Genomic DNA, 144179 nt, shown 5'->3' on the forward strand with positions numbered 1-144179 from the left:
CAGGTACATAATTCTGAATAAAACATGAAAACATGATGACAGAATATCAATGTACTTCAAGACCTAAGGCAACTATATTGTTGAATTTTAACCCTTAGAATCACCTTTTGTAAACATAAGGAAACCCCCATCCGTGCGGTCTTACTTGAATATGAACTTTGGCCTTGTTAACACTTCAGGGCAGGGTGTGTGAGTTTGTGTGCATTGGGGGAGTCAAAATTGTCTCAACAAGTGAGCGTAATTTATAAAGTCTCTTTGCGGACATAGAAGCTCTTAACGGCAAAATGTATGAATAAGTAATGTTATTTTGTACATTCTAATAATCTAACATTGTTTCTTTAAGGGGTAGGGTAGAGGGTGTGTCTTCGGTATGTTGTAATTAGCTTTCAAATAAACACAATTGATGTGTATGGTATGTCCTCCTTCATAGAGTTAATAAACATTTGAGTGTGTGATGGTGTATGTAAATGTGAGTAGGGATCATTTCGTCACAGTATGTTTTGGAAAATTCCATAATACTTATTAACCAGAGATGTCCTTTAGTGTGAGGCACTTGCAAACACAAATGTGTACGTGTGTCTTCATATGGGTATTAGAAATACTGCCATGCTAAGTGAAAACGTTCAGTGTGCTTCATTAAGGAGCTTTTTCTGTCATGTGAAATACAATTTGACCTGCATAAAATCACATTTAAAAATTTTTTTTACAACCTACAGCAGTTCAAATGTTCCGTCTCTTCAGAAATCCTCCAGTATCAATGTAAAAAGTACATTTATATTTTTATTATAAAACAATTAGATAATACAATTGCAAATAAATACATAATTTAAATTATGCAATGGAATAACATGTCAAATGTGTTAGAAATATGATGGTAACACTATGAACATATGAACAATAATCATACTTATGCTTCCGAAAACATCTTTAATTATGTAAGTATTGTAAATATCTTGTGATGACTGCTGCTGTCTGTTTAAACAGGCTAGGTTCTTATTGTTTGACATTCTCATTTCATAATTTCCTTCTTTCAGTCCGATGTTGGATCAGAACATAAATGACACAAATTATTCAGGTGAAGAATATATTTGAAGTGCCTTTTCATAAAAAATTAACACTGACTCGATGTTCAGGTTGGTTAAGTTATGGCCTCTCTTTAATCTCCTTCACTAATGATTTACCCAAGCGACTCACCCTGTGGACTAAAGAAAAAATGGAAAATATGATTCTTGACCTTTCAGAGAGGTCAAACTGTGAATAGAACAAGTGAGGCACACGTCTTATGATGAGTTTGAAACGCGGTGGATATGACTGGACAGATAAAGAGAGAGAGATTAGAGTAGGGTGGAAAGAATAGTCACGCTGAGTAAAGATGTTGGGCTTATTTGTATAATTTGCATAAGTTAAAAAAGGCGGGTTGACTTTCCAAGAAGAAACATCTATTGTCATATGACGTCTGACCACATAAAAAACATTGATTTTGTTATAAATAATTGAAACCAATTGAGCAGTTTTATATGCAAATTCACTGTGAAAAACATTATTTACCGTAATGAAACCATACATATGTTAAATCACTTATTTGTTCATTTGTGTGCATGAAGGGTCTTTCTGTATTAATTGTGAAAATATTGAAAATTAGATTGTTTAGTCAAATGGTGTCGTTACAGAAGCATCTCGTATACATGTTTTTGTTCACATGGGTGAAAATGTACCTCTGTGCGGGTTTGGGAGTGTTCTGCTACCTCATGCTCGGTCATGTTTGTGTGTGAACTTCTTTCCCTCACAGATCTGATAGATTAAAGTCGTCATTGCTGCAGGCTGCTGTCCTCTGGCTCCACACTCACTCTCGTAAAATGTTGGCATTGACAGTGCCTCTAATTTATTTTCTTGGGCACATTAATTAAATCACATTAGTGAGAATTCACAGTTTTCCAGATTTGTATAAAGGAGAACGTGATATTCTGTTTGTGTTATGATCAGCTTCAGTTTTGATGATGATGTGTGTATGATTTTGTGTATATTTTCAACAGGCAAAGACTGCAGTGTGAAAGGTTTTCTGGGGTTAGGATTTCATTCTCTATTTTCATAATTTTCCCTTACGGTAAACATGGCACAAAATAATCTAACTCATGATTTAACCCAATGTAGTTAAGTTGATTTTGCAGTATTTAATACCCAATCACACATATTTTAGCGGATAAAGATTTTTATAGTGCAAGAACGAGGGAATAATCTAAATTATTATAAAATAATAATTTATAATGTTTCATCGGGCACACCAAAACACACCCCACTGGCCCCCAAATAACAACATTCTACAAAATATCTTCTTTTGTGGTCTGCAGAAGAAAGTCATACAGGTTAAGGGTAAGTAGTAAATGGTAAGTAAATGACAGAATTTATGTGTTTTGTTAAATTATCACTTAAACTTGTGGTCTGGCTAGTAATATAACAATTTATTTTATATTTAATTTATATTAACAATTTATTGTATATTCATTGTGTTAAATTGTATTTAAACAACGCAAATTCTTTGCAGATGTCTAACAGAAGTTAACCCACAACATTTGTTTATGCTGTTGTCGCTTTTTAGAATGTTTTTTATGGTACACTATAAAACAGGAATATTTCAAGTCACTTGTTCAGAGTGATGTAATTATTTCAGATTTAAGTTAAATAAACACATGCAAACTTCACCTATCAGAGATGTTAATTATTGAAGTCTATGTATGTGTCGGACCTTAGCGATCAATATGGGTCTTTATGTGTATGACCCGACTTATCAAAGTGTGTCTGTGTTCTCAGCTTATCAAACTGCCCTCTGTCTGCCGGCTAGTATCTCATCTGCTTGTTAAGAGCAGCCTTTATCTCGCTCAGCTGTACCTTTGCACCCAGTGTCACTGCGTCCTGTTTGTCGAAGCCCATATCTTTATTCACAGTCTTCTCTCCCCCTCTCTCTCTTTCAGCCGCACACAGAAACACATTCCCTATCACTCCCTATCTGTCAGCTTAATATTGATGAAGAGCTTGTGTTTTTGATTGTTGACTAAGAATTATCATTGCACATGTAGGTTTGCGTTGCATTATTTTCTAAAGATCGGATGCATGAATCATCGTGTTTTATTGTTTGCTATTCACTTGGATTTGCCCAGCATTGTTGTTCATTTTCATTAATCTGTTTAATAGGGAATGTTTAAGTCTGCAGATATATAAGTTGTTAAGATAGATAAGTTGTTGAAGTGTGGCAGAATTGCACTTTGGGGGGGCAAAAGGTTCAGTGTATGGAAGTCTGTAGGACACTCTTTATAAAGACTCTTGTTGTTATTATGAGCTTATGACATAAACAAACCACTCTAAGAAAAGGAACTGTATTCATGAAGCCAGAAGCTGAGCTTTGACAAAGTTACAGCAGGGAAAATATTAACTTTGATGAGGAGCATTGGAAAAGCTTATTAACGTTCAGTAACTTCCAAATGAACAACTTTTTCAATAGTGCCTCATTATAATAATTATTTGTAATGACAAAATTTACTTATTAAATCAATTTAATAAGTAAAAACATTGTGATTAGTTTACATATGATCAAATGAACATTATTATTTTGTGTAAATATCTATGAATGTAGACGTTTGTGAATTTTCCCCATATGTGCCAGCTGAATAAAAGGGCTTCCCTCATTGAGTCTTGGTTCCTCCATGGGTCTCCTCCATAAACGTCTTGAATATTTGTTGCTATTGGTGCATAGAAGAAATTAGGGATGTTTTTATGGGACTATGTTTTTGACTGAGAAATGCAAAGTCTACAGTTTAAATACACTCTCAAAAATAAAGGTGCTTAAAAGGTTCTTCTGTCATGACTTTACAAGGAGGCGGAGACTCAAGTGTGGATAAATGAAAATAATTTGTTAAAGTACCAAAAAAAGGAAACAGTCCACCATGCACCAAGAACACAGTCCAACGGAACTCATAGAGAGAGCACTGGAACCCTCAGGGAGATTTTGACTCTTCAGTGGAGAACACGCAGCGGCAGATGCCTTGACCTGTTTGTAACGCAAAACTGTGAGAAATTACCCACTGGGGGAGTTTAGTCTCAAACTGAGACTACATACTAAAGGTTGGGATAACCCATATTTTTGGTCTAGAAACACAGACTAAGATAGTGAGGCTAAGACAAAGGCAGTCAGAAAAAGGCTGTTACATACAATGGTCTGACACAAGACGAGAGAACGAGAGGGATTAATGGGAAAACCGAAATGACAGGAATGGACTGCAGGTGAGAAAATAATAAAATAACAGGGCTACTAAACGGGAAAAAGGCTACAGGTGTGAGACACAGGGGCGGGCGAGTGATGCAGACACCGATCACATGGTGAGCCGTCAAGCGACACGCCACCTGTTCAACAAAACCCACACCAGACACAAAGCCCTGACGTGGCGGGATCACGACATCTTCAGAGCGATGCCATAGAAGAACCATTTTTGGTTCCACAAAGATCCATTCAGTCAAAGGTTCTTTAAAGAACCATCTCTTTCTTACTTTTTTATAATCTGAAGAAGGTTTTTTTATGAAACAGAAAGGTTTTTCAGATATTAAAAAAAGTTTGTGCATGCCCTGTATCAAAAGTGTTCACTAAGTTTAATAAAACCAAACTTCTAAACAGTCTGCAATACAAATTAGTTTGGGCTATAAACCTTAGAAATGTTAAGTATGTCTGAAGCTGTGACAAATTCTTAAATATAAGACAGAAAAAAGTGTTTACTACAGAACCTATGCTCTAACCTGCCAACACTAATATTTCATTGCTTACTCCCCTCTACTTACCCGTCAGCACAGATCTTTTAGATCTATCTTTAATTTCACACACAGAAAGTGAGAGAAAGAGGGGGGGTATCTAGTTTGCATGTAGCCAGCTAAGCCAACAACCTTCTCCAGATTTTATTATTCTTTCCCCTGTGGAGACTCAGAATTCTGGACTATATATATCTCTATGATTCCATTGCACAGAATGTTAGATTTTTCTTGTTTGCTTTGACAGAAGTTTATTACAAAATATTGAAAAGAGGAGTATGACACCTTAAAACACCTGATATACTGATATATATTAGAATACTAAATCATACCATTTTAGTGTTCCTGTAGGTTTGGTTTGGTCCATTAAAGGGACAGTTTACCCATACAAATGTTCAAGGACTTTTCAGTGACAACAGAGCTTTTTAATCACATTTTAACACATACTTTTTTAATTTGTTTAAATGTATTTATATAACTGTGTTGTTGGTGTGAGCTGGCATATAGTGGTGTGTGTGGTCGGGTCTGAGATGTTAATCATATTTGAGTGAAGGGTTCAGCGGAGAGATGATGGATGGTACTACAGAGGCTCTTGATGTAACAAGACAAACAAGTAACAGAAGCATGATCATTCTTCTCACTGTCATTTTCTTATTGAAGTGATGACATGGAAACAGATCACCATCATACACCCCACCATCTGCCAAGCACCAACATTCATTTCTGTTGTGCTCTTAACTGGTCTAGCAGGTCTACGTTGACATGAACTCCAGCAGACAGACTGACCTCCACTTCCAACACCGCACACGTCTTAACAATGCTCCCCAAGCGTCTGTACTAGTCTCCAAAAGTATAACACATCTAAATTATTTTGTAGCAGTTAAAAATGGGAATGATCTGTATTTAGAAGGACGGATCAACATTCCATATAATACAGTAGATTGCATGTTATTGTAATCTTTACAATATTGTAATTTTGAACCCGTCTACAATATTCGAATATTGTTAAATATATCATTTATCTATACTTATTTTAAAGATGATGTAACACACGCAGTTTCTGCCCAGTGGCGTCAATTCACCTAAAGCCAAGGTATGGCAGACTCTCGTGGCGTCATCTAAACTTACTACTGTACCTCCACATGATGGTCTCACACATATTTTAAGAGTTTGGTTCCAAAAGGAGATAACTAAAATCATGTTTTTTATTATGTTAACATGTTTTTATTGTGTTAGTTAGCTGTACACGTTTAGTTTTTATGACTCAGATCAAAACAAACCAACTGCAGTTAATTGGACTGCACAATAAAAAAACATGATTTTTGATCTCATTTTGGAACCAAACACTTAATTTATAGAACACAATTCCAAGGCACTCGTGTGGTATAGTTAAAAAGCCTTTAATAGATAGGGCTACATAGTTTAAAAATATGAAAGAGTAAAAACTCTTAGTTTATTCATTCCTGACCCTATCATGCGTGCTGTTGCCGCTGCTACTGATGTGAAAATTTTGAAGAGTGAGTTCAGCGGATTCGAACTTGTTCACGGCAGAGTCAAAACTAAATTTCATGTGTCTTTCCACTACACCACTGAAGCTGCTGTTAGAGTAGTCTTGTTTTTATAGTGTTTTTGGGGAAGACCCACCTACATTTTTCATGCTTTTGATGGCCATGCACTTGCAATAAATACTGCAATAAAATATTACTTTGAATTGACCTGACCCGACAGCCAAGGTATGGCAGCCACCAGCCACTGCCATTCCCCTGTTTTCAATGTCATATATAAACTTGAGTTCCTATACAGTAGTATTGCATACTCCGTATCTTCAAATTTATACAAGACAGATACAGCTGCACGATTATTTCTGGAAAAAGACGAGGGCCTGGATGGGTGCTGAGGGGCGGAACTAAAGCACGAGGACACATCATCGCATTGATTCACTATAAGTTAGTGTTCTTTACATTATACACATACACGCTGAATGCCAACAAAACACAGACTTTGTTTGACTTTACCAAGTGTGGTTTATGTCCGGCTTCTTTTAGCCCTGGTACTGCGGCATCTATCAGTTTCAAACAATCTCCAAATCCAGCGTTATATCCACCTTTTATATAACATTCATCATCGAAATGCAGTGAGCAAACAAACACATCTGAACTTCCATCAGCCAAGTGAAGCGACATTGATGGGCGTACTCTTTCTCATGCTCGCTGGATGAAGCATGGGTGTGCTTTTCCGGGAGAGTAAGGGACTAAGAACCCTTGTTATGAAACAGAAATCCATGTTTGAGAAAAAACTTTCCGAAACCTGTACAAATCCTGGCAGTGAATGGAAAGACTATGTCATACGTTCAACTCGTTTTTTGGCAAGTTGACCATGTTAAGCTTGAGAAGATAGCACGGTTAACAGTGTAAAGAAGTCAGAATAGCATGAAATGGCAAAAATGTTGTATAAACGGTGGATATAACGCTGGATTTGGACACCGTTTGAGACTGATAGATGCCGCAGTCCAAGTAAAAAGTTCTGTCATGAATTACTCCCCCCTCCCCCAAGTTGCTTCAAATCTGCATACATTTCTGTGTTCTGTTGAACAAAGAAAAATATTTTAGCCACTGATATTTCTGGGACTAGTAGATAAAAATTAAATGGTAGTCAAAGGTGCCTCAGAACTGTTTGTTTTCCTAAATTTCTTCTTCTTTTGTGTTCAACAGAACAAAAAATAAAATAATGTTTCCTGGTAGTCAATGATGTCCCAGAAATGTCAGTTGCTAACATTCTCCCAAATATCTTTCTTCGTGTTCAACAGAACAAGCTTTAGAATAAGCAGCTTATTCACACATAGTGCTTGACCAAAAAAATGTAATGTCCAACTGTGCCTTTCTGTGTCAAAGCCTGTTTAATGTTAGGCCTATAACGTGCATACTTTTGGTTTTGGAGTATTCTACGTGATTTGTATTTGACATATTTGATTCTGTTTTTGTAAGCCCTAAATAAAGATATGCGACTCTGCGAACTGTCAGATAATACGCTGAAGTCACTCAATAAGTCTTCTGAAATAGTCCAGCGAGAAAAGAATGAACTTTTTGCACTATACATCATCGACAGCTGTGAAATCTCTTAATGGCTTGCGCTAATTTGATTGCTACCAGCACATTCCCCAGAGGCGCAGGGGAACAGGAGAGTCCATGAGTGATATGTTGCTTTTCTGCATTCTGAAGCTCACATAATAATTCTGTCCAAAAACCATAACTCAAAGCGGGGATGAGGGCAGAAAGGGGGAAGAGAGAGTGAAAAATATGTACGTAGAAAGAAACGGAAGTGGAGGAGTATGTTTGCCAAAGGGAGTTTTCTTTCAATGCTGTTTCTTAACTTTTTGAATCTTGAGAGTCAAGAGTAAACCCACTCAACCCCCCTGCAACTTTTCTTTCTCTTTGTTGTATTGTGTCTTTAAAGAAGGATAAATAAGTTATTAGCTAATAAGATAATTAAGTGTAATGTTTGTTTATGTTTAAAGAGTGCAGTTTGAAATTGAGACCTCCTCAACAAATTTTAAACTTATTTTGACTTTCTATAAAAAGTGAAGAATTGCATTTCCACTTAAGCATGGTGTAAGCACTGTACACTGTACAAGCTCTGTGCTTTCCCAGTAGTTAGCGAACCTTGCTATGTTTTGCTACAACAGCCGCATATATTTTATTTACCCTCATTGATATTTGGGAAGGCTTTCCAATTCTGATTTGTGTAAAAAGAGATCGTAACAGCGCCAACTGGCCCACATCGGCACAGAACGGCACAGTTTCGCAACTAGACTCGTTCGGCCCGATGGTGGAAGAGCGTTATTTATGTTGTCATCTAATACAAATGTAATGCACAATTTCTCTGCAGTTTCATAATCAGCTATGATTGTGCTACATTGGTTAAAAGTCATCTGAGTTGATAATTGTTTTATTGGATCAGTAGAGTCTGGAGCAACCACATGGCTGTAAGCTAATTTCACAACATGGAAAAGGTGTTGTGTTTTTTAACATATTTATCGTCTGTCTTTAGCATCACCTGTGAATTAGCATATCAAGACAAGTTGCACAAATCAGTGTAGATCAAAAACAATGTATGAAATCTGTCATTTAACTATAAAACAAGTTGCATCAGACCTGTGGTTGTAGGTTCAGCATGTTATACAGACTTTTGAGAGTTTCGGGGGCAAAAAGGGGGATGCGGTGATCCAAAGAGTGATTCAGGAAAGTGCAACGTTTGCACATTCGACTAAAGGGATTCACATTTCATCTAGTGTACCAATATGTTTATTTGAAGGATGTAAATGGTTTTGTTTGCTCTGAAACAAAGTGTTTCGTTTAGAAAAACTGTACTTGCAACACAATTTCAATTTTTTCTATTGAGAAAGAGCGGGGTTTGGCACCTGTATATCCCTTATGATTTCACAGAATTGCCAAAGTGAGTTTAGAGATTTATAGATTTCTGACCATTTGAAAGAACTGTGTCAGAATTATAACTTTAATATTACAATATACCTCAGTCTGCATGACAGTTGAAACAAATCCAAATACTGTGCAAAAGAAGGCTCATATAAACACATCATACATTTTTGTGGCAGGTGCAACACACAGCTAGGATTTGATAGATCTTATTCATGTGGGCCTTTTGTGCATTCATGTGTGAATGTTCTCAAATGTTCAGCATGCATGACCCTTGCTGTTCATGTTGTTTTGAGAAACTGAACAATTTTCTGTTTAGTAGAGATAGATTATCTATTATTTAAAAAAAGGCTGTCATCATTTACTCACCTGCGTAAATGTCATTGTTCTGATGAACACAGAGAGAGATGTTTGGAAGAATGCTTGTAACCAAACAGTTATTGCACCCCATTGACCACCATAGTAGGAAAAATTACTTAATTATTTTGTTCTGTTGAGCACAGTAGAAGATATTTTGAAGAATGTAATACAGCATACAGTTCTGGGGCACTTTTGACTATAATTTATCCTGTCGTTGTCAATGGGGTCCACAAACTGTTTGGTTACAAGCATTCTTCCTGCAGAGCAGACAGTTTTCATCCCCCATGGCTGACAGATAACAACCCTTTTGGTCAATTTCAGAAGCTAAAAATAATTTGTGATAAGGAGTGAGATTTTGACATTTTAATGAGTGATCCTCACTTGAGGGAAGTTTTGCTTGAATCTCCCTCTATAGTGTTCAGAAAAGCACCAAACATTAAAGATAAACTGGTGAGACGATATCTTTCCTTGAGTAAGTCTATACTTGATTAACTATAAGTGTAAGAAATGACAGATGTGGTAATTGCAATCATTGTGATAATATGGTCAAGGCAAAACATGAATTGCTATTATATCAGGCAGAGAGTTTCGAGTAAATTCATTTATCAATTGCAATACCTCATTTGTGGTATATCAATCGAAGTGTCCATCAGGTTGTTATAGAGATGAATAAAATGAAAAACTGAGATAAGCAGAACATAAAAATGCTATACGAATTAGTAATCCTCAGTACCCCATGGCACTATATTATAGAGATAAACATTTACATTTAGTCATTTAGCAGACGCTTTTATCCAAAGCGACTTACAGATGAGGAAACATTGGAAGCAATTATAACAACATAGGCAACAAAATACATAAGTGCATCAAACTAGTCCACTAAAGCCTAGCACAGTATACAAAGCTAAGAATAGTGAGGTTAGTAAGGTGGGTTTTTTTTTAAAGAAGGAAAGGGAAGAGAAATTGGATAAATCAATCAGCGACGTGTTGACGGAAGAGATGCGTTTTTAGCTGTTTTTTAAAGATGGCAACCGAGTCTGCTGATCTTGTAGCAGCTGGTAGATCATTCCACCAATGTGGAACAGATCCAGAGAAGGTACGGGAGAGCGACCTTTTTCCTTTTTGGGATGGTACCACTAGTCGTTGTTCCTTTGCAGACCGCAGTGATCTGGCAGGAACATAGATCTGCATTAGCGAGTGGAGATACGATGGTGCAGACCCGGTGTTGGTCTTGTAGGCCAGGAGCATAGCTTTGAACTTTATGCGGGCGGAAACAGGGAGCCAGTGTAACCTGATGAAGAGCGGAGTTACATGCGCTCTCTTCGGTTCATTGAAGACCACTCTTGCTGCCGCATTCTGGATCATCTGGAGAGGTTTGATTGTGCAACATCAAGGCAATGCTAGTACATTGAAAATTGTTGGTATGAAGCATGTTTCGAGATCTATAAGAGGAGTAGATAGGATAAAAAGGTTAAAACAGAGAGAGACCTTTTGGATCTATACATTGAAGGCAATGACATTTCCAGGTTTAATTGGAGAATTAGACCTTTTTTGTAAACTTATTTATTTTTCTCTTTCTCTCCTTATTCTTTGTAATTTCAATTATATCAGCTATTATATTTATGAAAAATTATTGAGTTGCTTCGATACTTGATCATGAGACTATGTCATGTGACTAGATAATTGTTTAAAGGGACTTGGTGTGTTTGTAGTCTGACACCCTGATGAAGGCTTGTAAGCCGCAACGCGTAGGTGCACGTGCATGATTTGTTTTTAGATAAAGCGATGGGTTAATAACGGCTTTTAAACTTTTATAACACTTTCAAATGTCCTGGGGTGTTTTCTTTTTATTCTTCGAAATATCTTTCCCTGTGATATTCAGAGCTAAGAAATGTATTCAGGTTTGGGATAACTATAGAGTGAGTAAATGAAGACAGAATTTTCCTTTTTTATGTGAACTATCGCTTTAAGAGCTATGAAGTATTCCAAGTTAAAAAAAATGGTGCTTATCAGTTAAACTTTCTCTGAAGAGAATGACAAAACATTTCCGTTTTGTAGAAATCATTGTGATTATTTATTTGATGTAATTTGTTCATACTTTGCATGGGAAAGTTACATTGGTCAATTTTTACAAATGTATTTCTTTCAACATTATGTCCATTTGCAGGAAATGGCTATGCTACTGTTTCAATAAGCATGTGCTAAATCTATCTATTCGATCAAGAGGTTTAAGGTGAAATCTAGGACATTTACATGTATCGGAGCAGATATGTTTTCTCGTCATTGCCTTGTTTTCTTCAGTTCTGACATCATTTCTTTCATAACACCAATAGCGCGTCACATGGAATGACACATCCAGCTGATTTTTATTGCGTGTAATTTTATAAACACATTGTCTCATAATCTGGACAGTGTGTGGGGTGTATGACTGTAAGCAGTAGGACATGTCAGTTCTCTGTTTTCTGTGTTTAAGAGATGCTTTCGTGTTCAGATGCCTGGTGTGAATATGCATGGTAAAGTTTATGTGTTGGGCAATGTTTGTATTTTCATTGCTGAAAACTGCGAGTGTTTGTAGCTTTGCAGGGAATGATTAAGTGGTGTAATCGTTGGCTGACATTAAAAGATCTCAATGAATTGCTGTGATTGGGGTTGACATCAAGTACATCACGCTGTGGTGGAGAACTGCTCAGTGCTTGTGCTGTGAGTGTGTGTGTCTGTGTATAGATTTGGTCATACTTGTGAGGGTCAGTCTTCACAAATATAGTAAAATATGTTGAAAACATATCTTGCTATATCGGTGACCAGTATAGTTTCAGAGGTCTAAACTGACAAGATTTGTACTGTAAAAAAACTCAGTAAAATAAAGTACAGGTAAAATACAGGTAAAACTGTCAAGAAGGCTGGTACAAACCTCAAAACTTTAATAACAAAATAAAGACCCATGCTGGGGCAAAATGAAAACAGAATAATCAAAGCTTCAAAATAAAGACTTCCACGAGGGGGGCAAAAACAAGAGAGATCTGGATAAAATAAAATAAAATAAAACAAAGGAACTTGACTAGGAATACAGGAACTAGGGCACAAGGTACGTAGGTAAACATAGCAAAACGAAACATCACAGGACAGCAAACACAAGGGCATTAAATAGGGGCGCTTACAATGTATAGTTACAATAGGCAGGTAGAGGGGGTGATTACAGGAGTCAAGCTAGACAGAGAAATGAGAGGGGCGGGATCAAGACGCAACAGGAGAGCACATGGACCATCACAACAAATAATGGCCATGTGCTTCCACACAAAATACGTGAGACTGCCACGCAGTGGCGGTTCTACATCGAATTGCACCCCGGGCGAGAACATCTTTGAGCGCCCCCCCCCCTCGAAAAAACTAAATTATGTCATATTTTTCTTGACCTAAACTACAGTGGTACAAATTGAATTTGTCATTAAAATGTAAAATGACATTGTTATAAAACAATTTGACAGAGTATTAACACTTAATGATATTTTACTGACATTCAATTTGTACCACTGGAAAAAAAGTGGTCAGAAAAAGATTCATGACAGTTATAATGGCCTCATGACAGCAAATGTCAAAACCAATATGACAGTTAACCCAGCTGTAGTGGCCTTAATTAATTTATCTTCTTATTGGTTATTTGTAATCACGTTTTTTGTTGTGTTCACTTCCGTTTCCTTTATATCCGGTGTGTTATATTGTTTGTCGTGGTTGGTAGGGGGTGAGCGATGGGATGGCCAACTTTCTGTTGACCGTACAAGTAAAATGTTTGTTCTGTCAAATAAAACAACTGTGACGCGTACAGAAGTGTCCCCGTTTCTCAGTCTCTAAGGCAATATGGTTAGATGCCGAAACACCAGCTAAGTAGTGTCTTACATTCAATTAATAATCTGCTATGTCATGTTTTTATGACAATTATGACAGGTTAAGATGTATTGGTTAATGTAAAGTTGTCAACAAAGACCTCAAACAAACAATATTTGCATTAAAAATGTCATAATTGAGCGAATGAGACTTAATGACAGTTGTCATAAACATGCATAAAACCTTCATATTCATGACATGTGTGATGTAGCAAATAAATAGCAAAGGTTATGTTCATCTTAGAAACTAGCTACAGATTGGAAAATTCTGTTTGCTCATTACGGGACCTTACGTTAACCCAACTGATGGAAATAAATAATAATAACTGAACTTGTAACAGTTTTGTTGCAAAGCACAATATTATGGTGAAATTAGATCTCGTGTTTGTTGACTTAAAACCAAATTTGTTGTATAAGTGTTGTCGGTTCTACCTGCCCTGCGCGAGTCTCGAAACGACGTCTGTCCGAATGAGAGTCGGGCGCTCTAACGACTAGGCTAAACACCGCAGCGTCTTTTCACACTGCAAAAAGGCTAATAAACGTTAATTACGATAAACGAAAATTAGCCCTTCAGATGACAACATGGACACAGTAATCATAACACAGAGAGAACATTATAGTTGCATACCTTTATCTTTTCAGCATGCAGGGGCGCCAATTTGCCAATTCCCCACACAATGAATGAATAGATAATAGATAACCGATTTGCGGCGGCCCAGAGATTTTTTACTGCTCGTGCCGGTGCCGCCCCCCACGTGAAATGAAAAAATGCCGCCCCGGGCGACTGCCCGGTTCGCCCGTGCCTAAAACCGCCACTGCTGCCACAATCCTGCTACAAGGCTAAAAAGGCGAGGCAGGATCATGATAAAAAAAATGTAAAAATTGGATTAGTGTCTGATCAGACAGATGCACAGACAGATGCACAGCTTTGTATCACTATATTACTGACAATTCCATACATCATCAGGCCAATCCTATTTTCTACCTTTTGAATGGAAATTATAGTGATAATGATATCTAATGATAGAGTAAGTATGTTAACTTTACAGCAACATTTGAACGAAGTGTTATTATAAATATTTGATTGCGTTGCTTGCCTGTGGATACTGTCTAATGTAAAAAGTGTGTTAACTATCACTTAAAAAATAAATAGCTAAAAAACTTTTCCCAAAGAAGAAGACCTGATATTCACCTGCTGCATTGGTGTAATATGTGGCAGAACTAGAAGTAAGCCCTCCCTCGACTAAAAGATTTACAATCAAGATTGTTCATCATGTACAGTCATGTTGTGGAAAACACATCTAGAGTACAGAGTTCCAGAGTTAGAACATGCTGTGTCACAATGGAATCACAGTGTGTGTGTTTGACCAAACACCATGTGGGTGATATGAAGTCATCCAATACCCAAATATGCACTGACACAGATACTCCTGTTGTCATCCTTCGCCCCACCATTTATTTTTTAGTTTTTATTTCAATGGAGAGTTTAAAAGGAATTTAGGTGTATTCATACTGCGTGTATATAAATAGAACAGCATTAAAACACAGAATCTTTCTTTCTTTCTAAACTTTGGCGAAGACCTGAGAGACACATAAGTAAAACCTTTTTATCTTCTTTTTCCTGATTCCATTGTGAGTCATAGGGAAGTCCTAAGGATCAAATAATTGTGTATTTTAGTCCAGGTTTCTTTGTTTCTCCTGTTCTCCTCAGCCACTTTTGCTGAGTGGTCCCAGAATGTGTCCCGACACTTTCCGGTTGCAAAGTGACATCAATGCATACCCTCCATTCAGGAATACTCGAAAATGATGGCCAGGTGTGTTGGATTTGTGCTTGAATTTAACTATGCAGATCACTGGCCCTTCAGGAACGGAGTTGACTAGCCCTGCTTTAAAACAATAGAACACATTTTTACCAAAAACAGAATCATCACTGGCCGTGACTCTCTATGATAATAGAACTGTGGGGGGGATGACATACTGATGTCATCAGAACAGAATGTGTCATTCTGTCATGAGGCTGTCATTAGCAGCTGTGTGTGCATATGTGTGTGTGTGTTTGCGTGCATGCTCTATAATGGGACTGTTGCTTGTTCTGCAAAGGGGTAAGACTTATTAGCACTCATCACATGCAGAATAAACAAGCCAATTCTCCATTTTCATAACTCCTGACTTATGCATGTTATCTTTCTCTTTGATGGATACTGCTGGCTAGGACATCAAAGATGAAAATAGAGATTTAACATTACTATTTGAATGGCAAAAGGAAACACACACACGTATTCTACATTTAGTAGAAATTAATGAGAGAGAAAGTCATTGAAACAAGAGTATTAGGAACAGGTTCCTCATCGTTCATAGTGTTGGCCGATGATGAGACACCTAAGAGGAAATGTAGGTGAGCTGTCAGTGATGAGGTCAACAGTCCTGCACTGCTTGAAGATGGGTGACTCTGGTGTATACACACAAACACACACACACACACACAGGACAAAGACACATATAGATCTAGAAGAAACAGATGTATGCAGGGTAGATTACAAAAAAAAATGTGAATGTTAAAACACATATTGATCCCTCAGAAGAGGTATTCAATGTGTTACAGAACCTCAGCATTGATGTTTACATGCGTGATTTGATACAGAGGCACAAATCATAATTTCTGATTCACTTCTGTAGAACACTTAACATTGTCATGTTTAGGCGACGTGTCCGCCGAAGAATTTTAACGCAGGTTGCATGCTTGACACCCTACTAAAAACTTTGGCTGGAGCAATTGACAGCGTTTTTGGCAGCATCTAGTGGTGAGGTTGCAAATTTCAACCAGTGGCTAACTCCACCCCTCGCTTTCGAAGCACTATGGTGGCTGACACAGAACTCGGATGTTGTCATGTTTTCACTTCTTTGAAAAAGGATATAATATATTTACAAAGCACACATATATTTACAAACTATCTGGTTTTCAATCGTTGTACACATACATACAGTTATACAACTAGGATATGCTGACTTGTTGGTGTGGTATTTGACCCGCCCCTCCTGCACTGTGCTGGGATGGCTGAGTAAAAAGCGACATTGATGAGCGCAGTGCATTTCCCAAAGTTGAACATATTTCACATTTCTGGAAAGATGTATGTGTGGACACATGGCATAATTCGGAATGACAAACCGGTTTAAACTGTAGTGTTTTCACTATAGACACTGGACACTATGTTTTAATGTCATACAGACATCAGATCTACAGTAAGAAACTTTACTTGAATATTTAATCTGAGTTAGTGAAATACATAACAGGTCTGCCTTAATCACTTCTTCATTACTATACTGGCACAAAGCACACCACACATAGACATGCATACACACGCTTTATATAGCCAGTTGTTTCTGTAAGATTGTATAAAATGCCAAGTTTGCCTTACATGTGCTTGTCAGAACACATTCTCTTATTCTCATGTCATTTGTCCTCAAGACAAGCTTATGAATCTCATTCTCTGACAGCAGCTTTTGATCAGCGCAAACAATCCGATTTGGATTGAACTGGATTTTTCCATCTATTGCGAGGAGGGGAGGGGAAGGGCAAAGTTCTTTGACTGTGGTAAACCCCGGGCCACTTACATTATGTGCTGACCCAGTCGGGTGCCAGGCATTTCTGTGTCTGCAAATGGCACAAAGCAGGTGTTGTACAAGAGTCTTATGGACTTGGTGATACTTTGATAAAGGTAAAAATGTTCTTTAAACATTGAAATTATAGTTTCAGCCAGGTGTTGATATGAGCATAGACCTTGTTTTAAAAACTTTTGAACAAAGGAAAAAGGTGCAAAAAGGTTCTGCATGTATGCCACTGCTATTGATAAAAAAGTGACAGTTGATTCACTTTCAAAATCACTTTACACAGGCTGAGTGACAACATGCCAACATTTCAAAACACATGGACTGTTATATATGTCTCAGGATTGAATGTTGCAATGGATTATTGCTCGCTTTTGTGGTCAACCAAGAAAATCGCTAAAAGAAATTACATACATATATAGCCAATATTTTAACTGCATGAAAGAAAACACTAACTTTCAAAAACTTTGTATAATGTTAAAAATATCTTGTTTCATAAGTATGCTTGTATGAAAATATTTGCGTACAGCTTATGTATGCTTGTATGTAAATATTTGCTTGTATTTTAATGTATGCTTAATTTTTTTAAACTATAATACTAATTTACAAGCAATCTCAGGGTAAGTCATCAAGAAGCTGGTCGGTTAAATACAGTGCTCTCCACTAAAATTGGCACCCTTGGTAAATATGAGCAAAAGAGGCTGTTAAAATAAATCTGCATTGTTTCTCGTTTTGATCTTTCATTTGAAAATTCTTCAAAACTCCAACATTGCATTAAAGGAATATAATTTAACGTAGGGGGAATATCACATTGTAAAAAAACTGTTTCTCTTATACATGTTGGCCACAATTATTGGCTCCCTTGTTTTTGATACATTCTGCAACCTCGATTTATAAGAATAACAGGGCTTTTCAATACATTGAGAGTCATCTGAGTCCATTCCTCCATGAAGAATTTCTCCAGATCCTTCAAATGTTGGTGCAAGCTCTCTTGGCTTCAGTTCATCCCACTCATTTTCTATAGAGTTCAGGTCAGGGAACTGGGATGGCTATGACAGGATCAAGCAGAGCAAGTCAGGTTTTTGTTTTGTATCTGTTGGTATTTGATATAATATACGTATGATGCCATGTATCTGAACAAGGTTTCCAGAACCTCTGGTATAAAAGTAGGTTCACATCAATGAAGAGCGGGCAGTATATTTAACTGTGGACATGGGACACTTTTTGTCCCTGTGTGCACCAAACGGGTCCTGTGTTATTGCTGCCGAAAAAACTCAAATGGCCATAGACCCCAGTCCTGTTTGAAGTTGCAGTATGGCAGATTAATATGGTGGAGTTTAGATTTAGAGCAGAAGTTTTGTTACTTATGGAGTGAAAATAGTATCTATAACTTACAAATGCACGTAAAAGATCCACATTCACACACTGTAATTCACAAATGCACGAGAGAGATCCAGACTCGCGTACTGTAATTCACAAATGCACCAGAGAGATCCACATACACAGCGATCCACACACGCTCTATTTACAAATACACTCATCCTAATGCATACTTGTACAATCCACAAATATACTTATCTGTACTTAAACTGTGATTTCATGCACAGAAATCACATGTGCTTTGCATTCGGACTCCGGAACGTGTGCGGATATACACCTTTGCACCTGTGGATTCTTTTGAGACTGCACAGAAGCAGATCTGTGTTCTTTATGGTGACGTCAACCAAATTTTTCCGCTATATCTTTGAATATGCTCCATGAGTGCTGCTTCTCCCGCCAAAGACACGTAGCATATAAATACCTGCAAACACAATAAATGGACACTTTTTCTGTAATGCTTAAGTAAACGAAAATGCAGCTGTAATAAAGTATTTTTGCTGTCAGTCAGTTTGCTATATACTGTAGGTTTGTGACAGATTATAAACCATAATTTCTTGTATCTACATATAACATTTATGATATTAATGAATAATCAGCATGTTATTTGGAAAGAATATTTAGAATCAGTTCTTATGGAAAGGCTGTTAGTAACTTTGTAAGTACTCCTGCTCATGATATATTCATTTCAGTTGTTACATTTTGTTATCAGTTTTTAAATATTAAAATAGACCACTAGGACTTTCGCTTCAGCACCAGAGCCTGTAACACATTTTCTCAGTTACCACATTTACATTTAGTCATTTAGCAGACGCTTTTATACAAAGTGAATTAAAAAGAGTTCAGGGAGCAATAAGCGATATGTCATGAAAGAGCAATAGTACATTGGGTGCTAAAATACCTCCCCACATCACCTGCAGTAGCAATTCCAAACTGAGATCTTCTATGTTTCATATAGACTGTGGCTTTTAGAAAATAGAAAAGTAAATGGCCTGATGAAACATTGGATTGATTAATTTAACATTATTTATTTTAAAAAGTATTCTCCAGACCTCCACTGGAAAAAAAATATAGAGACCCCCCCAAAGCCGTAAAACCACTGGAGTTTATTTGTAAATTAAAGTTTGCGAGATCGCTCACGTTCATTTGTGAATTACAGTTTGTGAATGTGGATCTTTTACGTGCATTTGTGGGAGGTTTAGATACTGTTTTTACTCCATTGTTTCTTGAACAGTGTCCAAAACAACGTGTGGTGATGGAGGTGCAGTTTTCTTTTATTAAATGAAAATCTAACACTAAAATGTAACGAATTTCTGCAATTCTGCATCTATGATCTTTGAAAAGTGTTTGGCCACTCAAAATATTGTCTTTGCTTTGCATTAACACACATTCTCTTTCAGCAGATTTTCAACATCTCCAGTTCATTAAAACTTCTTAATTATTACCCTGATGTTGGAAATGGGAATTTTTATTGTTTCAACCATTTCCTTTTAAATCGAGGAAGCTCAACAATCTTTTGCTGCACATCAGAACTTCATTCTTTGGTTTTATCCATTGTGATGAATGATTAAGGGGGGATTGGCATCTATACTACATATATACTACCGCAAGCGATATAAATAATTTGATATAAAGCTGCACTGCGTAAGATTGGACTCTTTGTTGCCATCTTAGTTTGTAATTGCTACTGCATGTGATGTGCGGAGGTATTTTTTACGCGAGTTGTGATGTGGCACTGCTCAACAGAGCGGATGAGTCTGATGTGTTTCTTACAATTTGTCGCTTCTCAAACAATCCTTAAACTCAAGGCACCAGGCAGACATCTCATACAAAGACCACGCAACAAAGTATAACAAAGACAGAACTGAAATACACAGGGGGAAACAAGGTGCAGGTGAAGATAATTACACAAACGAGTGACCACAGGTGAGTGACATGACCTCTAGTGGCAGAACTAAGGAACCAGCAGTTCCAAATGCTGACAGGACCCCCTCCTCTAGGGACGACTCCTGACGTTCCTTCCAGAACATCCCGGTCTCCGGGCACGAAATTCCCGGATCAAGCTGCGCCCCAGGATGTCCTTGGTGGGAACCCAGGAGCGTTACTCTGGCTCGTAACCCTCCCAGTCCACCATGTACTGCAGGGAGTTCTGGATCCTTCACGAGTCCAATATCCGGCGGACTGTGAAGGCTGGTTGACCCGTTCTGTCTGGCCATTAGACTCAGGATGGAACCCAGATGACAAGCTGGCAGACGACCCGACCAATTTACAAAAGGCACCTCAGAATCGAGATGAAAACTGGGTGCCTCGATCGGAGACAACATCCTGAGGAATACCAAAGACTCTGAAGACAGGATTAATCAGGAGCGTGGCAGTCTCCTTCGCTGAAGGTAGTTTGGGTAAGGGAATGAATCAGGCGGCCTTCGAGAACTGGTCCACAATAACCAGGATGACAGAGTTGCCCTGGGATGGAGGGAGGCCTGTGATGAAATCCAGGGATATGTGCGACCACGGTCTATGAGGAACAGGCAAGGGATGCAGGAGTCCTAAAGGCCGCTGGCGCCTCGACTTCCCTTGGCAGCACACTGGACAGGCCTCCACAAAGCTCCTTACGTCCTCCTTGATGGAGGACCACCAGAACCTCCGCCGGAGGAAGTCCAGGGTACGTGCAATACCAGGGTGGCAGGTCAGAGGAGAGTCATGACCCCACTGTAGAACCCGGGCTCGAACGGATCGAGGAACGTAAAGTCGACCTGGAGAACCTGGGTCTGGTTCTTGGGCCTCACGTATCTCCCTTTCCAATTCCCAGCGCAGCGGCGCAATGATCCTAGCCTTAGGGATGATCAATTCTAGTGACTTATTTTGGGATTCAGGAGAGTAAGCTCGGGACAGGGCATCCGGCTTGACATTCTTAATGCCAGGCCTGTAGGACAGAAGGAACTGAAAACGATTAAAAAATAAGGACCATCCAGCTTGGCGAGGATTGAGTTGCTTAGCTTGCTGCAGGTACTCAAGGTTCTTGTGGTCTGTGAGAACCTGGAAAGGGTGTCGGGCCCCCTCAAGCCAGTGGCGCCACTCTTCCAATGCGAGCTTCACTGCAAGAAGTTCCCGATCCCCGACGTGGTAGTTACGTTCCGCTTCTGACAGGCGACGAGACATGAAGGCACACGGGTGCATCCTACCGTCCTCTCTTCTCTGAGAAAGGATGGCCCCAACTCCCACATCCAATGCATCCACCTCTACCACAAAAGATCTTTCAGGATCAGGAACTGAGAGTATAAGTGCTGATTTGAAGCAACGCTTGAGGGCACAGAAGGCTCCTTCTGCCTCTGAGGAACAGCAGATCTTGGTAACACCTCCCTTAGTCAGTGCCATTAAGGGTGCAGCCACGGAGCTGAAGTTCTTGATAAACCTTCTATAGAAGTTAGCAAACCCAATGAAGCGTTGAACCTCCTTGACTGTCGTAAGGGTAGGCCATTTCAGGACTGCCTCAACCTTCTTGGGATCCATCTCAACATGACCTGGGGTGATGATAAAACCGAGAAATTGAGCATGGGTGACGTGGAACTCACATTTCTCAGGTTTCACATAGAGATGGTTATTCAGGAGGCGTTGGAGAACAGCACTGACATGTCCTTCATGCTCTTTGAGAGATCTCGAAAAGATTAAAATGTCATCCAAGTAGACAAAAACAAACTTGTTCAGCATGTCCCGGAGTACGTGATTTATTAGGGCCTGGAAGACTGCTGGAGCGTTGGTGAGCCCGAATGGCATCACCAGGTACTCATAGTGACCCGTGGGAGTGTTGAAGGCCGTCTTCCATTCATCCCCTTACTGAATCCGCACAAGATGGTAGGCATTGCGTAGATCCAGTTTGGAGAAAATGGAAGCCCCTTGTAGCAGCTTAAAGGCAGAGGCCATCAGAGGAAGGGGGTAGCGATTCCGAACCGTGATTTCATTGAGTGCCCGGTAATCGATACACGGTCTGAGTCCTCCATCCTTCTTCCCCACAAAGAAGCCCGCTCCTGCCGGGGAAGTGGAAGCACAGATGATGCCAGCCGCTAGAGACTCCTTGATGTACTTGTCCATAGCGATGCGCTCGGGAGGGGACAGAGAAAAGATCCGACCTCTAGTGGGACAGGTGCAAGGGAGAAGGTCAATGGTGCAATCATATGAGCGGTGCGGTGGTAGGGAAGTGGCTCGGGACTTACTAAAAACAGCCTGGAAACGGTGGTAGACACTAGGGACTCTAGACAGGTTGATGGGTTCTTGAGACTCGGGACTCAGGGTAGGGGTACTCGAGAGGGGACAGATAACCTGGCATGCAGTACCCCAACTCAGAATGGTTCCAGCTAGCCAGTCGATGCAAGAGTTGTGTTGGTGCAGCCAGGGATAGCCCAAGATCACAGGGAATTCGGGAGAGTCAATCAGAAAAAACTCCTCTAGATTTTGATGTTGGAGGACAGTGAGACGCAGAGGGTAAGTGATCTCCGTAATGCACCCCGGTTCCAAGGGTCTGCCGTCTAGGGCAGTAACGGTTTGGGGTCGAGGAAGTAATGACTAGAGACCGGTCCAGAAAGTCACCAGCAGCCCCAGAGTCGATCATGGCTCGGACCTGATGTTGATGGCCCTCCCAGGACAGAGTTACTGGAATGGATAGCACTGCATTGGGCGGAGGAGCACTAATCTTCCCCATCACAGCCCTCCTGTAACTGAGCGGGGACGGTCGTTTCCTGGGAGCTTGGGACAGAGGAGACGGAAATGCCCAGATAACCTGCAGTATAAGCAGCGATTCTCCCTCATGCAGCGATCCCTCTCGGCAGGGGAGAGTCTGGAACGTCCCAACTGCATGGTGTAATTGCTAGGCGGTAATACAACTGAGCCACCAGAAAGCAGGGGTAGGATCCAATAGAAACACCGGCTATGAGGTCTCAATAAAAAGGTTTAATAAATGAAAGATGACAAAACTCCAACAAAGGTTCTTCTCCACATGAGGTATAAAAAGGAAAACAAAACCTCCACGAGGGGAGAAAAACAAAAAACAGATGCAAAGCACTTCTTTAAATAACTTAAACAAAAAGTAATCTTACAATTTGTCGCTTCTCAAACAATCCCTAAACTCAAGGCACCAGGCAGACATCTCATACAAAGACCAAGCAACAAAGTATAACCAAGACAGAACTTAAATACAAAGGGGGAAACAAGGTGCAGGTGAAGATAATTACACAAACGAGTGACCACAGGTGAGTGACATGACCTCTAGTGGCAGAACTAAGGAAGCAGCAGTCCCAAATGCTGACAATAACATGTAGCAAATAAGAACATAAAAAGACCCTGAGTAATACTAAAAGTCCAACAGTTTTCACTCGCAGCATTCACGCGCTGGCTAGCAGCCGGATCCTCTTCGTTCTGTGTACGAATGTGATGAAATGACGCATAGACGAAAGACACCAAATAAGGATCTCCGGGAAAAACGACACGACAGGGCAAATTACAAACCATTATTACTACCCGCAAAGGTAGTGACACAGTTTTAAACACCGTTCTTTCATGTACTTGCTCAATAATTGGTTTTAGAATTTTTACTCCAAATAACTTACGGACTGCCACTTTAAGCACATGCATGGGTGTCAAATGGTTAATAATGGTTCAACCAAAGTATTTTTATAAAATATAACAAAGTATTACACAAATCCAAAAAATATTTCAAACACAGATCTGTGATGTGAGGGTTTCTACACTGCATTTATAATGCATTAGGAAAATGTGTGCAATGATAAGACTTGAACTTTGATATAAGGTTAGATGAACAGTAGGGCTCTACTGACAGCCTATAAAAAACTATTATGGATTTCATAAAAATATCCATGGCCAATCTTTAACTGATTAGATGTAGAAATAGGTCTTGATTCAAGTGTACTCTTTAGGCTGGGCACTTTTAAATGTATTTTATTTCAGTCTAATAGCAGCAATGAGGCAAAAGACAATTCTGGACTCTATCAGTCCAAGTTGGTGAAAGGGTGCTATCTACAGCTGTGCAGGGATCAGCTTTTAATGCCTTTAAACTCATGGGAATTCAACTGAACACACTGCCATCCATTAAACTACTTATCAGAGATTGAAAACCAGAGGCTAGTCAAAATGACTTACACTATAAGATTTCACACTGATTTTGCAACACTGTATCATCTAAATGCGTTGTTGAAAAGCAATCAAAGGCTTTGTTTGTAGTTTTAATGTTTATAAGCATATGCTGCTCACTTATTCAACATCATGTCATTCCAAACCTCTATACTTAATAATTTTGGTATGTTGGTAACCAAACATCGACTCCCATTGACCCATTTTATAGACACAAAACCACTGAGACCTTTTTCAAAATATCTTCTTTTGTGGTCCACAGAAAATGGTGACATGCAGGTTCTAATGACATGAAATTGAGTAAATGATTTCAGAATGTTCATTTTTGGTTAACTATCCCGTCAAAGCCAATCTAATCGGACCTAATGATTGGTTCACATAAGCCGTTGTTGCTGTGTCTGGTTGGTCGGGATGCTTAGAAAAACATGGCAATGTTTTGATAATGCCATAACTCTTTAAGCATGTTATGCTGATATTTTAACATCAAAATTACACACTACAGCTTTTTATAAGGCTATAAAATTTCCTCCAACACCAAGATGTTGCCTCAGTATTTTCACAGTAATTTATAAAGTTTCTATTTAATGTGAGTTTATGTGTTATAAGAGTTTGTGGTTGGAAAGTGTTTGTTGCTCAGTGGACTTGTGAATCAGCACAACCATGCCTGCCACACTGGGAAGTGGTTAACACTTCCTCTTTCATTCTAACAGAGGAGAAAGAGAGGGAAAGAAACAGACAGACAGCATGGCTAGTCTCATGATTGAAGGCGGAGGGGTTGTTTATAAAGACACTGTCTCCAGTCTGCCGATATGTGTCTGTTGAACAACACACACACATATGCACGAGGTTTACTCCACACATACTGGTGGATATTGTTCACATTTGTTTATTTGGCTCTACAGGAAGTAGATCCTCTTACAGAGCATGTGGTTCTGCATCATCATACTGCTGTGTGTACTGTACCATTTGCTGCTGATCTTATAAGAGTCACAGTTACATAAACTCGAGAAGAATAGCTCCAGTATAATATTTCCTTCAGATCCCTTTCCAATAGTGTGTGCCATTTTTGCTGCTTAGTAATGCCGCTTTGTCTGGTGTGCATTGGGCGGCTGCTCATCAGGGGGAAAGTTGACAGGAGAAACATTTAGAATGCTGTGCAAAAGTTTGCTTACTCATTTTTATGACTGTATCCCTGAAAATGTCTTTGTTTCTCAGAAACAAGGATCTTGAATGTTACAGTGTTAGAAATAATGTGAAACTTTGAGCAGTATTCTCAACACTTGCTGTTCCATTAAACATGAGACAGAAATGTTTTAAGGTTTCTAGGTTATGTTTTTATAAACCTGTATACATTTCTTTGTTCTGTTACAGTCAACACAAAGAAAGTAATTTGGATGAATGTTAGCAACTGAGATTTCTGGGGCACCATTGACTTTCATAGTAAAGTCTCTGTTGCTTACATTCCTCTAAATATATTTTCCTTAAATATACAAATACATATATATACAGGTTGGGAACAACTTGAGGGTGAGTAAAAGGTGACAGATTTTTGGGGGGAAGAGTTTCCCTTTTGATGTGTACCTTATGGTGACATGCCAAAACTCCAAATGTGTATATTTTTGTATATTTTGTTGTATATGTTTTTCATCAGCTTTGCAATGTTTTGGTGTGGTGGTTTTATGTGAAAATCTAGGCTTGACGTCAGGTGTACATGTAACCCCCCCCCCCCCACATCCCTCACTTAACCACAACAACCAGCTGCAACACTTGTAACTATGACAGCAGTAAAAGGAGGATTCCATATTCCTTACCCCCCTTCCAACATTGGACAAGTGATAAGAGCCATTAGGGACTGACGATGGGATCCTCCTACAACAGAGAGCTATGAGTTGGACGTGTGTAATGGCCTCTTGAACCAAAGCATGTGAGAACAAGGTTTTGCTTTTGGCAGACTATGGTTAATTCACAGAGCGCTAATTCAGCAAACATGACTATCGCTGTTTTATATTACATATAGCTGCGCTCATTGATAATTAGTATATTCTGGATAGCATCTTTACTGAGTTACAGGAAGTTCTGTTTTACATGATTTATGTTGGATGGTCATTCCGTGAACTACAGTCACGCAGAAGAGGTTGTTTGGATGCGTGACATTCAAGACATTCTGTACTTATTATGTTTTGGGACGACGTTGGAACGGCAGGCTTACTTATCCATCCGCGTATTCATTCTCAGAATACCAAAATCAGGCCCTGAACCGTATCTGTTCAGTGTAATAAAATGTAAAAACATTAATAACGTTTGGGAAAAAATAAAAACTTCAAAAGCCTCTGATCATCGTGTTGGTTTATCTCCTGACCACATATCCAACATAGGCTTCAAGGACAGCACAGGTCATCTGGCTTTGTTTGCTCACGTTAATATTTATCCTTTGAAGTCCATTGAAGGATCGGCCAAGAGAACATTTGTAATTATTCTGATGAATTCCTCACATCTAGACGTTAAAGAACAAAAAGACAAAAGGAAAAATCTGCATGCGATACTGCAAAGTAACAAAAAGACAGAAGATGATAATCTGTGACAAATGCATACGTTTAATAACGCTGTGGTCTCACAAATATTTGGTAGAGTGTTACAATGTGCTAATGCCAATCATCTCGGTGTGAGTTTGGCCTTTAGGAGATGAGGTTGTAGTGAACTTTCATGTTTCTTTGCTGCAGTAAGGGAAATAAATCATTGTCATCTGCAAAATGATTTTGGAAAGCTTTTCTTCTAATAACCCAAACTAGCTCTCAGAAAACAATGGGGCCTGTAAAAACGTCTCTCTTTGAATTACGGCATGTTTTAGTTGCACCAGAAAAGTAAGCTTTGAGAGTTCAGGAATTCTAATAAAAATCATTGAGACCATAATATATATGTATAAAGGCATTTATAAGTGCTAATATTTACATGTTACAGAATGATGCTATGAAAACTGCTATACGAAACTGCACAGGGTGAGAACAAACTCTAATAAATATATGACGCAATCTGATCAGATAACATCTTTTGATATGGTTCAAATAGTTGTCCCGTGAAGGGCAAGAGCTAATTACCACAGCTGAGTTTCCTTTTGAAGAAAACTAGGCTGAGTTAAAGTTTTTTAATCTGTTTGCTTTGCTTATCAAAAATCAATTGGGTCTTAAGAACAGCCCAAATCAAGCCCACATGGTATAAAGCTTATGATGTCATCATCTAATAAAGTTTCAGCAGCTTGGAGCCTTTGTGGCCATTTGCTGTGCAAGTGCTTCAATGTGCTCTCATTGCCATTCAAAGCTCTCCAACCCATTCAATATATTGTGTTTTAAACAAGATTGAATGGATTGGCAGAATCTGCCAAAGCACACAGGTATGCGAGCTCAAATCTGGAAATGCTAACTGTCCTCTATGCAATTTAAACAGATTTATTTCCCACCTAAGATTTCGCATTACAAGGACGAATAACCATAATGCGCCGCTCAGGTCTAAAGAATCTCTGTGCGCCAACTCGTGTTTAAAGTCCAGCTGAGCTCCTGCCAGAGAATGTCAAGCCCACGCCCTCATAGCCAAACACTGGAAAACCGCCTGGAGAGCTTACACGATAGGCCTGCTGACTGCAGTTCTTTTAGCCAATCATTGCACTTGTGGAGCTGACACACCACCACCCTCTCTTAACCCCCCACTAACTGGGCACCCGGGAAGAGATCACGAGGGGCATGGGGTTGGAAGAGGTTACTAGATTGGTATCGGTCTAACATGGTATTTTGGCATGGCATAGAGTATGCCGATGCACACTGTCAACAGTATTTTTAAACCCCTTCAGTCAGTTCAGCACAGTTCGGCCAGTAAGTCAAAGATCTTTATCTTTTTAGCTTCAGAGGATTTACACAGTGGGAGAGGAAAGAGGGTATAGAACCCATCACATTTCTGCCTTAAATGCCCTTTTTATTTCATTTGTTTAGCTAATTATACAACTCATCCCTTGTTACTCTGCTGTATTTACATTTACTTTTTACATTTTTAGTCATTTAGCAGCCGCTTTTATCCAAAGCGACTTACATAGAGTTCAGAGAGCAATATGTCATACAGGAGCAATAATACAATAGGTGATAATAACAAGTTACTAGTTTCAACAAAAGCTAGAACAATACCTATTGAGAGAAAGAGAGAGGGTTGGTTTTTTTATTATTTTTTTCTCTAGGTAGATAGATAGATAGATAGATAGATAGATAGATAGATAGATAGATAGATAGATAGATAGATAGATAGATAGATAGATAGATAGATAGATAGATAGATAGATAGATAGATAGATAGATAGATAGATAGATAGAAAGATAGATAGATAGATAGATAGATAGATAGATAGATAGATAGATAGATAGATAGATAGATAGATAGATAGATAGATAGATAGATAGATAGATAGATAGATAGATAGATAGATAGATAGATAGATAGATAGATAGATAGATAGATAGATAGATAGATAGATAGATAGATAGATAGATAGATAGATAGATAGATAGATAGATAGATAGATAGATAGATAGATAGATAGATAGATAGATAGATAGATAGATAGATAGATAGATAGATAGATAGATAGATAGATAGATATGACATATCTGATGTCTGTCATCGCAGAGTTCCTGTAACATTCATGAAGCAATATTACATATCTCACGCCCATTGAAGCACACACTCCTACACCCTAACCGTGACTACTTACACCTTTATTTCCAGGTAAACGCCAGTCAGGCATTTGGGCAGTTCACCGTTTCAGACCCTCATAACAAGCAGCCCTGACAGAGTACATTTCTCACAGCACAACCTCTCAACAAAACTACTTCACAGTTCACAGGTCCCATTATTACGAACATACTTTCATAAACCATCAGTGACACATACAAATGCAAAGCGTTGTCCAAATAATGTTCTTTAATTAAGTGTTATTATGTGTTTCTGTGACCATAGAGACAAATATCACCCACTTATTTTGACCCAAATAGCCTTCTTTCTCTTCTTATACAAGACAATTTCGGTTTATTCATCTGCCTTTCTCATTCTGTCTCTTGGATCAAGTCTCTCCATTATAACGTTTTAAGACAGCAGTGTGTGTTCTGATTTAGTTATAGTGTTTGTGTGGGCACGATAGTGGAGATGTTGCTTTAGTATAGAAGTAAGTGTCTCAGTCTCATAAAACAGTGAGCAGCTCTGCTGTTTAGCTTGTCATGTAAGTAGACCCACACGGATCTACGCCCACATATAACGCCACACGCTCTGCAGATTTCAGCAGAATTCAAACGGCAGTTATTCACAAAGTTCTGCACATCCTCCAACTCTTGTGAGTGTATTAAATGTTTTGCCTTTTATGAAATAACTTAATGAGGCTTTTAGCTGCCAATAAATCAGGATTCCCAGCTGCATTTAAAACCTGCCATGTTCAAACCTGTTACACAGTATTCTGCTGTTTAATCTTGTGTTAAACTCAGTGGAGAAAATGCAGAAAAATATTCAGTTTGAGCTCAGTCATGAGATACAAACGCGAGCCTACAACCATGTGCTGTGTTTTATCTCACCCTCAATTACTTGCTCTCTTTACAGTAAAACACCCAAAACTCAGAAGAGAACCCAACTCTTAGCAGGTGATGGTATAGAGGGAAAGAAATTTGAAATAAGGACAAATGTAACATTTCAGTGATGTATACAACCATTCAACCACCATTTCCTTTTCTCTTACACATTATGTCATTAACTTAACTATTGTTTATGAACCCCATCTATACGCATGTGACTCCAACCGAGTTTAAAAGGTTAAGACACAAAACACACAAGCAATTCACAGGCCGTAAAATACACGGTGAATGTTAACACCATTCCTCAGGGGCTTATAATGCTCTGTGTGTGTGAAATGAATGAAGCTGCATCTATAGTGTAGGGGTCTTGCCTTCAGAGCTAATGCTAACACCTTCAGCACAATTAGGCCTTCACACTTTTTTAAGTCGCATTTCCATGAACAATGCTGCTAATGCTAATCTGGTTAAAGGTGTTGCTATCATGTGGCCAGCGTCAGAAACCCTTTCAGTCATGTACACTGAAATATTGCAAGCATTGGCCAGACAGACAATATCCTGTACCAGAGATAAAATCAGATATGGATAGCATATTACTGAGGATACTATCTATACCATGGTATCCATTATCCGCTTTTTTCAGCAATTGACCTCTGAAAGCAAAAACATTTCATAAGGATAATTTTAACTGATGTTTACATCAGCGTACGTATGTTGCTAACGGCTCAAATCTAAAATGCACTTACCCTCAAGAACTAAATCATACGGTCAAAATAGCTATTATCTAACATGCTGCTATTACATTATGACGGAAATATTATGAATCCATTCATCCATTGGTCCAACAGACCCCCTTCCCCCAGAGATTTTAAGCATTGTTTTTCTCTGGAAAGCGAGTCACATGAATCAAGGATATAATTTTCCGTAAATCTAGAGTTAACCTGTCTGATCAAGTTTTGGGTGTATGAGTGATGCACATTTTAAAAATGATACAATGATACAATTCCCTCCTACGCTGAGGTCCATGATGATCACACTATCAGGCCTGAAACAGATGATCTGCACTAATATTTTTAATTCAGAGGAGAAAGAGGTGAAGAAAAGTATTTGGACCAGCTCACTGTTTCCAGATATGTGATGTAGATCTTTGTTTCTGCAGCTGGATGAGTGTGTGTTCGTTTGTGTATTGTTGCTTTTCTTTAGAGGTCAGATTGAAGCCTTTAGGGCAACAGCTGATGGATAAACATCACAGGGAAATTGAAACAATTAAACCTCATCTGTTCATTGGGCCACTCTTTTCTTAATTCTATGTGGCTTGAAAATAAACACAGTGATTACCCTGTAGCTATTTAGTAAATTAGTTTGTTCCTAACATGTAAATCTTAAAGAGTCTGACATATAGGTATGTGAGTGTTTTTTAACCCAACTCAAAATGTAAACAATTTTGTTTATTCAAGTTTGTACATTGGCACATGTATATTATTTTTACTCTTGTGTTACACCTCAGTCTCACCCAATGGAGGAGGTTTGCAGGAAAACAGATAGTGTCCATTTAATTAAATGCCATTATGTGGTTTTCCTGTCACCACACACAAACATCACCCACTTATTTCAACATACAGAGCCCCTTTTCTCCAAGTTACATAACATTAGTCCGTTTCTTTGTCTCTCTTCTTCACATGAAATCTCACTCCTGTAGTGTTTTTAAAGCAGCATGGGACCAGTGTTCTGACTCTATTGTAGCACTTGTGTGGGCACAATGGCGAATATACGCTATGTCTACGTTACTGTCTTCTTTAACTTTCATAGTAAACAGCCTTGGTTGTTATAAAGATATATACAGGCCCACAAACACTTACTTTCGCTATTCAGAATGGATCACCCCAAAACTCAGAAGAGAAAGCAATATGAACCCATAAATAAAACATGAATAAAAAAGGGAATCCTCTGGTTTAGTGAAAAAAGAATGTGTGGTTTGATTTAATCAGTTAAACTACTTTGGCTATCTGTTAAAATGGACTCAGACCACAAGAGAGACCAGGACTACAAAAGAAGAAATCACATGAAGTCACAGAGTTTTGTGTTGAACCATTTGCAGGCTTCGTGTTTTCATTTTGCTCTGTGAGATTGTGAACATCCGTTTAAAAAAGCAGAAATATGTTCTGTCGTCTTGTGCTCAATGTTTCCACTGTGGTGGGTTTTTTTTAGACAATAACACACCGAAACATATTCTCTGCAACTAATTATAATGTCCTATGTCATTTACTTTCTGAAATAAAGAGACATTTAAAATCGTGCAACCTTGTGCAAAAAGACAGACCTAAAAACTTAAAGCAACGGTAAAGCATATATGACTGATTGCAGATGCTAGAGGAATGTCTGGCCTATTTGTTTAACTGAGATGAAAAATTTGGGTTGTAGATCATTCACCTCTAAAGGGCCAAATGGCCAATGCCCATCCGCCAAAAGATCCTCTCACTGCTCCTCTTTGGCTCAGGAGCTTATGTATATTTCACCAAGCAGATGTATTTCATCATTGTGCTGCACTGTTTGTCCACAAAATCTGAAAAAGTGTGAATTTGCTGTTGAGGAAGTTTGGCAGAGTAACGTAGAGCAACATTTCCATCTAGAGGTGAGAGTGAGTACTGTAATGTATTGCCCACCTACTTCAACAGACATTGAGATTCCCCAGCTATACACATTCTGGGTGTGTGATGGTGCTGTGTGTGTATACTGCATATAATATGCAGTCAACTTTAACCTCTGTTAAATCATAAACACTGCATTAAGAACATATAAAACTTTAGAATGCGTATGTGCGTCTTATAAATGAGTTTATGAGTTCCTCAGACCTTCATAGATAAAGAGCTTTTATCTCAGTGAAAGAACACCAGATGTTGTTCCAAAGAAAACCTGTTGGACCAGGAATCAACCTTTATACACTTTAATAGGCTAATCCAGTTTTTCAATGTGTATTGCAGACCAAGACAGAGAGAAAGTGAGAGAGCCATATGTGTGTTAAGATTTTTTTATTTTAAAGTGCTTCATAATGTTGAAATCCTGAACTTCAAGCTGTGTGCGATTTTGAAACATGCCGATTTGTAATGAAGTATGGGCCCTGAGCTTTTCTTAAGCTCTCTCTCAGGACAGTTGCTGGGGTGAGTTGCCACGCGCTGACTAGCAGTAGGGGATCTGGAAAGGAAGACCCAGGGTCTCTAGCTCTCATTGGACACACTACACAGAGTTAGGAGAGGTCAAACGTGTGCTGCAGCCAAAACTTACTTCATTGAGAAAGAAAGAAAGAAAGAAAGAAAGAAAGAAAGAAAGACTCAACAACGTCATTTCAAATAAATAAGAAATAATTCTGAATTTATAGAACAATCTAAACTGCAGTCACGTTGAATGCTGGGGCATACAGGGAATGAAAAAGCATGAAATAATTAATTTTTCATTCCCAGATTCCAAAGAGGGAATGCAGAAGATCAGGCAGATTATAGACAGCAAAGGGAAGAATTTACTTACTTTAACACTGTTAAAGATTAGACACGGACTCTCCTGAAGGACTTTGTCTGTAACAAGATCAAATGCGCTTGCTTTTGATTTATATATCGTTGAGCGATGAGATCTTATCGAGAAAACAGATGACTGGTTGTTGACCATTCAACTGTATTTCCTCTGCCAAGCTATTCGATTTTTATCAGTCCCATCCTCCCTTTGCTTTCACGCCCACCTTTCAGCTGCATTGCGTTTCAGGCCCACTAGATGGAGCGCTCTTTGTTTTATGCGTTTCAGGCCCACTAGATGGAGCGCACTTTGCTTTTTCGACACTTTTGCGACAATCTTTCACGCTGTACGGTGCGTCCGCTTTCCACATGGTCGCTCGTGCTCGTTGGTTTGGCTGAGTTATTCGTAGCTGATAGACTTTAAAGTGTAAACCCAGCACACAAAACACGTGCAAATGGGAAAGACGAAGAACACCAAATTCAAACGTCCGCAGTTTTCACCCGATGGCATTGCGGTAACTTCAGCTAAACAGTCTATTGACGAAATAGAAGAGGATGATGATGACTCCCCTGCCGCGGAGTTTCTCGATAAAGTAAGCTGCTATGAGTTAAAAGTACTCCTCTGACGGCTTTGCAGTTCGGCAGTACATTACGTTTTAAAGCAGAATTTTGGTAAAATAAATAAATGTATTTACAGCACCAGCTCTTTAAATGCCATGGGGAATAGAAGCTAGTCAGCAAAACTGCTTTACACGCGAACATCTGTCACACACGTGGAAACATGTTCTCATATATTTATATCTGAACGAGACGGTCTTTTTTCTAACATGAATGTAGAGTGTTTATAACCCATCGTTTGTTTTTCTCTGTGTGTTTAGTTGGAGAGTCCGTCAGCAGATCTGCGCGAGTATGCATGTGCGAGTATCTCTCGTGTTGTACAGCAGAGTCAGATCATCCCAGGATTCCTGCAGAGAGATGCTGTTAGAAAGATCGGACCCTTACTGCTGGATAACAGCCTGGCCGTCAGAGAAACAGCTGCTGGAGCACTCAGGTACTAACCTACACTCAACCTGAGGTTTAAAACAAAAACCACAGACACACCATAGAGGAATACGTTCACATCCAGCCCATGGATCTTAACTACACTTTTCTCATAAACAGGCACAGGTGTGGTGCCAGTAAAATTGGAATGTGCACTGAAGTGTCTAATTAGAGTGTCTGAAATTTGAGATGTGTCATGGGTACTAGTTGCAGGGAACACATGCTGATGAGATCATTTTGGACCAAAGTGTCAGCCAAATGAATGTTTGGTGTATTACCTTTTGCACTGGTTTAAATAAGACTGATTAGATCTCAGTTGTTCATTAGTACCTTCTGTACTGTACAGGAATCTGAGTGCATGCGGAGGCCCTGAAGTGTGTGAAAACATGGTCAGACAGGACGTGCTGACGCCTCTAATTGCCCTCATGAGGGAGGTATGAATTTTGAATCTATACAGCATTAACATCTAATATATTATTATAAGAAATGGTGAACATCTTACCATTATAAATCTTTTAAGATGAAAATTCTGTCATTATTTACACGCATTTGCCATTCAAATTTTTATTTTATTATCTGACAAATTCAAGTCAATCTCAGGCAAATTCACTTTCCTGCCTGACTGTTTTTTGTCTGTGGATAACAGTGCTGTGCTGGTTTTGACGTGAACCCTTCTCCTGCTAAGAAAGGACAGAAGCACACGGTGGAGAATGTTGCCAATGAGGCTGTGAATTTACTTTGGAACCTCTGGTAAGATTGAACTCAACCAGACACTAGGATCATGTTTACACCTGTTACTAACAGTTGTGTGATAAGTGTCTCAAATACATCAGATTGGTGGAGGGCAGGTTTTTTTGTGACTACTCTGTGAGCATTTTGGTGTCAGGCATACAGAAAATGGACAAAACAATTGTAACTGGGTTATAACCCAAACTAAATTGTCTCCGATATGCTAACAATGGATCGTTGTGTGTTTTGCTGTGTGTGGGTAGTGAGAACAGTAGCACAGCAGTGTCCGTGTTTAACAAAGCTGGACTTGTAGATGCTCTTCTACGTTGTCTGGAAAGGCATCATCAGAATATGGAGCTGGCGCTGTCAGCAGGTATACATCCTCTCAAATAGACACAGAGATGCATGGTGATTTCTATACATTCTAATGCTTTTTTTTGTGTGTGTGTTGTTTGCGTAGCTCACTGTTTGCACACTGTGTCAGAAGAGAACTCAGACCTTGTGCATAGGGTGAATTCAGCAATGTTTCCTGTCTTGGACAGAATTTTGTCCTCCAAACAAATCAGTATGGAACACACTCTACTGCACACACTTGCTGCAGGTAAGTGACACACAACAATGAATATACCGAAAGCAAAAAAATAAAAAGTAAAATAAGTTTAAAACGCCAATGGGAAAAGATAAGTTTTCAACCTCGATTTAAAAACCATAATGGAAGATGCAAGACGAATGTCCAGAGGGAGTTGATTACACAAAAGAGGGGCAATGACAGAGCCTTGTCAGTGGATCTTAAAAGTCTGAAAGATAATCTGAGGTTATATTATTCCAAACACTGGTTATAAATACAAACAGAGAAAACTAAAATTACAAGACTTAGTAAATGCTATAATTGAAATTGACAGTCAGCTTCTTAATAATCCTACTCCTGAGTTGCATGCTAAGAAGGTGGAGTTAAAAACTGAGTTTAATTTGCTCAGTACACAGAATGCTGAATTTATGCTGCGAAGATCTAAAGCTACTTTTACGAGTACAGAGACAAAGCTGGTCGGTTATTGGCTTCCCAATTTAAAGGACTAGCGGCCTCTAGTCTAATTACTCCGATCAATGATTAATCTGGTCGTTTAACAAAAAATCCATCTGATATCAATGCTGTAGTTTTTCTTATTACTCTAATCTTTATGAATCAGAACCTCCCATGGATGATTGCATTATGGATAATGTTTTAGATGCAGATGTATCTGATAAGTTTGATAGACCTCTCGAGTTAAATTCGATTTGACAAATTCTTTATCTTGTGAAAATTGGTAGGGTGGCTGGTCCAGACGGTTTTCCGAATGATTTCTGCAAAAGATTTGCCAAACAGTTGGCACCTTTACGGTTAGATATGTATCATGATTCTTTATCCAACGGCTATCAACGGTTTTCCCCTCACGAGAGTTACTTGTTAAGGATGTCCTCTCTCTCCAATATTGTTCGCGTTAGCTATAAAACCTCTCTTTGAAAAATTCCTTGCTTTTCTCAGGCATCATTAGGGGAGTTTCACTCTATGCTGATAACCTTTTGCTTTATATTTCAGATTCTGTCACCTCAATCACTGATTTGTTGCATATTTTTAATTCCTTTGGATCCTTTTCTGGAAACAAGCTTAATATTTATAAAAGTGAATGTTTTCCAGTTAAGAATCTGGCCGGCAGTAGAAAGCATTTTAAAACTTTCTGCTGCTTCTCCTCTTTATGGCCCTTTTATATAATTAATTTCTTCCTTCAACCTTATGTTTATGTTTCATGGAAAAACAAGGGTCTAGTGCATTTTTCAGATTTATTTATTGGTGTTTTCACAACTTTTTCTGCTCTTGCAGAAAATATTTGTATACCACAATCTAACTGTTCATTCTCATTGTCCGCCTGAACCTTCTTTATATGAAAAGAGTCTATTACAGAAATTTTTAATAATAAAATTCTTATGTTTTGCCTTCATCTTCTCGTTTTAAACATTAATGGGAAGAAGAATTCAGTATTGTGGGAATTAGCTGCTGGCAGAGTTAACTCTTCATCCTGTGCCAGACTGAGTCTGATTCAATTGAAAGTTTTTCATAGAAATAATTTAACAAACGTAAAATTAAGTAAGCTTTTGCTGGATGTGGATGTCACTTGGAATAGGTTTTTGCTGGCTCCTTCTGATCATACCCATGTGTTTTCTTTTTTGTTCTAAAGTTTTGGCCATGCCCTTTAATTTAGTTTCATCGATTTTGAATGAGAACACAAAAAAGTATGCTAATGTTTTTGCCCTTGCATCACTAATAGCTCCCAGACTAATTTTACCACACTGAAAGTCTTCTAAATCTCCCTCCTCTTTTTCCTGGCAAGAAGATCTCTTGTCTTTTCTATATATTGAAAGAAAATTTGCATTAAGAGGTTCCACTGACAAATTGTATAAAAAATGGTGTCCTCTACTTAATTCGTAAGATTCATAATGTTTTAGTTTTTTTATGGAATCATTTGATTATTGTGGGTGGACAGTGGGGTATACTAAGGGTTGTGATTGTCTGTTTATGTTTCCACTTTGTTGTTGTTAATGGGGAAATAAGGAATGTATAGATTAATTGTTATTTTCTGGATTTATTCCAATAAGAAAAGTCTGGAAGATGACAAAGGGATAAGATGATCTTTCACATAAGATGGAGCTTGCCCATTAAAAAAGTAGAAAAACAACCATGGGAGAATCTTGAACTGAAATCTAAACTGGAACGGAAGCCAATGAAGAGAAGCTAATATTGGAGTGACATGGTCATATTTCTTAGCCCTGGTCAACAGCCTTGAAGCTGCATTTTGTTCCAAGTGGCGGTATTAAATACTTTGTAACATTGGATTTTTAAGGTCATATTTTGGTTTATGGAGTGTCCAACAACAAGTTTGTGTACATACAAGGTGTAAAAACACTATTATGTTGTAATAACAGGAAGTAATTCTTACCTTTCTGACGATTCATCCGTCTAATCCCCTCCTATCCGCGAGCCTAGTGTCGTGATTGGCCTGTTGTGTTTGGTCAAACACGTTCAGCTTGTGCCCCAAATGAAACCATCATTACTGGATTACGGTTTACAGGTGGTTGGATATTATATACAGTGTATAAATAGTAGTTTGAGGCAGAGTCTGACAAAGTAACATCCTAAAACGCTAATCAACAAGAAACTCGACAGCACGACTGGAGCACGATGTTTCTCAGTGGCAAGTGACAACTCTTGTCATCAAACTTCCAGTGTGACAACATGCATGTTTTTCTTTGGCTCATCATTGAAATTAAATATTATTTTTTACTTTAAATACTGTTAATACGTTAGTAATAATATTTCATCTTTACTGTGCGTTATGTTACGTTACAAAGAGCATTTTTAGAAAGTCGACAGTATAAAAAAGATTTTAGTTTCACCCCTATATATCTATATAGGGGCAAAAAGGACATTTACACTTCTCTAGTAACAGTATTATACTTGGACTTATTGTCACGGCATACAGTGTACGGACAAGTCAATTTTCTTTGTTAAAAAGCAGCTGTACAAGAAAATATTGACTATAAGCAAAACATATAAGGTTATGCAAATCAAAACACAGGTCAAATATCCGACAAACTATAAATTCCTATATCAAACTATAAAATTCTACCAGCCGGCAAACTGTGGCGATCAACCCAAAACTCCATTGGAGGAGCAAAATGACCTAAGAGGCAAACCAGGCCTAACCAGGGGATTCCGGTTCCCCTCTGGCAAAAGCTGCAGTAATAGTCAAATAGATTGAACACTTAAAATAGCTGAGTTCATAGCTAGATAAACCAACTGTAATACCCCAGAAATAACGGTACATGTTAACGTTAGTGTTATATGCATTAGCTAAACAGAGGTATAAGGTACACAAATATCTTTTTGTCACAATCTCAGGTTTTGATTCGGTGGTAGACCTAACAGGTCCAAATAAAGTCAGTATTGCCCCCTCTTTCAAGCATAGTCGTTTAACATATCCTGCAGTGAACGTGCCAAGATTATTGAAGCAATCTTCAGTGAAATGATGCGCGCACAGTAAAACCCTGGGGTTATTCTAGTTCTTCTTTTGGTAGTTTAAATAAGATGGACTTTGCGTCACAACGTAGAACACAGGTTCTAGACCGTGTTTGGGGGAGAGAGTGAAGTTTTCGCGGCAGTCCTAGCAAAACGTAGGCGGTGACTATTTCTAACGACGTAGATATGCAGCGGTTAGAGACTAGGTCACATCTCGTTTGCCTGATTCGGAGTTGACTCCCTTTTTTACAAGCCAATAACTTTGCTATTAATTTTCCTTCGGACTTACAATTTGGCAGACTGCTTGCTTTATAACACGGCAACATAACACACTGCATGAAATGTAATTTTCATGATCTGATGTTACTTGCGCTTTAAAGTGATGACTGAGGCAGACCTGAATACAACGAATTATTGTAGTCTAAACGTTAGGTAATAAAAGCATGAATTACCTCCTCCAAAACTTGAAAAGTTAAATATATAATGTAATATATACATACATATATTAAAAATATAAAATGTACTATTTTATGTAAATCGGCTATGTTGAAGCCTTTTTTCAGGTCTATATTCCCCCAGACATAAGTTTCTTTGTGGACCTTAATATGAGATGCCTCATGTGTTTATAAATGGCTAAATGCATACAACTCTCTTTTTGTTTGCCTTACACATCATCTTGAAAATGAAACAGTTGTGGTAAAACACATGGCCCAAAATAAAACATGTACAATCCAGTTATTAAACCTGCAAAATTCCTCTAATTAATGAATGCTGTATTAGTGCTTTGTGACCAGCTGATAAACGTTTGAATGAGCCTTATGAATGTTTCATATAGATAATAGTTGTTTATTTTGTTTCCAAGGCTGTTTATGGAATCTGAAGAACAGTCTGTCTTCAGCGCAGCAGTCTCAGACAGTCAGTGCACTGGTGGCCACTCTCTCACACAGCCTCAGTTTGGACGCTGGAGAGCTGATCCCGGATCTGTGGCGTGCTGAATCTGCCCATCTGTCTAAAGATGGCACATCTGCAACAGAGTCAAGTCACACAGACGAGCAGGCTGGAGGGCACATGGCCGAAGCAGAGATGATTGAGGAGGATGGGAAGATAAATAGGGGAAAGGCAAATGGCGGGAAAGCCAAGAAAAATAATGATATCTCAGATTTGTTGCCTGTAAGTTATAGCTTGTACTATTTGTCTTTGTAAGATGTAAAGTTGGCACCTTAAAGGAAATATTTGCATTAGGGCTGCCAAGGTAAACATGATACTTTATTAGATTAGTAAATTGAATAGCATTCAATTGAACTATTTGTTGTTACTGCCATCTGATACTTATCTAAAACAGTCTGTTTTCCATAGCTTCAGTCAGATACCCTCTTTATTATCAGTGTGAGAAAAGATCATTTTTGTCAAATCATACATATAAAGGCATATGTCATTTTGGTAAGGTAAAAAATATTGTTTTCAAGAGAAAAATGCATTTGAATTCAATGTAATTATAATTTTAATACAAATTTAGCATGCACTAATAAAAGCATAACATAATTTATATCATACATTTAATAACAGGTCTAGTTTGCACACACACTGTAAGCTAAGAAGTTAGAGTTTATACAGAGGTTAGCAGTGCCCTCTGATATTCTGTCTTTACTACATTCCAGTACATGATGGCTCGGTCTCACCCTCTGGATAAATGTTACATGACTCAATTAAGGCCAGTGTGAGGGAGGGCACACCATACTGTTTTTTTACCCTCGAACCATCTTTACCATGTGATGGCACATCTGTCCCTTAGAGACATGTTATTTATGCTGTCTCTTAACGCAGACTGACATGTCCCTTTCATGTATGAGTATGTAGGGCTGCCGTAACCTGTCTAGAGATCCTGCTGGTTTGTCCAGAGGGCATCCTGGGGCTTTACATATCTGGATATGCATGGTGTGCTTTGATGCAACTGCTTCCTGCATTTGTGGCCCTGTTTATACCTGGTATTTACATTTGTTTCAGCTAAAACAACTGAAAAATATTTGGGATTCTGTTTGCGCCTATTTTTAGTTTTAGCAAACTAAAGTGTGTATTGCTCGAAAGGGATATTGATGCCAAATGTGAAAAGAAATGAAAAGAAGCAAAACATCTATTGCAAAATAAGAATTCTGTGATAATTTACTCACCCTTGAGTTGTTATGCAAGTAGGTATACATTTCTTTGTTCTGATGAACATAGAGAACGATATTAAATTAACGCTTGTAACCAAAGGGTTCCTGGCCACCATTGAAGGTTTATTTATTGAACACAAAAGATGATATTTCGACGAATGTAGGAAAGCAAACAGTTCTGGGGCCCTCTTGACTCTTTTACTCTTATTGAATTAATGAAGACAGATTTTTCATTATTGGTTTAAAAAAAATTCAAGCAGCTTTATGAAGATTTCTCCATCTCTTATATTCATAAAATTAAATAAGTGTTGTGGTCTGTGTTTTTTTAAGAGAGACAGACTGGAGTTACGGGAGGCCAGTGCACTTCTGTCAGCACAGCAGACGTCCCTGGAAATCATTGTCAACATGTGCTGCTCTGATGGTGAGTGTGTGTGTATATATGGCAAGCGGATGTTTCAGAGTGCAACATAAATATTATGCTACTTTGCTGAATTTAAAGTGCTAATGTGCCAAATTAGCGCAATTACTTCCATGTTTGTGTCAGCGAAGACCAAACCTGGTAACGTGATGGGTTATTCAAGGGAAATTACTTCTCTCAAAAGGATTTCAATATCTGGATTGACAATATCAATATTGTCTAACATGTTCATTTTCAGTGAGTTATTGTTGTGTGTGTAGAGCCATCAGATGATGAGTGGGAAGAGATGTCCAGCAGTGATGAGAGTGAGATGTGTGCCGATGGAATGACAGACTCTAACTCCTCCCTCTTCTCTCCTCTCTGCTTGTCGGCCGAACTACACACAACCCTGCTCAACCACAGCATACCTCAACAGGTAAGACAAAGTGGTATTACAAAGTAAGCAAAACCTACAACAGCAGGGATTTTATGGGGATGTTTTTTTATGATGGTATACGCTGAAACATGTTGCATTGCACTGCATTTTGTCTCAATTGTGTTAAAGAGCTTTGGTAATTATAAGGTGAATAGATGAGGAGTTTTGTGTAACATATTGCTTTTGTCAGCTGTGTTCATTTTATATATTATTTTTATTTTTAGGTTTTAAAGAAGGCAGAGTTCCCAAGCCCTGCTGCCCTTGAGATCTGTAGCAAGGACCCTTCATGGAAATGCCTCTTGAGAAAGTAATTACTCCACACATTGTCTATTGTTTCTTGAATTGAGCACATCATCATCCATGTGTTTTTTTACAGGTGGTCATTGCATGGTAATAAACCAGGAAAACCCAAATCTTATATACTTGTTCTGTTTCTCCCAGGATGCACCGGGTGCAATGTCGGGCTCTGACATGTCTCCATAATATTCTTGCCTCTATGGACACAGAATCTCTTGGTGGTGCTTCAGGGCTCCAGGCTGTCACTCAGCACCTCTCCTCATTGGTCTTCAGCTCATCAGGTCGGTGCCAATGGATTTCATACAAAATCTGTCAAGCCATTAATATGACTAGCCAAGCTTACTTCAGGGTGTAATTTGTTGTGGTTTCATTTCTAGAGTTATTAAAGGATGAGGAGTTCCTGGAGGCTGTGACCAGCGCTTTGCGCTCTCTGCTACAGATCATGGCTTCCAAAAACATGCCTCAGGTGACAGCATTTACTGGTTTTATCTTTTGGTACATAATTGTTTTAAGCTGTAGCTTGTATTTCTTTGTGTGTGTTTTCGTGCAGTGTATGACTCCTCACCAGCTAATGAGATTTTGTGAGGCGGCTAGCAGGTGTGAGCTGGTCAGTGTGAGAGTTAATGCTCTGGCCGTTCTCGGCATCACAGGAAGCTCTCTTGCCAAAGAGAAAGACACTGCGGACACTCTTCAGGTAATACTGATAGTGATAGAATTCAGATCATTTGTCAATCAACATTCGTATTCTATATATTACCTGTGCAGTATCCTCATTATGCAAACGCGATACATTTTTTGCATAAAGAGAATAGGTGAAATTAAAGACTTCATTTGATCTTAATGTTTTCAAAATTAAATAGGAATAGATACAAAGAAACCAACTTGACAAGTTTAACTTACAATAGGAATTATTTTGTTTAGCCATGCTTAAGAATGAAATGTTTAAAACATAGAAGCAAGTAAGCTCCAGCATTGCGTAATGGCTTAGCTGTTCCAGTTAATTCTAAAAATGTTCAAATAAGTAATATGTGATGGTGAAAGCTTAGTAAAAATCTTCATTTGCAGCTGATTGGAAATGCATTATTAGATGTGGCAACAAAGGACCCTAACTTGGTGGTGTGCGGAGAGGCGCTGGACGCCCTCTTTGATGTGTTTGCTGATGGAGATGAAGCAGAGAAAGCAGCAAAACATATAAACCTGCTCTCATCTCTCAAAGCCCTTCAGCCGGGATTCAGGGCCAAGGTATCACAGAAAGGCTTTAAGGAATATCAAACATATGCAACACAATTACACACCTTTACAATTTCACAAAAATACTTTTTCAAATCCATGTTTAATATTGACCTCTAGGTTATACATTATACATTTCTTAAATCAAAGTCTGGCATAGTCTGGACTTTCATTGCTAGGTCTCTGTATTCTAGTATGTTCCAAGGCCTTTAGATGGCAGCCCTTTCACAGTTTGGCCCTTTTGTGCTTTTACAGCTGCGAAAGGAAGGAAGAGGAAAATACAGCCCTGATCAGCTTTGTGTTCTGGACAACATAAGGATCAACCTTAAGCGATTCATCGGATACCTAGAGAACCTTAAAAAATGAACAGAACATATCAACAGTGCATATTTTCAGTTAAAGGCGAACCTTATTGTTATTTAGCTTTTTATGTCTTAAATTTTTATTAATGAGTGTTTGTGTGAAAGAGCAAAGAAAATTTAGGTTTGATGAAATTAATTTGCTGTTAATGTTTGTAAAGCAAAACATATTGGTGCTTTAATTAAAGCATAAATTATCATAAAGGTCTTGTGATGTTACACTTTATTTTAAATTGAAGCGACAAAACAGCTGTTTTTTTGTTACGTAAGCCTGTCTAAAATGTGTTTTGGATTTATGTACACTACACTGGCCATCACACTGAACAGTAATGGGGTGAATTTAAAGAATGTCACAGTAAGAGTTAGATCGCGTATTCAGCCTTAGGTTTTGCTGTAAAACCTGTCCGTGTGTTGGCATTTGAAAAATGGTGACGGAGCAGTGCCCAGGGTTACTTTTATAACAACAAAGCACTTTTGTGTGATACAGGAACAATACGATAACACAAAAAATTGTTTAAAGCTGTCTAAAGGGAAATGATAAATGTCCCCTAGATGTTTAGGTAAGATCTTTAATTCTCAATGTTTTATTTGACACTTTATTTCCACTAATTATAATTTTATAGACACAAAAACGCTGAGACGTTACTTAAAATATCTTCTCGTATAAAGGTTTGAAGGACTTGATGGGGAATAAACGATAAAGAAAAAAATTTTGGGGGAACTGTACTTTCGGTGACAGTTAAAAGATAAACCTGGTCATTGGTACCACGTGGTGAGACTGACACACGGGGTTCATAATAGACGTTTTCAAGGAACTACAATGCATTAAACCACTTGGAGTAACACGCTATTACGTAACAGAATCTGTGCGCTCTTGCGTAACACGCTGTCCCGCGCGCGTTCACGCTCCCTCCCGCGCTGCCGAAGCATGCGCAGTAGCGCAGCGTATCCGCCATTGAGCAGACACACGATCCGAGATAGAAACAGGTCAGAGGCAGTTCCACAGACGACAGTCACGTTTCTCCATATCCCGAGCTGTGAAGTTCGACGGTCGATCTGTTTCGTTTAGCTGAACATCTGTTTCTGTATCTTTTCTTACATTACGGCGTTGTTTCTTCTCTCCCGAGAGACGTTGATGGACCCGCACTGTACCGAACAGATATTTTACTAGCGGTCTAGGGCGACGTGAGCGAGCGTGTCACTCAGCGCGAAGCCTGTTAGCGGGTTAAGCGAACCGAGCCTGGCTCTGCTCCGGGGCTAGCGTGCCTACAGCAGCTCAGCGTTTGATGGATCCTAGAATCGCCTGGTTTCAACCAGAACAGCGCGGACCTGCCAACAACCTGTGGATGCACGTCTGGGACACGACACAGACGCTTGGAAATCTCTACTTGAACAACTACTGCAACACAGCCTGTGCCAAACCGACCCACAACAGCGGCGAAGCTGCGTCGAGCCACAGCAGCGAGCCCACGGATCAGCAGGGGATGTCTGGATCCAAACCCGACAGCGAGGTCGCCGAACAGCACAACTTCATCCCGCTGGAAACGAATAACAATAATAACAGCAGGGCTGTGGTGGGCAGGGGAGTCGGCGCAGGGGGGCCAGTGGGTGGAAGTGAGGTCGTGGGATTGGGGATCCCCAACAAGAGGAAAAGAGACAACAAGGCGAGCACCTTTGGCTTTAATAGGAGTCTGCTGCTGACAGCTGGGGAGGATCAGATCTACACGGGCACGCCGTGGAAGAAACGAAACTACTCCGAGGGCATAGTGGGGTGAGTTCAGACATTTGAACTTGATATGTGTGGGTGTATGGCAACCTTTCAGCCTCGCGGGGCCCTGTTGTTTCCTCGGATCAAAGGTTAGGATTCGGGAGGTTGCCTGCGTGTTTATTTAAAATAATAAAACGAAGGTTAGTTTCAGAATTAGACAGATGGTGATAATCTGTTATAGCATTTAACTTCTAAAAGGGCCATGTAGGTTCAATACACTACCATAATATTAAGGATCTCGCACTTTTTTCACTGCTTTGACATCCGAGCAGTTCTTCGCCATATTTGGCATGTCTGGAGTATCCTCACAATCCTGCCATTTCAACGGCCTGCGCTGGCTTGCCAGACGCTTGTTAATCCAAAACCACCACAATAGTACAAACTTTACTGAAGTTATCATAGACTTCAATGTGGTGATTTGTCACTTAGGTCGATGTTGAAAGCATAAAACCCTTGCGTAAATGTGTCAAGAATCATGACTCATAATTCACGTGTTACAGCAGTAAAGTTGTTAACTTTGTTTAGGCCAACACTGTCATTAAATAGTAAATACAATATCAGAGACTATTCTAACACTGTTTTACAAGCAGTTACTGGAGTTTTGGTGACAACTGTGGTTACCATGATAACATTTTGTTTGGAAGAATCGAGAAGGTTCATTGTGCAATGGAATGTTTGCGTTTACATTTGCTAAAGGGATTTCTTGACTCCTCCCAAAATGTTCGAATCAAACTAATAGTTGAAAGTTAATAGTTGAGTTATCGGTGCTTATGTAGCAAGATATCAATCTGCTTGACTTTATTTACAAACTTGACAGTGTATGATCCACAATATGCTTATTTGACACACGGTTGCTTGCTGTAGGTATGGTATCATGTCCAGTGCCTATTAATCATTTTCTTCCTCCCTGTCATTCAGCTGTAAGTCCCTAACTTTCAGGTTGCTATAGCTATTCAAAGATCTGCAGTCATGCTGACATGCGTTTTCGTCCACACGTTTATTGACATCACTGAAATTTTCATTGGATCCCTAATAATTTTGTTTGTTTGAGGCTGTGAGCTGTATGTCATGTTTTATAGTAAAAAGTTTTGTCTTAAGTGTAATTATAAAAAACCCAGCATGCTCCCAATCCACTCTCATCTCTGGCGAGATGTTTTCAAGTATTAATGGTTGTGTTGTGAGGGTTACATGTCGATGTGAAGTGTGAAGACCTCCCAGCGTATCAGAGCGGTGCACTGCTACATTATAAGTTGTAATTAACAAATCTGTTCAAGCTAAGTTGGATTCTGCGGTGGTGTGAAGTTGGAATGATGTGTTGTGGGTGGGGTGGTGGTTTGGTAGGTTTTTGGAAAGTGCAGAATGCAGATGTACTGACTTTTAAATGTGCAGCAGCTTGTGAAGCCCAGAGCAAAGTACACTGAAGGCCTCATCCTCATTTATAGTAACGTTAGCTGAGTGTTTGCTTAAGAGCATTCTTTTGTGATTACTCTAATACTTCAGCCCACACCTTACAGACCTTCTCACCTGGACTCCCTTTCACTCTTTTTTGCTTTTCTTATATATAAACTCTTGTCGGTTTAGACTTGCAGACTTGTGATATAAAATGTACAGATTTATATATAACAGCTTTGAATTCATCTAGCATATTTGAAGTGTCTTAAAGATTTTATTCTGTTTATACGAGGGAACAAAATTACATTTGTTTATATGTGTGCTGCTTTAATTCAGGATGGATTATATCCAAGCAATGTATGCATGTCCCCCCCCCTTTTTTACAGCTATTTTCTCAGTGTGTATATGTGTGTTGGAGGTTGATTTCCGACTATAATCATGTTGGTCTGTGATCTGCATAAGAAGAGTAGTTTTATGGGTGTGTCTGAGTGTATGTATAGAAAATACTCTGTGTGTTGAACGAGCTCTTGCCCCTTTCTGCCCAAAACAAACGCTCCCCTTTCCAGCTGACACAGGATCCCAGTCTGTGTGATATCACAGTTTTTCCAACCAATCAGCATACTCTTGAGTGAATTCTGATCCTTCATCTGCCTGACAGCTATGCTGCAGAGAGAGGATTTCCCCTTGGTTCTTTTTTCACTCCATTGTGCTGCTGCTAAATTTTTTATGTTGGGGCTTTCTGAATGTTGTTTGAGTAGGATTGTTCCAGTGTACCTGAGAAACACCGAATGAATGCGAAGTATAGTTTTGACACAAACATATTCAGAACAGATGGTGTCGTCCTAACATCATGTCTGAATAGTTTTTGGCCATGCTGTAACTTTTCAATAATTTTAAACGAATGCATCCTCACTCATCTTGGTATTTACTACGGTTGCAGAATATATCATTTCAAAGCGTAACTTCAATTAAAGCTGTATATTCAGTCTGTTTTTATTTGATCACTGTCATTAGGGACAAGTAAAATAACATGGGACATGTGGCAGGCATTACGAGTTGGTTGACAGAGGCTAAATGGAAAAGAACACCAGTGCTCGTTGCCAGATGTCCTTAGTGGTTTTAAGATATTATAAGAGTAATATCACTCTCACGTATATACCTGTTATTTAATGAAGCTTTGACACTTGCAGTAGTTTTAGGTGTGACAGTGTTATAAGATGTATGATTGTGCCAGAATTCCTTACCTAGTTAATGCACTCAGTCAGTCAGGCTCTGACTCATCACCAGGGCTCTTCCCATTGTGGGAGAACATGGTTACTCCGTGTCAAGGTAAACAGTTGGACAGTTGTGTGCCCCAGAATGTCTATGACTCATGTTGCTCTAGTTCCTTAAACAATGGCAGCAACATTACAACAATGGCAGCAATAGCAAAAATGTGAAAACCAACAGATTATTAAATTTGTCACCTTGGAATAACTTTGTATCTGACGTTTTGTCAAAATGTAGTTATTCATTTATTCTTATTCTGTGACTTACATTGTGATATTTATTTCTTTAAGTTTTCTGTACATACTGAGTCAAGTCAAATGCAAAAACGTTTAAAGCTATACAGTATATCCTTAAAACTGTTCAGAATGCAGATAATACCTTACTATTCCAAGGTTTGTAATTAGGGCTGGGTATCGATTCTGATGATTTGATTCGGATTCACAAGCTTTCAATTCAGTGATTCTAGATCTAATACAAATCCTACAGATTTTTCACCAAAAGACCAGGAAACCACAGATTACAAATGAAGGGCCACAAACCTGTATATTAAACTTTAAACACACTTGGGTATATTGAAACAGAACTGTCCCATACCTTGATCAAACAGGATCAGGTTAATTTACATTTACGATACAGTATAACAAACAAAATTTGCTTTTAACAAGAAATATGACAGAAAAATCGACTGCATAAACGCTTAATCAATTTTTAGATTTTTTTCACACAGACCTATTTGACATAAAAATAATATAAATTAATATAAAAAAGAAATATAAATTTTAGTCAAACAAACCAAAACAGTAAACTAAAATAATAGTGCAAAAAAGCCCTACGGACACATAGCGAACCCTTTTTTTTTCTCTGGATAAGACCTCAAAAAAATCTTTATTTTATTCAAAAACAAAATTGTAACAATATTTTAAATGTAGAATATAAAATAAATTGTATACAAACTAATAAATAAAAATGCAGCAAACTGAAGCACGTGGAGAAAACATAAGAGTGGAAATAATCAAGCAGACAGCTTTACTACCGGAAAAAAAGTGCAAAAAAAAGGTTAGAACGCAAAAAATAGGAATAAGAAATATATTAAATCCATTGTATAAAGGAATATATAAGCGAGTCGCACTTAAGTGACTAGCAACTTGACTTGTGGACAGCTGACTCTTGACTTGACGAACATATTCTTGTCTGACCTGACGGACATTAGCTTGCGTGCATGTGTTACTTATCCTCATATAAGCGGTAGAGAGAAGTCTTTGCTCTGGGTAAAGATGAACCACAGACATATGTAATCTGTGTCTCCACGTGGTTTACAAAGCGTCTTTTCCTTAAAAGTTGTCAATAAAAGCTGCAAACTTGAAGCGAGGCTACAGTCATTTCACCTGGCCTGAAACCCATTACAAAGGCAAGCACTACTATTTGATATGCTAATGTTAACTTTTCCGCTAATACAAGCTGCTGCATAACGTGAAATGCAAAATAAAGTAACATTTAAGTCAAAAGAAACCAGCGCTATCCTGTACTGATTAGCGGAGTGATGTAGTAAGTCATGTACATTAAAAGATGAATTACATGCTAAAGATCAAAGCAAGGATGGTTGAAGAAATGTAAGACAGTCAGTATAATATTTCCTTATTTTTAAATTCTCATTTAGACCCAAGCAAAGCTCTGTTCAATGCCATGAGCCAATAGCACTTGAGAGTGAGCCCTGTCAGAGTACGAGTATGCATTATTGAGGTGTTTACTGAATTTGATCTTTTTGGAATGTCGCAGGATCCCAAGTTTTTCCGCACCGCTGGAAAACTGAGCTCTGTGTCCCACACACAATGAAGAGCACATTAAACAACAGTGATTATGCTAAAGGATTGTTGATATGGTATTAAAGTGAAACAATTGTTGAGAATTAAAATTGTCCATGTAGCGGACTTACTGCAGTACCAAAGATGTTATATCTATTATGTATCATCTATTATGCGTGCCATATCTGTGTATTTTTTTATTTATTTAGTCGGCTGAGAAGCTGCTTAAAAGCATAATACAACAGTCTGACAGGCTCAACATCCCATGTGTAAATAGCCTCTTTCACATTGCGGCTGTGTGCGGATTGGTTAAAACTGAATGTCTAAGTGTATTACAGACCTTTGTCACAGGAGGGTGGCCAAATGTAGAGCATAAGATCACAAATGGTTGAGTAACTGAAATGAGCATAAATTATTGTTTTCGGGTTTAGTGGTTTTAGTTTTAGTATGTTTTTTATTTTTATGGTCAGCCGAGCGCTGAAACCGCAAAGGCTTCCATATGTTCTCAGCAGTCCGAAGCCCTTACATGCCTGACTGACAGGAGGTCATGCAGTCCCTAGCAACATGAAATGGATCACTTGTTTTGCCCAGCAGCATTGCATGTCCTGAGCAATCCATTGGGTTTGGTCAGACCTAAGTTGGGTGGTGAGAATAGGGTGGTGTACTTTAAATTATGTAATAGCTTGAAGGCCAGTGATTTGTTCCAGAACTATGTCAGGTATGCCTGTGTCTTGTCAAGTGAATGGTATGGATGTTAGAGTTTAGATGTTATTAGGGCAGTCGATTGGTTGTAGATCATACACCTAGTTGAATACATTGGATGGCAGGTATATTAAACCAAATATACCATTCCTGGTTACAGGAGAGAGCACATGCTGAAAAGGAATGAAATGGGGAATTTGTAAAGACCATCACAATGTCGCGGTTGGAGCATCACAATAAAATCAACGTTAACAGAATTTACACAACCCTAAGCTAAGCTAATGTCTACTGTCTCCCAGTAAGCATGCTAAAAGGTCAACAATGCAAGGAACCAACACTTGGAAGAGAGCTGGCCCTCAAAAAAGTTTTTACCTTAATTTATAACATGTGGTTTAAGCTTATAATAATAATTTACACAGCCAGGACTATGTGTAAGAACTATTTGTTTTCAGCATTCATGCAGAACAGACAACTAGATAATATTCATAAAATAGATTGTTTGTGTCTTGATTTCAGTTTTCAACAGTGTGTCTAAGAAATCACTGACTCCATCTTAACACAGATAAGTCGTTCAAGTTATCCACCAACTAGTGGATTATGGAAATCGGTGGTTTGCAAATCCCTAGAGCAGTCAAATTTAGGCAATGTTTTGGCACCTGCAACCAGGTTTTTGTCAAAGAGGTCAGCATAATTTTCACATAATTTGCCATAACAACATGATAGAATATAGAAATATATATTTAATTTAATAGTTAAATAATTATATTATCCTATTCTTTTTTTTGGACAATGTTTTGCATGATCTCACCCTCACCGTGAAGAGTTCCTTAGTGACGTAATCTGCTAACTGATTGGCTGTCAGTTGCAGTAAACTGCATGTTGCTTGTGTGTGATTGGAGGTAAGAGCAAGCTGCTCTGGAGAATTGAAAGGAATCTGAACAGCTTTTCCTGTGAAACGAAACTCAGACTCAATGTGTAACACTCAGTATGTGTCTTTTTCCCAAAGTCAGACTGGACAACACCACACACAGGACGAATGTTACAATGTCTGTAAAATACCCTGCTGGTAATAAAACTCACATGCTTTATAAATCTTGATCTTGTTTTAAAATTGATCAGACTTTCTATGACTACGACAGCTTACTGCTGGCTGTTCTCTGTTTAGTGTCAGTGAAGTAAATATATTAAGAGAAGGTCATTCAAACCTTCTTTCCTCTTTCTGCTGCTGCTCTCAGTTCTGTCACTAAACTGAGCTAACTTTGTTTCTCAGACACAAAATTCAGAGATGTAGACTTTGTGCAACAGTCCACACATTAATTCATTTCTCTTAAAGATAACTTGCTCAAAGATGCCCGTTCTTAATTCTGTATTATCTGTTCTGTTTTTAGGATGCTTTGGTGGTTCATATTGTTAATGATCATAATCATTTTTATTCCTACTAAGGAAAGTCAACTTGGACCATTTTCACGATAACACCCACATGTGTGTGTGTGTGTGTGTGTGTGTGTGTGTGTGTGTTATCGTGAGTGTGTGTCGAAAACAGGTGTATTATAGGTCATGTTGCAGTAGTGGCCGGCTCTGATGAATGCTGTCCGATTGCTTGTACAGAGTATCTGTGTCTGTGAGCTCATAGCCACGGCAGAACTTCTCATGCAAGGTCAGACATATGCCAGTCAGACCCTAACGTGTGTGCATGCGTTAAGTTTTGCATGACTCATTTGTTTGTGTAAATTGGGTGACCGGGGGTACTAAAGACTTTCCTTGACATAAAAAATTTGAGTGTTTCCATTCAGTTTTTCCACTTAGATAAGTACATGGTCGGCAACTGTATTATTTCCTCAAGTAAATGACTGCCCGTTTAGGTCAGCTTTACTTTCATGTAACCAGTTCTTTTGTCAGCAGAAGTAAAGGTGTGAATATGATCCTGTAGTTAGACGCATGGGATATTCGGCACACAGTTTGAGAACAATTCCTGAAGCGAGACTATCATTCTTCTGTGATAACGTGCATGGAATTCCCAGTGTGCAAACTGCAAAATTATTGTATTATCATGTTCACAATGACATTTTTTTTCTTTCCCCGCCAGTGACAAGTTATCTCGACATTTAAAAATCAACCGTTCCCTGCCAAAGATGAGTTATTACTGCAATCGGTTATTACTGAAATGTAAAATTGTCTTCCTTCACTCCTACGTAGAGATGAATTCTATTGAACAGGCATTATGTGTTGTGTAACATGCATAATGCATAGTACATGTGTAGGAAGTATTTCAATGTCAATTTATTTCTCTCTTCATTTACATTTATTTGTCAGACACTTATCTAAAGTCACTTAGGCTACGTTTACACGATGAAAAACGGAAATGTTTTTTCTTTTTCAAGTACACATGACAGCGTTATAAAAACAGTCTGCATTTACACGGATTCAGGAAAACTGATTAAAACGCTCCAGTATGCACGCCAGGCCAGTGGATGGCGATGTTTTTGTGTAAAAAAACAAGACGTGCCTTGGCACATCTGCTTGACACATGCACAGTTATAAGCCAAAAGCGCTTTTTAAAACCGTTGGTCGGCGTATACGTGTGTTTAAAGTCTGGCCACTGTAAATAGTTTCCGCTGGTCTTATTGGTGCAGCAAATCCACATTTTGCTGGGGAAACGTTAATACATAGTCTAGCAGCAAGAGATCACAGTAAAGGAAGCCACCATATTGTTTTGGCTATACTTGCGCAACTTGGCGTAATACGCTAACCATCTTGCAGTTTACACGGAAATGAAAATTTCTGCTTTTTCAAAATGTAAAATTCTTTTTTTGCGTTTTCTGTTGAAAACGGTCTTGTGTAAATGGCCTCTTGGAGAGCATTTTGAGCTATACATTTTAATCAGTATGTCTGTTTCCGAGCTATTTTCACTAATACCTTTGTGTTGCTAACAAGCGAGCTACAGGTTGCTCTTTCTCCATGCTCTCTGTGATTTAAGCACTATGCAGCTGTGCTGTTTCGCTCAAACAATCTCTCCTGTTTTACGCAGACACGATCGGCAAATGCATAGAATTATGTCATGAAACCATGTGCAGTGTGTGCATAAGGAACAGAGGCCAGTTTGAGTGTCACGGGGAATCAAACCTGGTCACGAAATTGGAACCCAACAAAAGGAAAATGGCACGAGTCAACATTATAAATGGCAGGCCAAAGAAATAGCGGTTATAGAACGTGCCTCACTGCCAAACATAACCTGTGTAAGAATTCAGTGAATGAATTCTAGCTTTTAAAAGCAGCAATGTGCATGTGTAGTATTACAGTATATCACATACAACGTAAGTGTGCAGATTCAAGTGCACATGAATTGTTGGCTTAGGTTGAGCAGTGTTCTCGCTCTCCCTGCTGTAGTATCCAGCATTTGAATGTTTACTTGAGCGTAACTAGGGTGCGTTAACCTGACTGCACAGGTGCATTCAAACTAGAAAATGATGGATGCTGATGGTTATGATTGGATTTAATTCCTTCATTCACACACGTTACATTCACCCTGCTTAGTTTGAGGGCTAAGCCTGTTTTGTTGGTTTAGTACATTGCAATAGGCCTATACTTTCATGAAGCGACACACACTCCAAAAGGTCACTGGGTTTATCGCAAGCACCACCTGGTTCTCATAATATGCTGTTAAAATCTTTCTCTGGTATTCCTGTTAGCTTTTTAAAACCATTTCACACACAGAGGTTACTACAGTGGACAGGTATTCAAAAAGCCATTTATTGCATGTGCTTTGGTTTTGATGGCAAAGATACCCATCGACCAGTAGAGGGGACACAAGTTCGCCATCCACTGTCATCTAGTGACAAGCCATTATATGAGGGAAATATTATATATAGCTGAGCAAACAAATCTAGGGTACCCAAAGAAATGTATACAGGTTTGGAACAACTTGAGGTTGATGAAATTAAGACAAAGAAAGATATTTGGAAAAATGGTAGTCAATGATGTCCCAGAAATGTCAGTTGCTAGCATTTTTCCAAATATCTTTCTTTGCGTTCAGCAGAACAAAGAAATGTATACAGTTTAGACTGACAGAAGTGACATTTTTGGATCGAGTTCTGCCAATCTTATGTTAATCTTGAGTACCTGTATGATTTTCTCCGGAGAAAGCAGACCTTCCCAATGGGGAGAGCAAAAGACGAGTATGTGCAGCCACTGGGTGACGTCCGCCAGCTGTTGCATGGATGTAAATTCTGTACCAAAAAGCTTTGTTGTTGTGAACCGTGGCTTAGTTTGATACCTTTCATATAGTAGAACCAGGACCACAGCAGCAATGACTACAGATGGATGTCTCTATATGGTATACATCTTCCTCGCTAGCTTTGAAGTTATTTTATAAGGCACCATTCATGATGTTTTAATTATCTTATGTATTTGCCTGTTTTTAAAGGTGTAATGCATGTATATGCATCATTACATAATCCCAAGGTGGCTGTACATCCACAGTATGTGTTATTCATACATACAAACATTCATGGAATTGGCATATATCGCTTGTGAAAGCTCACGTAAAAGATAAAAAAAACAATTTAAATCCTGTGCCGTGCCAGTATCCATTTGTAAGACTTAATTTCATATACATTATAATATCATTGAAAGTAACGCTTTGTATTATCTATTTTAAAACTCTGGCTAACTGCTATCGTGACACCAGTCCAAATGATCCTGTTGTTTACATCTCATTCGACAGGGATTCAGACTTATAAAAAACTTTCTGAAACAGGTTGTAGTGCTGGCGGACAGTATCGAGCACAGAAATACTCTGTCATGGGTCCGACTCGTATTTTTTGACAAGTTGACCATGTTAAGCTTGAGGACCCAGCACGTTTAACAGTATAAAGAAGGCACAATGGATTTAATAGCATGTTACTCCTCCTTTAATGAAGAAATCCGTCCTTAAATAATTCAATATTCTATTTTACTCTTTCTCCAGGCTACATGAAGAGATAAAGGACTTCTATGACTACATTTCTCCTCGTCCAGAGGAAGAGCGCATGAGGCATGAGGTGGTGGCCAGGATCCAGAGAATCATCAAGGACCTGTGGCCCAATGCCGAGGTTAGTGTTACACACACTTTGAGTTCATCTGATTGTCTACATGAGGTTTATATTATCTATCAGTATGGTTGGAAGATCAAAATGATGCCCAACTCTACAAAATACAAACATGTGTCTACTTAAAGATTTTCAGTTCATCTTTTAAATATCAAATATCATGAGTTTGTTCCTGCTGTGGTTCACAGTAATTGTCATGCACATATAGAGGAAGGGGAAGATGTGTATATACAACCTTAAAGGACTCCATTTCTAATCTCAGGTTCTGAGATAACAGAATTATCATCATCTCAGTGCGGGTGTTTAAATATGGTTGCTTTTGTTGTTTCTGAATCCCCAAAACCTAATAAGATCCTTTCTCATCGGAACTAAACACTAGTCAGTAGCGCCAGTGGATCACAAACATTCACCAACCAAAAGAACTTTAGTGAATAGTATGTAAGCTGATTGAGTAATTAACTGAGCAAGGAAAGGCTTTACCTGCTATTTTTGAACCACACTATGTTGCCTCACTAAGCCTATGCACATCACTAGTAGGGGGGAGTGATATGGCCTCAAAACTATGGGTTATAATAACTATAGCGAAAAGCCTCTTTCACATGAGTCTGAGTCAAGCAAGCAGGGTAAAGCAACTTCCCATACAGATTAAATCCCATTGTAATAGAATGCTCTAGTTTCATTTAAAGCTCCTTACGTTTATCTGTACTGTCTTGTTTTGCGACTTAAATCTATATTAAACATAAATAAAATGTATATCTGTGCGTTTATCTGTTTTGTGCACTCAGACTGCTAATATTAATTTAAGTGTTTTGAGTTTATACATCCTTGAAGCATGAGGCACTCGTGTGTTATTTAAACATGATCGCGTCACTGTATTTTAAGAAATTACTTTAAAATACTGGTACACTGTTAACATGGAGTGAAACTCATTAATATTTGTTACTAAATAAGACATCATAAGCTGCTAAGGTTAGGTTTCTTTTTTTTATTGAAATAAAAAAAAAATCTTTGTTCATTTGTAATAGCAATTGTAAACTGTTAAAACTTAAACATGAAACATAAAGAATCAAATTTGACAGAGAACATCATCACTGGATTTGTTATATAGTAGGAAAAATCAGCAAGTCCTTGCCTCAGGTTGTGGTCCCATGAACAGTACAAACCTTAGATCAAGATCAAGACCACGACATCAGAACCAGAGCCCCCTCTTAGCTGCAAGGTGTTTTTATATTAAGATCTTAACTTTAAACAGGTGGTAATAAGGTATTAAGCTTGTTTACATTATTTATACGAAGACATTTAATACAGACACTCTTGTTAGACTTTGATACTGCTGTAACCGGAACATCGTTTACCCTGCGTCAAACGATTCGGAAGTCAAAAACACAAAAGCCTGCAAAAGCATTACATCGATGACAATATAAAAATAACACCATTCACCACTGTTTTGACAAAAAGTGATTGTAGCTCCATGTAGTCTTGAGCCTTACTAACACAAACATTGATCAAAAAGTAAAACGCACCCAAAATTAATCAGGCTCATTGCTAAAGTATACCTAAAATATATTTTATAAATATAATATATAATGGTAATGTTCAACAAATAAAACTACACGATATTTTCTTAACTTTATATACTGGGGGGTAAAAGATCGCATTATGCTGCCACTCTCTTCTAAACTCATCGTCATACGCCACTCGTAGAAAGATGCGCGATTAACGGTCTATAAATTGCACCACAGAAAGAGCACAGAGATAATAAACCCCTCTTTACCCTGGGTTCCCTTTAAAATCTATGGGGTTATATGGGGATTACAGCCCTATAGGATACCATTGCAAGCACATATCTGTCTACTTTTTGTGAAAATTATGCCACAGATGTTGTCGGTAGAGCTTAACTTGTTTGTGACCTTTTCATTAAACATGACAAAACCATTTTCCCTGTAAGCTGGGACAGCAGGGACATTTTGTAGGTTCTTTAAAACTTGTGAGGTCATTTGTTGTACCCAGAGCCATTGAAAAACAGAGCTACGACATTCGCATAGACATCCGTTGGAGTGGAATGCGGAAGTAACTCGTGTCATGAAGTGACCAATAGTTCCAAACACTGCACTGAAGCTCATTCATTTCCTCTCAAACGCATTTGCTGTACAGTTGGTGAAATAACGGCATCTTTATACATTTTAACAAGTTGGCGGACACATTTTATAGAGATGCCACAATTCTCAATATAATATTGAACCTTTCGGTACGACCTCCACGGTTCAATGTGCGCATGTTTTAACGTAGGTTTTTCCGTTTAAATAATTTCTGTGTGTTTTATTACGGAATGGCTCTGTCCATTTGTAAAAAGTATTCCGCCTGCAACGTGGACTCTCCCGATCACCCCTATCCTACGAACCGAAGTGGACTGTACCAAAGTTCGTGCTCCGGTTTCCAGATAATTAACAGATTTAACCTTCAAAGTATACATTGTATAAACTAGCAATATAAAATACATTTTACATCCCTGTTTGTCTGCACACCGAGACTGATAAACGCATCCCCACGAGTAAATATATTTTAACAATGCCCAAAAGTTAGGGACGCTTGCGATGCTGGTGAAAGATTTCACACCAATCGAGCGGTGAAGCGAGTCGACGATCAGACGCGGTCTGGCCATTGGAAGCACCGGAACCTAGCGGCTTTATTTTATGTCCGTTGTACCAAACGCGATAATGTCAGAATTTGACAAATCAAGATTTTATTTCATCCGTATTGCACTACACGAAAGCAGCACGTTCGTGTTGCTCAGCCAACACATGTGCTAAAGTCCGTTTAACCAAAGTCGTGCCACGTCATAGCAAGTCAGAAGACCGATATTTCTGAAATTACTGGAAAAAAAGTCTGAATGAAATTGCATATTTCGGATTAATTATTAATCCTGACATGAACTGTACCCTCACTTTGGTCTGTTAAACTTAAATTGTGCTAAAATCACATTTTTCAAACTGCCAGATTTATTGGAATGACAGTGGCGTGTCTTGTTAATATCTTTGGCTATATCTTTAAATCTTTATTTTATCTTTATTATAAATGATTCAATACATCAAGAATTGTACATGTTTTGCTTAAATAGAGTAAAAAAATAAAGAGAATAAAAAGAACAATAAAGGAAATAAAAATAAAGAGTAAGTGAATTGAATTGAAGTCAAATGTAAAAATCTGCAATAAAAAATCGGCTTAACTTCTTGTTCCTGTCACATAAACATAGAATAAGGGGGGAAAACTATTAAATATGCCAAGCCATCAGATCCGAACCGAAAACAGTGGGTAAAAACCGAGGTACGTATTGAACCATGGGTTTAGTGTATTGTTGCATCCCTAATATCTTATATTGACAGATCTTATTTTCATATTACTCCCCAGACAAAATGCTGCTGTAAATGTAGTCACCGTGGTGCTCAGTGTAAACTATGTGCTAATATATTTAGCAACATTTCTGCAAATATAGCTGCTGTTGTCTGTCCCTCTAAAATCCATTCAAATAGGTTGACAGCATGGATTTTACTTGAAACTATTGAGCGCTCAATGAACCACGTGACCACAGGGCGGCGAGATTAAAATGTGTCCCAACTCTGGCTCTGGTTGTACCTATTCTTGTCACCAAGGCAACTGAACACTATATTCCACAATCAACCTATGTATCCCATGAGGATCCTGAAAGCAATGTGGAGGACAACAGGCCAGAAATAGTGCCGGCTCGGTTTCTAAAGGCTAGTGACATATATCGAGCAGGTTTTAGACTCATCAAAGGCCATAAAAGTGCTATGATGTGAAAAGATAAAATGAACGAACACTGAAGCCCCCAGATCAATAGAATGCTGAATAAATGAATATTGTGCTAAAAAGGTTGATCCAGCATCTCATTAGAGGTCATTCTGCCATCCAGCTCCTATATTATGAGTGCATAGTCCTTTATTTGAAACTCACAAGAGTGAGAGTGTATAAGAGTGACTTGTTACGCTTGCTTTCAAGTCCTAATTGGGTATCTTTGCATGTTTTGTGTGTATTGTGAATGCAATTCCACAATGAGTCTGAAATTCAGAGACCCCTTACAAACGAGCGCCAAATAAGAAAAAACGCATATAAAAATTTCGGACTGTATGTTCAAAAACCCACTGCATGAGGTTACATTTGTAAAACTGTACTCACGTGTAGAGCAGAACAGATAGAAACTCAACACGTCTCATGGGAATATATGCGTTTCATTTGTCTTTTCAGTTTTATGTCTGCACAGAGGATGAGTATTGTGGGTGTTGTTTCACAGTTTCAGTCTAACCTCTCTTTTTATTGGCAGGTTCAAGTGTTTGGCAGCTTCAGCACAGGCTTGTATTTACCTACAAGGTAATGCCATAAAGGTTTTACTCATCCTGCTTATTTCACTACGAAAAACATCTGTATGATACCCTGAATGATCTAGAAAATATCTATTAGTGCAATTTAAAAGGAAAATTTGGTATGTGGAAGAACAGAGCTAAAACAAGCTTACATTGTGTTATAGGGTTTGTGTGTGTGTGTGTGTGTTTTGTGTACTTTGTTGCTCTTAATTTGTTCCATTTATGAATGCGTGTGTCTGCAGATTAAGATTTGTAATTTTAGCTCCGCTTATCCCATGATCCACGAGGGCCAGTCTCACATCATTTAAAGCCGTCATTTACTCTCCCCTTGGAGTACTGAACCATGGCCAACTTTAATAAGGCTGTGTATGTTTTTATTTGTGTGTGGGTGACATACTTGTCGCTGAAACAGTAGTGTACCGTACTCAAAGTAACATTTGGGCATCCAAAGGGACTCTTCATTTGTGCTAGTTATTAAAATATATTTTGATGTATTTACTTCTTTTTAACCAGTGACATAGACTTGGTGGTGTTTGGGAACTGGGAGACTTTGCCTCTGTGGACTCTTGAAGAGGCGCTACGCAAGAAACAGGTTGCAGATGAGAACACCATCAAAGTCCTGGACAAAGCAACGGTATGAACACTGCTAAGCATCATGGGGGTCTTTGTGGTTGTTTGTTGCTTGTGTTTAATGCTCTGCGTGTGTGTGTGTTGTAGGTCCCAATCATTAAACTGACAGACTCCCGCACAGAAGTCAAAGTGGACATTAGCTTCAATGTGCACAGTGGTGTGAAAGCTGCAAATCTCATCAAGGACTTCAAACAGGTGAGTGTGTGGTGCTTGTGCACACTGAGGTTTTTTTTTGTGCTTTTCCCACTCAAGCAGAAAATTAAGAGTGAAACAGATGCTACGTAGGCTTCAGATGCTGTAATTCAAACCAAGTACATTGGATTTTTACCAAGGGAATGATAATTCCATAAACAGATACATGTTTTGATGGATTTGTGTTATTTGTATTTCCAGCAATACCCCGTGTTACCGTATTTGGTGTTGGTTTTAAAGCAGTTTTTACTGCAAAGAGAGCTGAACGAGGTTTTCACTGGCGGAATAGGATCATACAGTCTGTTCCTCATGGCTGTCAGCTTCTTACAGGTAATGCATGCCCTTGAACCTGCTCTTGCCTTTAAATACACATGGATACTACAAACTCACTCATGGACTTAAAAATATACATAATAAGTACTTTCCTAATTTTCTAGCTACACTGCCGAGAAGACGTGAGCAGTCCAAACCCAAACCTGGGAGTCCTGCTGATTGAGTTCTTTGAGTTGTACGGTCGTAATTTTAACTATTTGAAGACTGGGATCAGGATCAAAGATGGCGGCTCGTATGTGGCTAAAGATGAAGTGCAGAAAGGCATGCTGGATGGGTACAGACCCTCTATGCTTTACATTGAGGACCCTTTGCAGCCAGGTACACACTGACATGCAGTTGCTTTCATTCGTGTTTAGATGCCAAACATTACATACCATCAAATGGAAAAAGCTTTCCGTTTTAAATGGTTTAACAATTGTTTGCGTGTCGCAGAAAATGATGTTGGACGAAGTTCTTATGGTGCGATGCAAGTGAAAGAGGCTTTTGATTATGCCTACGCTGTCTTGACTCATGCTGTATCCCCCATTGCCAAGTTCTACCCCAACAACAAGTCTGAGAGGTGAGACAATACATGTAAAAGATTCTGTCTTTGAAGAAAATGTGTGTTCCTGTTTCATTATTTTTTTTATACATTTGAGCACTTTTTCCCAGGTTGAGGTGTTGAGGTTGAGGTGACTAAAATAATATTGTGACTTAACTAAGTGTTCTTTATTTTCTCTTTCCCACAGCATTCTGGGGAGAATAATCCGTGTCACCCAGGAAGTAGCAGAGTATCGTGACTGGATCAGTAAACAATGGGTACAGCAAAGCAACAATGAGCCTGTCCTCAACTGTAATGGTATGACTGTGTCCTGTGCTCTTTCGGATATGTGGTGTTTTTCTGTCTTTAAAAGATGAATACCCTTCATTTGTTTCTCTATAGGAAATGAGGTAAATCTGCTAGTTGAGACTGAGGAACTTGATGAGTGTAATAATAACTTTTCAGAGGACGTTGTGGTGCTTCCTCCAGTCCCCAGAAGTAAAGTGTCTTCCAATTCCTCCTCTCCTTCCCCCTCTTCACCTTCTTCACCCTCATCATCGTCTCCATCTTTAACGGCTTCCAGCTCAAGTGATGGGGTAAGCTTGCCATACCAATGCAAACACATGTGTTCTATCAAGTGCCGTGCATCATGACTGTCTTTCTTCAGGACTCTGATGGAACGCCCTATAAAACAGCGAAAGCGCTGAGTGGGCGTGGCTCAGAGAGCACAGAGAGAAATCTGTCCAATCACAGATCACAGAATCATTCAGCGACAATACCAACTCCCACTACTAAGGGCAGTAAGGTAAGAGCCTGTTGAAATATACGTATTTGCAAACATTTATTTAAAATTGAATGCAATATTTGATGTCTTTTATGTGTTTTACATAGAACCGACAGCATGCTAACAAAAGCTCCCAAGGGCCACAGAACAACCCCAACAAGATGCAACAAAACAGCAAGCCTCATCACAAGGCCAATGTAAAGAAGAGGAAACCTCAGCGAGAGGTAGCGCACGAGGACCTGTGTAGATAGGGGCGCTGTTCTTGTAGAATCGCAACCTGCTCTTACTTCTCTGACCACAGATTGGTGCTAGTGGTATCATTTATCTCTCTTGTCCCACTGTTCAGGGACTGCGTGACTTTGCAGCTGGAAAAGAACATAAAAAGTTGGGGTTTAGTCCACTGAATTGAAATCATGTGGGAGAGTTTTGGCCTGGACTTCACCGGCTTCTGCACAGCTTCTGTTCACTGCCTATAGAGGAGCTGCTCAGCTCTGCTGAAGGACTCTCACTGGCATTGTGGAGGACTTGAGAACACAGGAGAGAGAGAATTTAACTTGAGCAATACCTTGTGCCCCAGACTTTTGCCTCAGAGAGGAATACTGAAAAGACTTAATGACAAAAAAAATGTGTTATATTAAGGATTTTTAAATGTCTAAAAAACAAGGAGATGTTATTAGTACAAAAAGAAATTATGCATGTTATTTTTTCTTTTTTTTGAAGAGTGGTTCTTTTGGTCATGTATAAGATAATACAAAAATTTGTACAAGAAAAAAACTTACAAAACATACAAAAGCATAAAAAAAGGATAAAAGAAAAATATATGATCAAACTTGGAAATGGTTTCATAAGACTTTTATAGCATTGTTCAATTTTCCCATGCTGTCGATATAAACATTGAAGTGATAGTTCACCCAAAAATGAAAATTGTGTCATCATTGACTCATCCACAGAATGTTCCAAACCTGTATACATTTCTTGGTTACGCTAAACACAAAGGAAGATATTTGGAAGAATGTCAGTAACAGAGCACATCTCGTGACAAGATCTGCTAAGTTACTGACATTCTTCCAAATGTCTTCCTTTGTGTTTCGCAGAACAAAGCATTTTGTTGAACTGAGGCTGAGGAAATTATGATAGAGTTTTCAAGTTTGGATGAACTAACCCTTTAACTGCAGCTCCTCCAAGCTATGGTACGGGTTTGGGTTCAATTGCCAACAACTGTCATCAGCCTTTGTTATTATACTGTGTTTTTGTAATTTTGTGGTTGGGCAATGTCTGAAAGAGCGAACGTTATTAGTAGAACACCCTGCACACTCTGTTTATGTCTGTATTGGAGTGCACGAATAAGTTTTGCTATCTGTCATGCAGAGAGCAAGTGTGTTGATCTAGCCATTTTGAAAAAAACTATCAACATTGCCAGGTCTGAAAAAATTACAGATGTAAGTTCTCTTGAGTTATCTGCCCATCACATAACAATAGTAGTAATAATTTGTATTTGTTTATGTATTTATTTTTTATCAGTAACATAAAACGTAAAAAAAGTGATTTGGGGTTTATCTATACTTTCCGTAGAGGCCAGAAATTTTGTGGCCTGTCTTAAGGCAAAACATTATTGTTTCTTGTCATGTGGTGTGCAATTTCTTTGAATGTCAGGTTTTTCTGATAACCACTGAGTGACCAAGTTCATTTCTGAAATCTCAAAGTAACGTTTTAACAGAGATATAGAAAAAGTGGTTGAAGTATTTTAATTTGTGGCTGGTCTACTTGAAGGGAGATAAGACTTTTTGTGTGATTTTTATTTTGTTTATTTTATTTTTTCCATTCCACTGGATCCTGATATCCTGATGTATAGCAAATGAATGCCTGGGCTCTGGAAATATTAATGCAGTTCTTCAGATAAACAGTAGATGGTGGTACAACCCAAGTTTATTTCATACACTGTAAGTCCCTTTGATTTTCTTTTTTTAAGTTTTCATATACTCACAGATCTCTGTTGTCTAATTTTAAGAGATGTTGGTATTTGATGAGGTAATATTAGTTACTCCACCTGTATTGTTAAGTGTATATGGGTCTATGAAGTATCAAAGCCAGTAACCGGATGGATAGCATTGGAATAGAGTAACAAATGACAACAGTCGGAAGATCTTAAGTGCCACAACATATACTCATATGACAGTTTTATTTACATTACATGTATCCATTTTTTGCCCTTTCAATCCATGCAATAAAAAGTACAGCACAACTATCATTTACCAAGCTGATATATTTACTATTCGTGACATTTCTAAACACCTTTTTGACAAGTTGATACAGATTTAGACCTAAAGTAAATGTGCTACATGTTGAAAACATTTCTTATGTCTTGATATAATTGTTTCCTGCCATTTAGCCAGCTAATAGCCAGCATATAGCAGAGCCATTGAGTAATGCATCTAATAGGCAGACAGTGCATCCTTATGCAAACCTGATATTATGTAAACTGTCCAAGATCAATTAATGTCGTTCAGTTAGCTGTATGTTGAGGGCCAATGCAGTTTGTGTTACAGTAAGCAGTGCCTGCTTTCAACAGCACTTTCAACACGAATCATCAGGTTCAAGCAACCACACATTACTGAATATCTAATGCCTCAGAAATGTGCAAGTACAGCAAAATTAACAAGACTGAAAGCATTGATAATGTTAAATTGGTGTTCTGATGGTCTTCATAATGTTGCAGACACAGACCTTGAATGGAAGGATTGTTATAATTTATGTAATGATGCAAATCATTTGTAGAGGCTGGACTCGGATGTTTCTCTTCTGTATTGTCTTTGGCATGCAAATAGTCATACCATGATATTTATGTGATGCTTGGCTTTGGGAACGATTGTTGCTGCTTTAGCAGTCATCTCATGTTCAAAAAGCAGAATTACCAAATAGTTCAGGCATACTGTCGAGTAATACCTTTTGTATATTTCCTACTGATAGTTTGTGGGAATATTTAAGCTATTCCAGCTGGATCACTTATATGCACAGTCTGCAGTTTTTTCATAGTGTTTTATTGACAATAGTCTCATCCAAGACTCCAACATACATATTCATAAACAATTATATATAAACAATTAAATATACTTAATGATATTTTATTATAATTTTTTTATAACATTTTCATGATTGATTGTGATTTGGAAGATTTGTTTTGAGTCATTGTATGGCTGTGTCACTTTATTTAAGTGGCTCATATTAATGTTTTGAATATTTTTGTGTACATAAAAATGGCGAAAAAGCTCAAATTGTACTTTTTACTTAATCAGAGGGAAAACATGTATTCTACAATAAAATGCACTTTAAAAAACGAAATGTAGTCGTGTTATATCGACGAACAATGTATAACCACTTTTTTTGTAAATGCTTTCTCACACATAAACTAAACAAAAAGAACACAAAACATTTCAAAACAAACGTCCAATGTTGGCGAAAGCATTTCCATATTAACATAAAACGACTCCTTAGCGACAGCACACAAAACATCATGGGTACATTGCAGTTACAGTAACACTGTAAACCTGAAGGATTGTTGCACGCGGGGAGGCGCGCGCATTGCACAAATGTTTCGCGCGTATGTTTCCGTGGCGCGCGCACTAACAGTCAGTTATCTGAGCCTCCGCGAAGGAGTCGAGACGGACAGAAGATTTTACATTGAAAAACAGGACCGCAGGACAAAACGAAATCTCTTGTAGGGGTGTCGGCAAGAAAGAACAAATCTCTACACTGGACGAAAGCGGTCAGGTGAGTGAGGTTTTTTACTTAAGCGGTTTTGATAACTTACCTGTAACACGTTAGAGTTTCGGATGGAAGCTTCTCTTCTCTTCTTTGTGTTTTCTTTTAATGTTGTTCTAAAACGTGTTGTTTGCCTTTTCAAAACCTCACATTCCTTGTCATCAATATGATGAAATGAAGTCATTCGTCTTTTGTCTCGTCTTTTCGGAAGTCTCCTCTCATGTCTGTAGGGCATCAGTCCAGTTCCGTGAAAAAAGAAACATTCCTGAATTAAAAACACCGTTTAATGAGACTGTTGTTGGTACATTTACAGTGTGGTCCAAGTCGAAAAATGTTTACGAACACGTCATTTGTTTCAGATATAGATTATAACTTAAACAACTTCATAGGCTTGTCCTGCGCAACGTGAGTTGACGCAAGGTTTCTATGATTGAAATAAAATCATGGTCGTGTTGCTCTGATGTCAGGATGATATTACGGCGTACAGGCAGAAGATCAACGGTGTTAATTATTGCCAAATCATATGAAACTTTAAAATGCTATGAAGTACGGTATATACAGCATAATATAGAAATTATCGACCATTTTATGGTAATAGTGAAAGCAACCCCTGTGAATCTTGCAATTGTCACTGTGCAGGAAATGAATACATTAGTTTGCATGAATCTTGATGGCCTAAAGCCTTATCATACGCAGTATACTGTGAGTAAACAAAGCCACTGGGGTTGCCATCTAAATGTGAACAGAGGAGAATTACTGATGAAACAAATGCTTAAAATCAACTTTAAAGATCTGAAACTTAATTTTAAAAATCTAGAGTTATATTTACTAAATTCAGAATAAGATCAGCTGAGAGGGGACTATTCAGTTTCTTTCTCTTGAGGTTATGCGCAGATTACAGAAATGACTGTAGAAGTTTAGTTTAACTTGATCTGACTTTGTGGCATTTGTGTTTGGGAGAACTGCTCTTTACTATTGGAACGGCTCACTATGACACTATCTTCTAACCGTTGATCCTGTGCATTTCCAATTGAGATGGTTAAATTACCAGTGAATGCAAATGCTCTGGTTGCCAAATCTAGATTGTTGGGAGGTGTGTTTTGCAAGTAGCAAACAAAAGGCTTGGATTGAAGATGAACCATGCAGAATAAATGTAAGAGCTGTATAAACTGAAAACAGCATAAACTGAAAACATCAGTGACAGTGGTTCATCTCAAAACACAAAGTCATGTTTTTTTGTAAAAATACTTATGTTCTAATTTGACTAAGGCTCAGCATATAATAGGTCTGTAACAGGTGCTGGTCCAAAGCATGTTTTGAAAACAGTTTTACCAGTCCTGTCAAGAAAATAGGTTTAGTAAAAGGTTAAGTGGATGAAATTTAGTCAAGTCAAGTCAAGTCAGCTTTATTTATATAGCGCTTTTTACAATTTTCATTGTTACAAAGCAGCTGTACAAGAAAAAATGACTATAAGTAAAACATAAAAGGTTATGGAATTCAAAACACAGGTCAAATATCAGACACACAATAAATTCCTATATGCAGTGTTAATTAAATAAGACTAAATAAAGAAATTCTAGCAGCCCCCCCGGCCAGGCAAAACAGTGCAAAACAGTATGCAAACGGTGGCGAGGAACCCAAAACTCCATTGGAGGAGAAAAAAAACCTCGGAGGGAAACCAGGCCTAACCAGGGGATTCCAGTTCCCCTCTGGCAAAAACTGCTGCCTCTGCACAAGCTCAACAGTGCTTGCACAACAAGGCAAAATAAAAAAAATTAGATTTAAAATTATCATTAATAATCTAATAGTGGCTGAAGTTTTGTAGGGACGTCACTTCCTTCGTCCAGCATTTGTCAGGTCTAGGAATGGATTGCGCCCTGCCCGCTCCGCTCTTGTAACCTTGGAACAATGAGACAAGACTTTAGCAGCATGAAGCTGTGAGGTTACGAATTGCAACCAACGGCTCACTCCTCCCGTGCCTTCAAGCACTACGGAGGCTGACACAGGGCTAAAGGGACGTGTATACTTAACTTTCTGTGTCCGTCTCGTGCACAAACACATAATGAGTTTGACACATGCGCAGTACTTCACCGAGTGGACGCATGCGCTGTTGTACGTGTTCCGGAATGGGTTTGGGGATGACCGCAGACCCTACTGATGTTGATAATTATGCCATGTGTGTGGACAGCCGGACTATACTTTAGCCTTAAGATGTGATCATGTTTTCGCAGAAGGAGATAACATATTTACATAAGGCATTCTGTAGAGCAGGTTGTCCGTTTATAGCTAGTGTAGAAGAAACATCATGGCAAATTACAAATTACCTGTGGTGTGTGTTGATAGAAATTGCTCATTCTAATGTAATACAAATATTCATTATGTAAGGTCTTTATAGACATAGTTGTGTGTATAATATTGCATTTCTGTCAATAGATCCTCCAAAATATTACACACAGCACCTTTAAGCCATCAAGTAAAACTATGCTTCAGAATGGTCTCAGTTCTTCTTTGTTGTCCCCTGAGTTTCACCCCTGTCCTGTGTGTTTAACACTCCCTTCCTCCTGTGGAGATTTTCTGTAGTTCACTCTCCAAATATCCACACAGATATGTCTGTTCCACAGAATGGAATCTGGTTAAGGGAGTGACTTCCTTAACGTACTTCTGCCTCCAGTCTTCTTAAACACGCATGCACACACTAAATTGTTAAGTAACAATAATTAGCTTTTTCTTTGTGATATTTCTGAAATGTTATTTGACCTTAAATCCCACCGCCTTTAATGGCATATCAAATGCAGCTTTTTACTTTAAAGGTATCATGAATTAAGAAAGCAATTTTAACCTGAGCTTTTTTATATAAAAGCTTATCGTGTTCAAACGACATAGTTGTGTAGTGTCAGTACTGAAGACGGCCTTGTTACTGAAATGACAACATTTATTGACACCAGGGGCCTCATTTATAAAACTTTGCGTAGGATTTGCGTCAGAAGTGGCGTACGGATGAATCAAAGGACATGCGTACGCACAGAAATATTCAGATTTATAAAACCGCGCACACGCACATCCTAAGCAGTTTTCCCTTAATAAATCACAATCAATTTTAAATGTAGCGCAGCTTTTGCGGCTTCATGTCACGCCTATAGTTGCCCATAAATAGTCCGTGAAACGCCCACAAGTTAATATTCATCGATTGCGAAATCATGGCAAATACAGAGAGGAAATAAAGAAAAATGTAACTTCACTCAATGTGAAGTAGAAGTTATCGTTGGGGAGGTGGAAAATAGGAGAAAAATGTTGTTTGAAGGGCACAGTGTGTTCATTACTAATGCCGAAAAGGCACTTGAGTGCACATTTTCCCGACAAGTTTGTTTTTTATAAATACCAATTATTGGGTAGAGAGCGGCGTACGCCTTCTTTTGTGCGTACGCAACGTTTATAAATGAGGCCCCTGGTCATTGAATGGACATCATTGATAGGTTGAAACACCGCCTCCACAGAAGAATATCAACAACTACTTCTCTAGCCCCGCCCACTGGTTCTTGAATAACTTAAGCCATGCACACATAGTACACACTCCCGCATTTTTGATGATTGAAAAACTAGTAACCATAGCGACATATTTTCTCGGCTAAAGGTTTGTTTTGTCTGTCAGTTTAAACTAAACCGCTGATACATGCTGTTGTGTTTATGATCGGAAGGCTGCATCACACAGCGCTCTTTTGCAGTCATGTTCGTTATTAATAAGCGCTTTTATGCTGGTTGTATGGTCTTAGATCAAAAAGTCCGACACTTAAGCTTAATACATCGTCAGTAGCAGATTTTGAGATTTTTTGGTATTATAAAACATATAAACAAGTTTATTTTCGTCTTGTCTTTATTTGCTTATTTTTTTCTGTGAAGAACTGGCAACCCTGTCACTTTAGCGAAGTGCTCACGACAGCGGCTAGCCCTGTGTCATATGTGCAAAAGTGAGGACTTCTTTCACTGTTATTTGTATTTAGAGTGACCAAGCAACACACATGTAACATATTGTACAGCGCCTGGCTGTGGAAGAACACAGTTACTTCCTCCAGATTCTGATATTAGGAATACGTGGTTGATGTAGGTAAAATAGTTTGTTTGCTTAATTTCACCGTGGATTCCTTTGTAAACACGGCACATATCGATGTTGGATTTGCCGAAAGACTGAGATTAAAAAGCAATGCTGTGTTGTCAATATTGAATCTGACAGGAATCTTATGTAAGTAAAAATACATGTACGATGCGTCACTATTGCTTTGTTAGAGAACTCTTTATATGTCCTGATTATGTGTGACCTACATGTCTAGCCAAGTTTACAGAAGGCTCCAACTAAGCACGTAGCTTGTCAAACAGACACACAGAAATGAACATCACAGGGCACACTGCTGTCTTTTGGAACAGTTTGGGAACTGTGGGCGTTTAGTTCCAAGTCTTCGATGCAGCCCACCCACAAAAAACTGAGCGTTTTTGAATGTAAAACCATGTGAACATCATAAGCAGACCTCAGAGAACAGTGTAAAGTAATAATGAAGGCCAGTTCATGACACCTTTAATAATCTGTTTAGTGAAGTTTAAGTACTGGGCAGAATGACCTCTGTTGTAATGGCGATCATTATGTTATGAGTTGACGACTATTGATTCCTCTCATCTCACCATGTTTTCATAGGCAATTACACAAAATCAATCCATTCACTAATGTAATCAGCTAGCCAATATGAGACAGAACGGTGCCAATCTGCTCTTTAAAAGCTTTAGTCAGATATGTGGTTTGGCTGATCATTATTATTCTTTAGTTTTGTGTTCAGACTGTTGTCTCCTGTGCTGTTTGACTGATATACTGGGTCCATCTCAGCTTACTTTATAGGAGAATAAAACATATGCCAATACAGTGCACATAAACATCATGTAGAAGGGAGATTTTGACAGCATGAGATACATGTGTTGTATTAAGTCATTAAGCAAACAGTTCAGCGTTATTTGTAGGGATGTTCGGCAACCGAAAATAGCAAAAAAAGACATGCGATTTGATCAAGCAGCAACGGGCGCAGAGAGAGAGAAAGAGTGAAGAGCTTTATTAATGTAGCAAACGTGTCGGCAGTGTGTGGAACATTTTTATAAATGTCACAGACAGACACAGCACAGAATTTGCCGTGAATGAAATTGTCTTTACCGGTCAGTAACTTGTGTACTTTAGACTGAAGCAGGCAGCCTGACCGTAGTCTCGTTGCTCGCGACATCCTTTGACATTGTACAGTGGTCGCGTGCGCACAGTTCCCTGTACCAAACAACTTGCCAAAGTATGCTCTGTGCTTTTTTGGGTGGAGTTTGGAGGAGAGACGTGAACTGAAATGGTTGTCAGTCAGAATTGCTTGCCTGGATGTCGTTTTTCTTTATATCTTTTTGAAGTGTAGCCTATAATAATCCAACAGTTTTCGTTTATTCTTATTTTTAGCTTATAATGTTGAATGACACTTTTTAATGAAGTGTATGTTGTATGGTTACAGAGTACAGTACATTCTTTTAGCAGTCAGTTATAGCCCCTATTTAGACTAATTTCTTGTTTTAATTTAGCCTACTTGTTTTGCCAAATTTTATTTTAAGTTATATTATAAATAAGCACATTTTACCATTCAGTTTATGCAATAGTGAAAAAATTGGCTGAAGAAATATGAAAAACTGTATTCGGCCAAGAGGTTTAATTTCGGTGCATGTCTCATAAATTATAGTCATGCTTAAGGTCTACGCCGCAAACTGTGCGTAGCTCTGCGTATCCGGACCTTACGGAGACCGCTGTGATTGATCTGTTTGAACCTCTCCCTCAGGTAAAAAAACCTCTGCAATAGCATCATATTTACTTAAACGCATTTCCGAATATCTATAAATTATTTGTTGTTCTGTATTTAATATCTCAAGCTGCAACAAAAGTGACTGTTTACTGCTAATGTTTCTCAAATGAGCAGCTTCTTCTTAGGCTCTCGTCTTGGTTACACAAGCAACACGCGTCTGCCTGTCGACGTGGACAACGACGCACAAGTATAAAGGAAAACCAGCATGTTGTCTATGGCGTAGGTCCTACGCACAACTATAAATTATGCTTTAGTCTGGTACATTCACTGCCTGACTGTCATTCAGAAGGTCAAAGCTATTGCCCTCTCAGTGCACTTGCTCTTCTGGCTCTTTGGGCTGTGAAGCATTTAGTCTATTTAAGATTCTTTCTCTTATGACCTGCTCTCACACTGCTGGAGGTCAAGCTGCCAAGCTGTTTGGAAGAGTTGTAGAGTTTACTACCATCTTTTGAAAAAGCATTCAGCTAAGCTTGACTCCACTTATAAAACTCATCACGTGATGGATAAGCTAAGCTTCAGTGTTTTCTTTCTTTATTATACTTTGTAGAGCTTAGAATCAAGCTTAGTTGAACAAAACATCTGTTCTGATATTTTGCTAGCATCCATATCATAGGATAGTTCAAAGTTTGTTCAACCTTTTTAAACATTGACGTTTGTTAAAACTATTCACAAAATGACATGGGTCTTCTTTATAAAGGTTTATTTAGTGAAGCTGTTGAGGATACCAAAATCCAGTCTGAGGTCATAATATGTTATGTGAACGACTTTAATATGAAGAAGCATTCTTCAAAGAGTTCATCTGGGTTTAAGATGACACAAACGTTGTGTTAAATGTTAGTATACTGCTGTATCCTCTCTCATTTAAGACTGTTTGATCCTTTTATTGAGCTAAAAGAAAAACATGTTGTCTGTTATTGCATTTTTTCTTGTAATCTGCCTCTACTGGTTTGTTTAATTGTTACATATTCTCTGCCCATACACTCCCACACCCTCAAAAATCCCATCCCAATCACATTGACACAAAGGCTAGCATTCCAACAGTAGTCGATCACGTCAAAAATACGTATGGGATAATCTCAGCCAGTAGTAAACGCAAATCAGTACACCAGATAGTAGTGCATGTTACATAAATTGGTAATAGGACACAAAAGATTCATTTGTAATTATGTAATATTGTATGACCAGTTTCTATTTTATCATGTGAAATAAATGAATTGTGGCACAGCAGCCTCAATCCAGGATGTGTGGTGGAGGTGGATGGCACGATTAACTAATAAGAACAGTGTATTCCAGAGCGCTATGTAATAATATGAAAAAATATATATTGTGATGTCGCAGACACACATGCATTCTTTTCGCAGTAAGTGCTTGCTTGCAGCACTGATGTAATATTTTGTCTAGCCTTGTCATCATCATGTCTCCTTTAGACGCGCTTTTATCCTGAGACGGAGGTGTGGGCATTATCCCTGGTTGGCAGTCGAGTGCATTGTGGACTGTGTGGAAGTTCTCCTGTCTTGCCCCTTTTCGTGTTCTTGCCCCTTTTTGCGCTCTTGTCTCTTTGTCCTAAAAGTGGATCTAACACTTGAGGGATCTTCTGAAGATCAGGATTTTCAGTTGCCATTGAAGGTATTTCAGGTGCCTGTGTGAAGCTGTTTATAGCCGCGATGATTTTAAATGTGCATTATGAATTGCATTGTGTTGATTTTGTGTGCTTTTTGCTCAATATTGCACTCGTAGGACTTCACTGTAGGATTGGGCTAGTCAGATCATGTAGACAATGTCACGTATGTTAGTACGTGACTGTATGGTTTTTGTGTATGGTTTTCGTGGCATTTTATACAGACTCTCTTTTCTAAATGGTATGTGATGAAACATTGGTTAGAAAACATTTCCTGTGGCATATTGCTGTTCCTTTCTTTTCATTTTCTTAAAGGTCCACTGCAATGCCTTGGAATCCGCAGCATTATTTGATGTAATTTCAACTGAAAAATGCAGAGAGCGCTAAACATATCGAGTGAGGTTGCGATAGTCTTTTTAATGGACAGGCTCGTAAAAAATCTGTCATAATATTATAATATAATATAATAATTTTTACCCGTCACTATGGTGCAAGGTGATGATGTTATGTGCTAATAAGAATGTTTGTGATGTCATTGTGACGTACATGAGTTTACTCTCTGAACTTACTGTATTTTAATACAACTGAATACCCAACAAAGTTGTTTACATATTTAATGTTTCTGTCAGGCATTAAATAATAATTGCAGACGAATGTTTATGTGCCTATTTCCAGTCAGTAACAATGACAGCTGCTTGTAAACGCTGTTTTGTAATCATTCATTCATTCTTTCATTCACTTACAAGTAACTTTAAGCTGCTGTTGGGTCAATAAACAGAGAAGACCGAGAGAGGCATATTCCACTCACTGAATCCAAAATGACGCTAGTCGCTATCGCTTTCTGAAGGAAAAAAATTTGGAAACAACTGATTTGTTCACGCCTGTGTGTTTATGAGAGCACGCGACGCGTGTAAAAAGATTTGAAAAAGTGTTGAAATATTATCAGTACATTTAGAATCTGTGTCGAAACAAGTTAGATTGTAGCAGGCTGTCTTAGTCTAATGCCTTGTTTAAACACGCCCCTGACTCCGCAACGCGAGTTTCCGCTGATCCCGCGTGAGTTTTCCTGGATGAACGAGGCGTTTCTGAGTAATGAATGGAAAACAAACATGTCCCTGCACGATCGTTTTCAGGGCAGGGGTACCTCTGGTCGCTTGCGATCACTTTCTGATATAAGGAAATTATTGGATGCTACCAATTTAACAAAAAGAGGAATTACAAACTTCCCTCATTAGCTACGCTTACATGGACCAATGCAATCGGATTAAAAATCCAATCCGAATGAAAATGCTCCATATAAACACGTCAATCAGATTATAAATGCCAAAACCGATTGAAATATTCTGTAGTATTGCAAGGGGTGGTTTATGCAGTTTGTAATCCACTTGATAGGACATATAAATACTTGACCAGATTAAAAAGCGAAGTAGGAAGTTAATGCATAACGTTAACATGTAACGTTATTTCTGGGGAATTACAGTTTGTTTATCTAGCTATGAACTCAGCTAATTTAAGTATTCAATCTATTAACTCTCAAAGTATTTATTTCAAGAATATTATTTTATCTCAATGATGAGCAAAAGCACAACAGTTTTTAATGAAAAGAGTTGTCTCTTGCCACTGAGAAACATCGTGCTCCAGTCGTGCTGGAGTTTCTTGTTGATTAGCGTCTTAGGAGGTTTTTTCGTCAGACTCTGCCTCAAAATACAGTATACAGTATTCAAAACTTCAGATATGTTTTGTTTTCTCAGTGGATTTACGCATATAATCGCGAAAATTATCAGCTCTGTGCTATCGTGTTTCTGACCCGGAGGACAGACTATCATGCAACCCCTCGTGAAATTAAGACTTCAATGTAAAGGTTTACAATGTCTGGATCATCCCCCATCTCCCATCGAGTGCATCATGCGTAATTCATCATGTTGGACATATGAAATGTGCGAACAAGTGGTTGATTTGAGGCGCTCTCATAGTGAAGGGGGCGGGACTCTTCCAATTCTAAAGCGGATTTGATTGGACGGGAACTTTGAGGAGAGGCTGAAGTTTAGCGTGATGACATGGAATTTCTAGATTTTTTTGCGCACGTGCCAGACTGTCAGTTTTGTACGCTTATATCTACTGAATGGGAATCTTGTCAGCATGTAAGATTATATCAGTTTATTGACGTCCTTTTCACTGGGGCTTTAAATCATCCTTTTTGTGTTTGGCATGTTTACACTGCTGATGTTTTTTCACTCATGTAGAAGCTTAGAGGCATACAATATCAAATAAGTGGAGAATAAGTAGGAGGGAGCATATTAAGATTTGAAAGCACCTGAAGGCACATAACAATCTTTTATGTGACAAGTGAATTGCAGAGCTTGGGAAAAGAATTACTCTCTTTCATAGTAATCCTTTAGAAATGTGTCTTTTTTTCAGATGAACTACCTCTCAGCTCTTTTGCTTGTAATGCAATGCTTCAGTCGTGTTGTTAGGGAAATGAGTCACAGTTGCTAAGGAAATGGGTTGGTGTGTGGTTAGATTGAGTAGACATCTAAGGTTGTCCTTGATGAGAGTTTCTCTGCTTAGAAAATGGTTGAATCTTTCTTCTGCATTTGTGTGTGTGTCTGCAACCGATTATTCAAGCGTCCTCTCGCAATGGCTGCTGTGCATCAATACTGATTTGTCTCTGTGTAGCATCTTTACATCATCTTAAATGATCCTTTGGCACATCCTTTGGACGTATATATGTGTGTGTGTGTACGTGCACAACATGGTCTGAACACATCGAGCGAGTTTTGTGAGATGGTAGTTGATGCAATAGTGCTTGTTCTTTGTTCTTGGTTTTTCAGTAAGAACCAGTAAGAGCTGTTTGATTGTAAAAGGGAAGAAATCTTTTTTGGGTTGGTCAAACTGGTGCTCTTACACATACATACAGATGTCACATGCATTTTTCTGTATGTGTGTGAAAGAGCAAGAGAATCTACCAAAACAGTGTGTAAAAGTAGATTAGTAATGTTAAGAAATAAAGTCAAAATCCACCTTTCAACTTTACTCACATACTGTACACATGCACACACCAGTAACAGATCTAGTATTGGTGTCTATTTTAAGGCTAACACCATGTCTACACCGGACGCGACACGACAAAACACTTTAGAAACACACTACAACCCATTATAATTAAAAATTTTCGCCACACTGGATTCGACGTGGCAAATCTGAAGCGTCTGGTGTAGACAGGGTATAAGCTGACAGATTATGCTTAAATACTGTCTCTATGTATGGCAGAGCAGCACATATTCCTGGCTGTGATTGGAATTTCTTTTGCCTTGTTCCAATATCCATAACCATGGAAAATGGGACAGTGTCACGATATCGTGTAGGAAAACTCACAAAAACTCAGCTCAGATGTCCCTTAAAAGCCCCACACAAATGCACACACCTGCAAAAACACTCATTATGATTTTACACACACACATTCTTAGTTGAAACAGTGTAATGTAACACTGGGGCAAAAGTTCCTTAAACAACGACTGCTTTCATTGAAAGGAAAGAGGGGGGGGGGACTGATACATGGAACTAGAGTGAGCTTTATTGTAAAAAGAAAAGTTCACAAAACTGAATGTCCTGTCTTTTTGGTGGGGGGGGGGTTAAGTTAGTTGAGCACCAAAATCATTGGCTCCGTTGAAAGTTTCAGAAATCTATCTTTGGGATTTAGGAAGTAGAATTGAGAATCAACACACATGCAAAAATACAGACAGTGAGATGAGTCAGACATCAAGTCCAGATGAAAGCTCTTAATGAAAGACAAAGACCAGATCACATATTATTACACACGCAGTAATCGATACGGGATGTGTGGAATGGTTGGGCGCCCTGACTCTAACCTCTGATGGAGTGTAATAATGCTCTCCTGTGCCACACTTACATGAAGTACACATGACATCAGCCTGGCTTATAATCATATTCCTCAGTGAGTATGAATGTTACTCCATAATTGGCCAGTCTGACCTTGTTGTGCGTCCAGGTACGTTTAAGAATAACTCATAAAGAGAAAAGGAGACGAGGTAACCTCCAAATCAGTTCCTGGCGGAGTTGCTTGATATACCGGTGCTACAGTAGCCTGACGATGATAAAACTTTAATACGTGCGATGCCACTCTATTTTTTAAACGGTTCGACCATAGTGGCGTAAGTAAATTTTCTCAAAAATTGAAAAACACATAAAAAACTGCATATATACCTATAATACAAGAAACCCAGAACAAAACGCAATGTACTGTATACTGACAGTCTGTGATACATATGGTTATCTTGTTTTACATATTCTTGATAAGAAAAAGAAGCATATAGGCCTATTTTACTCTGGTGACAAGAATATATGGCATTATTGTTTATAATGTTGATAATAAATATAGTAAATGGGCTTGATACCTCCATGCCTGCATCATCAATAAACAAACTAATTCAGAATGCAGCTGCCAGAGTTCTAACCAGGTCCAGAAAATACGATCACACAACCCCAATGTTATCAAGGAGGGTCAGACACACTCCCAATTTAAATCTATATTTAAGACACATCTTTTCAGCCAACCATTCACTTAATGCATAATGTGTGCACACCCTAGTGGTAAGCGAACCTGGGTTAAATGTCTGGGTTTTGCTGGCAATCGGCGTGTACATTCATAAGGTAAACAACTCAAACTTGTAGAGAATCAACAGTTATGCAGGGATAATTGCGATGAAGTATTGTGTGCACAACACGTGCTGTAGATCCACCTCCCCTGCACGCTACCAGATGCCTGCCTGTTTTCCTAAATAATCGTACAGCTGTATCAGTCTTTTATATATTTGATCAAACTAAATACTCTTCGAAGATACGAAGTATACAGTACTATGTTAAAAAAGATTAATATGAGATTGCGTGTGTTACCAACGCTTTAAATGAGCATACTAGGGTTTACTATAGTACGATAATAAAGTATAATAATACAGTATTTTTTCATGTGGATTGATTAATGCCATTGGTATGATTGGTTTTCATTATTTCATAAAGAAGAGTTTTCATCTAGATGTACAACTTTTCACCAACCAACATGAACTGTGACATAAAAGGCAGCTGACAGAGAACAGAGAGAAATATTTATGCTTTTAAGATCCCTTGAAAATCGATCTGTCACTGATTATATATCTGCTGCAATAAATTATGTGATTATATTTGGTTCAAAAAATGTGCACAGGATTCTGAATACAAATCTTTGTACTTTTGTACAACTTTACTCCAGTTAGTTGTTATCTTTACGCTGTCACAGCTGTTTTATAACTTATTTAACTGAGCCATGTGTTACTAATTGTAATGCCTTCTATGTATGTCATAGTTTTAAAAAAATAATTTCACTGAATACAGATCTTTGTACTTTTCCTTTCAAGTCACTAAAATTCGTTTTGGATTTGTGTCTGAATAACGAAGGGTTTCCAATGTACAAATTAGTTTTCCGTGTGCTTTTATTGGCCAATATTCTGTGGACATCATAGGTGATAGGTGAAGGGAAGGGTGAGGTTGCTCTGAGACACGCTACTTCGCTACCTACACCAACACTACCAGAGTTACTTTGTAGCTTGACCTTGCTGTCCCACAGCAGGGTCACTATTGTCTGGGTTTCCGAAGCATAACAGTGATGTCTTGTTATGAGAATGATGCTGGAGTATGTTTCCTATAAAGAGACTATTTCTCTCTGTAGGGTGCTGTTAACCACACCTTATCTATGAGTCAACAGAGAGAGTGTGAACATAAAGAAGATGAAACAGAGGTGGTATCTGGTTAAAAATGAGTCTACGCTCTATAAAGTCACAAATTATGTAGGCCCCACTGCTCGCCATTGTTGTCAACAGTAATAAAGGAACAAACAATTTAGCAGTAGAAAAGCAGAACAGTGTTGCTTGCCACAACACACTTTTTAGATTTTTTTATGAGGGGAACACGGTTAGTATCAACAACACATGTTATTGATAACGTTACCTTGATGAATGACGTTTAAAACATTACAAAAAAACATAAAATGTTTATGTTTGACACGAAACACGCACATGGTTAAGAAATGCAGGATGTATAAGTTGTTTAGTTTGAGTTGGATGTAGAGTAGGATGGCCTCAGGGTATTTAATTTAAGCATCACATTCATTTAGTACATAATAAATCCACTTCAGTGACGTCTGTGTGTGTATATGTGTTTGACCATCAAATAAGGTATATTTATGTATGCGAGTGGAGAATGTTTTCAGTCGGCCATGTGCCTTTGACAGTCTAGACTTCCTGTGTTCATCCTGTGTTCATCACAGCCGCATTAATTAGCCAGACCAGCCTTGGATAGCATCTGACTAATCAAATCACCCATTCAACCCCCCCTTATTATACCATCTTCCACATTAGTGCAATTCAATATAGCAATTCTCAGTGCCTGAAATTCATGTCTGCTTTGTGTAACCCCTACACAATGCAGTTAAATACCTTTATGTCCACACAGAACTCAAGGTGTTAGACATGTAACAGGTGTGCTGTCGGGAGGATGAAAGTAACCCTTTTGCCCCACAGCTTTTTTAAATAAACACCATTTGGGTGTTCAATTTACATTAAATTCTCTCCAATTAGTTGTTATCTTTTAGCTGTTACACATTTTTATAACTTATTTAACTGAGCCATGTGTTACTAATTGTAATGCATTCTATGTCATAGTTTCAAAAATTAATTTTACTGATATAGACAAATCTTTTTGCATAGAAGAGGATGGACACACATCTTTGAACATATTGAGTTTGCCAAAATCAGTGCGTGTGTACAGTATATTTGTGTGCACGTGTGTGTTAGCCTGTTACCAGCATATACTGTATTATAAAAGGCAGAATGTGTTATTTCGAGCTATTGCTATCTACATACACTGCGGGGTCCCCTTACATGGAATTTGTTGTTTCAACAGTAGCCCTAAATGGACAAACCACTCTACTATACGCTATCTCCTTCGGCAAAGAAGCAAAAACATGAAAACATCTTAGTCCTGTGTCAGCCTCCGTAGTCATTCGAAAAGGTGGGGTGGAGTGAGCTGTTGATTCGCAACCTCACCACTAGATGCTGCTAACTTAACTTTCATACACTAGACCTTTGAGCGTATATTGTACTATATTTCAAAAACAGCCACAACGCCTTGTTTCAGGACTTGTAATCATCATTCCCACATTACCTGATGCTGATCCCCAGCCCTGAGGTCAAAAGTGTGGTGTTTCTGAGGAGGTGGCATACAAACCCCTAATGCTTTCTATTTATAAAGTGCTGTCAAATCATGCCAAACCAACAGGTGGCGATATAACCCTAACATAAAGACGTGTTGACCAATCAGAAGCCTGGAATCTTACGTCAAACAAAGGAGATAGCGGCACGCATTCCAACGTCAAAGGCCAAATCTTCTGTCTAAAAATCTTTACCCTGGCAGGAAATTTCTAAAAAGTTCGGTTTCAGTGACCAAGTAATGTGTTTGCGTGTGGACGAATGGCCGAACCGCATTGAAAATACCCGTATTCGTGTGGACTTGGCCTTGGTCTGTTTTGGTTTTGTATTCTGTGTTCCTTTGCCTGAGTTCATCATTAGTTAATTAGTCCCGCCACACCTGTTTCTGTTCTATCTTATTATGTTCCCCTCCTGTTTATATATTAAACTTCTACTAAGGATTATACTTCGTCTTCGTGCGCTCGATCACAGCCATTCCGTTACAATTCGGTGATGTTAGCTATTTACCTAGTTACTCGCACACCATGTGCACTCCATTCAAATTAAAACTATAAAGTCCTTAAGGGTGGAATGTGTGGTCTGGTCTTAAAAATGTGTGGGTGGTCAACATTTAGGCATGGGAATAAAAAATCATACAGTTGCATTGCAAATATTTGTAGACATACATGACATCAGCTTAAATAATTTAAAAGTGTTGTTAAAGTTAAGTATTAAGAAAGTAAATTGGAAAATTTCACAAACATCTGAATGTTTCTGTGTTTTAAATACAGTCATGTATTCATTGCAGTTATGATATATATGCAAACAGTCATATGCATTTGCATGTGTGGGTGAGGTAAATTAAATGGCGCCCCTCCCAAAATAAATACCTGTGATGCTGATATTAATCAGCATTAATTAGTCAAGAATCGTCAATGTCCCGCTTTGTCATCGGTCTGTATTTTACAGCGTGCTGTGTTTGCAGTGCAGTGTTTTGTGCAGCTGCATAAAGTCTGACCCTGAGGAGGCGGGCAGATTATAGAGCTGTGGTTGGGTCATGTTTATCATCAGATTGTTATGTAGGTTTTGCTGCTGCAGAGCTTTACCACTTCATGACGGCACTTCCAGGAACTACATCAGTACCCAGTCGAGAAGGACATGACCCTCCCTGATTACTCACACACACACACACACACACACCACATGGCGACTATTCTCTTTCATTCCTTCTGTCTCTCCCACCGTCTTTCTCTCTCTCTCTCTGTTATTGCCATACTGGATTGTTCCTTTGCCATGGTTACTTTAGTATGGGAAGTTGGGAACATAAAGGCTGCTTGTTGGCTCGGGTGCTGTTGTCCGGGAGAGTGAAACAGTGACATACTGCTGTCATTTAGTTTTGTAACGAGCGTCAACAAAAAGAAAATAAGGGAGCATCCCAGTTCTTTCATTCTCCACCTTTCCCTGTCCGTCCCCTGCTTTCTGCTGTTTTCTATGCTTCTTTTCAGAGGCACTTCAATAGAACCGAGTACTTGTTCTCTCTCTTCTCCTATCGTAACGTCCTTCGCAGTCTCTACTTTCTCTCGCTTACCTTCCAAAAATTCCTCTTTACTGTATTCTTATTTAAGAATTGTATATTTCAATTATAAATTGCATAGAGATGCACGGTAAATTTCCAGCAATATCGCCGATAATAAAATTTAGGCTGATATATATTTAGCCGATAAATCATTTCCTTTGCTTACAGTTCATCAGCTGCATGCTGCTCACAGTTAATCTGTCATAATCATTCACTTACTGCTATTAGCAAACCATTGTTTTTGTAGGTACAGTATGTAGATACAATATTTATGAATGTGTAAATTATAGGAATGAAAGCATATTGTTTGAATCAGACTGATGTCTGAATGCTTTGTCTTGAGACCTGTTAGACATGTGGCTATTAGGAACATTTTTTTCTGGGTTACTCTGGAAGAACATCTATAATTTCTTCATTAAATTAACAATATACCAGAAAACTTGTGTAACTAGTGTAAAGTATGCTTAGTTCATGATTTTGGAGAACTAATGGTTAGCTTGTTTGCTGCAGTAAATGTTTTCAATTAAAAGCAGTTGTCCACTTTTTGCCTTTTGATTCAGTCTTAGGGAATTTTATATTCATATTTAGATACCGTATATATTTATATATATTGGTTGTCGGTTTACAATGTTTAGAATTATGAGTTATCGTTATCGCCCAAAATGTACATATCGATGCATCCCTAAAATGACATTACAGAGATTAAATTAAGATTACTTGATAATAATTGCTTGTGTTATTGTCTGTCATATTTGAGACATGTGTCAGCATAACCAAAATCAACGTCACTTGTATTAAGGTTTGCCGTGGTTCATAGTGTGTGTGCGTGAGTAGATGTGAAGCTGTTGTTTACGCTTCCCTGCTCATCTTCATTGCTTCTCAAACATTAATTACCTGCAATGAGGAATCAGGACCTTTGTACATTTACAGAGTCTCGTCTGCTCTTCCTCTGTGGGATGTTGTTCACCTAAAAGAAGATGTGAGATGATGCATCATCGAGATGGACGGGAAAGATGAATTCACTCTTGTTTTGCAGTTTTAGCTATTAAGTTATTCCTGTTTACATATGGTTTCCTTTAGTTTCGGTGTGTGTGCGTGTGTGTGTATTATGCATGTTGTCTCTCATTGAGGGATTTAACTTTACGGTCCTGCAGGTGTGCAGCTGTCACAGTGCAAACAACACAGTCACAAACCCACATGCTTTAAAGGAGACGGCACAGTAAGACCATTAACAACTGTATGTACTGAGGGCTCTGTGTGTCTAGAAGGGCACAGTTTGCATAATGTGTGTCCAGCAGGGGCGGTACTAGGGGTGGGCTAAGGGGGTGAATCACTGAAGGGTCGTTTACATTTTGCATCTTTTGGGAGTCTACCCATGGGCAAATGTGAGTCGAATCTTCTCCGTAAAAAAATGTAGAGTGTAAAAACAACTCACCTTTCCCATCAGCTTCTGTGCTGTTGGGAGTAAGACGCATTGCGAGTAGTACTGACACTACGTAAGAGTGCAAGATCGAATCCTTTTGCCGAAATACATTAACATCGCATATCAGATCATACAGTCATTTATTTTCAACAAAATGAAAATATTTCAAAATGGCTAAGAGGTGTTTAATATAAAGTGTACGGTGAGGTTAAGGGAAGTAGAGAGGCCATTATTGTTCTATTATTTTCATCTATATAATCATTTTAAAGGTCCAGTCAAGTGTGTAATTTTTGGGATGATCTATTGATAGAAATGCAATATAATATACATAGCTAGGTCTTCAGAGGTGTCTAAAGAGTGTACACAATGAAGCGCTATGTTTTTATTACCTAAGAATGAGCTACTTCTTGTGTAATTCCCCTTCCATGTAATTCGCCATTTTCTGTCAGCCGTCGTTGCAATCCATAACCTTGCCACTAGATATTACCGGCAAAAGACGCTTGAGACTGGAAACTAACCACAGGGCTATTGGCGCCAATTGTTTTCCCCACTTTCTGGCACTTGGGAGTTTGTGCTCCCATGGGGTCTGCCGTTACTATTTGAGCGTGATTAACACGCATTAACATTTAAATAACAAACCTGAGGAAACAACCGATGTCCAGAAATGCGCAATGCGGTCACTAACAGACAGAGGTGGCCCATGAAAAGTTTTTGCATATGAGCCCGGAGCTGACTTGCTACACCACTGTATTCGAACCCATATGTGGAAGTCTCTGGGCTAAGCCATGGATATCCACTCACCTTAGAACCGCCCCTGGTGTCCAGTCCTTACTCACATTTGTCTTTAGTAGAGATCTCTGCGTGGCTGGCTGTGTCTGTCTTTCTTTGTGAGTGTAGTTGAGGTTTGGCTGAGGATGCCATGGAGAGCAGCCATCAGCATTAGGCTCTTTAATGAAGAGAGAACTGAATCCACAAATGTTGAACTCTGCCCAAAATCCTTTTAACAAACGCTGAGAGCAGCCAACGTGGGAATGACTACTGAGAGGAGTGTTTATAAAAGACCTGATAAGTAGACCTGCAATTGTTCTCAAAACTTTCATGAACTATTTAGCCGCTCTTAAAATGAATCTAGGAAGTTTCTAAAACAGAAAGCTTACGGAATGACTACAGAAGGTGACAGATTTGTGAATCTGTCTTTATGGTGCATCTAAAAATAATAATTCTCTCTTTTTTTCGTTCTCTTTGTGTTACAGGAATCTTTGGACCTGAAAGCATCTTAATTGCATCGTATCCCCTGTCACCCGACATACGCAGACCGATAGCCATCTGCGGCAGGACCGGGAGGCACCTAAAGGATCGCTGCGAGAAAAAAGAATAGGAAAAGTGAAAGACAGATAAAACATTTCATAAAGGACATGAGCAGAATGGTCCTTTGGAGGGGGGGATGAAGTGTTCTGCACTGGATTGACCTCCCACACACACTTGTGTGGTTTCTATGGGGATTTCTGCATATCCATACTCTTCTGGATGGAAGGAGGTGGATTTTCGTGCCATCGGATTGCTCTGCTGTGATTGGTCAGTTTTCTTCGGCTGCTGCACTGCCACTGGTCAGAATGCCAGCAAAAGGGAAATACTTGCTGAACGAGCAGAAGTTGAAACAGGAAGCGCTGTACAGAAAATGTTCTGGCATTAGCCAATATCAGCCGTTCGTTCTGTTGCTGGGACTGAGCATGCTCACGTGTGCTACACTGCTTGTGCTCTTCTTCAGCTTAAAACTGGTGAGATGCCACAATCCTTTCTCACGCTTTCTTACTGACAAATGCTCAGACTGACACAGACCAAACACACGGTGACAAAATAACCTCTATAAATAAATTGATACAGGGTAAATAAATTGACAAATGTATTCATCATATAACATGCAAAGGTGTATAAAGTTTTGTCTTGCGTTTGGATTCACTTTTATTCGTCCTCAGCTGACCTGCTGATATTTAAAACATTCTCTGTTATATAATTCTGTGACTGAGGTGCTGATCCTCTATAGTACCACAATTAAATGCATAATCTGATCCCTGATGATCAAAGTGCTGGAAAGCAAACAGGAACTGGCCGTATCCATGACAGGAAGTTGTGTTTTAATGGTTATAATTTGAAGTTGGGGCCAAGTCCATTCAAATGTTCATCAAAACATCATGTGATATTCTCTCCCACTCTGGGTGTATTTGCCATTTTCTCTGCTAAGTTAGTTACACACTGGAGTCAGCTGGAGTCAGCTGTTGTGGACCAGAATGCTTCTTGCATACTGCCATTGTTCATTTCTCTAGCAGATAAGCACTATACCATCTGTGCAAACTTCTGTAACCTTCTCCCTCAACACCCACCAGCCGTGGGAGGGAAAGAATAAGTCAGTGTAGCTCTGTGTGTGTGGGCATGTGTGTGTTTTTATTTTACTATCTATGTGAACTTTCACAAAGTCTGTAGGATGATGGGAGTCTGTGTGGGCGTGCATACAGTATGTGTGTGTGTTTGCGTGTTTTTGGAATGAAGTTATGCATATCTGCTCCAGTTGAAAGTTAAGTCAATAAAGTAGCTCAATGACAGTTCCACATATGAAGAGAATGATTATTATAATTGAGTCATGATGAGTGGAGTAACCACTGCAGGAAGTGTGTATACGTGGGGGGTTGGTGAAAGGATGCGACGATCTGCAACGGTGCTTCACCCGCATGTCATGGCTTCTAGTTTGATAGTGTCATCTAATCATTTTGCCTCATCGTTTGTCAACTTTTAATCATACTGTACATTTAAATACAATCTTTAAAAATGTAGGGCTGTATGATGTTGAAGAAAAACGTTATAGATGATAAGTTGCTAAATCAAACCCCTCCAACGCATCCAAGCATATAGGCAGCACTCACACATGTATAGGCTACACACATAAACAGAGAGAGAAAGATCATTCACGCTTTCCATCTGTAAAATGACAAACTGTTTAATTCATAAGGGAATAAGCTATCTTAACTCTAGCCATATAGTAATTTTAGTATAACGTGCTGAAATATATTATATAATAAACATAACCAAATTATTGAACATATTACGAAAAACCTGAATGATGTCACTTTCTGTATCAGCTGATCGGAAGCATATCTTTAGCGATCATCTTAGTGATTTGGGCCGTTGTTTGCTCTACCCGTCAAGCATTCAACTTGGTTGATCTGAGCATGAAAGTACCGATCGTCTCTGACCTATGGATGCTTCGCCATCAAATGAATATGCATCCTAGTGGTTGACCTTTGATAAGCAAGCCTCGCATGGCAGAGTTTAAACTGCACTTAAATTCCATTAATTTTATAAAGGAAACAAATATTAAACATCGCGATATTGTAATATGCACATTTGCAATATTTTGTTAATTTCAATATAAAGTGCAGCCCTATTGATAAGACACTTTTTGATCACACACTGGTGAAACAAAATCTTAACGAGTCGGAGGATTTGGATCAAAAGTACACGTAACCCACAATTAAATGACAAACATTTAACCAATGAAATATCAAACCCTTTATTAAGAAACAAGAACAAAGAATGTAACTCAGAAATCCCAGGTCAGAGTTACATGCCCGTCAGACTTGTGTTGTTTATCGTATGTCTAGTGATGTGGATGTATCTCCATAGATGTGAAACTCATTCTGAGATGTGGCAGAGGGATGTTGACCTCTCTTTCTGGACCAGCTTCCTGTTTCTAAGGTTGATGGTGCTGTTTAATGTGAAGTAGTTACATAATGCAAAATCTGCCACTTTTATTATTACTCAATCTGCTTTGATACTGGTATTATGATGGAATCAGGAATAAAGAGGGAAGCTAAATGTCTTTTCAGGCTCTATGGCAACCAGTGTGAAAACAAATGCTTCCAATAAAGAGTGCATGTACCAACATGCAGACAAACACTTGGGCTAACACAATTGCACTTTAACAAAGTTTTCTTTAGAAAAGATACACATGCACACATGCTGCTCCTTTCAAAGCTTTGAATGGTCGTTTTTGATAGGTGTTTTGGGGTTTTAACAATTTGCCTCTCTGTGTGTTTCTCTTTCAGAATGCACAGGTTCATGGGGCATTTGTGGGTGTTGTGGGAGGAGCATTGTGTTTGTTCTTGGCTGTTTTTGTATTGGTGTGTACAGAGACCCTCTCTCAGAGATGGAGAACTTTGCTTGGTCTCGCTGTGTGGGCCACACATCTCACAATGGGCTTCACCTTTATTTTCAGCGGAAACCAAATACTACCATGGGACCAGGTAAAACACAACTATGTACTCATACATTTTTAGATACCACAAAGGAACCCAGCAGGTTCTTCAGTAGACAAAAAAAGCATGTAATATGGCCAACAATACGCAATTTACAACTGGTCTATTTTAGTAATGGCCAGTATAGGCCATACTGGTACAGAAGCAATTCCTGTATTCTTTTTTATCTCGCATATATAATATGTTTTATAAAAGTCTCAAACATTTTTGTTTTACATTTTATTTCAGTACTAAATATTCTGTTGGTTTTATTTTGTGTAGTGCTTAAAAACCGAAACAGGAAGTGCATCAGGATCACTATCTCTCTCTGTCTCTCTCTCTCTTTCTCTCTCCAGGTGCCCTTCTTCCTCTTCATCATCATTACAGTTTACACTATGCTGCCATTTCAAATGAGCTATGCTGTAACTCTGAGTATCATCTCCTCTCTATCTCACATCATTGTTCTGTCAGTGCACCTCACAGTGTTTCCGAAAGACCCCAGACCTAGCCAACCCATAACCAATCAGGTAAACTCAAACGCAAATGATTTTGATTGGGTGAAAGGAGCAGGTTTATTTAAATATGTTTTTAAGTTTTAGAAAAACCTATTAGCACACAAGCTCTGAAGGATGTAACACCTCTATGTTAAACAGTTGGTCTCTTTCTCTCTCTCTCTCTCTCTCTCTCTCTCTCTCTCTCTCTTTAGCTGTTGTCAAATGCAGTGGTGTTTGTTTGTGGAACTGTAGTTGGTGCATTTCATAAGGTTTTGATGGAGAAAGCTCTTCGGCAGACGTTTCAGGATATTCTCCGCTGCCTTGGCATTCGCATGAAACTGGAGATTGAAAAGAGACAACAGGTGCTCATACAACTTTATTTCTACACATATTCATACAGACACAGCACAAACACACACATAGAAAACATGATGCTAGTATTTTACACACATCAGCCTTCATATTAAAATTGATACATTTTAACATTTTTAAAGGAGAAAGTAAACAGGAACCGTTTGAATCTTTTGTGATTTTGGTTTTGATTGCTTAACAAGGGTAACATACTGTTATGGTACAAACTTGAATTAGAACTTGACTGTTGACTGTATCCCTAAACAGAGCCCATATTTTTCAACCTCCACCAAACTCAGTCTATTAATCAACTGCCTTTGCATCTACCTAGCAACCATTTAAAACACCATGGTATCCACTTAGCAACACCTTAGCAACCACTTAGAACACCTAAGCATTTACTTTGCTTGGTTCTAGCAACCTCTCAGAATACTGTAGCAATCTTTAAAAATATAATTCTGTGTTTGGTATGCACAAGATTGAACAAGACTTGTAACATCAAAGAATGTTTTAAAGTATTCAAAAGCTTAAATGTAAGCCTTAATCTTTAAGACTTCTTTTTAACTTTATAGAAAGTCTCTTTTAAGCTATGTTTTCGAGCCAACATTTAAGGTTTGACCTCATAAACCTTACCTCTAAATAAATATCTCAACTTTGGCTTTCCGCTGTTGTTCATTTTTGTTGGTAACACTTTACATTAAGGTACCATTTATAAAGTACAGTATTTATAAATGTGTTCATTAACGATAAAATAAGTCGTTTACAAATGCATTATGAAGCAGTTATAATTGCATGAATACATAAATGTATTTATTCATCATTTATTTGAATCGAAAGCAGATTCATCATTATCTTGATGTTGTTTGCAATATAGGCTATCAGACTGGACACTGTAGGGTGTTATGTTGTTTTTCTTATACCTGCTCACCATTTGGCAGGTATTTATTTAGAAGCCCCCTTTTTATTAATGGAGCTGTAACTGCTTTATAATGCATTTGTAAATTACTTATTAATTATTAATGAACACATTTATTAATGCTTCATAAAGGGTACATTAATGTAAATTGTTACCGTTTTTTAAAAGATATTTATTGATTGTGATTTTTTTGAAGTAAGTTTATGCCATCCTTAATTCAAAATAAGTTCTTTCCTCTTTAAACGAGTCATTGGTTCTCAGTTTAAGGATTCTCGGATTTTAAGGAAGTGATGTCACATAAAAACAATGGCCAGCAGTGAGCACACAAGCACATAAGAAACAGTGTCCCTAGAAAACACAGTGAAGAAAATAAAAGCACTGCTGTGTACCTCTTAATGATATGATCTGTCAGTTTCCCATTACGCTCTCTCACAGTCCAAATCACACAGCCCAGTGTTGGATTACAACAACAGCAGAAAGTGAGAGTGAATAGGACACTTGAGATGAGAGATGGTCATTAGGATTGCTGTTATTATGGATTCATAGGTTGGGTTTGCACAATAGTAAACAGCAGAAGCAAACTAGAGACATGAAACAGTGAATGTCGGATATCAGAAGTGTTATCTTACATTTTTATGTGTGTGTGTATTCATTGTGCTATAGGAAAACCTGTTACAGTCAGTGCTTCCTGTATACATCTCCATGAAGATGAAACTGGCCATAATGGAGCGCTGCAAATGTAAAGACAAAGAGGAACAGCAGCGTATGGTGCGAGACAACAACTTCCACAGTCTCTATGTGAAAAGACATGAGAACGTCAGGTATCATTTCAGAGTCTCCAGTTTCTCCATTCTCATTAAACCAATCCTGATATTGAATGAGAATGGTCAGTCTGTTAGTACTGACCCGCTCTCTTGATTCATTTCCCACCGACCCCAGGAGTAGAAATGGGGAGATGGGGTGCATATATTAATATATCTATTAATATTCTATTCATATGTCCCATTCACATCCATCAACGGTCAGTTCTCTGGAGATCGGTTATGTTTAGAAAGATGCTTGTCCACCTCCGTACAGCTGCTCGGATAAAGCAGAGGCGCACTCACCTGTGTGTGTTTAAGCAAACAATAGAGAGCTGTTCCCCTGCCGGGTTTTAGACGCTCGGCTGTCTTTCTGAACCTGTTCATTAGGAGGGTGATGACTTGCTATATGAGCGTGTGTGCGTTTGTTCTTGTAGTGTGCACTGAGGACAGCTCAAGTCGTAAAGTTAAATTTTCCTGAGCCCTCTTTATGAAGTTTTTGTTCATCCTGACAGCTGTTACACTGAGCCGCTGCTGTTCAACACTGTGTTTTCTTGTCCTCAGGAAAAGTCATATCAAATCTTAAATCTCTTCTTATGTGATATGACTTGAAAACATTTTTTCTCTTGATGTTCAGGTCAAAAGTAAGCTAGAATAACAAGTAACCGTCTTCTTTGTCTTTCTGTGACATCATCTGACATTCTCTTAGTATCCTGTATGCTGACATTGTGGGTTTCACACGTTTGGCCAGTGACTGTTCTCCCAAGGAGCTTGTAATCATGCTGAATGAACTTTTTGGAAAATTTGACCAGATTGCAAAAGTAGGTATCATGTCAATGATTCATTCATTGTGATAAGCATTGGCTGTGAATTGTGCATTGAAATATGTGAAGGTTAAAATGTGTGGTTATGTGGTTTTTCCTATAGGAGAATGAATGTATGCGAATAAAAATTCTTGGTGACTGTTATTACTGTGTGTCTGGCCTGCCCGTTTCTCTGCCAAAGCATGCCAAAAACTGTGTAAAAATGGGCCTGGACATGTGTGAAGCCATTAAGTAAGTTTGTATACAAGCACACACACACACAAACACACAGTTACTGACCAAGATACTGTTGTAGAACCTGAGCGTTGTCTTTTCCTCACTTGCAGGCAGGTGCGGGAGGCAACAGGTGTTGATATAAACATGCGAGTAGGTGTGCACTCTGGAAATGTCTTATGTGGTGTGATTGGCCTACGGAAGTGGCAGTTTGATGTGTGGTCACATGATGTGACCTTAGCCAATCATATGGAGTCTGGAGGGTTACCCGGGTATGAACGCTTCAATCAGAATCTCTTTCTAAAGTACAACAACCCAAAAAAATTGTTTTTCATCATTTACCCACCCTAATGTCATTCCAAACCTGAATGACTTTCTTTTTTCTAAAGCACAAAAAAGAAGATATTTTGAAAAATGTTTAAAACCACTGAGACAATTCTCAAAATAGCTTCTTTTGAGTTCCACAGAAGAGTCATACAGGTGGAACTACCTAAGGATGAATGAAATGATGACAGAAATGTTTATTTACCTCATTACATTTACACTTATTACACGTTTTTCCAAAGTGACTAACAAACACTTCATGTTTCTTTTTTTAATTGTCTCTTTTCCCACTAGCCGAGTTCACATTACGGAGGCGACTCTAAAGCATCTGAACAAAGCGTATGAGGTGGAGGAGGGGAACGGTCACCTGAGAGACCCCTACCTTAAAGAGCTCAACATCAAGACTTACCTGGTCATAGACCCACGGGTAAGAATTTGAGCTCGCACATTAGTAGTGCTTACTGTGTATGTGTGCACATTTGTCTGTTGATGTGTTATTTATATGTGTTTGTTTAGTCAAAAGAATCATCACTGATGGCTCCCAGCATTACTAAGCCTCGTGTGAGTGACGGTTTGAAGATGCGAGCGTCTGTGCGGATGACACGTTTCCTGGAGTCCTGGGGGGCCGTCAAACCCTTCGCTCACCTGCAGAGCCGAGAGGAATTCAGTGCAGATGCCATGGTCAATGGCAAGGGTCGCTGCAAGGTCAGATACATGCACACTTGAAAGAAACAGTTCCCCCACACAAAGTCCTTCCCGAAACTTCGGATGTCCATATTGGCTGTTTTTCAGGAAATGGAAAATTACTGTACATTTGAAATTATTCAATACTGTGTTCTCAAAGTTGACAAGCAATTTTAATACTTTTTATTGGATAGATATTTGCAAAACCCAGTGGCAAACATAAAGTCTGACTAATAATGGCAACACATTTAAATCACAAAATAGGGTTGGGCGATAGACCATGACATTGTCCATCGATGATGGATGAATGCCATCACAATGTTTGGCTGGCACTGTGATTCCTATGCATGACGGAATCTTTAGTTACGATTCATAATTTGATTTGGAAGCTGCGTAACGCATTTGTGTGAATGCAAACAGTGAATCGTAGTAATGCGCTCATGTTGTGTGTTTAAGTTTGTCAATGAAGACCTGGGGCCCGTTTCAGAAAGGAGGTTTAGTGAAAACTCTAAGTATATTAACCCTGAAACGAGGGAAACTCTGTGGGTTTTCCTTTTCAGAATGTGAGGTATGTCAAACCCGAGAATGCCGGGTAACTCAAGCCCGTTTCTAAAAGAGAGGTAACTTGTTTTATACTCAGGTTCAGTAACTTACCATAGTAACTTACTCTGTGAACCTAGCCTGGTCGGGAGCAGGTTTTCTTTTGTAAACCCAGAGTCCCTTTCTAAAGCTTAAGTGGTACCTCATTCATTCATTCATTCATTTAATAGAGTCATTCATGGCACACATTTTGATCACACGGAGAGTGATGTGTTACATCTCAGTGACTAACTGCTTTTATAGAGGATCATTTATGTGAAGAGGCTGCATTAATTCATAGGGACGTACTTTGATTTCAGGAGAGCAATTTAGGACCCGAGTGGAATTTTGTCATTTCCCTGAGTTTTTTTATTAAAACTGTACCATTTGTCTTTACAGTGAAATTGATATATCAAAATATATCGCATTCATCCTTTCATCAATAACATCATCCATTGTGGCCTTGTATAACATCAGAGCATTTTATTTCCTTTACATTTTCTCACAAATGGTAGTTTTCCATGTAGCATTAGAAATGACTTAATAAAGTATATAAATAAAGTGCATGAATAAAGAAATGACTAAATATAGACATACGTGCGGAAATGAAGCGATAATGGTAATATACAATTGGATTAGACTTGCAACCATTCCTACCCAAACCTGCTCCGAGCAGGGTTCGAACCACTGATCAGTCTGACACCCTAACAAGTGTCCTATACACCATGACGTCTCACACTTATCAGTAGAGCACTGATGGGGAATTTTATTTTTGGTTTATTTCTGTTGTTTCGTTCATTTATTCATTCATTTACTGATTAATTCGATTTTTTAATGGTCATTTTCTGCACATTAATAAATCCACTGTTTGCAGAGTGGAAAGTGGCCTCGCTCTCGGGCGTTTTCTTCTGACATGTTGCTTTTTTTGTGCCGTTTGCCATTCTGAATCATCATATCAGAGCTCCATTGATCATGGCTTGTCGTAGTTGTGGTGCAAGAGCTTAACTCTTGGTCAGCCTACTCAGTAAATCAACTTAGAATTCACATTTTTAACTCTGTGTTGGTTGAACCTCCTTATAGGCCCTTTTCACAATGACATCATTCAACTTTCGCCTTTTCCTATAGCAGTGTATCATATCTACCGTTTTGCAAAAAAAAGAAGAAGTTCAGTTTTGCCATCGCACTAGAATTTAACAACAGCGACTGAAAATACGAGTGTTCAAGACATCGGTAAGATTATTATTGTCTTTAGTATTAGACATGTTCAGGACCTCATTAACGCAAAAAGAAAGTAGGCAACAGGAAACATCAGTGACACGGGACCTGCGCAGTTGACTAATCACAGACACACTTACGCACACACACACAAAGCCTACACTGGTGGGCTCAAGATCTACTCGTCTTTCCACATGAAATAACAACTGGAAGAGATTCTAAATTTGCATCGTCGTACATGCGCAAGTAGGCTTCTTGTGAAAATCCTGAAGCTGTCTTGAAAACTGGTTGCAAAATGAGATTTGGTTGCAGTCTGGAGCCCTGATATAATTGTTTTTAATGTTTCGGCAGAATGCCATCTATCAAACTGATATAACCCTCGCCCCCCGATCTCATCATCCATCGCAATGTTTCACTGTAGGCACCGTCCGATGACAATTTGGTAGATTTCACCCAACCCAATCACAAAATATGGAGATTTTAGAAGGACAGCAGTGATATGGCTTCACAGGACTTTCATCACTTTATATGTGCACGTAAGCACATGAGTAAACTGAATTTCCTTAATGGTGATTTTCAATCCTTTTGGAAGGGCTAAAAACACTTGGACACTATGAACTGCATGGAAAAGAGCAGAATGTAGATATGAATAGAAATTCTAGCATATGAGTTTGGGAAAATTTAAAATGCAGTAAATGGATTGTCACCTTTTGGTTCATTGGAACATCTAATACAGATCATTTTATTTAAGATGATAAAGATAAAAGGGATACAAATATGTGCCAAAGATTCTCACATTTGTTTCTTTCCTCAGGACATCCCTCTTCGATCAGTACCAACCAAAATCACAGAAAGGTAGTAGCAGTTTTCTTTTATTCCAACTGCAACAAAGAAGTCACAATGACAAAAATGTCTTTTTTTCCCATTTAAATAGCTAAGTAAACTTATATGAAGAACATTTTGTTTAAAATATAAGGAGGTAGGCCAAAGCCTGGTTTTGTATGACCCTCTGAATCAGCAATGTTGAAGTTGTCTTTCTCACTGTTGCTCTCTGACAGCTTTGATGAGTCTCTTGAGGAGCCCTTCTCTTTACCTGCCGCTCCCTTGAGCACACCTAAGTGAGTGTAGCCATACAGACTCAGCCAGCTGTCTGTGACCCAGAGTTTCAACACTAACAATGTAATCTTTCATTAAGCCTCTGCCACTGGTCACACAGTTAGCATGACCACAGCAGCTCACCCTCAATATATCTCAGTGTACCTTTCTGTTTTCACAAAATATTTCCATGCACTCCTGGCTTCCACAAGTGTGTGTGTGTGTGTTTTTTTTGAGAGAGAGAGAAAGAAGGAGAGAGAGGAAATGGCATTTTTCCTTCCTGAGCCGTGTTGAGTCACATTGCAAGGGGACCCTTGCAATTTCTCTCATGGGGTTTAAGCTAACACACAGTATCCTGCCTGCTGTAACCCTCACGCACCCGCACACAAGCTGTGAGCACACCTACTCTGGATTCTCTTTTTTTGTAACTAATGCTTTAGATCTCTAAAGAATTACTTCTAAAACAACAAGCTGAAACAAATTTCACATTTACCCCAGCTTCCCACAGTATGTACAGGCTACACTGCAGGTCAACCCAATAACCGCATGACCACATCTATAAACATGTCCTCTGTCCCACAATGCCCATGTATAGATATCACTCTATACATATAAATTGACATCTGCATTTTTTTATGTGCATTGCTTTATGGGCCCAAATGTGTCTAAGAGTAATACCGTCCTCTTTAGGAATAAATCTCAGAAGACGAAGTTTGATGAAGAACTTCACGACAAGATGACCACCACCATCAATGACCTGAGCTCTAGCAAGTTAGTCTTTATAAACATTGACACAAATGCATTTAATTATTTTCGCAGTACAGTATAGTTTTATTACAGAAGCATTGATTTTAATTTGAGTAAAGAGAGGTTTGATGCATTCATATGCGCAGGCAGTGGGTGAAGTCTGAAGAGATCTCTGGCCTTACGCTGTGGTTTACAAAAAGAGATCTAGAAAAGCAGGTGAGTCATACTAATAATAATACTTGGTTAATAATTCATACAACTTTCAGCATATTCAGCAACTTTCAGCATATCTAATAATAATAATAAAACATATATAACAATATTTGAATATCAATGTGTGTTTGTGTGGCTCTCTCAGTACAGGACTATAGAGATGCCAAGCTTTAAATACTACATCAGCTGTGCCACCTTCATCTTCATCTGCATCTTTATCATCCAGATGTTTGTTACCAAACAGTAAGTGGCATAATCACAAGCAAAAGCTCTTAAAACACCTTGTAGTTCTACAAAACCCCAACTATGATGCTGTCTCTCTCTTCTGTCAGGCGTAAAGAGCTTGGACTGGCATTTGCAGTATTGGCATGTGTTCTACTTTTGACCCTGTGCATCTGTTTTGCAGGTCATATTCAGGTTAGAGCACCACTGCTTTCCTTTGCCTCAGGACACACACACAGCCACACATTCATTAATAGTGGTCGAATTATTTTGGAATGTGAAATAACTAAAAACAGTCTGACATTTGCTGAGGTGTCACTCACAAACATAAATGCATATACAGCGAGAGAGCCAGACACACACATAACAAATCTCATTACTGTGGCTGGCCCATTCAAATGTTTTCAAATCATTCAGACCTTTAAGCTTGAATCCAACATTCTCTCACTTCCCCTTATTAACTGATATTTTCTCAGAGAATGTTTCCAGAGATACTGAAGTCCTGTACGTGGCTGTCAGCTCTATCGGATGCAGTAGTAAAGAGGCCTTTTGTGCGCCTCCCATTGGCAACTTTTGCTACCGCAGTCATAGTCATCCTCGCCATGTTCAACTTGGTAATTCTCAGTTTCTCATATGCACAACTTTTATATAAAATACAATTTACATTTATGCATTTGGCAGACGCTTTTATCCAAAGTGACTTACATTGCATTATACTATACATTTGTTTCTGAGTATATAGACTATATATGGACTAAAACACTGTTAAATGTGTTGTGCATGCGCTGATGGACTACAAACATCAGACCATCATATTCTAACGTAAATCTACTCTTATATCCCCAGTTTTTTAAAAAGACAGATTTATGTGATACTTCAAGGCAAAAAAACAGCAATGTTTCGGATTCTTATTGGGATGATCTTTCATATTTGCCTGTGAGTTGCAAACGCAAACACTTATACACCTGTAAATATTCATTTTTGTTCAAACTGTATCAACTGCTAATGACAACTTCTTTATTTCCAGTACACAGTATATAATTGTATTTTGGCGTTGATCGCCTGTGGAGTGTTTTTGAGAGTGAGCTTTGAGCTCAAGGTGGCCTTCCTCTTCATCGTCTCTACTGTTTACTACATCATTCTCTACTCTCAGGAGAATCTCTTCCACAGCCACAAATGCCTGAATTTCACCAACATCATCGGGTACACACACACATGCACACGTTAGGTTTTATGGGGACTTTTCATAGACATAATGATTTTTCTCCCTACAAACCATATATATATACTGTATAAACTGTATATCCCCTAATCTTCCTTACACAAATCCTGCATGTTTACATTTTCAAATCATTTTAACATCTTTTAGTTTGTTTTATAATCTTTCTATTTTGATGAAATAATTGTCAGTGTTCATCTGTTGCAGTGTGGACGACGAAATAGGACTTATGAAGCACCCACAACACATGAGCTGCATCTACATCACACTTTTTCTCTTTACCATGCTGCTCATATCCCGCCAGGTACAAACCCCATACCACATATAGGTCTACACCCATATTATACTATACCATGATATAGTACCTGACTATAGTCTCCTATCGTCTTCTTCCTCTCAGAATGAGTACCGCTTTCGGCAGGACTTCCTGTTGAAGAACAAGAACCAGGCTGATAAGGAAGAAGTGGAGCTATGTGAAAACCTGAACCGCCTCCTCCTGGAGAACGTTCTCCCTGCGCATGTGGCTGCACTCTTTGTGGGCGAGAACAAAAAGAATGAGGTGGGGCTGCTGTCCACTATCTCTTTACTTAACCAGAAATACAAGGTAGGAACCGCCATGAAGCGGCTGGGATGAGTCTGCATATCCACCCCACTGTCTCTCATGCAAGAACAAACATATTCCAGTGATTCCCAACCACGAGTTAATTTATGAGTGGTTTCGGTTTGGTGGCGAGAAAAAATACTAGCACTTAACTGGCGCGGCCTTTGGGAAGATATGTGAAAAAAGGGGTTGGGAAACACTGCCATATATTCACACAAGACCATCTCATGATGATGTTCACTGTATCATTCCATCGTCATACTGTAAACATCATACACGATACAACAAATCTTAAATTCGAGCATTGCCCACTAGAGCCTACTGTATACAGAAAAACAGACAACAAAAAAAGTGGAATTTAGAAAATGGGGTGATATACAAATTTTTTCAAGAAAGGTTTCCTCTATGCATTGTGGACTGTATTGGAAATGTTATCAGTTAATCTTAAAACTGCCATCGTGTATCATATATGTCCTCTATGAATCTGTGGATGTGCTACCATAAGACTTATTACCTTATTTAGGGTGCAAAATGGCTGATTTTAATGTTGGTTGTGTGTGTGTCCATTTCTCTTCTCCAGGACCTCTACTATAAGTCATATGACTGTGTATGTGTGATGTTCGCCTCCGTGCCAGACTTCAAAGAGTTCTACACGGAGTGTGACATCAATAAAGAAGGACTAGAGTGTTTGAGGCTCCTCAATGAGATCATCGCTGACTTTGATGAGGTCAGAGTGAAATCTTGTTTCTCTTAGCATATGTTTGTTCTACTTTTATATGATCTCGTTTTTACTTTTTCACCTCTTATTCCCTCAATAGATAAATCAGTGAATATACGTAGTGCTTGTTTATTTGAGCATGCCATTTGATGCAGATGCTTTTTGTATTGCTATTTGACATTATTTTCATATGGGTTTGATAACAATTACAAAAACACTTTAGTAGTTCTGGTTGCAACTTTTGCCAAGAAAATCCAGGCTAGTGTCACGCTTGCTTAGTTATTGCTATTCAGTGTGGAAATTCTTGCTCTTTATATCTGTAGAACTGTTGAAATATCATTGTTTAATTAGTTTCTTCTGCTTGGAACTCTGGCACTCACTTTGCTCATTTCCTTTCGTCTGCAGCTACTATCTAAACCTAAGTTTAGTGGTGTGGAGAAGATTAAAACCATTGGCAGCACGTACATGGCTGCTGCAGGACTGAGTGGACCTCCTGAGCAGATCAACCAGGTGATGCAGTGAACTCTTGAACTTACATCAGTCATTAAAACCTTTAATACTGGTTATGGGAGTACTGGTTTTGAAATGTAAATCTTACTGCATGTGATAAAAACCAAGTAAAAGTATCAGTTGCATTTTCTGTTAACCCAGCATTTTCTGGAAGTGACACATTAGCTAAATTTGAGTATCTCTGGTGCGATGTGCAGTTTGTTCTGCATAGAGCTCTAAATTTATGTTTTGTGTGTGTGTGCTCTCAGGACCGTGAGAGGCAGCATGCACAGATTGGAAACATGTTGGAGTTTGCCATCGCTTTAATTGGCAAACTGGATGGCATCAACCGACACTCATTCAACACGTTCAGGCTTCGCGTGGGTAAGTCTGGCTGCAAAACACTTTCACACTCTACACTATTCTTAATTCTGCATGCTGCTTTGTGGGTTTTCTTTGTTAATGGGCTATTCCGCCGTTATTGATGTGACATTTTAAATGTTAACTATCAGAATGTATTTATTATCAAAATATTGAATCAACTGTTTATATTTTGCTAAACCATTGTTGATAAATAGAGTATAAAAATGAGAAAATATCAGTCAGAAATATCATACATGTTTCTGTTTAAGGTAAGGAAAATAACATTTTGTGGATGTGACAAAATGCACACCAAAACTAAAACATTCTGGGAGACAACACAAAGCCACAGAAAAAATTAAGAGACCATTTCCAGTTTTTCGAATTTAAAAATATAGTATTTACATTTGACATTCATGCATTTGTCAAACACTTTTATCTGAAGCGACAGATATTTTTACCCAATTTGAAGGAGAAACAGGTCAAAATAACAGAAAGGATGCTCTATATTTGTTCAGACCTCAAATACTTGAGTTCATATTCACGCCAATATGCGGCCCGCCAATCATCTTTACCTTGTCTATGTCATCCATGATTTTTTTTTCTTTAGTCGAAAAGGAAAAGAAAGTGCAAGATATGGAGGGAGATTAACAGCTGTGTTCGTCAATTTAGATTTGATTTAAATCATACATAATTAATGCAGTAATAAAAACAACACAGTTTTTCCCATCAGAGAAAACTGTTTAAGTGGTGTACCACTGTTCTTTAATCGAAAATAAATTAAGGTTTTTGATTAAAACATTCCAGGATTATATCTCCATATAGTGGACTTCAATGGACTCCAAACGGTTGAAGGTCAAAATTAGTTTCAGTGCAGCTTCAAAGGGCTTTAAACGATACCTGACGATGAATAAAGGTTTTATCTAGCGAAATGATCGGTCATTTTCTAAAAAAAATTGTGAAGTCATGATGACATGCATCGCAGAACAGAGCAAGGTGAGCATTTCTGTTTATAAAGTATATACATTTTTATTTTATTTTACAAATGACAGATCGTTTCAATAGATAAGACCTTTATTCATTGTCTGGTATTGTTTAAAGCCCTTTGAAGCTGCACTGAAACTGTAATTTTGACCTTCAACCATTTGGAGTCCATTGAAGTCACACCACTTAAACAGTTTTCTCAGATAAGGGAATAACTGTGTTGTTTTTATTAGTGCATTAATTATGTATGATTTAAACAGCTAAATTGACGAAAAACAGCTCTTAATCTCCCTTTTAATCTTGCACTAAAAAGGACCTACCTTTCTAAGTGCTCGGGGCACATAATGCGATTGGATTCACCCGAAGATGCGATAATAGCGTTCAGCTTTTTGCCAAGATCAATTGATTCGCTTTACAAGATGCCGTCACAAGGGTCACAATTCAGCACAACTTTTGTGCTGAATGTATTAGCGTTTTTGACTTTCATTGATTTGACTTTCATTAATTTAACCACATATCTTCATAAATAACTTAAAATACAAAAACAATGCCACCCCCATCTTGGATGTACTGGGGGGGTGAGTGAATTAACAGCAGTTTCATTTTTGGGTAAACTAACGCATTATGGAATACAAAATACAATTAAAAAGACAATATCCCTTTTAATTTAATACTATGAAAAGGCCCAAATGCTGGATGCAATATTTGAATGCATGTTTTAATATGTGACCTATAAATAACAGCAACAAAAACGGTATAAGGGACAAAAAGCGATATATGTCAGAAATACAAATGAACTTAATGAAGATAAGGTAAAAAACTGGCCCGCATCCAATTTATATTTTATATTTATAAAAGCTGAAAACAGAGGCAGCTTATTTGAGAGCATTCTCAGCAGGTCAGGGATAAGAGATGCGTTCGATTACTGGCTTAAAATGCTTTATAAACATTACTTCAGATACTGAGAACATCTGCGGCACAGATCAGAGAAATTACAATAACAGACAGAAATCCCTTAATACTGTTAGGAAAAGACATTTATTAGAAAGAGAATAAAAGCACATTCCAGGATTCAGTCGTTCCAGGTGCTCGGAGGCTCACTGAAGAACTACTTTATGTTTTGAGTGTGTGGATGGCAATTATGTGTTTGAGCCAAAAATTACAGTGCGCTTCCGAGTCCGAGCTGTAAACAATAATGCATTCAGAGTAAATGGTTGTTAGTTGCAGTTATCATGTGAATGTATGTGCAGGTATAAATCACGGGCCGGTTATCGCCGGGGTGATTGGAGCCAGGAAACCACAGTATGATATCTGGGGAAACACTGTGAATGTGGCCAGCCGGATGGAAAGCACTGGAGAAATGGGCAAAATACAGGTACGCTTAATAATAAACCAAATCAGTGGAAAATAGAACAGGGGATTTGTTCAGATGTGAAAGATTTTGATTCATAGTTATGACATGCTTTATTTCTACAACTAGATGAAAAGCTAATTGCCGAACATTTATTTTCAATTGGTTCCTGGTTTGTTTGTGTTGTAGGTGACTGAGGAGACATCTGATGTCCTGCAGAAGCTTGGCTACTCATGTGAGTGCCGTGGCCTGATAAACGTAAAGGGCAAAGGAGAACTCAAAACCTTCTTTGTCTGCACAGACTCCAGCAAACAGCAGGGCATGGGTCTGAGCTGAGACTACCACTGACAGATCCACGCACACACAGACTCCGGACATATATGTGAACTTTTGTTTAATGTTTATTGCTACTGGATATGTTTTTATTAGAACATGTCTAAAGAACTGCACATTCTCTGAAATGTTTCCTTGTTTTGACAGCATGTGAAGAGTTGACATTTTAAGACACAACCATTTTACAATGTATACATTCAAGCATTTACACATGACTATCCGCTTGTGGGTAACTGAGTTCGCTGAAGGAAAACTCATTCTCAGTATTACTTGCAGACTTTCTGGGTACTACTGTCAGTGTGCCCTTGATCCAGTTGGATTTAGACTGATTTGGGATGACTGAGTTTTGAATTTACTTACTCTCATCTGAGACTCACAGGGACCAACACTTGACCCACACAAACCAATCAAAGATAATAGCAAATGTGAAAACATTTAGAATTTCTTCCATTGTTTGATCTTATTTTAAAACATATTGTCAAGCTCAAATAGTTGAATCTGCTATTTGTATTCCTTCCTGGCGTTTTCAAGGCCAAATGTTCATGCAGTGCTCTCTTTCATTGATTTGCTGTGGAGGTTGGAGATCAGCCTTCACTGGCTTCATAATATCTTAAAGATGAAAACTATCAATGAATGTTTACTTCTACATAGACAAGAAAAAGTAACTTATTGATATACAAATCTTTTAGCACTTCAGGATTCATTTAAAGCTATGTTAGGTAATGTTCTTCATAAACATTTTTTGATATACTAGTTGAAAGTCTCTTTACATCAATAATTAAGTTATATATGTGGTTTTATATATTTTTCTTTGTAAATATCAGAACCACAGAATGTTTGTTCAGTCATTGCAGTGAGTCCATAAGGAGGTCTTTTTCTTTTTCCCTTTTATGTGTTCGAAGCTTGGTTGTTATTCCTAGCTACATGAATCATGTTAGTCATCTCTTCACTTTGATATTCTGACCAAAAGGCTTTGTGGCTCCTCCCATTCAAGGTTGTATATTTGCTACTCATTGTACTCGAAAACATTTTGCTGTGCATCTTAGGTCACATTGTATTAGTTTTGCTCAAACTGTCTGCTTCTGAACTGTAGTGTAAATGTTTTGTGAAGGCGCCATGTGTTTGGATTCTAATTCGTGTCTGATGAAGCCTTAGGTTTAACTGTTCAAATGAGATTTTAACGCAATCTTATGTGCCTCTGACGATTTTAAGCTCTCTGAGTGACCACAACAGTATGTCTGGTTTGAAAGCTTTCTGTGTTGACTTTCTGTAACTCGTCTGTATTGTTTATGAGAAACATGCCTGCAATCTCCATTTTGTATGCAATGTTACAGAATAAAGTTTACACTTTCTATGCTTCCCAGTGAAGTTGTGATGAACTGCGACCTACAAAATAACCCGACAACCAAAAGGACATGCTGACCACAGGACTTTTTGGTGGGGAACTAAAAGCTAGTTCTATTCAGGGGCAAGCCTGTTTTTAAAGTCTTGGAACAGTACATTTGAATTTAAAATCTAAGACCGCGTCTATAAAACCGCGTCTAAGCGGTTTTTTCCAAGAGTGTAAGCTGTTGGAGTGAAGAGTGATTCAACCACATTCTTATTTATATTAAGAAATATCATAGTCGATAAAAAAAGATATTTATTGAATAAAATGCAAAACACACATCAAACAGAAAGAGCACCATCCCGGGGAGGATTTAGAATAAGCAGAACAGATTGAAGACTGCCTTTATAAAGGATGTCAACAGACTCCCTCCATGGGTTCAGCTATATCTCCCACTGAAACCAAAAACAACCAGAAAGTCAATTAAAACACATTAAAGCTTAACTTGCCTGGTCAATACACACAAGGTATGGATGAATTATTTCCAGAAGAGTGGGCATGCTTCTATTACCTGTGTTCAGGTTTATAAAGGTGTCCTCTACAGTGCTGTTTGGGAAAGAAATACCCATGGCCTTCCTAATACCGTATACACTGCACACCTCACTAGGGGTCACCTGACTGGTCAATTGGGTCAGATTACCCGTAACTTTCTCAGCTGTAGAAACGGGAAAGGGAGACAAACATTTATTTTATATAAAAGCTGGTTAAAAAGCACAATGTTACACATGAACACATTGTGAACAATGTATATCAGCTTCTAAACTGACTTTCGGATCAACAGGTCTGTTAATGGGCAACACTACTGAACTTTTAAAGCAAATGTAAATTAGGGCCTAATCAAGACATACTATCAAGCGTTCAAATTGGAATGTAATAATCAATATACATTTTCTCAGCTGAAATACCAGTGATACAAGTCACTGTAGGTGTAGCAAATTTAAGTTAGCTACTAATGCGACAAATACGGTTGGTCAGAGAAAGGTCACCAACATTAAAACTAGCCCTGACCAGGATTAAACCCAAAAGGCCAAAAATTCCTGGAATGAAGCTTGTGCCATCCTGAGCCATTGCAGTCATAGGTGCAGCAGTAAAAACCATTTAGCAGATGATGTATAAATGGTGTACGTGTGTGTGTGTGTGTGTGTGTGTGTGTGTGTGTGTGTGTGTATACCAAGCTCTAGTTCTTTAGCAGTAGGAGCCAGCAGGCAGATTATGTTTGGTGGCTGTTTAGCACTTAATCTTTCTTTCTGAGCCTTCTGCAACTCCCTCAGCAACACTGTCGTCTCATCCAGCTTCTGCTGAAAATGATCTGTTTCTAAGAGCGAGATGGAAGAAGAATTAGTCAATTCCTATCATCTGGAATTGAATAGGATGGAAACAGATGAAGCTGTTCATTGAAGAATAATATTTTTTTAAAACAAAAAAGCAAGAGGTCTTAATGAGTTATTATAGATTATATTTCCCCTGTGATGTGCTGGTTGACACTACACTGCTCAGAGAGGAGGATCATTACGATTTTAAAAATAATTAATCGAGATGAAAGAGGTCTCAAAAGAGGCTCAAGAAAATACTTCATATTTAGAAAAAACTTCAGGTCTGGTTATTCTTGGGCTGAAGGCACATGTTACAACTCTGCCATAAAAGTTAGGCTAAATGTTTCAATCATAGGAGATTCTCACCTTCAGAGTCCGAGCTCTCAGGAAGAATGTCGAGATTCGGATCGAGCACAGAACAGAGAGCTGTCACATTTCTACTGTTAGGCTCTGACCCAATGACCTACAGAGTAACACATGACAAAACATACAAAGAGAGTTGAGTTTACAAGAACTTGACATTCAGAAAACAGCAGTCAATTTTCCAAATAATTTACCATCATTTAATTTACCTTTTTCTGAAGAACACACAAGATATTTTGAAGATTGTCAGACCCCATTGACTTCCATTGTATGTGCACAAAATCAATGAGAGATCTCAAAATATATTTTTTGTGTTCCACAGAAACTAATTGTCATACAGGTTAACAACATGAAGAAATTTTGACAGAATATTTATTTTTGGGTGAACTATCCCTTTAAACTCAAGTTTTAAACAAGTAGCACCATCACTCAAATATGCCCCTCTGTACACTGACGATGCTGCAAGTTCACAGACCTTACCCATACTTACCTTTCCCTACAATACTCACTCACACATGTGTGATTTAAGGAGGAAGTCGAAACCGACGTATGTAAATATTTCTTTCATTAGTGTGTTGTTGACACAGCTGCTATAGTTCAGCCTGTGACCCTAACACTGCTTTTAAATACAAGCCTTGTACCTTTACTGCCACTCAGGTTGGCTGTACACTAGTACTGCACTTTTATACTTGTATTTGTCATATGTATACGTGTTCATTTGGTAAGGGTACTTACCTCATCATCTGTTACGTCTGCTTTCTCAGCAGGCTCCTCCCCTTGCAGATTATCCTAAAGTAGACAAATTATGCATCAGTGTTCACAAACATTTCTAGTCCTTCATTACATGTTATATATATTAAATGTGTAGTAAATTTCAACTAATTAAGTGAGATTTCTTACAGATTCTGTCTCCTTCAGTTGTCTGGAGTGTTCTCCCCCGGTTAAAGCATCCAGCATATTATCTGCTAATCTGCTCATGTGCTCCTCGGATTTGACTAGGTAATCTGCAATGCTACACAATAAAAAAACATTTGATATATCTCCCATCACCACAAACTGGCTTACAATTTAAGCAATATCAATCTCTGTCCTACTTTAAACGTAGTTAAATGCTTATACATGTGATATTCCGCACTGACCTAGCCAACTGTGTAAACCAGTAACTAAAAAAGCAAACCAATAGAAAGCGGGAGAGAGACAGGGATAATGCCGTCCGCAGAGTCAGATCGATCATATTGGGCAAATAAACACCAAAGAAAATTAAAATTCAGAAGACCGAACACACAGCCTGTGTCATACTTGCGTGTCTCCGCCCCGAGCAGAACCTTTTCTGGATGAGCACATACAGCCTGTTTTGTAATGCTCGTTTATAATTGAGCCCGGCTCCACACCGCAAGTCTCCACAAGCACATCTGGCAATATGGACAAGGCTTATCGTACGTGCGCACACCTGTGTCAACTCACGCATGGCTCATCGTTTCAAACAATGTAAATTCTACATACAGTTTTGCTCATTTCACTTGTAGAAAATGTTGAAGGTTTTATTTCATCCTTGTCTTTAAAATCTCAAATACTAAAATGAATAAGTCAGCATATATACCTATTTACTATTTAATAACTCACTAACACAACACAAAATTGTATGGATTTAAGCGTTATAATGAGAGTTGTATTTGTTTTAATGGAAACTATAATAGTGTACACTGGTTTTTGGATTCTATTGATGTGACGATATCAGAATTTCTGTAATGGTTTTTATTGTTTTCTTTCAGCAGGGTAACCATACCCATACTGTGCTGCACACTATTGACAATATTGAACTGAAGGCAGTTCAACGGCACAAGTGTAGATAAATCAGAAACAAAATCGGAGTGTCTTTAAAACTCTACGTTTTTTTTAAAAGGAACTAGGGAACTACTTATTTCCGCTACGAATTCCAGCTCAGCATAACAGTCTTTTAAATTTGCGCTGTGCTGGTTCCCCCGGGAGAAAAAAAAAAAGTGTTATTCCAAAATGTACTTACTCTCTTTTCGCACACTAATTTTGTACTTAATAAACTAAAATTAGATTTTTAGTAATAGATAATCTTGGTGTCTCAAAATGGCACATCTAAATACACTATGAAAATTTAATAAAATATGTTTCTGTATTTATTTTTTTGCACTTGAAGTAAACTTGAACACACTATTACATGAAAGATGGGTTCAAGTGTTTTTTTAATACAGGTATATGATGTTAAAAGCATATTTTAGTTCATATTAGTAGTGTCTCAAAATAGCAGAGTTGAGTACACTTGGATTTAAGTACATTTACATGAGGCAGTGAAGTTATTAGTGAGAAATAATGAAACAGGACTCTCACCAAGAATGCATTATTTCCATTGCACTTTCCATTACTTTTTAATGTATACATGCGCTTGTTTAAATTTGCAAGTTCTGCATGTGCTTATATAATCGAAATCGAATCGAGATGAGATGTTGGGATTTGCTAATCGCATGAGGCTGCAATGTGAAAAATATGAAACGCCGCTTGGAGTGGCATGCTTGCTAATGAGCACACCACCCTTATGCCCAAACAGCAATGCCCAAGCCAAATGCGTAAACCCGTCATTAAAGCAAATAAACAAAGCAGGATAATTCGTACATTACATAAAAAAGGACAATGAAAAAGTCTACCACGACCTCTGCAGTTGCCAGTTTTTCGTGTTCTGAACAAAGGCAACGGTTAGTAATGTGACTCTCACTCAGCCATCCATTACATACATTTGTTTTTATTTTGTCTTCCTCAAACTTGCATGGGACAATGTTTAAATAAGACTTCTCCATTTTAGAAGATATGGGGCGGTTCATCTTTAACCAGGACTAGGCCTCAGCTTAATCAGCTAATTTAAGCAGCAAACATTACTTCCTAAAAAAGTACTTGTGTGCTTTGAGACAACGCAAAGGCACTGATGTATTTTAAGATGTCAGTGCAAGTTGTTTTTAGTTTGGACAGCTCTTACATTTATTTTAGTCTTGGACTAGTCTAATCCCTGACTGGGAAACCACCCCTAAATGTGTATTTGTCCTCCATAGTGTACTATTGAACAGTGTTTAAATAAACCTTGTAGGTTGCACCCATTTTGTTTCGGTTTATTTTTGTCTTTATTAAGTAACCCGACATGCATTTTGTTATGCACAAGTCAAATTTAAAAGGTATATTACAATGTTCACTGTATAATAATATTCTTTGCTATAATCTAGTACTCTGTTAAACAATAGTTATATTACATTACATTAATTGTGTAATATATGTTAAAGGCAACATCTATAGTATGAAGTTAACTGAAAAAAGGTTAACTGTGATCGGAGTTTAAATATCAGTTATATAAAAGCATCGGGATCGGCTGCAAAAAATCCTGACCGGAGCATCCCTAGGGAATTGCTCAAAAACTGATACAAACAGTGAAGCGTGCTTGAATAATTTAAATGAGAGTTGATCGCTTGTAATATAGACAAAGTATGGACGCAGTAAGGCCATGTCAACGATTAAAATAGTTATCCAATTTGATTTTAAGCAGTAATTTCATTTAGTCATTATTAAAGATATCAAGGTTATATTTTTACAGAATGTTCTTTACATAAAATGATTTTAAGTAAAACAAGCAAATCACAAAAAAATACTTTAGATGGATTTTCACAGCCTGGGTCACATATGATGGAATAAGCCTTTCAATCATTATACACTTATAATATAATATACTGCATGTCACTCCTGAGGTTTGTTGATGGGTTTAGTGTAATATTCTCCAATAAAAACAAAAATAAATGCCAAATTTATAACATAGGAGATTTTAGGAAACTGTCTAGCAGAAAGTAGAAGAGCATCACAATTTGTGTTAGCTAGCCCCATTAATTGTCAATGAAATTGTGTTAGCTTACATTTAACATATCTGATTTACTGGCTGGCTAGATACTGAATAAACACATTTTGGTATTTGCTAGTTAAACTTTTATACGATAGATAAAACATATTTAACAAAGTAATATCAAAACTTATTTGAACGGATGTAATATTCAAACTCAAATGTAGAACTGTGGCTTCATATTCCTGTGTCAGTCTGAAAGATGGGGATTTCAGACCCTGGTAGAAATACAACTGAAATTGCATTGAATCTGCTTGTTTTCACAAAGGTTCATCTGCGAGATTTGTAATCAACTACATTTAAGTTCCCTGTTATAAAATAACCTGCAATTTTGTCAATTTCCTATTTCCCAAAATTCCCATGGAAAGTTTCCAGCCTTAAATTCCCGAAATTTTGCAACCCTAACTCTGACACATACCTTTCAAAGCCGGGCTCACTACTGTCCTCTCCATAGAAATAGTAAATAAGGTCCGAGTCCTCTTTGCTGATATTGGCAAAACTGGAGTCATATGTAGGTGCATAGGAGCTAAATGGCCCATAATTCATATATGTAACTGCAAAAAGAGAAAGGAAAATGTGAGGCGTTTATAAAATGAAACACCATTTATAGAATTGTATACACATTAGAAAACTTATAATAATGTTTTAATGTTAAACATTAAACCATGTTAGACTGCAAGTAAGACTAAACACAGAGGAATGTAACAGACACAGAGATCTATAAGAGAGCATAGACTGAAGGAGGTCACATTAATCTGCTAATGCTCGTCTCCCTCCAAAACAGTTACTTGCCACATTAACCCTCAAACTCAACTGCCACAAAATTCTGATACACCTAAATGAACACACATCTAGGTAATCTGTATTTTTTTAAAGAACAAATTTGAGTAATGCTTGTCAGTGCAAACCTGGGTGGTTACAAGAGAACTGCTATATGCAAGTTATCGGAGACAAAGGAGACCATCACAAATCTCATATTATCTTTCAATAAACAACAACAGTAAATCCAATCGCTTAGAAAAGTAACAGTACACCTCACCATAATAACATTCAAGACATCATTCAGGTGCGTAGCACAGACGGTACAGGGTGGTTTCAGGCAGAAGTTTAGTATGCGGAATTTAGGGATTTGAACAAGTATAAATAAGAATGGTGTAGACATTACAATTCACATATGAAATCGATTCAATCAGCTAGCGATTCCAATCAATTCACACATTTCCAACAATATAACAATTACATTTATTGTGGATGTGACAACAGCGCATTTACAGCACGGATGAACCAGGGATTTTATACTGCCCATGTTCATTGTTTTAACTGTAATGCACCACAAATACCAAGGGACTTGCGTGACCCACCTTCTCCTGTTACCCACTTGAAGGGTACAATCCACAGTTTGGGAACCCAAAAAGGTCCATGCATCGCACATCATGGCCACTCTGCAGAGGTAAGGAGTGTTTTTACACTTATCCTTACAGAAAACCCCAGGTGGAGTCTTCTTTTTACATTCTCTATATTAAGTATTGCAATATATCGCAAATACTCATCATGATAGATGGGTCATAATACAATATATTGCTGTGTATTTCTATGCAATATGTATTGTATCGGGGGGCACTTGCCAATAGAGAGCCCTAATGATGATTTTGTCATACGATGTGGCAATGCATGGAATTGACTGTGGTTTTACATACAGCACTAATAAGTGGTAATACAGCCTTCCCATGATCCTCTCCACATGACTATAGTAAAGTTCGCTGAGTGAATCTCATCCCTTTAGACTAAACATGACTTTCCTCAAATCTGAAATTGTACTTAAGTGACCTGGAGCATTACCTGCAGTGACCATGTTCCGCTTGTCCTCTTTAAAGCCCTGAAGAGTGTTGATACCAGTTTGAAGTCTTCCTCCCATCATGCCAAGTTTGACGGGGCAGTAACCTGGATCTGCATTGTACATACAGTGAACACGTTATTGCTATAAAACTAAATGTAACACTACTTTGACTCATTTTCACATACCTCCTGCGCTCAGATCAGCAGGGTTCAGGATGCCCAACGTGGTTGAACCATCAGATTTCCTTCTCTCAAAATCCAGCTGCTTAAAAAAAGAGCAAACAATGGAGACCATATACCAAGAGTTTCTTCAGTGAATGATCTCTAATGCACAATATAAAATAACGCTGATCTGCTCTTACCTCACACTGCAGGCTTCTGTTAGACAGTTTTCCCCCAGACCCCTCCATGAGCTTCTTGATCTCCTCCATGTCTTTCTCTGCTTGGCCAGAATTCTTCTGAGCTTCATCCTTACTGTCCCTGCTACACATTAAACAAAGGATTCTTGTCATTATCGTCAATCCGTTAAATTGGCCAAAGGGTTATGGGTATTTGTTTGAAGATTTCTGGCATAACCGTCAACACACAGTGGCTAATACAAGAATTGAAAAGTCACCATTTCTCTCAGTAAATATATTTCTCAAGGTGCTGTTGAAATGAAATTTTCTTCAGATGTCGGTCACAATCCATATAATCAATACATACAAAGAAAACAAAACAAATAAGTTATGTATAATAAAATGGAATGAGACAGGGAAAAAGTATTGAACACATGAAGAACGGGAGGTGCAAAAAGGCATGGAAAGCCAAGACACCAGCTGAAATCTATCAGTAATTAGAAAGCAATCCTGCCCCTTATCAATGGAAATTAACATCAGCTGGTTCAGCCCCAATTGATGGCATATAAAAAGGTGTCTCATTAACAAGGTGTAATTTCATAATGGGTAAAAGCAAAAAGCTCTTTCAAGACTTTCGCAACCTTATTGTTGCAAATATACTGATGGTATTGGTAATAGAAAGATTTCTTAACATCTGAATGTTCCATTGAGCACTGTTGGGGCCATAATCCAGTAGTAGAAACAACATAATTTAACCATAAACCAACCACGACCATGTGCTCCTCACAAGATTTCTGACAGAGGAGTAAAAAGAATAATCAGAAGAGAGGTCCAAGAGCCAAGGACCACTTGTGGAGAACTTCAGAAAGACCTGGAATTAACAGGTACAATTGTTTCACAGAAAACCATAAATAACGCACTCAACCGCAGTGGCCTGTGCGCAGGCTCACCACGCAAGTCTCCATTAAACAAGTTAAAGCTCGTTTAATGTTTGCTGCGCAACATTTAGACAAGTCTGTGAAATACTGGGAGGATAAAGTCTGGTCAGATGAGACAAAAATTGAACTCTTTGGATGTCATAATACACACCATGTTTGGAGGTCAAATGGCACTGCACATCACCCCAAAAAAACCAAACCATAAGTTTGAAGGTGGGAACATCATGGTGTAGGGCTTATTTTCAGCATACGGCACTGGCAAACTTTAGATAATTGAAGGAAGGATGAATGAACAAATGTACAGAGACATTCTTGATAATCTGCTGCCATCTACCAGAATGACAATGACACACAACCAAGAACTCTCAATTGGCTTCAGAGAAAGAGAATAAAGCTGCTAGAATGGCCCAGCCAATCACCTGACTTGAATCCAATAGAACATCTGTGGAAAGAACTAAAGATCAGAGTTCATAGAAGAGGCCCACGGAATCTTCAAGATTTTAGGACTGTTTGTGTGGAAGAATGGGCCAAAATCACACCTGAGCAATGCATGCAACTAATTTTTCCATACAGGAGGCGTCTTGAAGCTGTCATTACCAATAAAGGCTTTTGTACAATGTAGTAAATAAATTTCAGTGAGCGTGTTCAATACTTTTCCCCTGTGTCATTCTATTGTATTACATAAAACGTAATTTGTCAATTTATTTGTTTTGTTTTCTTTGTATGTAGAGATTATTTGGGATGTCAACGACATCTGATGAGAAATTCATGTCAACAGCACCTTGAGAAATATATTTACTGAGAAAAATGGTGACGTGTTCAATATTACCTGCTGTAAGTCATGACTGCATCTCTGCAATTACAGAGAAAAAACAGATGCATGTGAAAAGAAGTCCCTCCCATTTCTGTTCTTTGTCATCCTCAGTGTGAATTAAAAGATTTTATGATTTCAATAGATTGTATATATATGTAAGAAACGGCAAGAGCAAGGGCCCAACTGAGGACAAAGCAGCACCTGGAGAAATACCTATGAATGGATGTTGTAATAAACCGAAATGTTAGCTGGAAATATACCCAACCCTTTGCCTGACTCAGCTGATCAGCGTACAAGAAGATTCAAATTCACTGAAAAGCTGTGTAATGTTTTTGAGGAACGTGTAGCTCGTGCGCTACAGATGGACTACAAGACACAACATGCTATAGACATTCCTTAAAACTGCAGCCACTAAACGGATTTACGTAAGCAAGAAACAAAAAAATGAATAAAACGGAGAGAGACAGTGAACACTCCAGCAACATCCTGGAATGTGTCACAGGTTCTGGCACAAAAGCAGAATGCCTCTCACTTTAAAGCAGTTATAAAACCGATATGGACTGCTGCACAACCATGACTTCACTAGTGCTTAACATCATACTCTCAGTCAGAAAACAAAAAAGATTCATTTTTTTCTTTTTAAAGTTATTTTAGAGATTAACCCATCACATACCATGTCAATAGAACCACATTTTGATATATAGATATGACAAATTAAAATAAACTCTTGCTGAGGGTTTAAAATGAACTTTCTCCACCAGTTTCAAATACTTGCCAAAACCTTTCGAATTGTGATATTACATGTGACGAATGTATTGCTCATACCTCGGAGTGTTTTTGTTGGCTACACGGGGTGACTGCGAGTTATCGCTTGTGTCCATGACAGACGAGTTCTTATTGGCAGGGTCAGAAGCTCCGCCCTCGTTCTCTCCATCCTCTGTAGACTGACTGGATGTCTGCAGGTCAGCCATGAACTCTATGCTTTGCTTTAAACTGTCGAGTCTCTCCTACAATGTACACACATACGCTTAACCATTTCCCCTGTACTATTGTTCTGAATAAGCTTACATTATTACTGCTTTAAACCATTACAATAACAGCAGCAGAGGAACAACACTGTCCGTAGCAAAACATAGCAGTGCCATCTGGTGGTGCATATTGACATTCATAAAGATATTTGGCTTACAAACAAACTTAGTGATGCCATTTAAAAACAAATTAAGTCAACTGCACCACATAAACACACTCTAAATCCAGTACACTCACTGTGCTCAGGATCTTCATGCCAGAGTGAAGGAGTTTCTTGCTTGCTTTGTAGTAAATGGTCTCTGGTTTGTTATAGATCATAGCATTCTCACACATTGTTTTGAAATCCAGCTGTTATAAAAAAGAAAAAACACTTCCAGTTAACATTCTAAAGTCAGCATTATAAAAAAGAAAATACAAGTCCAGTTAACTTCCTAAAGTCTATAAATGATGTTAATTTTTAAGTCAGTGATGACATGTAAGGTATTAAAATTAAATATGGTTTGGATAACACATAACCTTAAGCTCTTCAAGTGACTCGTATAGCTCTTTCTTCACTTTCTCCTTCATAGTGCTAAAGTCCATGGGTCTCTTTATGATGAGGGAGTATCCCGGGGCGATCAGGTCAGTCACAGGAAAGGAAAAAAATGCACTGGGGTCCTTCCTGTAAAAACAGCCGGCCACTTTCAACCTCTAATTCAAATTCATTGATACAGACAAGTAATACAGACATCACTATGAACCCAGACCACACTAAAATATGGAAATATTGGAAACACTAGGGCTGCCTTCGACTAGAGATTTCTTTAGTCGAGAAGTAGTTCTTCATTTAGGCCATTATTCGACTATTTGCACGTTTATGATATTAATTTGAATATGTCAATACACATGGGTAACGGGGACATCAGATGACTGTTTAAGCTGCATGTATGAACATTTTATTTTAAGTTACATTGCTAACATTGTTCTAAATTATAGAGCTATAAAAAAAACATTATAATGAACCTTTAAAATATTAATTAAGTGCTCAAATGCATGCATAATGAAATCCCCTGTGACACCACCACAAGTTATGATTATACGTGTCAATATAATATTTCTCTTGGGAACTAGTGAAAATTGAAAAAAAGTATATCAATTTAAGGAAAAAACTAAGCAAAACAGCAAACTATAAAAAATAAAAAGGCCTAGAGACACATAACAAAGATTTTTTATCTGGACATCAAAATTAGCCTATAATGTGTGTATTTTCTTCAAAAACTAAATTCAATTGTAGCAATATTTTAAACGTAGTATATAAAATAAATTGTAAATAAACAAAAATACAGCAAATTGCAGCACTTAAAAGAAAGCATATCAGTGGAAATAATCAGACGTCGTTAAAACCTTAAAAAACAGCCTGTCCACCTTATTTTTGAACACGGAAGTAAATGATGTGACGTACTTCCTCTTTGCCTTGAGACTTCTGTTTTATTTGCTGGCCGGTAGAAGACAATGGGGTGTTGAGGGAGTACACTCAAAACACCATTTAAACAGCTCTGGTTAATATTTTTCACACCCACGATGTATTACACAGTGGGAGGATGAAGTGGCCTGATATATCTTATGAAGATATATTCAATTATTTTGTATTTTCTCTCGGAGTTGACAGGTCTTGGATGCGCAACTATAAAAGCACAGAGATGTAACGTTAAGTTACCAGTAACTTGCACAGTGGGAAAGTTGGTCGAAATTTGTCCATTGTAGTCAAGAAGGTAAATTTTCCAGGAGAAAGGGTATTACTATTCAGTAGGCTAAAATAATGAATAATGGATGCAGATCATGGGATGCTCGCCATCTAGATTCAACTCTGGCGTGTGTACTAAGGTAAAAACAAATGTTTTGTAGATATGTTTTACATTTGTACCGATAATTAGGGCAAACTCTAACAGCACACATTAAGCTTGTACATTTGGGTTCCATAATAAATATTAACTAGCCAGTCAAAACAGCACACTTGTCCAACTCGCAATACTACTGCCATAAGTTACAGTGGCTCACCGGAAGTCTAAACACAAACTGCTCAAAGATGGTAATTTTACGCCAAAAATAATATGGATAGGGAAACAACGTGGCCATACCTCTGGAGCTGTCGAATGAGCTGACTCAAAGCCTCCTGTAGAGGACTCTGCTCTTTTTCTGAAGAATTACAAATCAGTCATAATTAATAGATTATCAGCACAAAATAAACAATCTCACTACGCATCAGCAAATTCTTGACTAACTCCGTAAAGGTGCAGAGCGTTACCTTCCATTTTGGCAAGTGAAGGGGTGAGGGGCTTGTCCTGGTAAACATCAGAGCGGGCAGGAGTTCTGCTTTGCTCATCACAGTCTGGATCCACAGAGTCTGCCCCCTTCCTTTTTTTGACCATCTTTTAAACAAACATTCTATTGTTTAGGATCTAGCAAACATGTCAACATCCACATCAATAAAGCAATCGCTTCACTTGCAAGCTCACCTTTTTCTTTTTCTTCTCGTCAACTGGTGAGACTGGAGGACTATTTCTAGCTTTATCTTCCTTCTTTTTTTTCTTCTTTTTCTTGTCTTTGTGTTTATCGTAATCTATCGGGTCGTCGTACGTGCTCTCGAGGTTAGGGCTGCCTGTGGTGACCTCATTTCCAGCCACTTTTAACACCAGCTTCAGAGGCCGCTCAGTGAACTCTGCAGGGCAGTAAAGTTCATACACAACACATCACAACACTCGACGTTTTATGCAGAAAAGCTGTTTGGTTACTGTTTATTTATTACATGCCTGACTAATACTAACAACTCCGCATTCCTCCAAGGAGCAGCCTAACCAAAAATAAAACGCGATTGAGAATAAAGCGATCTGCTAACCAGCCGGCTAACGTTAGCCTTAAAATTAACAGAACGATAAAACGCACAATTCTGCATAAACAGACGTAAATTCGACAACCGTTGTATTAACATTGTGTTTAGGACAGGGATGGAGAAGATACGAGACCGCCGCTCATCTGACAGCGTCAGCCTATTGCCTCTTCGCGAGTTTATATTCTAATTTCAATTACGTTCAGCCTTTTTCAGTATATTTAATACAGTTTCTAACCTTTTGAATAAACAATAAAATACCTACCGTCGTGTGTGTGCTTCTCTGATTTGTGCTTCTTGTGCTTTTTGCCCATAGTTTATATTAAAGCTACTGTTTTGTAAGGTCAGTACTTGACCAGTCTGCTCTTTGTTTTGTGTCAGTAAAGAGTAAAGACTACAGTGCGCCTCTTCGCTGCGCTTCAGAATTTCAACAGCGACACCAGGTGTTCGGTGGTGTATACTGCACTTAACCAATGATAACCTATCCGTGGGTCCAATAACCATAATTTTAACATAATGGCCATTCCGTGAAAATGTCAACCTTACCATGAAAGAAAAAAGTTTTTACCAAAGGTTTTTACTATGGTAACAGCACAGATATTAACATTTGGTGGTTCAAATACTCATGTGAGATCTCTCTTCAAATTTATAAAGCTTTTGTTTTATTTTTAGTGCATGATTTTTCAGGTCAGGTAAGTGCCATTTTCAGGATTGTCAAATCCATAACGCTACATATTCTTCATAAATGGGCACATGAAAATGTAATAAATACATTTATGTTCATTTTTATTTTATGTCCTATAAAGAGTCATCCCTTCTCCATTGATTGTATCGCTTCCGGATTGTGCATTTTATTTCACAGAAATAATACAAAGTTTTTCGTCTCACAAAAAACGTGTCCTTTTTTGTCACATCCATAACGCATGTTTATTTATCTTTTTTTTAAATAGAAAATGTGTTCATAGTCTGACATTTATTTATGTTTAGACTCTATCAGAAATGGTTTAGTAAAATATAAACAGATGGTTCAACATATCTCTAACAAATTCATTCTCTGAGCATTTTTATGTCACGTACATAACACAAAATTGTCACATCCATACCGTTGGAATTGCCCATAATATGTAGGGTGGTTGATTGTGGATTTATGTAAATAAATGTGTTTTGTTTAACTGTTCGTTTTATACTTGTATCACTATGAACCGAGAAAATGAAGTTTACAAATATACAGCTAAGGGGCGCCATTGCTATGTTTAGAACGGATATGTATTGTTACTTTGGGCTTTCAAAATTGTTAAACAGTCTATTCATGTGATATGGAAGCCAAATTCCTTTATGAGAAACCTTCTCATAATAATGATTTATTTAGTTACTAATTAAAAAAGTGAAACACCAAAACATTATCTTGTAATAATGACTTAACATGTGCAAGGTGGACAGGACACTGCACGCTGTCAACATCCTCATCAGGAGGTGTTTCGCCCCTGCTACGATGGACACATGAAGCAACAACAGGCAACATATACAAAAGCGAACACACTGTTATGTTGTGGTCATTTGGTTTGAGTCCAGTCTAACCGATTTCCCCCCTCTTATTGAAAATAGGGTTAAACCAAGTCTGAGAGTAACTTTCCTGACCACCAAAAAAACTTACTTAACGTACTCAACGGGGCTAAATGGGTACGTACGTGAAGTATGAATTCCCTGAGCCGTTGCCCGCCATATTAATGATCTTCTTTTCCTTTTTAAGGGCGGGGAGCAATTGCAACATGTTTGTTATGCCTTCACGAGAGCACTGCTGATTTTATTGTCAAGGAATATAAGTATTATTGCTTATAAATGAATCGTATCCTAGAATAAAAAGCTAGCCCACATATACACTTGTGCACAATATTATTGATAAGTAGGCCTACTGACCAATACAAATTCATTTTAGGCTACACAAATGTGAATGCATACGTTTTCAGTTAAGCAATGACATAGAAGTGCATAGTTCTATTATAGGCCTATAGTTTTTTTACAGAAAACTATATAATAAACATACAAAAAAATATGTTAATTGGATGACATAAATCAAAGCGTTATTTCAATTGATTGTTGTAATTGTTGTAAAACTCCTGAATTTTCCTGAATACATCAACAGTACTAATGGACAAATAAAATATATACATTATGTTTAGTTACTTAAGTAAATATTATTAATGTAATAATAACACAGCTACATTACTGTGATGTGTATAATGTGTATCATTTGCAATACTCATCGAGAAAATGACAGGTTACATGTTACAAACATTAAAAAGCATCTTTAACTTGTGTATGGGTTTAATATGTGTGTGCGTGGAACGTCCTTTTAAGGTAGACATATTAAAACACTGCATTTTCACAGCAAAGTCAGAGTGCAATGCAGGCTATGGAGGATGTATTTCCAAGAAAGAAGCGGTGAAAGTGCAAAGTGTGAGCGTTTCAGAAGGTTTGTCTTATGCTGAAGCTCTTTAAAAGGTTCAGAAGTTTGAAAATAAGAGTTTCAACAGAAATATCATGAATCCTCCAGATAGTAATATTGAACCCAGCAGGATTAATATGAATGATAAGATCATGGTTGTTGACAAGATTGCATTTGTTGCCTTTTTGGCGAAGGTTGTTAACTGTTCAGACTGTTCAACTGTAGAACTGAAAGGATTAGAATTATAATCAGAGCAGCAGGAAAATAACTGGATGTTGAGGGGGTAGCAATCGAACAGAAAAATGAATGATGCAAATGGTTCACTCTCAAGCATAATTTTGTGGTTCCTAATGGTATTATTAGTTTTCCAGTGGAATGCAAGGGTTTGCAAACGGGCAAACATTTTAGAAATGTATATCAGAACAGAATGAGCTACCACATGTGATATGTATTCAGGAAACTTGGCTTAAGACTCTATGGGGAAGTGAAAATATTATAGAAGACATCATAGACAGATATAATCTAGTCTACGTGAATGATGGAAGGGCAACAAGAATTGATTTGGCATCAGGAAAGAAGTCTTGCCTTGATTTTACTTTTGTTTCTGGCGACAGCAGGTAAGTGTTTATGGGATGTTATGGAACAAAATTATAGTTTTAGTCAAAGGTTTTGTGAAAGTTCACAGTAGTGATAATATTCCAGTGTATATGCAAAGGTCTAGAGAGAGATATCTGAGGGACAATCCAGACCTGTTATCCCATAGGGAGATTTCAGGAAATTCCTTAGATAATGATTTTACATTGTATGAACAAAAAAGAGCAGTTAGTGGTTGTAGACCAACTTCTCCGGGGAAGGATGAAGTATGCTATGATATGATTAGACATCTTTCGGGTGCATCTCTATTCATTCTGTTACGACTTTTTAATACAATTTGGGATAAAGGAATCCTACCGACTGCTTGGAAACATAGGATAATTATACCAATTCCTTAAGGGAAGGATCAGTCATTAGCTTCAATTATAGGCCTATAGCTTTAACATCTAATATGTGTAAAATTATGGAGAGAATGGTCACTTTTAGATTGAATCATGTGATGGAATGCAGAGACTATCTTTTGTGGTTTTCGGAAGGAAAGGAATACCATGGATGCAGTCTTTTGCTTAGAGTCTGACATCAGGAAGGCTGAAGTTAATAAGGAATTAGTTGTAGGTGTGTTTATGATGTGAATAAAGTCTACGACATGTTATGGAAAGAGGGACTCTTAATCAAGCTGGACAAGATGTGAATTGAAGGAAGAATGTTTAATTGGCTTCATAGCTTCCTTCTTGAAAGATCCATTCAAGTTAGGGTTCATGACCTCACAAAATACGTACTTATGTTGAAAAGGTACTTACCCTGTGTCTTAAAAAAATGTAAAGAGCGCTTCACTACATTCCCATATTTCGCTAGCACAACTAACGAGCACAAGACAATAGACACGAGGGCCTTAAATAGGGAGACTAACAAAGGCGATAACAATGGGCAGGTGTGGGAGACACAGGTGGAAAGTTAAACTAGGGATGAGAGGGGCGGGGCCAATGATGAGACTGGAGAGAACGCATATTATGTCCTGATATATTCAACTATTAAAGCATATTAAAGGCCTGCTCTGAATTTCAAATGCAAAATTTATATCTGTATACGAAAATTAAGAACCCTGTTTTTTGGTGTATTGATTACTTATGGCAAAACCGTGGTTTTACTAACAATCGTTTATTATGGTTCGTAAAAACACATGTTTTTTGTAACCACTGTTATATTTTTGTAACCACGGTTGTACTACAGCAACCATGTTTTTTTTTTCTTTTGAACTGTAGTAAAACCATGGTTAATTTTTGTAAGGGATTGGCCTTACTAATAGGGATGTGGGAGTACTGTATGTCGGGGAATCCCACAGAACTGTCTAACTGGTTAAACTGCTTTTATATGGCTTTTATAAAATTTCCACAGTATATGATAGAGCTCTATCTGATCCGAACAGGGTCTACTGACATACATGATAAAACCACTTCATTTCACTTTTTAAAATTCTAACTTCAAAATCACATTTTATGAGTATGATCTTATGACCCTCAATCTATCCTTCTCTGGTCCGGCGTAGGCTTTCCAAAGCTGCCATTTTCTTTAAACTGGAGCTCCCTCAGGCTGTTCTCCTGGCATTCTATGATCTGATTTACCTCATCTCACCTCGTGTTAGATAGTCTTTGGTCTTATCTCACACATAATGCACCAGCCCCCCCGCGCACAAAAACACACACTGGAGATATGCTTTATCTATTTTCAATAGTTCTCATATTGGAGAAAGCTATTCATGTTTATTCTGCTGTTACTCACACGTACTGTCATGCCATAATCTGTTCTAAGCTTGCTTTGAATGTGATTAATATTACAGTAATAGCTGGTTGAGAAACTGTACCATTGTGATCAATAAATTCATGTCCTTTATAAGTATGGGATGTCTGTTACTCATCAAATTATGATGCTATCTACTCATGTTTTGGTGAGACAAACCGCATCCTGCAAAGTGTCTATACTGTATAGTGTGATGCAATCCCACAACATTGATGCCAACACCATGTACTTATATACTAATCTCACCCTCCACATGCAGTTCTATAAAAGCAGGATAAATAATCTTCGTTCTTTGAAACACATTCCAGGAATTGAAATCAATGGAAGCGGTCCAGCATACCAGCCATACTTTTGGCTTTGTTGAAGAGATTCCAGTTCCAGGAGCACACGAGTGAGGTAGGTCAGTTTCATCTACTCCAGTCAGCCTGTGTGTGTGTGTGATTCAACTGGCAGGTCTTTACCTTCTTTTCAATGCTGTCATTTGGATGGATTTCTCATCAAAGCATCCACAAACCAATGAAGACAATCATCACATTTGTTCTGGTGATTCTTAAATCTATAACACAGGACTGGTTTTGATTTTCACTCCTACTTTCACTTCATCTCTGGATATGAAAGGGACTAAGAATTATAACACTACACAGTTACTAATGTATCAGTTACACTGAAGCACCAAACGTACACCGTAATCTGTCAAACTCGTGTTTACTCAGCTGGTTTCTTCTATAGTTCTATAACTTTTTTGACTTGAATTAATTTGAACCAGCATTTGTTTTCCATGTGCCTTGTATATCTGTAAACACTACTAATAGGCTGTCTGTCACTGGGAATTACATTGGCCTTTGTTTTGTACGCTGGACAAGTTCTGTAAACCGACAGAATAGGAATTTGTTGAATTGTCAGCCTGGTATTCTTTGAAGATTTGAAGTCCAGCCTGAGGTTTGCTCAGCCTGGCTTTAGATATAAAACGATTTGTTTTAGCATGGCAGGTTAAAGCTAGGGCCCTGCTTCTGCTCAGGACGGTAACTGTCTGTGTCTGGTACTCTTAAGCCTGCACGGAGACAGACTCCTCCATCAGGTGCTTCAGACAGAGATGCATGATCTGTCCCTGCAGACATGAAATCTTAGAGCACTCCTCCGTGAAGTCTTAGTTTACCTTGGCTCCTAAACATGGGACTCTGGTCCAGCAAAGAGAAGTTATCTTTAACTCACTCCCAATCAAACGATTAAACATTCACAGTGATTCATTAGAGTTACTAAACTCAGAACACATGCAATAAACAAAATTAGCCTCCTTCCTTTTACAGCAGGTTGCTAATTTTTTTATATAGCTTAATTGTAATGTTTATTGTAAAAACAAGGTATAAATGTTTATTTAATTTGTGCTCAGATGTAGTTGAAAATATGCACCTTTGCAATCTCAAGGCAAGTATAACAGATCATTTTGAAAAAGAGACAAACAAATTACACAAAGTACACAAGCACACAAAACAAATATACCTTATCTCAGTGGAAAAATATGAGTAAGTGATTCTGTTTGCTGCAGTCTGGGTTGGATTTGAATTGTCTACAAAGAAAATTGTTATAATTTTATCAGGCCAACAAACAGCGCATTAAACTACAGCACTGACGTCTGTTCATAGACACACTGCTGTTATTGTAAAGGACAGTGACACACTGCGATGATAAAAAATGATTTTCTCAAAATTATCCATCATCTGAGTGTGAAAACTAAAGGAATTTTGAAGAAATCTGCACAATTTGATTAATGTTTTCATGAAGGCAAAACCATTGAGGCTAAATTGAGGTCACCTGCTATTTCTCAATGTAAATGTTTGGAGACTCCCTCACCCTTAATAATTTATTTTCACATTGAGTAGTGAGTCACAGTGGACACATCTGATGGTGTGAAATCTAAACATTTACGTTACAGTCATAGTTTTTATCAGATCTACAGTATATTCATAATGCTGATAGTTCACCCTAAAAAGCACACATCAAAGTTTGTTAATGACAGCCTGTAAGTTCAGACTATACATACAAAAAGAATACTATTAATGAGTTAAAAATGAAAAGGTTATTGAACAGGATTTATTTCTTGAATCTTTTTTGGTCTTTATTATTCTAGATAGCCGAAAGAACATCTGCAAAGGCAGGGATCATTGGCCTTAAACTATATTCTTCAACCTAAAACAGTTTTTGCAGACTGATGTATTAAACTGGATCTGCACAGATGATAAGCGGCTATAACTAGAAGCATCATTTAATGTCCTCTTAAATTCCAGCAAAGCTTTTCCTCCTCCACAAGATGTAAACAGGCATCAGCAACCTAAGCAGCAGACTTGGAAGAAACTGAGGATGAAAGCTAAAATAAAATAGACTTCTAGGTTTGACTTGCGACATAAATCTGATATACTGTCAAGCGTCAGCAACATCCATTTCCAGTAACTCCCTCACATGCGCATCGCATACTCTAATGAATATTCCATTTGGCTTACTTATTGCTTTTGTATCAGGACGTCATCCTCTATTTCTGATGTTTAAGCTTCTTTAATGTATTATTCTGTTTTTGAAGGTTTCTTTATAATGGAAGTAGTGGGCTTTTTAACAGCCTGTTCGGATGAGAGACAATGTGGGGAGGCACACACTGTGCATGTGTGTGTGGTGAAGAAAAGAAGGGTGGGGGGTACCGATAGCTGTCGCTCGAGGCCTTTCTTCTTGGCGAGCCTCTGAAGGCACCAGGGTCCCTTTGGAGATGAGAATTCACAGGAGAATAACCGTTCAAAGCCAAGGAGCACCATGATGGCCTTCCACCAGATTCTGAGATGTTTGAAAAGTTCACACAATCTGTGATGCTGCCATTGTGAAACGTTTTTAACACACACAGCGCTCTGGTGTGCTTCAGACTGCGACTCGCTGAGTTTGTCATACAAAGGGGGACAGGAGAGTTAAAGATTGGGGGAGAAAAGAAGGAAGAGAAAAAATGAGGGAGGAGAGGGAAGAGAACGTGTGAGAAGAAGGAAAAAGAGAGATGAAAGGCAATCTTTGACCTCAAAACGTGCTGTAAAGGCCTCTCGCTGTCACTCCGTTCAAAATCTATTAATCCCAAACACCCAAAAATGAAAATTCTGTCATTTACTCACCCTCTTGTTATTTCAGACCTATGTGATTTACTTTCTTCTACAGAACACGAAAGAAGATATTTTGAAGAATGCTGGAAATCAAACAATGACGGGAAACATTGACTGCATTGATTTTTGTGTACAATAGAAATGAATGGGTACCTCCACTGTTTGGATATCAGCTTTCTTGAAAATATCTTCATTTGTGTTCTGCAGAAGAAAGTAATACAGGTTTTACAGGTCATACAGGTCATCTCTGTTGGACTTCCCACATTATGCATGTAACATCCCTTTATCTAAAGCCCCTGGATTGAGATTGAATAGGTGTGGCTTCATTGTTCACGGGAGCAAGAGAAACGTACAAAGCGGATGATGGGCTTTAGGTTCAGCCTTTCACTCGGTTCTGTGTATGACGCAGAAGGCAGGGGTCTGTTCGTTCTGTCACCGGAGACGTGAGGAGCCAAAGCTTCAAAGCATCTCTGTAATCTGCCTGAACATCACAGGAACCAGGAAGTGACGGTCTACCCGATGCACCGTCCTCGCCGAGAGCGGCACACGCACGCGTACACGCTAATGAAAGTGAGATAAAGGGATCATTCACACAGCAAGCACTGGCTGTTCAGATAAAAACAAAGAGAAGGACAGAGGCAGAGAGAAATGGAATATCAGTGGGGTTGTTATTTTTTGTCGCTCTTTCATGTCTCATAGAGCATTTCTTCAAGAATTCACTAGCAGATCAACTGAGTATTCAGGATTTGTTTGGTGTGGGCATATGTGTGCGGTGCAAGATGATCTTTCACGCTTAAATCGAGATGGAGGTGGTTCAATTCTGAAATGACTGTGGCCAGCAGTATTGGCGGTGTGGATTACTGCTATGGGATCACGAATGCCTCAATCTTTTTGTGTTCTCAAGTCTTTGATCTGAATAATCTGCTATTTTAGATCATGGAGGAATCGTAGTGACTGTGATACTGGCGTGAGATATCGGTTTAGTAAATATAATCAGCCGTCCTAATTGAGAACCATCAAAGCGTATCATTTCATGTCAGAGAGCCTGATGGACTGACCCTAACACTGCTTGGAACATTCCATTCCATTGCAAAGACCTCCAAGATGGAAACACAAGTGATAAATGTTGGACATAACCGTAACTGTGTTATCAGTAACCATTATTTAACATTTACAAAATCTATGAACGTTGAAAGTCAACAGACACATTTATCCTCAAGCAGTTTGAAGTACAGAATAGTAATAAAAGAAAACTTGTATTCTGTTTTTTAAAAATACAAATATATTCAAATCCAACATTCTTTTTCTGGTACTCGCCAATACCGATGCCTTGTACCTGTATTGTTTTGCGTGAGGTGGCACTGAAACTATTAATTCTGCCTCAAAACACATTATGAAAAAAGAAAATTTTATGTGCTTGTCACAAACTCTTAAAGCACAAATTTCAGTCAGGTCTGTCAGGTATGTCACGTGAGGTATCAGTCTTTGGTATAAGTGTATCTAAAGGGGTACGAGTACATGAGCTTGGTATTGGACCCAATAACAATACTGGTTTCGATGCATCCCTATTAAATATATGTGTATCATAAATGCTATCAATATGCTATCAATACAGGCCCCCTCTGTGTGGTTCTTCGATTTACCACATTTAATTACCATCCATTCTCTCTGATAACCCTTCAGACAGAGCATTAGTGAGCAATGCTCAGTAGAGCATAGATTTGTCTGACTTAACCAACCCTTTCTTTGCGGCTGGCTGCCAGCAGGAGTCAGGGGACTTGTTAACGGCAAGCAGATCACATTCAGGAAGCATACAGAGAGGGCTGATTTCCCCTGAGCATCTGACAGATGACTGGACCCACGGCAGCCTGTCAAACACCTTAATTTCTCCCCCTGGTCGGCTTTTTGAGTGTAGCTCAAATTTAAAAGCCCGTTCCCCTTAAAAAGGAACAGCTACTGTGGGCCTACTTGTTTAAATAAGTGGACATCACACCTGGTGCCTGGAGAAGCTCTACAATTTTAACATCAAATAATTTTGGCAAACAAACCAAACTGAATATTTCTGGCATAGCATTAGAGAGTTGTCAGAGATGGAAAAACTGCAGAATGACATAGAGGATTTCCAGATCTACAGTCTACATTTTCCAGTAACAATGCTCTTTACATTTGTCACAAAGAGTTGTTGTTGTAGTCCCCAAGAGACAAACAATGTCATCCAACAAGCTTTAATGACATCATCGATGTTGTCATGATTCTGCCTTATGTCTTGATTTCCTAGTTTAGTGGCAGGATCATGACAGGGCCACGTGTTTTGTGTGGAGAGAAACATTTTGTAAGTCATGACATAATATGTGTTCTCTCCTGTCTCGTCTCTGGCCCCGCCAATTTTTTCAATATTGTCAGGTAAGCCAAATGTGATCTCTTGAACTCTTAAATAAATATTTATCTGACCCATGACATCTCAGATCACTCTGAAAAGTCCTAAAACTCGATCCTGAAATGTTTTAAATGTTATAAGAAATACATCTGAACTAAGATCAAAACCTTGAAAGGTTTTCCTCCTTTTGCAATATGTGTAATCTAATAAAGCAATAAGCCCCGAGCTTTTATAAAACGGTTATTCCATATGTGTAGCAAGGTTTCATAAAATAAAGTAAATGAAGTGATATTTAGCGTCTGTAATGCGGTCAGCAGTAATAAATCAGGGTATTTTATAACGGCTTAGAACTCGTCTCAACCAATCAGAATCAAGAACCAGAACTGATCGTTTTATACATTTTAATAGATTTAGACTTTTACATTAGACATTATATACTCGCTCATGTTAGTTATGTTTACAAAAGGATTCTATAGACGGTTCAGCTGCAACAACATAAACAAACATTATGTGTTGACCTCTCCAAAGAATCCATAACTGTTGAGTAGTTTTAATTAAATTTAATACAATGAATACACAATTTAATATCCATATAAATTAATATAAATTAAATCTAAAATCAATTAAAAACAGACTTGAAGTTAACTTCGGTCCAGGTGCGTGCCGCTGATGAAACCGTCTATTCGCCTTTCAACTTATTTGATGCAGTAGTTTTTCAGTTTCTATAGTGATGATAAAGTTAATTCTGAACCTTTAAATATCGGTTAGCCTTCTCTTTTCACATTAAAAATAAGGAACAATGCATCCAAGGTGTTTATTAACCGTTATTTTTCAGACAGTGTTTTTATGTTAAATACACAGCAATCAACTCTCTGCAACAAATTCATCTAGCATGATTAAAGTTGGCTGAATTTACTTGACTCCTAGTGATCTTAATCTGCGTTTAGCTAGCCAGTAGCCAGACTATGGGTGTAATGCAGAGGAAGCAACGTTTCTCTGGGTGTCAGCTGACGTTTCCGTTGTAGGAGCCGCGGGCCTCGGAAGTCCCCTTATTCCTGGGGATCCATCATTTCAGTAACAACAGCCATTTCAGAGTTGTGTAATTAGCTGGAGTTTAATTAAAGAGCGATTTAAAAAAGGGAGGCTGAGAGGCACAATAAAGCTGCTTATAAAACAGAAATTAAACGCTTTACAAGCTCTGTGTTGTCCTTCAAGGCTGTTTTGAAATTGCAGTAACATTTCACGAAGGTTTCGCATTTAATGTTCTGTGGTCTTTTACGTCTCCATGGTTTTGCCATTAAAAAGAAATTAGGCTTTAGCAAAAACACACAACAGATGAAGTGTACAATATGCTGGCAACATTTTGATATTGAAGCTTAGCATTACAAGTGATTTAATCATTTAAAATGCTTGTGATTATATTAAGACAATTTGAGCAAGGCCATTTATATTTTATTAAGCACAATAGCTTTTGAATACATTTGCACAAGAGCATCCCCTGCTTTATAACCAGGGGCGGATAAAGGTGCTCTTTGGGTGGGGTCTCCCCTTAGGTGGCTTTCACTTGCAGTTTATTTCGTAACGGGGCTCGTTAAAAAAAATTATTTACTTCAATAAAACACATGTAAGAGATGATAGCGTTGGTAATCGGAGTGCCAAATGAATGGTAATACAATGTTTCCAGAAGAAAAAACACCAGGAGAGCCCAAGCTCCAGTTTTATACAAGTATACGCGAAATATGAACGGCTCCTAAAAATGCCTCATTGGATCTTTACTGAGACACAAACCAGTGTGCATTACATTAACTACATTGACATGAAAATTAAAAACCAACCTCTATAATCTGCGTGTCATTGTGGAAAAACTCCCTGAAATATTTCCAATGACATGAGCTAACTATTTTTGCCGCTATGCCGTTTAGCAATAGCGGTGACGTAAATAAAATTATTGACATGAGTTCACCAGCACCTGATTGGACAGATGTGACCCAAATGTCACATCTATCCAATCACCGTCTTATTTTTTGTTTTATTTCTTATGGGCCAATGAAGGTTTATTTTTATTTTACACTGAAGTAAATTTCAAATAAAAAGAATCTGGCCAATCAGAGGCCCCTAAACAGGTGGGACCCCTAGGCTGCAGCCTAGACAGGCCTGTGTGTTAATCAGCGCCTGTTTATAAATAAAAATTTACTGAATAATAGTTGTGGTTTCTCTATCCCTGTACAGCTCCACTCCATGGCTTCAAGAATTTATAACATTCTTGGGAACTGAGATTACATGTGAGGTGATTGCCTAATCCAACCTATGTAACTGGAGTTATTAGGGTAGAATTTTGTTCGGACAAAGATTTTCCTAAATCCACATTTTCCTAAAAGATAAAATAGTTTGCTTTTGTAAAGTTGATCAAACCTTTAGATTTTTTTATATGTTAAAGCTAAAATATTTTTTGTATGCTACTGTCTGTCTGTTTGCTGTCAAATGAAGTGCTCATGTCATCGCTTCTCACAGGATCATCGGCTGAGGCTATATATTTTAAGGGCAGTCTCATTCCTGAGCCAACAACTTTACTTATTTTGGAGTGGATTACTGCCTATGGAGTGCGGTTAACACTGGTGCCAGCTGAAATATAATTTCATGATGGATAGCCTCATATTCTGTGATTTATTTCAGACTCAAAGACGCGGGTAGTGGTTAAACCTACAAGAGCTGCTGCCAAAAGATCAGTTTCTTCTATGTAACCCCATTATAGTGAATGATCAAATGTGTTCTGGGCTCAGCGATTTGCCAAAAGTACAAAATGGATGGCTTGATACGAAACAGACATTTTGACAAGTTTTACTGAGCTTTAGAGAGCTACCGTGGGAAACGGACGATTGTGGGTAAAATAAGACTATTCGAGGAGGATTTGTACATATGGTATATTAAAAAAGTATTACTATTATTAACTATTACTATTCATATCTGCATGATTCATTAAAAAGTCTGTAAAGAGAGAATTTTTTAAACAGCTCTTCAATAAAAGATCATTTTCAGCATTGAATGAGTCAAGAACACAGCCTTGTGTTTACCAAGGTTACAGATGTAGACTGAAAGATTTTTGAGTGATGTTATAAGCTCTAAATAACTGTAAGCTTGGTTGAGTATATCAAGAAAATCCTGCGAGAACCATGACCCCTCACATGCTAAATAAAGTAAATAAAAACAGATCTTGTCTTTGTTTTTACATAACATTTCATAAATAAACTTTAAGGCTCTGTGACATGACTTTTAACTTTGCCTTTTATTTTCCCAATAATGCTGTATCTTATAAATGTTGTCATGTGTTAACAGTTTTTATTTGGGGGATGTTCAATGACAGCACATGATAAAGCATTGTAATGATGTACATCCAGTGTATACTTTGGATGTACACTTTCTCAGTGTGGTGAGGAAGGCGGGACGAGAGCCTTGAGGCGTGGCGGGGGTGTGAGTGATAGTTGGAATCAGCTGTACGCGCACTGGTCCTGCATATCTCACGGAGGGGATTGGGAGCTTAAGAGGACAGCGGGAGGACGGTTGACGAGAGAGGACCATGCCCAGACATGTGTTAAGGTTGTGCTTATGTTTTATGGCCGGCAGTCTACTGTGAGGTGGCTGCTGGTCTTTTACTTCCGTGTTTATTGTTTGTTTATTTTGATTAAAGTTTGTAAAACGTTCGCTGGTCCCCTCCTCCTTCCTTCCCTTTTATGGCTCTTGTTACAGTGGTGCCGAAACCCGGGAGGAAGGAGGGACATGCTGTCGAAGAGCCCTTGCTGCGGAGGGGCATCGCGGCTGGCCGAGGCGGTGGTGCTGGAGCAAAAGGAATCGGCTGGGACGAGGACCTCGCGGCGTGCGCCTTGGTCGAGGTGGGGTGGTTGCCGTTGGAGCCATCGCCAGCCGTCAGGGCACGAAGACCTCGCTGCCGTACTCCTGGGCCTAGGTGGGGTGGCGGCCGTAGAAGAGGGAGCGGAGGAGTTCGGGCCGTTGGCCGGAGCCTGCTGCCGTTGGTGCATACCCGCCGAGACTGGCTCCCGGGGGGGGGGGGAGATCTTACTCACCCTTGTCTCGCCATTTCAAACCTGTATGACTTTCACAAAAGAAGATATTTAGATAAATGTTGGAACAACAGCGGGTACCCATTCACTTCTATTGTGGACACAAAAGCAATGCAAGTGAATTGGTAACCCCATTGTTTGGTTACCAATATTTTTTTAAATTCTTCTGTGTTCTGAGGAAGAAAGAAAGTCACGCAGGTTTGAAATGACCAGAGGGTGAGAAAATAATGACTGAAGTTTCATTTATGGCTAAACTATCCCTTTAAAGGGGGCTTGGCTGTATTTTCTATAGTAAATGTGAACCAGAGAAACAGATTAAAAGTGTCTGGTTCTGCTGACCATGTACTCATCCCTCGCATGCTTACGCACGTTTTCATTCCACCTTCTTAAGATAATGTAACTGAGACGGTGATTGTGACGCATGTTCTGTCTAATTGAAGTTGAATGAATAAGAGAGTGTATCTTTCCGAACAGATCCGACAGGGCGGGACACACAACGCCTCGATTTCTGCTCATTCAAACTCAAATCCCCTCTCTGGAATAAGCTAGCATGACCCTGTTTCCTAAGTATTTAAAAACCTACAGACACAGGAGGAAAGGGAGCACGAGATGAGAGAAATAGAGAGAGCTAGACAGGGAATGCTGAAAAAGTATGCAGGGATAACTTCAAAACCCCACATCAAAAGGAATAAATAATTGTTTCTGCTGGTTGTGTTGTTGTGATAGGGATCTGCGAGAGGCATGCAGGAGTCTTTGATTGCAGGCTGCTCTCCTGGAGAGAGCTCCTTCCTTCTGCTGCTCCTGTGCTGGAACAGGACCCACTGATTAGACCCTGTTTGTTTTAATCCCCTCACAAACCCATGGGACCTCCAGCTGAGGGAGAGACAGAGGGGGCAGGGGTGAGATAGGGATGGAAAACAGCATAAAATAGTATAAAGATGACCGAAAATTGGAAATCAGAACATGTGTAAAATGAGTGCGCTGATTTAAAAAGGCTTCAAGTGTTAATCATCTGAGGTAATGACTTGAAATATTTAGAAAGACTAATGAATGTCGGATTATATGTAATTAACATTTTGTTAAATATGTTCTTTTTCACTAAGACACTAGTAGTCTCACTGTTGTTTATTTCTGCATAGGCTACTGAATGGCAAGGACATTTTATTGCCCATATATGCCAGAACATACTTACCACACTTAAAGTTCACCTACAAATAAAGATTCTGTCATGATTTACTCACCCTCTTCAAACCTTTAGGACTTTCTCTCTTCTGCAGAACACAAAAGAAGAACCAAACCAAGATAACCAAACAAGATTGGCCCCCATTCACTTCTACTGCATGGACACAAAACCACTGGCACATTTCTAAAGTAACCTATTTTGTATTCCATAAGAGTCGGACACATGTTTTAAATAACAAAGACAATTTTAATTTTGAGTGGACTGTCCCTTTAAAGCAAAACATGATATGTGACCCTGGATCACAAAACCAGTCTTAAGTAGCACAGGAACATTTTTAGTAAAAGCCAAAAATACATTGTGTGGGTTAAAATGATAGATTTTTCTTTTATGCCAAATATCATTAGGATGTTACGTAAAGATCATGTTCCATAAAGGTATTTTGTAAATTTTCAACCCAAAAGATATAAAAACTTAATTTTTGTGAGTGGATGGCCCTTTACTTCCATAGTTTTACACTCTTGTATCTCCACCAGATATTGTCTCATCTTAACAACCCATATCAATAAAAAGCTTAACTATTCAGCTTTCAGTTGATGTAAAAATCTCAATTTCGAAAAAATTGACCCATAAGATTGGTTTTGTTGTCCAGGGTCACATATTCTGAACAAAAGTTTAGGAGAAGCATGCTTACAATATTTGCCATGGTTTAATTTCTATTCATTTCTATTATACTGCAATCAAAATGTAACTGAGAAAAGTGTAAGAAGAGTGTAAAAGAATGGAGTAGTCCAGGCATCAGTCATTAAGCTTAATTTGAACTTGTGAATAGTTTATTATGGCTGTTGAAGGATGATTAAAGCTGTCCGTCAAGTGACCTACAAACACAAACAATAAACTTTCTGAGTACTTGCATTTAAATGTATTAATTTAGCTGAAGCTTTTATCCAAAGCGACTTACAGATATAAATTTTTCTTGTGTTCCCTGGGAGTATAACTGATGAGTTATTGTTTTACTATGATTCATGTAGAAAATGTACCGCTGCTATCTAGATGTTTCTTTCAAGTCTTCTGTTTGCCTCTTTTCTCTCTCTGTTTCTCTCTCTGTTTCTCTCTCTCTCTCTCTCTCTCTCTCTCTCTCTCCCTCACTCTCTCGTTCTCACTTTCCAGAGCTGTGTTTAAATAGGCTGCTGAAACAGATGAAAAGATGAAACACTTCAAAGCATCCTCATTGTTTAGAAAATGCCTCCCGCTAAATCATGCCCTCACACCACATTCACAAACACAACATGGTACAGGAATCCTTCTCTAGCTGACCTTGCTACAGAAATAATCCTTCGGCTGCTAAGGTCAGCTGACACTAAAGTTGTTTGTTTATTTATTTTTTGCCAGATAATAAGCGCATTGGTTTCTTTCACATTGCTATTCTGTGGTTTTGTTGGCTTTTCTATTTTGCTTTTTGTCAGTTGCTTTGTTGGTCTTCTGATCATTTTCTCGGCTAGGATGTGTGTAGATTTCTTTACTAGAATAACAATACACTTCAAAACATCACAGATTACTCTGGAAAGTGAAGTCAAAAGTCATTTACTCTGGATTGGAATTTCTGGATATTTCTTAAAAGGACAGTATCATGAAACTGTCCAGAACCCAAATGGAGACAGCTCTCAACAAAAGACATTCTATTGACAGGACAAAACATAACTCAAAAATCCCTTGAGGGGGAAAACAAGAACAAAGTACTTTAACATAACAAGACTTAAGACTTAAAACTCGACTTAATTTAAAGAGACCAGGGGCAAAAGAACAAGACCGGGATAAAGTCAAATGATCCAGCCCAGGACACAAACATATTAAATAGGAGACGAACAAAAGTCGGGGAAAAACAAGAACAAATACTTTTTCAGCTTCTGGTAACACGGGGTTGGGTGGTCACGGCATTGCATTATCGGCATTGGCGGTTGTTATTATTTGTATTTTGTGTCCAACAAGAGAAGCCTTCTTGTTTGTGCATTTAAACGTGAGAAGTTATTACCTAAGATCGATGAAATTAGGTGTCTACTCAAGATTTGTAAAATGGTGATTTTCTGAGTTACAGAAACATGGTTAGAAGTAACAGACAATGAAATCGGAACAGCTGGTCAGATTGAGAGACTGGCTGGCTGCAGCTTGGGAGATAAACTAGACCACTTAAACCAGCAAAAACCAGCGTACGTTTTTGTTTAGTTTGTCGGTCTAGACTAGATCGTAGCTCCCCTGTCTGAAACAGCCGTCCCTGAAAATAATATTGTCAACACTTTCACTTTTTCCTCATTTGGGTGACTTTGATTGGGACAGTGAGTGGTTGTGATATGTTGTGAAAGAGTTAAAAGCAGTCTGTAGGGCTCATGAACAGCTTACATTCTCTATAACACTAACCCTTCTCTCTTCTTTCATCTTTTAATCCTGCGCTCATAAGGTTGCCAGATAAGTGGCCATGACTAACACGTCTCCCTCTCTCTGTCTCTCTCTTTCTAATGGGAAAGAAGAAGAACAGCCCACATAATGAGAGACTTCTTTTACCTTCTTTTGAAGACAAATTGGACTGAAATTCCATCTTTGATGAATCTCCCTTTCAAATGAGCAGTGTTTAAAGACGGAAACACTTGAATGAGAAGATGGAGGAAGAAGAAGGCGTGGGGCAGAGAAGTGTGGAAAGTGAGAATGATCTCTCCTCTCATTCTTGCAGGCTTACATCTCTATTGATCCGTTTGTTTGCCTCTTGATTTTAAAGTCCTCATAACTATTAACATGAAGGTTTTCTTTTACTTCTCTGCTAATATCCTTGTCTAAAAATGGACTTATCTCTAAAGTCATCTGTTTGTCTGCTGTACGCTTTGCCTCCATCTGGGATATGATTGATCACTGTTTGGCAGAACTTTATGTTAAACAACAGGGTCCAATATCACACTTGCCAATAACAGGTGAATTTACTAGTCACATGTTCTTTTTGTTATGTTTTTGTATCGGTTTTATTTCAAATATTAACAGTTATTCCCTTTAAATGTGTGACAGTACAGCACAGGCCATTGAGCATTGAGTCATTGGCAGACCTATTTTAGTTTTTATGGCTCAGTGCAAGGAATGCATTACACAGTATGCCACCACACTGATTTCGAGAACAAAAACTACTTTTTCTTTTAGAAAACACATTTTTATTAAATTGTATTCTTTAGATTTAAACTATAGAACATTTCACAAGTTTTTCTTTCATAGTTTTTTCTCTTCTCATCTAACTCTACACACACTCTCTCACAAACACACACACTTTCTCTTTTTTATCTATGTGTCACAGTGCCTCTTTCTCTCTGGCAGAAGAGTTATTTACATCTCTAATGCTTTCATCTGGTATTCCCTTTGTGTCATTGTTGTGTACCCACAAACTCTCTAAAGTCAAATCTTAGAAGTCACTTCACTGGCTTAACAAAGATGCCATTTCTGACTTCACATTTTGCTTTTCTCACTCGTATCTCACAGTGGCCTCTCAACGTGATATGGTCGTGGAGGAGTGATTACAGTTTTATGATGAACGCCAGAGACCCTGGCCTGGTTCTGGTCCAGAATGGAGGCCTGGGGGCACTCTGGGGACATCAAGATATAATATATTATAACTAGGCACTTCAGAGGAAGTCTCAGACGCCTGCTTGCTGTAGCTAAGCCTTTGAAGCTACTTGACGGAGAAGAGCGCCATTGTCCTCAAAACCCTGTAGGCATGTTGCAGGAGAGAGAGAGAGAGAGAGAGAGAGACAGAGGTCTTGAAAGAGAGAGTTCAAGAAAGAGAGAGAGGGAAATAGAAGAGGAGCAGACTTTCAGAAGGCGCTTTAAATGTCATCCCCATGTTGACGCAACAAAAAATTCAATAGCCACTCGTGTCTCACTTTGTCCCTTTTGTCCTGCCTGAAGTGCATACAAATATGGTGTGGCTGTGGCTATGTGTCTTTGGTTGTGTGGACCGCAGAGGTTTGTGTGTTCAAATCTCTGTTTATGTCCAGCATTGCACCTGTTTTGACTTGAAATGTTCTAGCATGCCAGACGGACTAAAGCCCTTTAACAGAACACTGAGGCTGGTAAACTGCAATAAAACACCCTGAAATGACACTGGATTATTGATAACTGTATTTTGCCGCTCTGCGAGAGGACAACAGACAACTGTAGGGAAAGAAAGATTAAACTGGGAAAAGAAAATTCTTGATTTGTGAAGTTGGAGATTCATCACAGAAAGCTTGTAATAATGGTTTGTAATTTGCAGTGGTTTGTAATGGTTTGTAAACCCGACAGGGTCGTCTTTCCCGGAGATCCTTTGGTGTCTTTTTCGTCTATGCATCATTTCCTCACATTCGTACACAGAACGAAGAGGATCCGGCTGCTAGCCAGCACATGGATGCTGCAAGTGACAGGCGATTTGTAGCGTGTACTCACAACTGTTGGTTAGGATTTATACAACTTTTAGCATTATTAATGGCGGTGTTTAGTACTTTTACTTTTAAACGGCATGCAGCGTTGACATCTGGGAATTCATCAGTTGTGAAAAACAAGTACGAACTGATGACAGTTCACAAAGAAAAAGTGAATGTGATTGGAAAGAAATAATTTATATTGGCAAGGCATTTCAAAGGTAGCGTGAACTCTGTGATCTGAACTGATTTAAAACGGATGCAGGAATGGTTTATTTCTTATAGATATCACAAAACCGTAGCTCCCTTTTTGTGTTACAGTTTTTCTCAATTGCAAAACAATTTCTGAAACCTTGCTCCATTTTCTGAAAACATTGAACAAAACCTCATCTTCAAGCACTATTTACAAAACCTCTGACTCCTCTTGTAAAAATGAAACTTTAGCTTCAAAACAGTTTTACCTGTGTTCAAAATCAAACACTGCTCTCAAATCATAAACAGTGATCAAAATGATATACACTATCAAGCAGTCAGTAAACAATACACCAACAAATAGAAAATACATTGTTCAAAACATAGTTCTCAGGCAGAAGTACATTTTTAATCTCAAAACAAAGATCACATTTTTCCTGGTTTGTCTTTTGATCAACGAAAACATTTTCTATCATAGTAGCTCAAAATTGATCAGAAATTACTACTCTGCTTTGCTCTTTGCATATTTTTTTTGTTCTTCCTCTTCCTTGTACAGTACTGTACCCTGCATCTTGTCCTTTGTCTGTGATAGTGTAATTATTGTTCTTTGTTGATATGAACCTGCAACCATTCAAAATCTATTGAGCAGTCAATACTTGTCACAAATGAAAAGCACAATGTTCGGGGCCAAACAATTAGTTTATTGTACATTATACAGCCTACAATGTACTGTAATCAAAATCAAAGGAGTAAACATGTGATGATCAATGTGCTTCTTGTCTTTGGGCTGGGTCAGGCCAGAGCACTTCATGGACGTCACAAGCAATATTGTCCCTCCTGAGGCAACGGGGGAAGAAGCCTCTTGTATGCCATATCCAGCCCTTACATGATTCCTCACCTATATCACCACAGGCTAAATCCATGGCTTGCAGCAGATTTACTCTTGTGTGGGGTTGTCTATCATAAACTATCCATCTCCAAGAGGCGAAAAACTCCTGAATCGGATTCAGGAAAGGCGAGTATGGAGGGAGGTACAGGTTCATAAACTGCCCATTGATGTTAAAACAATCCCTTTCGTGAGCAGCTCGGTGAAAACTGACATTGTCCCACACTATCACATAGGTGCTTGACCCTGCTGCTCTTGAACCTGCTGCTCAAATAAAATATATCTAAGAATTGCAATAAATCTTAGAAGGTGGGTATTATATGTTCAGTGTAACATGGTAAACACCATGGTTGCTGATGGCAGCTCAGATTGTGACATTACCACCTCGTTGACCAGGGACTTCAACAATGGCCCGCTGTCCAATCATATTTCGGCCTCTCCTTCTCCTCTTCGTTAGATTGAAGCCTGCTTCATCGACAAAGATGAACTCATGGGGTCTGTCCAAGGATTCCAAGTCAAATATTGTCTGTGTAGAAATACAATATATGTATTTAGAAAATTGTAAGTTGTACAGAGACAGTGCTATACTGTAGAGTACAATTAGGCCTACTGTATGCACTTCTGATTCACATACATTGTATGTGCTGAAGAGTAATGTCATTCACATAGTATGTGCTAGTACTGTAGACAATCTGAATTACAGTAAATGCTTGTTTCATTCGCATCCTGTTTCGATGGAGGACACGGTCAATTGTGGAAATTCTCACACTGTTGATTCCCTGAAAGTGTGTGATGTCTTGTATAACTCGTTCCTGGATTTCTCTGAGTCGTATTAGATTATCTTGAAGGACCATGCCTACTATAACGGCATCTTGCTCCCCAGTGAATATAGGTGTCCTTCCACCTGCATGTGGCAGCCTTGCAATTCTACAAAAAATAGATGTGCAGTTACAAAAAATATTCATGCAGTACTATATACAGCGATGAACTTTACAAATGTCTATAGAAACAGCTGCATATAGTGTAGTAAATTTGCAATTACAAAAATAAAGTAGTATACTGAACCTGTTCTCTTCTCTGAATGTCCTTACTATGGTGGACACAGAAAAATTGTTGCACTCTAAGTCCTGCTTCCCTCATTGTCAGTCCATGGACAAGAACATGGTCTATGACTGTTGCTTGAATTTCATCAGATATTTCCACTCTTTGTCTTCCTCTGCGTCTTTCTTGCCCTCCTCCTCCTCGTCGACCACCTCGCATACGCACTTGTCCTCTCACATTGTTTCTTCTATCCATTTTCAGACTTTCTCCTTCCCACCTTCAACAACCTGTTTGCTCTCTGAACTGGCTTATATAGGTTGTGTCGCATCATTTGAAACGGGTTAAATCAACCTGCAACTTGTGATTACCAGTATAAATGACATGTGCATTAGAGTGCAGAATGTGTTTTGAGAATGAGAATGTGTTTAGCATTTTGCTGAAGAGTCATCGGTTCATTGTGACAAATGTAATTTAAGCCCTATTCACACAGGATTAGTATTATCTGGGGACCTGGTGTGATTTAGAAATGACCTCCCACATCTGTATTTCATGTGGCACGAATTAGCAAGGATAAGTGAAGCCTGTGATTTTACTAAAATTTACGGACATATATCCCGGATATGATGGCAAGGCTTTGCATAAAGTATATGTAGTTGTATGATGTACAATGATTAATGACCGTACTTGGCAGCATTTATGACCCGTGTTCCGGGATCTTCTGTCCGGGATCTTCTGGACTTCCTGCTTGCAGAATCAAACCTCTCCAGATGATCCAGAATGCGGCGGCAAGAGTGGTCTTCAATGAACCGAAGAGAGCGCATGTAACTCCACTCTTCATCAGGTTACACTGGCTCCCTGTTGCCACCCGCATAAAGTTCAAAGCTTTGCTCCTGGCCTACAAGACCAACACCGGATCTGCACCATCGTATCTCCACTCGCTAATGCAGATCTATGTTCCTGCCAGATCACTGCAGTCTGCAAAGGAACAACGACTAGTGGTACCATCCCAAAAAGGAAAAAAGTCACTCTCCCGTACCTTCTCTGGATCTGTTCCACATTGGTGGAATGATCTACCAGCTGCTACAAGATCAGCAGACTCGGTTGCCAACTTTAAAAAACGCCTAAAAACGCATCTCTTCCGTCAACACGTCGCTGATTGATTTTTCCTAATTCTCTTCCCTTTCCATCTTTATAATAAAATAAAAAATAAAAAAATAAAAAAAATACCTTCTAACCTCACTATTCTTAGCTTCCATGAGAGATAACAAAACTGGAGACTCCCGGCCAAAGCAAGTATTAAAATGACCCAGCACCCAAAATAATATCAATACACTTCAACACAGCCTCCATTTGTGCTTTGGGTTTATTTTCGTATTCTTTTCACGTTAAATCATCTGCCATGTTATCTGTGTTTATAATGCACTACTTATATACAGTAAAGATTCTCACTGGAGCACTGTCACAGGCCACGACTCAAAACATCAGACTCATCCGAGCAATTACAAACTGAGATGGCGACAAAGAGGCCAATCATACATAGTGCCGCTTTAACCCTTGTGTCTTTCCAATTTTGTTTTCTTCAGTAAAATCATTATTTTCGTTACTGCTGATGGCGAAACTGGATATATTATTTCAGAAAATTATTTTGGGATTATTTCACGAAATGCAAACTGGAACAAAAATGTACAAATGAGATCGAACAAATTCATACGAATTAACAAAAGTTTGCCACATCGAAAAATAGCTAGGTTTTTCTGTGAGGTTGTGTTTGCTATATAAAGGCAAACCATTTATATATAGATAGTTTAATCGGGTGCACGCTCCAAAGTTAACTTCTGGCCTGTGTTTGGTTATAATATAACAATTTATTTTATATTAATTTATATTAATATTTTATTGTATATTAATTAAATTAAAAAAATGTAAGTTATTGATTCTTTACAGAGGTCTGCCGGAAGTTCAGTTTGGGCCAATAATGTTTGTTTATGTTGTTGCCGCTGAAATGGTTTAAAACAAACGAACAAAAAATAAACAAAATTCACAGCTAACTCATGCAATTTGACTTTGGAGCCAACTATTGCTTTCTGTATTATTATTTGGCAGCATATGGGGAGCAAGGACACAGTTTTTTAAATAGACAGACAATGAGGTAACTTAGAGTGGAGTCTCCTTCAACACCCTTATACAAAACTATTAAACGTCGAACGTGAAACTTAACTTGTTTAGCCCGTTTAGAAAAAAATCTACATTTACACTATTGAAAACGCATGTCACATTGACCATTCAGAAACGCAAACGTAAACAGGGCATTCAAAAGTTGCACACATGCACACGTGTATAAAACACAGACACAACACCCCCCCTCCCCACACGCACACTTTGACACAACTTTATCTGACAACAAGCATTGTACAATACTGAAGCTACATTTTCAAAACTATTCACACAGTCTGCATTTACCAACCTGACTGTTGGAAAAACAGTTAATCTCACCTTTATATATTTCTCAAAATAAGCTCATTGCAACATAACACTCTCAACAATTCTCATTCAGTAAACACACATTTCTTTCATAACACACTGACCTAAAAACGCCCAAAACTACTTTTTTTCCTGAAGTTTGAATGAATCAGTATTTCATGTAGAAAGGCATGAAATTTGTCATCATTCTGTTTATGTGTTTTAACCATTTTGAAAGCAGTGTGTTGGACTTTTTCAACCCTTTCAACAATTTCAACACTTGTTGCGTAGGATGAATGACAAAAGTATTTGTGAATTTTGAAAAATGTGGACACTACAGTTTTTTCCAATTGTTAACACACAATTTTTCAAACTAGTCTGGTTTTATCAAAATACTTAACACAATTCACAAAACCACACACCCAAACTGCAAAATACCTCATATATCCTGCAAAAGGAAGCACTGCAACCGAAACTACACATAGCATTATCAAAATCAAACTTTTGCATGAAATGGCACACACTTCATTCATATTACCACATTTTTGCCTAACCAACTACACACTGTTGGGCATAATGAAAAGCACCCCCATCTTTAGTATGCTTTACCATAATCCTAAAATATGTATCAGATTATTCACATGCTCAGAAATATTTGCAGATACACACACATGCTGTTGCAACATTTTATTTTAATTTTTTTTCCACTACAGTACACAAGTCAGTGCAACATATGCACAGCAGATATATTTACATGGGACTGAACAAAAATATTCTTACAAAAAACAGTAAACTGAAAAAGAATTTCAGAAAAAATAAATTACAGTAAAAAAAGAGGCAAGAAATTTAATTAGGCAGCATCTTGCCGCACAGCCGGGTCTCGCCACAACGCCTCGTCAACATCACAGGCAATATCTTCCCTTGCCAGACATCGAGGGAAGAAGCGTCTTGAGTGCCTTATCCATCCCTGAATTGCACCCACATCAATGTCATCACATGCCTCTTCCATGGCCTGCACAAGAGGCATGCGCACAAAGGGCTGCCG

The 144179-nt window shown here is 38.4% G+C and overlaps 4 protein-coding genes across 8 annotated transcripts; 3 read left to right on the top strand and 1 right to left on the bottom strand.

The window, feature by feature from the left end:
• The first annotated feature begins 33950 nt into the window (after positions 1–33950).
• On the top strand, positions 33951–44986 carry heatr3 (HEAT repeat containing 3). Its single transcript, XM_079447627.1, has 15 exons — positions 33951–34279; positions 34565–34737; positions 35074–35161; positions 35374–35477; positions 35720–35829; positions 35917–36057; positions 40370–40677; positions 41991–42081; positions 42339–42493; positions 42718–42800; positions 42935–43071; positions 43168–43256; positions 43341–43484; positions 43856–44032; positions 44276–44986. Exons 1-15 carry the CDS (start codon positions 34142–34144, stop codon positions 44384–44386), a joined length of 2049 nt encoding a protein of 682 aa, XP_079303753.1. The 5' UTR covers positions 33951–34141; the 3' UTR covers positions 44387–44986.
• Positions 44987–45257: 271 nt separating this feature from the next.
• Positions 45258–64150, top strand: tent4b (terminal nucleotidyltransferase 4B). Of its 3 annotated transcripts, XM_079465456.1 has the most exons (13): positions 45258–46150; positions 56279–56402; positions 60739–60785; positions 61292–61412; positions 61496–61603; positions 61802–61930; positions 62038–62251; positions 62366–62492; positions 62662–62771; positions 62856–63049; positions 63121–63258; positions 63345–63461; positions 63584–64150. In XM_079465456.1, exons 1-13 carry the CDS (start codon positions 45666–45668, stop codon positions 63644–63646), a joined length of 1977 nt encoding a protein of 658 aa, XP_079321582.1. In that variant the 5' UTR covers positions 45258–45665; the 3' UTR covers positions 63647–64150. The 3 variants fall into 3 exon arrangements, with proteins under 3 accessions (XP_079321582.1, XP_079321583.1, XP_079321584.1); XM_079465457.1 differs by having other exon boundaries at positions 45341–46150; positions 63345–63630; XM_079465458.1 differs by having other exon boundaries at positions 45341–46150; positions 62919–63049; positions 63345–63630.
• A 2623-nt stretch (positions 64151–66773) lies between these two features.
• On the top strand, positions 66774–105098 carry adcy7 (adenylate cyclase 7). 2 transcript variants are annotated; one of them, XM_079467004.1, is made up of 27 exons: positions 66774–67005; positions 85969–86493; positions 88816–89013; positions 89361–89531; positions 89711–89860; positions 91429–91586; positions 92275–92386; positions 92493–92620; positions 92716–92874; positions 93221–93353; positions 93443–93631; positions 96219–96259; positions 96463–96522; positions 97190–97270; positions 97393–97462; positions 97605–97702; positions 97792–97876; positions 98158–98295; positions 98528–98617; positions 98709–98884; positions 99108–99204; positions 99301–99459; positions 100082–100228; positions 100625–100729; positions 100978–101092; positions 103303–103427; positions 103593–105098. In XM_079467004.1, the coding sequence occupies exons 2-27, from the start codon at positions 86329–86331 to the stop codon at positions 103737–103739; spliced, it is 3297 nt and encodes a 1098-aa protein (XP_079323130.1). In that variant the 5' UTR covers positions 66774–67005; positions 85969–86328; the 3' UTR covers positions 103740–105098. The 2 variants fall into 2 exon arrangements, with proteins under 2 accessions (XP_079323130.1, XP_079323131.1); XM_079467005.1 differs by lacking the exon at positions 96463–96522 and having other exon boundaries at positions 66867–67005.
• Positions 105099–105360: 262 nt separating this feature from the next.
• On the bottom strand, positions 105361–118925 carry brd7 (bromodomain containing 7). Of its 2 annotated transcripts, none has more exons than XM_079467433.1 (17): positions 118790–118925; positions 118154–118356; positions 117943–118066; positions 117776–117833; positions 116175–116319; positions 115896–116006; positions 115455–115636; positions 112902–113022; positions 112726–112804; positions 112543–112650; positions 111122–111257; positions 107700–107811; positions 107535–107588; positions 106803–106899; positions 106295–106438; positions 105635–105778; positions 105361–105518 (listed from the first exon to the last, which is right to left on the bottom strand). In XM_079467433.1, exons 1-17 carry the CDS (start codon positions 118836–118838, stop codon positions 105481–105483), a joined length of 1905 nt encoding a protein of 634 aa, XP_079323559.1. In that variant the 5' UTR covers positions 118839–118925; the 3' UTR covers positions 105361–105480. The 2 variants fall into 2 exon arrangements, with proteins under 2 accessions (XP_079323559.1, XP_079323560.1); XM_079467434.1 differs by having other exon boundaries at positions 112726–112801; positions 118790–118922.
• Positions 118926–144179: the final 25254 nt, after the last annotated feature.

This window comes from Barbatula barbatula (assembly GCF_947034865.1).
Source record: "Barbatula barbatula genome assembly, chromosome: 1".
Lineage (NCBI taxonomy): Eukaryota > Metazoa > Chordata > Actinopteri > Cypriniformes > Nemacheilidae > Barbatula > Barbatula barbatula.

What these genes read in the sequence shown, in the direction of transcription:
- heatr3 (XM_079447627.1), top strand. Translation starts at nt 34,142, where the DNA reads ATGGGAAAGACGAAGAACACCAAATTCAAACGTCCGCAGTTTTCACCC. An exon ending in ACAGCTGCTGGAGCACTCAG is followed by an intron (nt 34,738 to 35,073) that starts GTACTAACCTAC and finishes TGTACTGTACAG; the next exon opens with GAATCTGAGTGCATGCGGAG. An exon ending in AATTTACTTTGGAACCTCTG is followed by an intron (nt 35,478 to 35,719) that starts GTAAGATTGAAC and finishes GTGTGTGGGTAG; the next exon opens with TGAGAACAGTAGCACAGCAG.
- tent4b (XM_079465456.1), top strand. Translation starts at nt 45,666, where the DNA reads ATGGATCCTAGAATCGCCTGGTTTCAACCAGAACAGCGCGGACCTGCC. An exon ending in TGGCTGTCAGCTTCTTACAG is followed by an intron (nt 61,931 to 62,037) that starts GTAATGCATGCC and finishes CTAATTTTCTAG; the next exon opens with CTACACTGCCGAGAAGACGT. An exon ending in CCCAACAACAAGTCTGAGAG is followed by an intron (nt 62,493 to 62,661) that starts GTGAGACAATAC and finishes TCTTTCCCACAG; the next exon opens with CATTCTGGGGAGAATAATCC.
- adcy7 (XM_079467004.1), top strand. Translation starts at nt 86,329, where the DNA reads ATGCCAGCAAAAGGGAAATACTTGCTGAACGAGCAGAAGTTGAAACAG. An exon ending in ATGGCAAGGGTCGCTGCAAG is followed by an intron (nt 93,632 to 96,218) that starts GTCAGATACATG and finishes TTCTTTCCTCAG; the next exon opens with GACATCCCTCTTCGATCAGT. An exon ending in GCGAGAACAAAAAGAATGAG is followed by an intron (nt 99,460 to 100,081) that starts GTGGGGCTGCTG and finishes TCTCTTCTCCAG; the next exon opens with GACCTCTACTATAAGTCATA.
- brd7 (XM_079467433.1), bottom strand. Translation starts at nt 118,838, where the DNA reads ATGGGCAAAAAGCACAAGAAGCACAAATCAGAGAAGCACACACACGAC. An exon ending in AGTCACTTGAAGAGCTTAAG is followed by an intron (nt 116,007 to 116,174) that starts GTTATGTGTTAT and finishes TTTTTATAACAG; the next exon opens with CTGGATTTCAAAACAATGTG. An exon ending in ACAGAAGCCTGCAGTGTGAG is followed by an intron (nt 112,805 to 112,901) that starts GTAAGAGCAGAT and finishes TCTTTTTTTAAG; the next exon opens with CAGCTGGATTTTGAGAGAAG.